At 40.9% G+C, this 144,179-nt stretch overlaps 1 protein-coding gene, 1 non-coding gene and 2 pseudogenes across 6 annotated transcripts; 1 reads left to right on the top strand and 3 right to left on the bottom strand.

The window, feature by feature from the left end:
- Positions 1 to 4,853: 4,853 nt before the first annotated feature.
- On the bottom strand, positions 4,854 to 5,067 carry LOC123455912. Its single transcript, XR_006634211.1, has one exon. It is a non-coding gene; the product is annotated as a small nucleolar RNA U3 (small nucleolar RNA).
- A 44,779-nt stretch (positions 5,068 to 49,846) lies between these two features.
- Rimklb (ribosomal modification protein rimK like family member B) lies at positions 49,847 to 138,648 on the top strand. 5 transcript variants are annotated; one of them, XM_045137543.1, is made up of 9 exons: positions 49,847 to 49,904; positions 68,074 to 68,305; positions 105,651 to 105,881; positions 113,432 to 113,518; positions 122,308 to 122,511; positions 130,427 to 130,572; positions 134,696 to 134,907; positions 137,564 to 137,730; positions 138,547 to 138,648. In XM_045137543.1, the coding sequence occupies exons 1-7, from the start codon at positions 49,893 to 49,895 to the stop codon at positions 134,795 to 134,797; spliced, it is 1,014 nt and encodes a 337-aa protein (XP_044993478.1). In that variant the 5' UTR covers positions 49,847 to 49,892; the 3' UTR covers positions 134,798 to 134,907; positions 137,564 to 137,730; positions 138,547 to 138,648. The 5 variants fall into 5 exon arrangements, with proteins under 5 accessions (XP_044993478.1, XP_044993479.1, XP_044993475.1 ...); XM_045137544.1 differs by lacking the exons at positions 134,696 to 134,907; positions 137,564 to 137,730; positions 138,547 to 138,648 and adding an exon at positions 133,748 to 133,792 and having other exon boundaries at positions 49,849 to 49,904; XM_045137540.1 differs by lacking the exons at positions 137,564 to 137,730; positions 138,547 to 138,648 and having other exon boundaries at positions 49,850 to 49,904; positions 130,427 to 131,156.
- LOC101603260 lies at positions 71,811 to 72,579 on the bottom strand (annotated as a pseudogene).
- LOC123455824 lies at positions 81,538 to 83,778 on the bottom strand (annotated as a pseudogene).
- Positions 138,649 to 144,179: the final 5,531 nt, after the last annotated feature.

Genomic DNA, 144,179 nt, shown 5'->3' with positions numbered 1-144,179 from the left:
ATGATCTTTTTGATGTATTCTTATATTCTGCTTTCTAGCATTCATTTGAGAAATTTTAGATCTATCTTCATGAGGGAGATTGGTCTGTAATTTTCCTTTTCTGTGTATGTCTTTGTTTAGTTTAGGTATCAAGGTAATGTGGGCTGGTAAAAGGAGTCTGTTCCCCTTCTAGTTTATAGAAAAGTTTTAAGCATTGGCATTAGTTCCTCTGTGAGGGTCTCGTAGAATCCACCAGTGAATCCATCTTGGCCTGCTTTGATCTCAGTGCTTGTTAAGATTTGTTTAAAAGATTTATCTTGGGCTGGAAAGATTGCTCAGTGGTTGAAGGCACTTGCTTGTAAAGTCTGGCAACCTGGCTTTAAGTTCCTATTACGTACATGAAGCCAGATGCACAAATAGCACATGCATCTGGAGTTCATTTACACTGGCAGGAGGCCCTGGCATGCCTGTACACACACATACTCTCTCTCTCTCTCTCTCTGTCTCCCTGTGTGTGTTTCTTTTGTAAGTAAATGAATAAGTAAATATTTAAAAATAAAAGATTCACCTCATCTTGCTTTAATTTTGGTAGGTTATATATATCTAGGAAGTCAACAATTTCACACTTTCAAACTTAGTGGAACGTGTGTTCTTAAGGTATGTCATTATGATGTTCTGGATTTCATTGGTATCTGTTATAATGTGCCTTTTTCATCACTAAGTTTATTAACAGGTCTCTTCTCTCTCTCTTTTTGATTATTTTTGATAAGGATTTATCAATATTGTTTATCATTTCAGAGAAGCAACTCAATTTTATTGGTTCTTTTTATTTTATTTTATTTTATTTTGGTTTGTGTTTCATTAATTTCTGCAATGATCTTTATTATTTCTATCTGTCTAGTGATTGTTGGTTTGCCAAGACATTAATGTGTAACGTTAAGTTGTTTACTCATGACCACCCTAATTTCTTGATATAAGGCAGTTAATACTATAATTTCCCCCACAGGACTGCCTTCATTGTATCCCATAGGTTTTGGTGTGTTTTATTATTATTTGATTCTATGAATTTTTTCAATTTGTGTCTTCATTTCTTCAATGACTCGTTCATCATTCAATAGTGTGCTGTTTAGTTTCAATCAGTGTGTATGTGTGTTCTACAGTCTTTCTTGCTGTTGATTTTTAGCATATTCCCATTGTGATCACATAGAGTACAAGGAATTATTTCAATTTTCCTATACTTGTTAAATTTTTCTTTGTGTCCAATATGTTATCTATTTTAAAGAATGTTCTAGCTGGGCGAGGTGACGCACGCCTTTAATCCCAGCACTCGGGAGGCAGAGGTAGGAGAATCGCCATGAGTTCGAGGCCACCCTGAGACTCCATAGTGAATTCCAGGTCAGCCTGGGCTAGAGTGAGACCATCCTTCGAAGAAAAAAAAAAAAAAGAATGTTCCATGCTGTTGCAGTCCGGTTTGCATTGCTGTTAGAAATCACCCAACCAAGAGCAGCTTCTGGGAAAAAGAGATTTATTTTGGCTTACAGGCTCAAGGGGAAGCTCCACGATGGCAGGGAAAGACGATGGCATGAGCAGAGGGTGGACATCACCCCCTGGCCAACATAAGATGGACCACAGCAACAGAACGGTGTGCCAAACACTGGCATGGGGAAACTAGCTATAAAGCCCATAAGCCCACCCCCAACAATACACTCCCTCCAGGAGGCATTAATTCCCAAATATCCATCAGCTGGGAACCTAGCATTCAGAACACCTAAGTTTATGGGGGACACCTGAATCAAACCACCACACATGCGCTGCTGAAAGTAATGTGCCTTCTGCAACATTTGGATGGAAGGTATTCTGGAGGTCTGTTTGGTCCATTTTGTCCTATGATATTGTTGGGCCTAAAGAAGCCCAGAGGCAGGCCCAGTGGAGCTTCCTGAGCCTGGCTAGAGTTCAGCGACCTCTCTTTGGCCTATGACTTCCCCATAGGAGTGACTCAGCAAGGCCTGACCTAAAACTGTCTCTGCCCTGCTACTACTGGCATGGTGAAATATTATTGGCCCTTAATCCTCACCCCTTCCTAAGACTGCCACCCCCTACCTTGATACTATATAAGTACCTGCTTGACACAATAAAAACGAGATCCTGCTTGACAAGTCTCCCAACTCAGTGGATTTCTCTCCAGTGACTAGGAGGGGGTCTGGGTGGTCAACACGCTCCATCTCGCTCAGCCCCAGGGAGAGACTGGTGGGACCGGTTCTCCCACAGCCCTACCTGCCCCCAAATGCTTGTCTGTTTATTTTTTAGCAGGATGACCTGTCAGTTGGTGATAGAGGGGTATTAAGGTCACCCACCACAATTGTAAATGGAGTTATCTGTGACCTTACATCCAGGAGTGTTTGTTTAGTGAAATTGGGTATACCCGTATTTGATGCATATCTGTTTAAAATTGCAATGACCTCTTGTTGGATTGTTCCTTAATCAATATTTAGTGACATTTTTGTAATTTTTTTATTTATTTGAGAGAGATAAAGAAAGAGGGAGAGAGAGAGACAGAAAGAGTAAGAATGGGTATGCCAGGGCCTCTAGCCACTGCAATGAACTCCAAATACATGCACTATCTTGTACATCTGACTTACACTGGTACTGGGGAAGAAAACCTGGATTCTTAGGCTTTGCAGGCAAGCACCTTAACAACTAAGCAATCTCTCCAGTCCTAAAGTGACCTTCTTTATATTTTCTAATGTTGGTTTGAATTCTGTTCATCAGATATTAAACTAATAACACCTGCTTGTTCCCTAGACCCATTTGTTTGAAATACCATTTTTCATCCTTTCACCCTAAGGCAGTGTCTGTTTTTTCTTCAGAGGCTGAGTTTCTTGGCGGCAACAAACATAAGGATCTTTCCTTTTTTTTTTTAAATATTTTATTTATTTGAGAGAGAGAGAATGGGTGCACCAGGGCCTCCAGCCACTGCAAACAACCTCCAGATGCATGTGCCCCCTTGTGCAGCTGGCTTATGTGGGCCCTGGGGAATTGAACCGGGGTCCTTAGGCTTCACAGGCCTTAACCGCTATGCCATTTCACCAGCCCAAGGATCTTTCCTTTTAATCTTGTCTACTAGTCTATGATTTTGATTGTGTCATTGAGGCCAAAAATGTTAAGAGCTATTATTAAAAGGTGTGTATTTATTCTTGACATTCTTCTTGATTTTGCAGTGTTTCCTGTTTTTCTGTTACTCTCCTGCATTAACTATTATTTTTTTCTTTTTCCTGTTTTTTCATATAGGTGCTTTGCTTTCTCTTTAGTCTCCAGGATCTGTTAAAGTATTTTCTGTAAATCTGGCTTAGTGGTCATATATTCCTTTTGCCCAATTTTATCATAAAACATTCTTGTTTCTTCTTCAATTATGATGGATAGCTTCGCTGGACTTGGTAGTCTCAGTTGTCTTTCAGAACTTGAAATACATTAGTCTAAGTTTTTCTGCTTTTAAAGTTAGTGTTGAGTAATCTGCTGTTATCCTACTGGGCTTGCCATTATGGGTGACTAGATGATTTTCTTTTACTTCTTTTAATATATTTTCTTTGGCCTATGTACTTAGTAATTTAATTATAATATGGCAAGGAGAGGTTCTTTTCTGGTCTTCTCTGTTTATTGACCTAAGTGCCTCCTGCATTTGTATAGGCATCTCTTCCTCTCTTTGGGGGAAATTTTCTTCTATAATTTTGTTGAAAATACTATGCCTTTAGAATGAAATTATTCTTCCTCTATACCCTGAATTCTTAAGTTTTATCTCTTCATAGTGTCCCAAGTATTTTGAAATTCCCACTCATCTCTTCCTATTAGTTTGCATTTCTCTTTGTTGGAATGTTCTAGATCTGCCACCTTGTCGTCTAGCTCAGATATTATGTCTTCTTCTTGATCTATTCTATTGATGAGACTTTCTACAGAGTTTTATATTTGAAGCACTATTGCATTTCTAGTATTTCTTTTAAAAAATATATTTATTTATTTATTTGAGAGAGAAAGAAAGAGGCAGAGGGAGGGAAAGGAAGAGAGAGAGAGGGAAAAAAATGACAGAATGGGCATGCCAGGACATCCAGACACTGCAGGCAAATTCCAGACACATGTGCCACTTTGTGCATCTGGCTTACATGGGTTCTGAGAAATTGAACATGGATCCTTTGGCTTCTCAGGCAAAAGCCTTAATCATTAAACCATCTCTCCAGCCCAATTTCTAATATATCTGATTGGTAATTTTTCAGTATTTCTACTTTTGTACTCATATATTTTTTTTAATTTTTATTAACATTTTCCATGATTATAAAATATATCCCATGGTAATTCCCTCCCTCCCCACCCCCACACTTTCCCATTTGAAATTCCATTCTCCATCATATTACCTCCCCATTACAATCATTGTAATTACATATATACAATATCAACCTATTAAGTATCCTCCTCCCTTCCTTTCTCTTCCCTTTATGTCTCCTTTTCAACTTACTGGCCTCTGCTACTAAGTATTTTCATTCTCATCTTGTATCAATCTCCTTTCATCAAGTTGGTTTCCTGTGTTCTCCTTCAGGAGTTTGTTTTCTTCTTTGACTCCTTTGATCTCTTGTTTGATTTCCTTGAACATACTTATAATCATTATTTTGAATTTTCTGTCTGGCATTTCTTCTAAATAAGTATCACTGGAGTAATTTTTCTTATATTCATAACTTCTGGAGAAATTATATTGTGTTGACTTTTGTGATTCTTGTTTATAATGTAGAGATTTTTTTACTTCAAAGTTATTTCAAAGCTTGTGTTTCTAGTTATCTGCTGTATTTTTATTTATTTTTTTTTTATTTTATTAGTATTATTTTTTTTAACCCACTCAGACTGCATTCTCTCCCTCTTACTCTCCCGGGGGAGAAAAGAACGATCATCAATGACAAAGGGCATTTGCACACAGCAGCACCCAGGGCCAGCTTCACGCTCAGGAGAGAACGCTGCACCTCCTCCTCGTGGTTTCCAGTGCTCTACACAGTCAGAGAAACTTCTCTAGTAAGGAACTATAGAAATGATCCCTGAAAGTATAGTCTTTCTGCTGTATTTTTAGATGTGTAAATTGGAAATCATACCTTCAGGGAAGGAACTCAAGTTGCCAGGTGTGGCTCCTATATTACTCCCAGAGTAACAGCAAGAGTGTCCCAAGCTGGTGTACATGGCTGCTGTGTAAATATTCTAGCATCAGATCAACAATGTTCCTTTTGATTTCAATAATTGCTAATATTGTGCTTGCTAGAAGCTCTGTGTCCCTCCTGCTTCTCTGCTATGGTCAATAATTCCTTACACACACACCTTCACTTTTTGGTGGAAAAGTATATAACATGTTATTCTGCCTCTTTTACCCCAGGTTGTTTTTGCATGGTTCCTATTCCACCATATTAACTGGAAGCCGCCAGCTTTTTATATCCGCAGTTTCACCCCCAAAACTTCAAAGTGACATGGAAATTTGGGAGCTCCTTGCCAATATACCAATACACTAACAAATTTAGGGTACGCTGTATTCTTGTCTTATGAATATAAAGAATTAAAATCCACATACCAGAAAGTAAGCTTTAGAGAGACTTTATTGGATTAAGAGAAAGAAAGAGAAAACAGTGCAGAGATCTCCCGTCATGTGGAAGGTAGGAGGGGTGGAGAGCCCATGTGGAAGTATGGGTCAGGGGTTTCTCCCTCATCTCAGCCAAGTCAGCAGAGGTGGCGGACACTCACCAGAATCTGGAGGCTCAGGAGTGGTGGTCAGGCAGTCAAGAGAGAGCTCATCCCTAGTATGGGTTTTTATATTTATAACCTTACTATAGTGGGCATCACCTTCCTGCTCAGGTGAGCCAGAGTGAAGGCTGATTGGTCTGGGTTAGGGGTTGTTTCAGGGAGAGGCCAGCCAGGACACCAAGTTGTGGGGGCTAAAGTTGACCAAGCACGATGTTAGGGTTAGATTTAAATTCTAAGTAAGGGGAAGGGTAGGACTACTTACAATGCAGACTTCAAGACACAAAATAGCCACGATATCCATGGCCTCACAATTCCTGATACTACCTACACAGGACCCTCATAATAGGATGAAAAGATGATGGCATCAAAATAAAACAGAGACTAATTGGGAGGAGGGCTATGATGAAGAGTGGATTTGTGAAGGGGAAGTGGGGGAGGGGGAAATTACCATGGTTTATTGTCTATAACTATGGAAGTTGTCAATAAACAAAGTTTAAAAAAAGAATTATGATAGAAACCCCCCAAAAGAAATTCTAGGAAAGGGGAACCTTTCTCCCAAGAGGGGCTCAGGTTGTTTATAGAAAAGCAGGTCTTGGGCTGGAGAGATGGCTTAGCGGTTAAGCGCTTGCCTGTGAAGCCTAAGGACCCCGGTTCGAGGCTCGGTTCCCCAGGTCCCACGTTAGCCAGATGCACAAGGGGGCGCACGCATCTGGAGTTCATTTGCAGTGGCTGGAAGCTCTGGCGCGCCCATTCTCTCTCTCTCCCTCTGTCTTTCTCCCTATCTCTGTCGCTCTCAAATAAATAAAAAATGAACAACAAAAAATTTTTTAAAAAATATTTTAAAAAGCAGGTCTAGGGAACTCCTTTACACAAGAGAAAAGAACTCAGATGAGTCTCTGATCTCTAGCAAAGTAGAGATTGTGAGGACATTCTTGCCTGTACTTTTGGGGTCCAGTCATCCTAAACTACCTAATAAAGCTACCTGACTCCCTCTCACATGGAGTATGGGCTCCATTTGGGGATTACTAGAAAATAGAGCATATTATTGATGGCGGGGCGTCTCTTCCCAGGTTGGAATACAAAAGACTCTGGTCTTGGCACTCTCTATTTCTTTTCTGGTCTCCCTGTGTAGCTCAGGCTGGCCACTAATTTTCAATCCTCTTGCCTACCACATTACCACACTCTGCTTGGTGGCCTCACTGCCTTGCTTGCTTATTTTCTCTGGCAAACCTGTCTAACATTCTATAAGCTATGCTGCACAGATGCCTGAGTTTCTCTAGACAGCAGCCAAGAACCATAAGCCTGAAATAAACCCTTGCCTCCTATAGGGTACTTTGGGTTGGGTGTTTGATCCCAGCAATGCAAAGGTAGCTATGGCACCATTGCTATTTTATTTTTTGCGTGAGTAGTGTGTGCATGCATGCATGTATGTAAGTGTTTGTATGCATGTGGAACATGTTTGTAGACAGGGGCACATGCATGTGTGTGTGCATGTGTGTAGAGATCAGAGGTCTGAATTAAGTGCTTTTCTCAATTGCTTTCCACCTGATTTTTTTTTTAATTTTTTATTTATTTATTTGAGAGTGACAGACACAGAGAGAAAGACAGATAAAGGGAGAGAGAGAGAATGGGCGCACCAGGGCTTCCAGCCTCTGCAAACGAACTCCAGACGCGTGCGCCCCCTTGTGCATCTGGCTAACGTGGGACCTGGGGAACCGAGCCTCGAACCGGGGTCCTTAGGCTTCACAGGCAAGCGCTTAACCGCTAAGCCATCTCTCCAGCCCTCCACCTGATTTTTTGACACAGGGTCTCTTGATGAACTTAGTGCTCACTGATTCAGCTAGACTACTGGCCAGTAAAGTCTAGGGATTCTTCTGCCTCGAACTGCCTCTCCCAGTGCTAGTATTACAGGAGCTTGCCACTATATGCAGATTTTATATGAGGCTCTGGGGATTCAAACTTAGGTCCTCATGCTTAAGAGGTAAGCACTTTACCCATTGAGCTATCTCCCTAGCCCAAAACACATTTTTTTAAAATTTTTATTTATTTATTTGAGAGCGGCAGACACAGAGAGAAAGACAGATAGAGGGAGAGAGAGAGAATGGGCGCGCCAGGGCTTCCAGCCTCTGCAAACGAACTCCAGACGCGTGCGCCCCCTTGTGCATCTGGCTAACGTGGGACCTGGGGAACCGAGCCTCGAACCGGGATCCTTAGGCTTCACAGGCAAGCGCTTAACCGCTAAGCCATCTCTCCAGCCCCCCAAAACACATTTTGCTTACATTGCTTGTATTTTTTTTTTTTTTTTTTTTTGAGACAGGGTCTCAGTGTAGTCCCTGCTTGATTGAACTCACTATGTAGCCAGGATGACTTTGAACTCTGGATCCTCCTGTGTCCTTTTCCCAAATGCTGGGATTACCAGTATGAGCAACCACCCCTGGCATTGCTTATACTTTGAAAGGAAAGCAATGGAAATTCTTTATTTGATACAGATGTCTACTCAAGTGACTAGGCATGGATATAGTTCTAGAGAAAGAATTAATAATTAATAGAGTAATTAATAAAGATTTGGAGCTGGGGGACTGGAGAGATGGCTTAGTGGTTAAGGCACTTGCCTGCAAAGCCTAAGAACCCAAGTTTGATTCCTCAGTGCCTACGTAAGCCAGATGCACAAGGTGGCAGATGCATTTGGAATTCATTTGCAGTGCCTGCAGGTCCTGGCATGCTCATTCATCCTTTCTGTCTCTCTGTCTCATAAATAAAAATAAATTAAAAAAAAAAGACTGGGAGCTAGGGATTCACCTCAGTTGTAGAATGCTTGACTGAAATATCAAGGCCTTGGATTTAATTTCCAACATTGTAAAAGCAAAACAAACCAAAGAAAATATTGTCACTAAACCACATCATAGGCAAATTGGAATTTGCTTGTTGTTATGGAGATCTCTTATATCTTTGCAGAATAGCAATGGGCAGGAGCGCAGTCTGCTTGTCCAAATTCTACTGATTGGTCATTGTGAATTTTGGCATAGTTCTATTTGAAAATCATTCTCTTTAATGTCCTTAGCAGTCTGCTTAATAAATTATGCCAAAATTTAATGTTTTGACACAACAGCAATTTATTATTTTTCACAATTTTAGATACATGAGGCAATAATTCTGTTTTACATGTGTTACTTGAGTTTCAGGAGTATCTGAAAGCAAGATGGCCTCGCTCAAATAGCTAGTAATGCTAGTGTCTGTGGGAGCCACTGTGAACATAACTGGCTGAAGCCTTGGTTTCTCTCTCGCTCGCTTGCTCTCATTTTTTTTTTCTTTAATGACTGTGTTTAACATTTTACAAATCTTCAGACTGCTACAGTTTTCATCAGTAAATAATGGCAATAAATATGCTGAAATATGAGATTTCTCTGACAGAAGAATAGGAAAGATATTTATATATCTCCAAATGCAATATGCTCTCCTCTGGCATGTTGGGTCTGGGCATGAAAATATATTTGTCTTGGGCAATATTTGTGTGACGTTCTCTCTGTTAACTGGTTCTAGCAATAGGCCACTGTGGTAGTTTGAATGTATGTCCTCCATTGACTTAGCTGCTAACATTAAACTTCTCACTGCATCTCTGGATGTCTAGCTGGAGGAGATGTAACTGGTGGTGGATCCTGGAGTCCAGCCCTAAGGTGTCAGTGAGGGTGGGTCTGAATTTCAGCCCAAAGATGTAGAGACTAGTATGATCTCTGGTGGGGTCTCTACCGCTTGCTGTGTTTTGATGTTTGCTGGCTGGCAGTGGCTTCTCTCTCACTGCTTAGATTTATGAATGGGAGCCAGCTTCTTCCATCATTGATCTTTAAGCTTGAAATAAATCCCTTCTGCCAATAAAACTGTGTTTTGTTGGGTGTTCCTAGTAGCATCATGGAACTGTCCACTACAGCCATAGACTAACTGTTCCTTTCTTGGCAAAGTAGCTGACTTAGCAGGATGTAAATATTCTGGTGTGGGTATGCTCATACACCTGCTCACTTCCTGTGAGATATCACTTGACTACCACCAAACAACGAAGATAGATTGTAGTTAATATGCTTAGGTTGTTTGGTCCCTACACTGGGCTCCAAAGAACAGGATGGATTTTTTTTAAAAATATTTTTGTAGGGCTGGAGGGATGACTTAGCAGTTAAGCGCTTGCCTGTGAAACCTAAGGACCCCAGTTTGAGGCTCGATTCTCCAGGACCCACGTTAGCCAGATGCACAAGGGGGTGCATGCATCTGGAGTTCGTTTGCAGTGGCTGGAAGCCCAGGCACACCCCATTCTCTCTCTCTCTCTCTCTCTCTCTCTCTCTCTCTCTCTGCCTCTTTCTCTCTCTGTCACTCTCAAATAAATAAATAAAAATGAACAACAACAAAAAAAAAGTTTTTTTATAGCACCAGTCTGGGTTCTCTGTACCAGATGGTGTGTAGGCAGGTGTGGCAGCAAGTAAGCCAGACCCATTTCCCTGCTCCTCCCAGATTCCTGGTCTAGGTTCCCTGTGCTGGACTGTGTGGAAACAGGCATGGCTGGGAGTGAGTAGGCCAGACTCCTGTTTCCCTGCTCCTCCCCACTCCGTGGTCCCGGTGCCTGTGCAGGAGAGTGCACAGGCCGGCAAGGACTGAATAGGCCAAGCCCCTGTTTCTCTGCTCCTCACAGCTCCCTGGTCCAGGTTGCCTGTGCAGGAGGGTGTGCTGGCAGGCACAGTGAGGAGTGAGTGGACCATATCCCTGTTCTCTGGTCCTCCTAGTACCCTAGTCCTGGCAGGTCCCATTGTACCTTGCTTGGGGAGGCCTGGTCCCCATGTGGGCTGTGGAATCAGGCTTTTTGGTCTGGTATCTTGACTGGCCACTGGTCACTGACATCCTTGTTCACCTGAGTCACAGGATGCATGAGCCAAGAGACAAAAACTTGCTTCCCCCTCAATAAAATAAAGAGTCTTCCTAAAATGGATAGACAGCAATGCAAAAAAGCCAGCCAGGCATGGTGGCACATGCCTTTAATCCAGTACTTGGGAGGCAGAGGTAGGAGGATTGCCATGAGTTCAAGGCCATCCTGAGACTACATAATGAATCCCAGGTCAGCCTGGGCTAGAGTGAGACCCTACCATGAAAAACAAACAAACAAAAAGCCAATGAAAGTGAGAAAACTGAGAAATCTCCACCAAGGATGCCTAGCCCTACAATGGAAGCCACCAATGAAATCATAGAGAAATCAACAGAAAATCATTCCCAAAGTGAAAACACAACCACCAATAAGGTACTGATCAAAAGAATTACTGAACTGGAAGCAAACCATCAAAGAACCAACAATCTTATCAATGAAATTGGACAGAATTGTCTTCTAGAGCATTTAGCTTTTCAGAGTAGGCTTAACTTGATTAAAGAAAATGTTAGAACCCTCCAAAGAAATATGAACAAATTGAAGGTGAGTCAAGAACTGGAAGCAACCAGTTGCTTAAGCTTAATGAAGAAATGATCAAATGCAAGAATGAATTCCAGGAAGCATCAAGAAAACCAGAACTCAGACTGAAATTGTACCTCAAAAAAGAGATAGACAAGATGCAGATGCAAAATAACATAACAGAAAACAAAAATCAAATAGAAATCATAAAAACTACTCTAGAACACCTCACCATCAGAGTTACTCATGTGGAAGACAGAACCTATAACCTGGAAGACAAGACAGAAGAAATTGATCAGGAGGCCCAAAAACTGTGCTAAGTTCAAAAAACCAAGTGAACAGAATATAAGGGAACTGTGGGATACCCTAAAATGACCAAACATCCAGATCATGGGTATACAAGGAGAGGAAATCCAGGCCAGAGGCATAGAGAACATATTCAACAAAATTATTGAAGGAAATTTTGTCAATCTCTCAAAATAGAGGCCCATCCAGATGCAAAAAGCTCACAGAATACCTAACAGACAGGAACAAAGAATAAACTCTCCAAGGCACATCATAGTTAAAACTCTTAACAATGAAAACAAAGAGAGTGTTAAAAGTAGCAAGAGAGAAACAACTCACAACATTCACAGTCAGTTTCATCAGAATTATGGAAAATTTCTCAATAGAAATCCTGGAAGCCAGAAGGGGCTGGAATGGAACACTTTAAAGTCTAAGAAACTATGGCTTCCAACCCAAGCTACTCTACCCAACAAAAGTATCCCTCACAATAGATGGTGAAAGGAAAACTTTCCATGAAAAAAAAAGTCAACTCTATGATCATATGAACACAAAGATAAACCTACAGAGAACACTTGAGGGAAAACTGCACTCAGAACAGTCAAACCAATGTCAAGAACCAACAACAAGAAGAAGATCACAATAACCAAAAATAGACCAGACTCAATATAGTACAAACCACAAGAGAACACTAAACCCAATAAAACAACACATGATGGCAGGAGTTAAGCCAAACTTCACAGTAATAACCTTAAATATTAATAGCCTTAACTCACCCATCAAAAGACACAGGGAAACTGCATAACCATATGCAGGAAAATGAAACTAGACCCATACATCTCACCATGCACAAAATTCAAGTCCAAATGGATCAAAGACCTCAATATAAGACTGGAAACTCTGCTGCTACTAGAGAAAAAAAAAAAAAAAGAGGAACTTTGATATAGGAGTTGGCAAAGACTTCCTTAACAAAGTCCCAGTAGCTCAGGAAATTAAATAATCACTCAACCATTGGAATCTCATGAAACTGAAAAGTTTTTTTCACAGACACCCATAAAATAAGCAGACCCAATAGACTACCCATAGAACGGGAGAAAAATTTTGCTGGCTATACAACTGAGAGAGGCCTAATATTTAGAATCTACAAAGAACACAAAAACCTAAACAGTAAAAAATTAAACAACCCATTCACAAAATGGAGCAGAGAACTGAACAGGGTTTTCTCAGAGGAAGAAATACAAATGGAAAACACACACTTTAAAAAATGCTCAAGAGCCGGGCATGGTGGCACACACCTTTAATCCCTGCACTTGGGAGGCAGAGGTTGGAGGATCACTGTGAGTTTGAGGCCACCCTGAGACTCTATAGTGAATTCCAGGTCAGCCTGGGCCAGAGTGAGACCCTACCTTGAAAAAAAAAAAACTCAACATCTCTAACCATTAGGGAAATATAAATTAAAACAACTATGAGACTTCACCTTAGTCCAGTAATTATAGTAAAAATAAACAAATCAAATGAAAACAAATTTTTGTGAGGATGTGGAGAAATAAGAACCCTCACTCACCGTTGGTAGGAATGTAAGATGGCACAACCACTATGGAAAGCAATATGGAAGCTCCTGATGGAAGCTCCTGAAAAGGTTGACTATAGAGTTACCAACAGACTCAATTATTCCTTTACTGGGCATTTACCCTAAAAGCTCCATGCCTCAGTTTAAAGATATTTGCTCAACCATGTTTATAAATGCTCAATTCATAATAACTAAGAACTAGAATAACCCAGGTACCCATCATTGGACGAGTGGATAACCAGGATGACAAAAAAGGCCACTTCATATTCATCAAGGGAATGATCCAACATGAGCACATCACAATCATAACTATATATGCACCAAACATAGGTGTGCCACTGTTTATAAAACAAAATCTACTGGACAACAAAATAGAAATAAACACCAACACCATCATAGTAGGAGATTTCACTACTCCACTATCATCAATAGACAGATCATCCAAGCAGAAAATCAACAGGGAAATAATGGAGCTTAATAGCATCATAGATCAACTAGACCTAACAGACATCTACAGAACTTTCCACCTCAACTCGATAGAATACACATTCTTCTGAGTAGCCCAGGGAATTTTCTCCAAAATTGACCATATATCAGGCCATAAAGCATTCCTCCAAATAGTCAGGAAAACTGAAGTAACTTTCTGCATCATGTCAGATCACAATGCTTGAAAGCTAGAAATTAACAAGAGACACATCAAGAACTCCACCAGCTAGTGGAGACTAAATAACATACTTTGAAACAATGAATGGGTTGTGGAAGAAATCAAAAAAGAAACTGTAAAATTCCTAGAATTGAATGATAATGAAAACACGACCTACCAAAACCTATGGGACATAATGAAGATAGTCATAAAGGGGAAATTCATACTGCTAAATGCCTTCATTACAAAGACAGAGGGATCCCAAATGAATAACCTAACTCTCCACCTAAAGGCACTGGGAAAACAGGAAGAATCTAACACTAAGAACTCCATATAAAAAGAAATAATCGAGATTAGAGCAGAAAATAATGATTGGAAACTAAGAAAACAGTTTTTTAAACTGCTGAAACAAAGAGCTGGTTCTTTGTAAAAATAAACAAGATTGACAAACCCCTGGCCAATTTGATTAAGGAAAAAAAAAGGGGAGAGAGAAGTCTCAAATTAACAAAATCAGAAATAAAAAAGGAGAGATCATAACAGACATCAATAAAATTGGAAGAATCATCAGGGCATACTTCCAAAACCTCTACTCCACAAAATTGAATAATCTGGAAGATACAGATGAATTCTTAGACACATACCACCTACTAAAACTAAACCTAGAGCAGATTAACCTCCTAAACAAACCTATCACATCCATGAAGATTGAAAAAGTAATAAAAAACCTCCCCCAGAAGAAAAGTCCAGGACTAAATAGCTTCCCAAATTTTATCATACCTTCATTTAAGAACTGAAATCAATTTTTCTCAAAATGTTTCACATAATTGGAGACCAGGGAATACTCTCAAACTCCTTTCTAGCATCACCCTGATATCAAAACCAGAAAGAGATGCAACAAGAAAACTATAGGCCTATGCTCTTGATGAACTTAGATGCAAAGATCCTGAACAAAATCCTTGCAAACAGAATTCAACAACACATCAAAAGTATTATCCACCTTGACCAAGCAGGCTTCATCCCAGGGATGCAGGGAAGGTTCAACATATGGAAGTCAGTCAACATAATACATGAATAAATAAATAATAATAAATATTTAAAATATATAAAAATTATATATATATATAAGTAAACTTAACCATAAGAACCACATGATCATCTCAATTGGTGCAGAATAGAGAAGGCCTTTGACAAAAATAAAACACCACTTAATGATTAAAATGCTGGAAAGAATAGGCATGAAGGGTTTATATCTCAATACAATAAAGGCTATATACAAAGCACCTAAAGCCCAAATAATACTTAATGGGGAAAGACTCAAGGAGTTCCCACTGAGATTGGGAATGATACAGGGGTGCCCAGTCTCACCACTGCTCTTCAACATAGTTCTAGAAGTGCTAGCCCAAGCAATAAGACAGAAGGAAGAAATAAAAGGGATTCAAATTGGTAAGGAAAAAGTCAAGTTAGCCCTAATTGCAGATGACATGATCCTGTACATAAGTGACCTGAAAGTCGCCATTTCAAAACTTCTAAAGGTAATTAATTTTTTGAGTAAAGTGGCAGGATACAAAAATCAATGCATGAAAATCAGTAGCTTTTCTACATGCAAAGGACAAATATACAGAGAAAGAAATCAGTGAGGCAGTCTCATTTTCAATAGAAACCATAAAATTAAATACCTTGGAATAACACTGAACAAGGATATGAAAGACATAAATAATGAAAACATTAAAAAAAAAATCAAGGAGGACTTCAGAAGATGGAAAGACCTCCCTTGCTCCTAGATAGAGAGAATTAATATTGTGAAAATGGCAATTCTACCAAAAGCAATAAACAGATTTAATGTAATGCCAATAAAAATACCAGCATCATTCTTCACAGAGATTGAAAAAATGAACTCAAAACTCATATGGAATGGCAGCAGGCCTCAGGTATCCAAACATATCCAGCTAAAAAAAGACATCAGGAGGTATCATAATACCTTATGTAAAGCTGTATTACAAAGCCATAATAACAAAAACAACATGGTACTGGAATAAAAACAAAAACATAGACCAATGGAACTTAGCATTAAGAGATACTACTGTGGGATAGGCAGTTATGTCCTGGGAATTTTCATCTACCCCTAACCCTATAGCTTCTGAAGCAGAGCTGACATACAATAGCCTAAATGTGGTACATTAAAAATCCAAATTAAATTATTACTATTCCCCAGTCATGATGTGCTTAAGCACCTGTGTTCGTATCAGACATCCCATTCGGAATACAAACTCCCATGTTTACATCATCTGTATGTAGAAGCCGGAGATAAACTTAAATGGAGCCATCCATCTTCAAGTCTTTTCCTCCAGAATATGCTTTCACACATATTACAGCAGGAGGAGGTTTTCCAAACCTGTTTTGTTGAAAGTAATTTCAGTCATATACATAAAAGTGCCAACTGTAAAACCTGTTGTAGAACTCACAGACAGCCAGTCACATTGCTAATGTGATGGTTGCCCACAAGCTGAGTGAAGGCAAAACTCAACACTAAATTAAGATTTTTGTATCAGCTTATTTTCCAGTAACTAAAATAGTGTCTTCAAGTAGCAATAGTTTTGCTTGGCTTTACAGGAACAACGAAAGTGTAAATTGATGAAAATACTGGTATTCTTCCAGTTTTCCAAGGCAGAGGTATCATTATATAGCTGTCTTTGTAAGCAGTAAGGGTTAATATGAGTCCCTTACCTTGTAGAGTACTTTTATCCATCCCACCCCATTGCTTCTGGTTACTGTGGAGTTTGTTTTACTTCTTTCCACAGCCGCTTGACTCAGGTACTGCCAACTAATGGTGTCATAAACTTGGACTTTTGGCATGAATACAGTCAATGCTTGCAATTACCTTAATGCTACATAAGGAAACTTTAATTAACACTGAAGAAGATTTTGAAAGAACCTTATCAGGGAAAAGATCCCCTACCAGCTGTGCATTTTTTAAGGATCACTTTGCTGTCAGTGTGGAAGATGGATTAGAAGGGATATATTGGAGAGAGAAGATGACTTGAGAGGCATTTATAAAAATCCCAAACTGGAGAGATGGTTTAGCATTTAAGGCCCTTGCCTGTGAAGCTTAAGTATCCAGGTTTGAATCCCCAGTACCCACATAAGCCAGATGCACAAAGTGGCACATGTGTCTGGAGTTCTTTTGCAGTGGCAAGTGGCCTTGGCATGCCCATTTTCTCTCTCTTGCTCTCTATCTGCCTCTTCCTCTCTCTCTCAAATAAATAAATAAATAAAACATTAAAACAAAAAAAACATGAGGAGCTGCCAGAAATCTCTGAGCCTGAACAGTTCTCATCAATGTACTGTCTCCATCTTACTCCCCTGGGCTTCTGATAACATAACTGGCTTAAGGGAACATTGCAAGGAGTAAATGGAGAAACCACAGAGCAAAGGCTCAGCTTCAGAAGTTCTACTGGCAGAACCAGTCACAGGATCAAGTCCAATTAAATGGGAAGAGAAGTATATTCTATCTTGTAAGGGCAGGAGGAACCAAAGCCACACAGTCATCTTCGATCCATCAGAGTGCCTCTCAAGTTATGGTTAGTACCAAACAAGGAATACGTGCATTCACCCTTTTCCTGAAACCTAATACAATGTTTACAATTCTATGAAAACTACTAAGAGGGTACCAGAATATCTCTTTGCTGCTCAATAAAAGTCATATTAGAATTATTTTCTTTAGCATTGTGCAGTGTTGACCAGAACCAACTTCTTGAAGTATTCCCTTTCCTTGGCATCTGTGGTGGTTTGATTCAGGAGTCCCCTATAAGCTTAGGTATGCTAGGTTCCCAGCTGATGGAGATTTGGGAATTAACACCTCTTGGGGACAGGATATTGTTTGGGGCGGGCTTATGGGTCTTACAGACATTTCCCCTTGCCAGTGTTTGGCACACTCTCCTGTTGCTATTGTCCACCTGATGTTGGACAGGGAGTGATGTCCACCCTCGGCTCATGCCATCACTTTCCCTGCCATCATAGAGCTTCCCCCTCGAGCCTATAAGCCAAAATAAGCCTCTTTTTTTTCCCCCAAAGCTGCTCTTGGTCCAGTGATTTTTTACTAGCAATGTGAACCTGACTGCAACAGTAATGTTGGTACCAGAAGTAGGGTCATTTGCTGCTAGACACCTGACTGTGTGGCTTTGGCCTTTTGGAGCTAATTTTCAAGAAGAATCTGGGAGGATTGAAACTTTGTCCTTAATAGACATTCTGCAGATCTGTAAATACAGCTTGATAGACTCTTCTGGTCTCTCATATAATTACAGCAGAATGGGCACAAGTTTTGGCCCAAAGATTTCTTTCTGTGCCATATCTCTTTACTCACACCAGTCCATTTCTACACAAAGCAACTCTGCACAAGTTCTCAGGACATGGGTATAACAACAGGAAGAACATAGACTATTTTGAAGGGGACTGAGTGCTCAAGGAGTATCCTGTTCTTCAAATTCTGCTTTATCCCCCCTGGATTAACACAGTGGCATCCTACCTGGTATTGTGGAGTATAAGAAATGTAGGAAAAAGAGGGTCATTGAATTTGCACCACAGACTTGTGTTTTGGAAATGGCCATGGGCCGTGTGAAGTAGGTTTGCTGGATGCCTGCGTGGAGACCCAATGGAGTTGTGAGGATGAACCATGGGTTGCAGTGGAGACCCAGTGGAGATGCCAAGACCACGAGATGGCTGCTACGGAGAGCTGCCGGTCCCGATGAAGTTTCCAGGACTGTGAATAGACTAGCTGGAGGGGTGGAATTAGAATTCCAGAGACTTGTTGCTGATTAGAATTATTGGACTTAGAGACTTGTCACTGGCTAGAGTTGTTGGACTTGGAGCTACAGAGTTTGTTGTTTGTCCTGGTTGTTTTAAATCTTGTATTGGTTAAATATTTCTTTGCAATGCCCAGTGCCATCTTTTGCAGTGTGAATGTTTTTTCTGTGCCATTATGGGCTTTGGGGAGATTTTTTTTTTTTTTTTTTTTTTTTTTTTGTATTGTGGCTCAGTTAAAAGACCTTGGATTATGGGGATGTTTGAACATCATTAGGATTACTAAAAACTATGGAGACTTAAAGTTGGATGAATGCATTGCATTTTATATCATTTTATCAGTTTATGGGGGCCAGGAGCAGAATATGGTGGTTTGATTCAGGTGTCTCCCATAAACTTAGGTGTTCTAAATGCTAGGTTCCCAGCAGATGGGGATTTGGGAATTAAAGCCTCCTGGAGGCAGTGTATTGTTGGGGGCAGGCTTATGGGTATTATAGCCAGTTTCCCCTTACCAGTGTTTGGCACATTCTCACATTGCTGTTGTCCACCTGATGTTGACCAGGGGATGATGTCCACCCTCTGCTTATGCCATCATTTTCCCTGCCATCATGGAGCTTCCCCCTCAAGCATGTAAGCCAAAACAAACCTTCCCCCCACACACACACACACAAGCTGTTTTGGTCAGGTGATTTCTACTAGGAATGTGACCCTGACTGCAACAGCATCTGTGGTAGTTCGAGTGTGAATGCGTGCCCCCCATAGCCTGAAGTATTTTTATTAAGCCTGCATCTTGAGTATCCAGCAGGCAGAACCATGTTGGAGGAGGTATTACTAGTAGCAGATCTTATATTCTAGCTCTAAGATGGGTTCAGAGCAGTTCTGAACACCAGCTGTTTGTTTTTGCTGGGTGTTGGTGGTGTTTCTCTGCTGTGGGTTGATAGAAAGCGATCCTGCTTCTTTTGCTGTTGATAGTTCCCCTGGATTCCATAAGCCTGAAATAAATCCGTTCCTCCCATAGGCTGTTCTGGCCAGCAACGAGAAAGTAACTACAACAGCATATGTGTTAGTTATATTTCTTGCTGCTATGACAAAAATAACTGACAGAGATATCAGTCTATCATGGCAAGCAAGGCATAGTTCATATCACAGTGCCCAAGATGTAGAGAAATGATCCAGGAAGAGTCCAGTACAAGGTATACTCCTCAAGGACAACCTCCTGGCCACCTACTTCCTACAAGTAAACTCTACCTACTCTTTAGCACCTTTCAGTTGGGAATCCTTCATTTAGGAATCCATCAAGGGTTAGCTCAACCTACTTGTTAGATCAGAACCCTCTTAATCCAATGTCTCTGGGAATGACCTCACAGATACACTCAGAGATGTGATTTTCAAATCCCCTGGGTGTTTCTCAGTCCAATAAAGTTGACAATTAAGAATAACAATCATGGGGGCTGGAGTGATGGCTTCACAGTTAAGGCATTTGCTTTTAAAGCCAAAGGACCCAGGTTCGGTTCCCCAGGACCTACATTAAGCCACATGCACAAGGGGCATATGCATCTGAAGTTTGTTTGCAGTGGCTACAGGCCCTGGAATGCCCATTCTCTCTCTGTCTGTCTCCTCCCTCCCTCCTTCCCTCCCTCTCTCTCTCTCTTTCTCTCTCTCTCTCTCCTTCTCCTTGCAAATAAATAAATAACTTTTTAAAAAAATGAATAACCATCATGAGCCAACAGGTGCAACAGCAGCATATCTGTTCTGGGGGAAATGAACCAATCTCTAATTGGACTGGAGACGTGCTCTACAGGAGGGAATACATGCCTGGTACTGAAAACCTAATCCAAAGCCTATGGTGGGGGAGGTCATGAGCCTTAGGAGTGTAACACCTGCTCTACTCTGGCTAAATACATACATTTTGCTCACCAAACTGCTCTGTAAGCACTGTACTTAACATTCATACCCATATATTAATGCTACTCTCACTTTTGGTTAGAGAAGCTTCTCTTTTCAGATGGTGGTGACCACTGGGATGACCCAAAAGGCAACCTAGTGTCGAGAAGATGTCATGGAGGAGTGTCCAGCACTGTAACATCTCTATCACACCTTCCAAGGCTCAGTGTTTATTGAGGAAGAGGTGGCAGAAAGAATGAAGAACTGAAGGAAAGGTGGGACCGCTTATACTGCAATGGACCAGACAGAAATTGGCCACAATATTCATGACCTCATAGTGCCTAGCATTACCTTCACAAGACCCTCATAATAGGAGGAAAAGATGATGACATCAAAATAGAAGAGAGACTAATGGAGAGAGGGAGGGGATATGATGGAGTGTGGATTTGTGAAGGTGAAAGTGGGGGAGGGGAGGGAATTATCATGGTGTATTGTCTATAATTATGGAAGCTGTCAATTAAAAAATTTTAAAAATAGAAAAAAAAAACATCACATTGGGCATGGTGGTACATGCCTATAATCCCAGCACTTGGTAGACGGAGACAGGAGAATTAGAAGTTCAAGATCATCCTTGGCCATACATATATATATATATATATATATATATATATATATATATATATATATACACACACACATATATATACACACACATACATACATACACACACACACACACACACATATATGTATGTATATATATATATATATATATATATATATGCCAGCTTAGGCAATACAAGACTCTGTCTTTACTGAGCAACATCCTCACTCCCAAACTTTTTATTCCATTTGAGTTTTGTTTTCCCATACCTAGGCTTCTTTGTTCTGTTCCTTCTAGAAACACTAATCTGCTCCATGGCTTCATTTACTATGCTGGTTTATGATCCCAGATATGCATTAGTCTAATAAGCCTCTTTCTCCTTAGCTTTAGATCTGAATATGCTACAATAGACTTTTTTTTTTTTTTTTTTGAGGCAAGCCCAACAGACTGGCCTTTTTTTTTTATGCAAGAGAAAGACAGATGGGGGAGAGAATTGGCATGTCATAGCCTCTAGCCACTGCAGTCGAACTCCAGACAGATGTGCCACCTTGTGCACATGTGTGACATTGCACACTTGTGTCACTTTGTGTGTCTGGCTTACATGAGAGCTGGAGAGTGGAAAATGGGTCCTTGGGCTTCACAGGCAAGCACCTTAACTGCTAAGCCATCTCTCCAGCCCTGCTATAATATATTTTTACATAGAGGAGAACCATTAAAGTGGAAAGGAGAGAAGCTAAAAAACACACTCTAAGTTAAACTTCCAGAGGTGTCTACCAACGACCTCTATTGCTCCCCTGTCCTCTGAAAGTTGCTTTCTAAACACAATGCTGCCACTTGGGCTCAAGAACCACAGTGGTCCTGCTATAAGAAGAACGTGGATTTGTACTCTCTGCCTGGCTCCTCATATTCACTTAGCTTCATTTGGTTGTTTGTTTGTTTTGAGGTAAGGTCTTGCTCTAGACTAGGCTTACCCAGAACTCACTACATAGTCTCAGGCTGGCCTGGAACTCAGAGATCCTCCTACCTCTGCCTTCCAAGTGCTGGGATTAAAGGCATGTACCACTATGCCCGGCCCTTAGCAGTTTTTAAAATATTTTATGTTATTTTATTGAGGTAGGGTCTCACTGTAGCTCAGGCTGACTTGGAATTCACTATGTAGTCTCAGGGTGGCCTTGAGCTCTCAGTGATCCTCCTACCTCTGCCTCCTAAATGCTGGGATTAAAGGCATGTGTCACCATGCATGGCTAAATATTTTATTTTTGTGTATTTATTTGAGAGAGAGAGAACAGGCATGCCAGGCCTCTAGCCACCACAAACAAACTCCAGATGCATGTGCCACCTTGTGCATCTGGCTTACATGGGTACTGGGGAATCAAACCTGTATCCTTAGGTTCCACAGGCAACAGGCTTAACTGCTAAGCCATTTCTCCAGCCCAGCTGTTTTTTGTGGGTTTTTTTTTTGTTTGTTTTTGTTTTTGTTTTTTTTGGTTTTTTGAGGTAGAGTCTCACTCTGGTCCAGGCTGACCTGGAATTAACTCTGTAGTCTCAGGGTGGCCTTGAACTCATGGCGATCCTCCTACCTCTGCCTCCCGAGTGCTGAGATTAAAGGTGTGCGCCACCACGCCTGGCTCCAGCTGTTTTTTTATTCAAGTCTCGTGCTCATGTGTGCATGCAGGATCTATGACATGGAAACAGAAGTAAGACCAAGACACTTTTACTAACAATGCAGGCGAGATTCCTTTATTGGAATATTGACTTGAAGGGAGCTAACACTTACCAGAAGTGACAAGACTATTTACTTGAACAAAGGAGGCAAGAGGTTTCAGCTGGGGTGGGAAGTGGGGAGCTGGAGTCATCATCTTGCATAAACACCTCAGTCTTATGATAAGGCTAAAAGACTGTTAGCATTTGAGTTATCAAGAAACCCAGGAACAACAATGATTGAGATGGGGAGGTAATATGATGGAGAATGGAATGTCAAAGGGGGAAGTGGGGGGGGGGAGGGTATTACCATGGGATTTTTTTTATAATCATGGAAAATGTTAATAAAAATTAAATTTAAAATTTTTTTTAAAAAAAGAAACCCAGGAACAGGTGGAAGAAGCTTCAGTGAGCAGTTTGCCACTTTACAAAGTTAAAATCTTGAACAAACCATTCTTTTAAAAAATATTTTTATTTATTTGCAAGCACAGAGAGACAGAGAGAGTCAGACAGACAGATACAAGAGAGAGAATGCGAACATCAGGGCCTCCAGATGCTGCAATCAAACTCCAGATGCATGTACCACGTTGTACATCTGGCTTTATGTGGGTACTGGGGAATCACACTTGGATCATTAGGCCTTGCAGGCAAGCACTTTAACTGCTGAGCCATCTCTCTAGCCCAACAAACCATTTCTTAAGTGATCAACATGTCTACATGAAGAATACTGTGGAGTCTGACTCAGAGGTTGAGGTAATAAAAAGGACAGACATAATACAAATACAGAGATGCCCAATTGTTTCATCCCATTCTAGCTTTCTATCAGATATGTAAAGAGGCAATTCTTTTTGTTTTGAAGACTAGGTCTTACTATATATAGTCCTGGGCTGACCTCAAACTCAAGATCCTACCACATCCCAAATGCTGGTATCACAAGAGTGTGCCACTACACCCTGATCAAGGGTCAATGTTTTTAGCTAAAGCAGATCTCGGTTTTTTGAGAAGTAGCCAGGGTAACTGTTTTCATAACTCACATATCAGAAGTGTTATTTCTAGCAAGCTAGAGGGAAGCTTTTAATACACTGCTGTAGAGTAGGATAACTGAAAGGCTGGGTGACTGTGTGATTTTTTTTTAAGGTAGTGTCTCACTCTAGCCCAGGCTGACCTGGAATTCATTTGGTAGTATCAGGGTAGCCTTGAACTCATAGCAATCCTCTTATCTCTGCCTCCCAAGTGCTGGGATTAAAGGCATGCTCTACCATGCCTGGCTCAAAATGAGTGTTTTTGTTAAAATTAAAAACAACTGAAGATTAAAGGTTTATTCAGTTAAGTAATCAATTTTATTTTGAGTCAGAGCCTCAGTATATAGTCTTTGATGGCCTGAAAGTCCTTATGTAGACAAGGCTGTCCTTAAACGTCACACAGTCCTCCTGGCTCTGCTGTTCTAGTGTATTATAGGTGAAACTTTTTTTTTTTTTTGAGACAGGGTCTCTTGTAACCCAAGCTGACCTTAAACTTGTTGTGTAGCTAGGCAATCCTTAAACTCCTAATCCTCCACCTTAGAAAATTTATTTAGATATATAAAATATTTATGTGTACATGTATGTGTATGTGTGTGTGTGTTGTGTATTCATGTACCATGATCTCTTGCTACTGCAAACAAAGACCAGATGCATGTACCACTTTTTGCATCTAGCTTTCCATGGGTGTTGGGGATTGATTCCAGGCCAATAGGTTTTCAAACAAGCAAAAATCTTCAACCACTGTGACATCTCCCTAACCCTTAGGTATTTTTTGTTTGGTTTTGTTTTGTTTCATTTTGTTTTGAGGCAGGGTCTCATTCTGGCCCAGACTGCCTTAGAATACACTCTGTAGTCTAAGCTGTCTTGAACTCTTGGTGGTCCTCCTATCTCAGCCCCCAAGTGCTGGGAACTGTTTTCCTGAGTTCTGTGAGCATGGTAGCAAGTTATTTAAAACAAGGAGGAGGACATGGGAGTCCCAATTACAAATGGTCAGTGAGAAGTACCTGGCCTTGCAGTTGGTATCTGAAGCAGGAGCAGTACTGTGGCCATAATTTGTGGGATCTGACATTAATTCCAGCTAGATACTGTCAGTGTTGAATTGAGTTGTAGAACACTAAGCTGATGAGAACTGGTCAACATGTGACAAAATAAACCTGCTCATGCTGTGCCAAGCGTGCCGCATAAGGCAAGCACAGTGGCCCACCGACAGGCCCTGCTCCTTAGGAGTCTGAAGCACGAAGACTGCTCGAGCCCATGAATTCAAAGCCATTCTTGGCAACATAGAGAGCGACTCCATCTCTTAAAAACACTATTTTGGGTGAAAGTATATAGAGACATTTTATCTTAGAATAAACATATAATCACAGTAAGAGTAAATTTGGAATTACTGAGTGTCGAGGGGAGAGGATTTATTCCCTAAAACTAGGTATGAGAGGGCCACAAGCCATTTCTCCAGGCCGGTCTTGCCAGCTGGTGACTGTTAATGAAGCTCAAGTAGCAGCAACGTGGAGTGGCGCTGGGCAGGGCAGAGGCTGCTGAGGACTGGGACACGCACATCTTTCATGGTCTCCTTTCCTCTCAGCGTCAGGCACTTCATGAAGAAGTGGCACTTTAATTTATTCATGTTTTGTTTACAAGAGAGAGACAGAGAATATGTGCGTGAGAGAAAGTATGGGCATGTCAGGGCTTTTTGCCAGTGCAAATGAACTCCAAACCAATGTGCCACTTTGTGCATCTGGCTTTATATGGGTACTGGGGAATCAAATCCAGATCAGCAGGCTTTGCAAGCAAGCACCTTATCCTCTGAACCACCTCCCCAGACCCAGTGCTGGCATTTTAAAAAGATGAAGTCACAATTCCTACATTCAAGGAGGCAGAAGCTTAGTGGGAACAAGAAACAAAAGATTCTCACTTTTTTTGATTAAAAAAAATTATATGTATATATAATTAAAGCATACCCAACAAGGCTCAGGGAAGTTTGAAGAAGAGGAGCCAGAAAGAATATAAGAGCCACAGGGTGGGAAGGAATGTCCAGAGACATAGCCCCACCCACAGTGACAGACTGCTGCGCTCACAGCTCATAACCCCCAACCCCATGGTGAGCACCAGCAATCCCATCGCCGACAGCCAGAGGAGCAGGGACAGGGAGAAGGGAAATCATGTTACCAACATACGATGTGTCCATACAAAGTTTCTTAATAAGAAAAAGAGAAGGAAAAAAATATTTATTTGACACAAGGGAGAACGGGGACACCAGAGCCTCTTTTAGCTTTTAACTCCGCTGTCCCCCACCTTTTCTGAGGCAGGGTCTCACTTTGGCCGAGGCTGACCTGGAACTATGTACCCTAGACTGCCTTCAGACTCATGGCAATCCTCTTACTTCAGCCTCCAGCGTGCTGCAATTATAGGCATGAGCCACTGAACCTGGCAAGATCCTCACTTATAGAAAGAGTCTTCTCCACATGAAGAAACAGGTGATCTAAGCCATTTCCAACAGTAATACTAGAGCATATTTTTTGATGCTTATTTTCCATCTGTGATTTATGTGATATCAAGTATTTTGCCCATTTAACACATTTTTATTTTTAATTTTGTTTTAAGGCAGGGTCTCACACTAGCCCAGGCTGACCTGGAACTCACTCTGTAGTGGAGGCTGGTGGGCCTCCGTCCTCGGCCTCCTGAGCGCGGGCTTAAAGGTCGGCGCCACCACACCTGTGGCGTTCTTAGTGTTGCTTTCGGAGTACTTTGTGCATTTGAGTATCAAGCCTTTGTTCAGACGTGTCTTCGTAAATATTTTCCTCCTGCTTCTGATTTGTCTTCTCGTTCTCTTGACATTATCATTTGCAAAGTAGATATCTGTAATTTTATCAATTATTTCTTTTTAAAAATTTTTTGCTGGGTGTGACGGTGCATGCTATTAATCCCAGCACTGGGGTGGGGTGGGGCAGAGTGAGGAGGGTCACTGTGAGCACAAGGCCAGCCTGAGACTATGTAGCACATTCCAGGTCATCCTGGGCTAGAACAAGACCCTACCTTGACAAGCAATAACAAAAAAAATTCTATGTATTTGACAGACGGACAGTCAGAGAGAGAGAGAGAGAGAGAGAGAGCGAGCGAGCATGAGCGCACCAGGACCTCCTGACATTGCAAACAAACTCCAGACACGTGGGTACTAGAGAACTGAACAAGTTTTGTGTGTTTTTTGTTTTGTTTTTTGTTTTGCAAACAAGTGCCTTTAACCCTGACCCATCTCCCCAGCCCCTCAATTATTTCTTTTTTTTTTTTTTTTTTTTTTTGGTTTCTTGAGGTAGGGTCTCACTCTAGCCCAGGCTGACCTGGAATTCACTATGGAGTTTCAGGGTGGCCTTGAACTCACAGTGATCCTCCTACCTCTGCCCCCCAAGTGCTGGGATTAAAGGCGTGCGCCACCACGCCCGGCTTCAATTATTTCTTAAATGAGTCATATCTTTGGTGTTATATCTAAAATGTCAACACCATGTGCAAAGTCACGGGTAGATTTCCTCTAGAGATACTATGCAGGCTGGCCCACAGCTCCTGGGTTCGTGAGAAACTCCCATCTCAGCCTCCTGGAATTATATATAGGCAGGCACCTCACCTGGCTTCCAGTAGCTTCATACTGTTCTGTTTTATATTTAAGCGTATAATGCAATTTTCTCTCTATTTCTCTCTCCCCCTCCCTTCTTCTCTATCTCTGTCTCTCTTCCTCCCCCTCTCCCTCCCCCTCCCCCTCTCTCTCTTCCTCTCCTTCTCTCCTGTGTCATATATGTGGGCACGGGGGATACTGGAGTTAGAAACCAGCTGGAGGGAAAGACTAGTCTAGAGAAGTTGTTTGTTGCCCTCTCGTGTGTACTTTTAGGTACTACAACCTCTTCCCTAGGTGCTCAGGAATTCAGTTTAAGAAACGTATGCCATTGAGTTGAGTTCCGAGCCCACTGATTCATTTGAAGAATTTTTGTGTGTGTGAAATGTTCAAGAGGTGTGCTTAGACTCTTTTGCAGGGTGAGGGGGAGTTCAGTCGCTCCAGCATCATTTGTTAAAAAGGCCATCTTCCCGTTCCCCCACCATTTTTTGCCTTTGCTCCATTATCAAAAATATGTTGACCAGAACTAGTCTTAAATATTCTCATCACAAAGTAACTAGGTAGGGTAATACATGTGCTAGTAACCTAAGTGTGACAATGTATCAGGCTAAATACCTCATATTTATACGATTTTGTTTTCAAATCATACCTTAGTGTTCTTGAAAAATTCCTGTTAGCCACGTTCTGTATTACTGTGCTACAGCCCCAGATCTTTCTTTATTTTTTATGTAAGCAGGGGTGCTGAGGAAAGGAAGGAGGGAGGGAGGAGGCGCACCAGGGCCTCCTGCCACTCCGAACCAACTGCAGGTGCATGGGCCAGCCTGTGTGTTTGACTTTACATGGGCACGGAGGAATTGAACCTGGTCTCTCAGGATCTGCAAGCAACTGTTTTAAAGTGCTGTGCTATCAACCCACCCCTCTTTTTTAATTTTGAGGAAAGGTCTCACTAAGTTACCCATCAGTCTGGACTTGATCTCAGGCAGCTCTTAAACTTTTGGGGAGTGGGTATGTTTATGTGCATAGGTGTTCCTGTGTGAATGCAGGCGTGTGTGAACACTAGGGAACAACTTTTGGGTGTCAGTCTTTGCCTTCCACTTTGTTTGTGTCAGGATTTCTAACTGTTCACTAATCTGTTCACCCGGTCAACTGACCCACAAGCTTCCAACAGATTCTCTCCTATCTTTGCCTCCATTCTCATCATAGGGATGCTGGGGTTACAGACACCTGCTATGGTGCCGGCATTCTATATGAGCTTTGGGGATGCAAAGTCAGCTATTCACTTATTCACTAAGCCATCTCCTCAGCCCAGGCCTTGAACTTACTTTTTGATCCTCCTGCCCCAGTCTCCTGAGTAGCTGGGATTATAGGCTTTTGACACCAGGCCTGACTTTCATCTTTCCTCTGTAGGAGTGGAGAGAGTTCAGAAAGGGGTAGGTTGTACTTGTGGTGATGTGATTAAAATAAATATGCACTAATTAGCAAAATCAATGCAGGGCCAGGCATCAGGTGTGGTGGTACATGGCTTCTGCATAATGCAGGCAGAAGCAGGAATGGATTGGGATCCAAGGCCAGCCTCAGCTACATAGTGAGTTCAAAGCCAGCCTGAGTATATTAGACTGTCTCAAAACAAAACACAATCCACTAAGTAAATATAAAAATTCCTTGAGAAATATTGCTAGGTTTGGTGGTGCACGCCTTTATCCCAGCACTCGGGAGGCAGAGATAAGAGGATCACTGTGAGTTCAAGACCAGACTGAGACTACATAGTGAATTTCAGGTCAGCCTGGGCCAGAGTGAGACCCTACCTCGAAAAACCAAAAAGTAATAAGTAAATAAATAAATGAATAAATAAATAAAATTTTTAAAACTTTTAAAAACTCTTGTCAAGCTTTATTTATATTGTAAATATTGCAGACAACATATCTGATTCTATCCCACTCCACCTTGTGCACTCCCCTGGCCAGTCTGAGCCACCTTTTTCTCCAGTCTCTCTTCTTAACTTCTCTCTTGCCTTTTCTGCCATCCTTTTTACCCTGGGGGGTAGGGGTTGGGAGGACACCGAGAGCCCACGGAACCTTGAGTGGTCTCACTGTTGGGATGCATAGCTGGAAGGTTCTCCAGAGCCACTCTGAAGGAACTTGGACTCTGGCATCACTTCCTCCTCCTCGGCTGGCTCAGATACACGTCCATACTGAGCTGGCATCAATGTCAGCTGGGTTTGCCTGGCCAAACTCCACTCCCTGCAAGGCTGTCTGCAAACCATACATATCACGGTCACTGGCCAGTGCAGGTGGCTCATGCTGTTTGTAGGGTTGACAGGCAGTTTGTAGTGACTGCATCTTGTTAAGCACATAGCTGAGTGAGGAGGAAGCCATCATTCCCAAAAATTTCGCTGCTGCCCACACAAACCAGAGTGCTTTCCAACACCATCTTGCCCCTTTCCTCCATCCTCACTGGCTATCCTCCAAAATAATTGTTTTTGTTGTTGTTGATGGTTTGTCCAGGCAGGGTCTCACTTCAGCCCAGGTTGACCTTGAACTCACTCTGAAGTCCTAGGCTGGCCTTGAATTCACAGCAATACTCCTATCTCTGCCTCCTCTGTGTGCTGGGATTGAAGGTGTGTGCCACCACAACCAGCCAAAATAAATTTTCAGAAGACATAAAATAAAAAGAGGGGGGGTTAGAGAGAGAAAAGCAACTGCAGTGGGAGTGGGGTGGGGGTGAGGGTGGACTAAGGTTTACATTTCTGTTTTACATTTAAAAGTATAATGTTTCAAAGGGGAAAGTGTCGGGGGGGAGGGAGGAAATTATCATGGTATATTTTTTTATAATCATGGAAAATGCTAATAAAAATTTAAAAAAATAAAAAAATAAATGTATAATGCAATTTCCTCTCTTTATTTCTCTCCCCCTTCTCCTCTCCCTCCTTTTCTCCCTCCCTCCGCTCACTGATATCTTGATATTATTGGGTCTCGTTATCTGTGAACATGGAATATATATTTGTGTCTTGTGAACTCTTTTCTGGAAGAAGCTGAAGAGCACTTGCTGCTCCAGCCATAGCACACCAACAAACTAAGGGCAGATTCCCTACAAGTTTACCTTGGTAAGCAGGTGAGGGGTTACTTACAGAGCATAGAGACCACAAAGCCTCTGCACTGAAATGTCATCTCAACATGGACAACAACCTCCCCAGGACTGGGTAGTGGAACTCCTTGTCCGTTTGCACAGTCTAGCTTCCCCTGAGGCCAGGAGTCTTCATGCATCATTGCATACAGCAGGCACAGTGCGTGGCTGAGCTCTCAGGTGAGGGTCTGATGACCCTCCCCCCCCCCCTTCTATGAAGGAGCTCATAGAAGACTCGATTTGGAGGGTTTATCAAAAATCACCAACCTTATGAAGAATCTTTATGCTGCTGTGTGTGTGTGTTGTTGTGTATACATGGTCTATATGAATGCTCATAGGCATGTGGCTGCACATGCAGAGACCAGAAGGTAACATCAGGTACCTTCCACTATCTCTGGTTACTGCAGCTAAGTCTCTCACTTGAATCAAAGCTCACCAATTCAGCTTGTCTTGCTAGCCAGTTTGCCCCAGAGACCCCCTTCTTTGCCTCTCCAGTGTTGGCATTACCAGTGGGCCACTGACCCTACCTGGTATTTGTGTGGGTGCTGGAGATCAAAACTCCACTCGTCATGCTAGTACTATAACGCCTTATTACAGATCCATTTCTCCAGCCTCTGTTGGATCGAGACAGGGTTTCATGTGGCTCAAGCTGGACTTGTGCTCATTATGTAGTCAAGAATGGCATTCCTGGTCCTTCTGCCTCCCAAGAGTTGGGATTACAGGAATGCACCACATACCCAGCCAAAATGAAGAATCTTCAACTTATTCCCCGAAGGTTGCAATCCAGCACATCTAGTGAGAAGAATTTGCCTTTGCAACCATCTTCTTTGCATCCAGTGATCCTGGGTCTCATTGTGATTATTACACATAGGGTTTGACTTTACAGAAGCATTTCTCAAACTTGAGCAGGTATCTGAATTCATGAAGGTATGAATAATCACCTGATAATTACAAAGTGAATTTCAGGTAAACATAACTTTCTTAGAATAAGTTTTAATAATGTTTTAAGTACTGCAATGTGTGGGACAAATTATGTTTAACTAAAACCCAGAAGGATCTGCCAAGCATCAGTCACACCTTCAGATAAGTAGTTTAAAGCCCCTATTGCCTGCTGGGCATGGTGGTGCACACCTTTAATCCTAGCACTCAGGAGGCAGAGGTAGGAGGATCACCGTGAGTTCGAGGCCAGCCCGAGACTACATACTGAATTCCAGGTCAACCTGGACCAGAGTGAGACCCTACCTCAAAAAACTGAAAAATAAAATAAAATAAAATAAAGTCCCTATGGCACTTATTTGTGATGATTATCAATTTTTTTAGGGAATTTTAAAACATATAGTCAAACTAGAAAAATTTTCTCCATTACTGATTCTCCTATTAACCTCAGAAACAAAAAACTCAAGAGAAATATTATTAATACTACATTAACTTAGATTTCTCTCTCTTTCTCCCTCTCCCTCTTGTGTGCTCGGGATGGAGCCCAGAGCCTTGTCCATGCTAGGCAAGTGCTTCATCACAAATGCGCATCCCCAGCCTTTGTTTCTCATTTTATTTTATTATCATATCTTTTGTTTTAGCTGTCCTCTTTCCTTTATTCTCTTCATTTTTGTAAGTCTGTTTCTCCCCCCCAGCACATAAGCGCTGCTATGTGGACAGCAGTGGTACTTTTTTTTTGGTCTCACTGTAGCTCAGCATGACCTGGAATTCACTATGTACTCTCAGAGTGACCTTGAACTCTTGATGATCCTCCTACCTCTGTCTCCCGAGGAGAAGTGGTACCTTACTTCTTGCGTACTCTTTTTGTTTTTCTAGCCCTTTCAGCTTTTTTGTTTTTTTTGAGACTGGGGCTTACTCAGTTGCCTTGACCTTGTGATCCTCCCACATTAGCCTCTTGTGTAACCCGGCCATTTATCAGACCCTGGTTTTGCCCAACACAATGAAATTTATACTTGAGCCATTTCTTCCCTTTCTCTCTGCTGTTTTGTCTGGTTCAGACTTTTTTTTCCTCTTCCATACCACTTCCTTTCCAAATCCTCCATCTTAAAATTAAAATCTGAGTAAGTTGGGCTGGAGAGGTGGCTTAGCGGTTAAACGCTTGCCTGTGAAGCCTAAGGACCCCGGTTCGAGGCTCAGTTCCCCAGGTCCCACGTTAGCCAGATGCACAAGGGGGCACACGCGTCTGGAGTTCATTTGCAGAGGCTGGAAGCCCTGGCGCGCCCATTCTCTCTCTCTCCCTCTACCTGTCCTTCTCTCTGTGTCTGTCACTCTCAAATAAATAAATAAAATTAAAAAAAAAAAATCTGAGTAAGCAAGCCAGGTTACAAGGAACCAGCCTACAGTATTGTGTTCTAGAAGGAGATTCAATTCTGTTGTGATTGTCTTTTGCTAGACCCAAGTTTCTGGTCATGGCAACAAGGAGTCTTCAGAAACAAATGCCTTGCTAGAAGATTCTTGGGGAGAGTGGTGGATGGCAGGGCAGCTAGTGTTTAAAGAACTGAAGGAAAAGGAGGGAGTCACTGCTAGGAAACTGAGGGGAGGAGGTGACAGAATAAAGAGCCAGTCAGAAACAGCTTGTAGGAAAGGTGGAGCTTATGAACTGCCTGTGGATGCTGTTGAAGATGTTTTTGCACACATTGTGTCTTTCTGAGCTGAATGCAGAGGCCATGTGCACACAGAGTGTATATGAAATGTACGTGTTACTTCTTTCAGATCATGAGTCTGTGTGAACTGCTGACTTCAAGAAACGGGAATGGATTGTTCAAAAGATTCTGTAGTCTGAGTGCTTGTTTCTAATTGTATGGTATGTGACATTGACTTTTTGCCAAAAGTACTGGTCTGTGTCCAGCTCTGAATGTTTTTGGAAGTCTAACAGACTAAGCCAAGACAGAACAAAGTCAGAATTTAGAAGGAAATACATGGACAACGTGGGGTCGACACAGAGAGGAGTTGTTGCAACAAGAAAAAGAAGAAAGGAGATTTAGAAAAGATGGGACAGAGAAAGCAGAAGATAAATGACAGAAATCCTTTCCTTGGGAAGGGAAGAAATTTCAAAGGAGAAAAAGAAAACCAGTACATATTTCAGATGTGGGGTTTGAACATTGTTAGTTTCTCTAGTCCCACTGTGGAGAGTTTTTCATTTCTCTCATTTCTTTCTGGACATACTTCACCTTAATATGGATCTTATTTATACATTTTGCTTACATCAGTGGATGTTTAAGACCTTAACAATTATTCAAAAAGGAGCATTACCAGTTCTTGAGTAAAAAGAATGTATTTTGTTGTTCTTATAGGAGGACTATTAGACATTGTTAGGTTCAAATACAGGACTGAGACCACAGCTATTCTTGGGACAGTGGCAGTCTTCAGGAGGGGAGGGAGCAGGTTTTGGAAGATGGACCTGATGGTGGCAATGGCCGCCTGGTGAACACAGAGATGAAGCTGGGAGAGGGCAGGGGAAGGGCGGGGAGGAGGGACGGACCTCTTAAACTGAGAGAATGAGAAAGAGAGCAAGAGAAGAAAGGAACAGGAGGGAAAGAGATAAAATAGAAGAGCGATAATGAAAAATGTGCATGGAGGGAGAAAGAGACAGAGACGGAATGACAGAGGGAGAAAGAGAAAACAGGGCACAGAAGTTAGTGGGGGGAAGGTAGAGGTAAAGCAGAAAGGGGGTGTTTGAGGGAGGCCGAATATATGTCCCCTTTGGAGGGGGAACCATCCTGTGAGGGATGGGCCTTAGGGCCTATGGGCTGGTGGTCCAGGAAGGATCCAGACTGGCTAGGTCTCCCCCCACCCACACATACAGACACAAACACAATGAGCCCTTGTAGAGAAGTGAGATCTTTGAAGGTTTAATTATGGTCAGTTAGAAGAAGAGGGGGAATGGGTGCATATAGGGGTCTGAGACCCTAACAGACATGCTAGAAGGATGTCAATTTTAATCTAGGATTCATTGAACAGGATTAGAGAATTACTTTGGCAATTAAAATAATACATGACTTCTTTCAAAAGCAAGGAGATTGAGATACACCCCACCTCCACATTCTAAACATTGTTATTGTTATCGCTTTGTTAAGATTTAACAGGGACCACCCACACCTGGAACGAGATAGTGAACTTAGTCATGCTTCTAACTCTGGGCAGGTAATCATAGACAGCATAACCTAGCTTGACGTGGGTTGAAGAGAGGTCTTAGTTGGCACTATCCCAACTTTGCTTTATTGTTAAGACATAAACTATATTCTTAACTTCAAATTGCAACCATTGTGATGTCTTCCTTTCCCAGCATTTTGTTCACTTCATTATTTTATTTTATTTTTAAGTTATTTTATTTATTTGAGAGAGATAGGGAAAGAGAGAGAAAGAGAATGGGAGCACCAGGGCCTCTAGTCATTGTAAATGACTCCAAACATATGTACAACTTTGTGCCTCTGGCTTTATGTGGGACTTGAACCCAGGCCGGAAGGCAGGCTTTGTAAGCAAGTGCCTTGAACCACTGAGCCATCTCCCCAGCCCCATTTCACCTTTTAAACCTACATAACTAGAGATTATTACAATTATATACCCAAGATGACTTTTGCTTGATTATATACCCAAGATTGTTTTCCTTGGTCTGCCCTTTGCTCATTCAGTCATCTTCTCCTGACCTTTGCTTATTGTCATCTGCCTCTTTTCTCACTTATTCCTCTCTTTCATGTTTTCCTGGCTAATCTGATTAGTAGTCAATTTCAGGCTGGAGAGATGGCTCAGTGGTGAAAGCATTTGCCTGAAAAAAAACTGAAGATAATTTTATGGTCTCTGGGTGGATTACATGAAGTGCTGCGGTCAAGCATAGTGGCTCATACCTCTAATCCTAGTACTAGGTAGGCTGAGGTAGGAGAATTGCTATGAGTTCAAGGCCAGTTTGGGCTACAAAGTGAATTACAGGTCAGCCTGGGCTACAGTGAAACACTGCCTCAAAAAATAAATAAATAAATAAGCAAGGCTGGGGAGATGGCTTAGCAGTTAAGGCGCTTACCTGCAAAGCCTAAGGACCCAGGTTCAATCCCCCAATACGTGGGTAAGCCAGATGCAAAAAGGTGGCACATGCATCTGGAGTTTGTTTGTAGTGGCTTGCAGAAGCCCTGGTGTGCCCATTCTCCCTCTCCCTCTCTCTCTCTCTCCCCCCTCTTTCTCTCAAAGAAATAAATTTTTAAAATACTACAACAACAACAACAACAACAAAAAAAACACTTTAAAAGCAGTGTTAGCCAGGCATGGTGATGCATGCCTTTAATCCCAGCACTCGGGAAGCAGAAGCAGGAAGATCATTGTGAGTCTGAGGCCAGCCTGAGACCACATAGTGAATTCCAAGGCAGTCTGGGGTAGAGGGAGACCCTACCTTGAAAAACAAAACAACAACAACAACAAGAACAAAAACAAAGTGTTGGAACAACGTGGGTAACAGCACTGTCTCTGCACTTTCTAATTATGTGACATTGGACAAACCACTTCCCTTTTGTATGCCTTAGTTTGTCTATTTGTAAAAAGATACTCAAACCTAGTAGGGTCTTTAGTAGAATTGGAAGGTTTCATGTATGTTAAAGTTCTTAGAAAATTCCACATCCTAAGATAGGTTTATTATGATATGGGGGACAAAGATATATGCATTCTAGATATTTCTATGACTTTTTCTTTTCTTTTTAGTTTTTTTTTTTTTTGTTTTGTTTTGTTTTGTTTTGTTTTGTTATTCAAGGTAGGGTCTCCCTCTACCCCAGACTGACCTGGAATTCACTCTGTATTCTCAGGGTGGCCTCAAACTCACGGTCATCCTCCTACCTCTGCCTCCCGAGTGCTGGGATTAAAGGCATGCACCACCATGCCCAGCTCTTTTATTAATATTTTTAGTTATTGATTTATTTGCAAGCAGAGAGAGAAAGAGATGAGAGGCAGAGAGACTAAGCACACCAGGGCCTCCAGCCATTACAAGCAGCCCTCAGAGACCTACATCATTTTGTGCATCTGGCTTTACATGGGTACTGGGGAATCAAACTTGGGTCACTAGGCTCTGCAGGCAAGCACTTATCCACTGAGCCATCTCTCCAGGCCATCTGTGGTACTTTTGTCATGTGTAAGTGTGCATTCACTATTCATTTAGGAAACTAACATGGAAGTTGTCTTTTCTACTTAGGCAGAGAAGTTACTGGAGGCTGGGAAAGTAGAACTCCATTGGTAAAGTACTTAATCTAGCAAGCATGAGGGCCTGAGTTTGATCTCTAAAACTTCCATTGAAACCCTGGCATTACCAGGTGTGATAGATCAACGTGTAGTCTCAGTTCTCAGGAGGCTAAGGTAGGATTTCTGTGAGTGGGAAGCCAGACAGCAAGCCTCCACAGACACATGTGCTCACACATAAATGAATACAAATGCACAGAAATAAAAATAGTAAAAAAATAAAAATAGTAGAGATGTGTATATTAGAGATCCTAGTAGCAATTCCACCCTTCACTGATTTTTTCCCCTCCCTTTCTCCCTTCTCTCATCCTTCCTTCCCTCTCTCCATTCCTTCCTTGTATTCCAAGCTGGCCTCCAACTTGCCATGCAGCCTAAGATGATCTTGATCTGCTGATCCTTCTATCTCCAGCTCCCAAGTGTTGGGATTACAGCATTTGCTAAAATGGTTTGTGTAGTGCTTGGGAGTCTCCTGCCTGCAGGTAGACATAATTTACACACAGTGAAGAAGCAGAGCAGCGGAATAAACTGCTGGCTGTTTCTTTGCATGGAGAATAACTACATGAACTTTAATGGTCAGTGCTCCTTCCTCTCATTCTTTCATTGTACAAAAGATGGCTAATTATGGCAGCGTACAATTATTGCAGTGGCAGCTCATTAAGATGCTTGAATGAATTAAATCTGTGAATGTTTATTTGCCATTCAGGATGCTGCTAGTGGCATAGATGGGTGACAGATCTGCATAGCCTCCATGCGGTTTGAATATTATCATTTCTGTGGCTGGAATCCATGGATGAATTGTTTACCAACTCAGTCCTGTTTCTTTGCATCAAGTAAGATGCCTCCTCTTTTCCTCCTGTCATCATTTTCCTTTTATAGCTGGTTCTGCCTTCATTGTTTTAGAAAACATTACACTACCTTTTCAAGTTGATTTACCCTATCTTTTTTCTTCAAATCTTCCAAAACCAATATATTTAAAAATAGCCCTATGAACAGGGAATTAGAAGAACAAGAAATTATCACCAGTGGTTTAATCTCATTGTCTAATTTTTTCCTGTTGAGGGGGAGTAACAATATTTGGTCATCTTTACAAGGTTGTTTGAAGCTACAATGAATTTATAAATGCTGAGTGCTTTAATTGAACAGCATTTTACTCATGGTTATGTCATTCTCATTAAAGCACCCTTCAAAGGTAAGTACACCTAAGAATAGCTGGTGTGCTTATTAGAAATGCAGACTTAGGAAGGATTTTCACTGCTTCGAGTGACTCAAGAAGGCAGGCAGCTCCACAAGCTGGTTCATAAAGTCAATGGGGGGTATTTATGAAGCTGCATCCACGGTGATTCCTGCATGGTGGTGGTGGGGAATCTCACAATTAAATGCAATTAAAGAGGGGGGAAATTATTCCTCTCCTTTCCATTCTTTATATCCAATCATTCTGCTATTCGGCCACTGTGTTCTTTCCTTTCTTTCCCCACTCCGTCACCCTTCGTGTCTGGCTAAGGGCATTATCTTGGTATAGTTGGAGAGGAACTTAGTTTAAGGTGCAGAAATGGAGAGGAGGAAGGGGGGAGGGATGAGGGAGGAGAGAAGCTCAGTGTTCAGCTGGAGAAGCTTGGGAGACTGGTTCTGGCTGCAGGCTGGCTCCTTCAGAGGAAGCTGCACAAGAGCTGGTTCTCCACAGTGGCTGCTACTGCTCCTTATTTGCCAGGGAAGGTTCTGACAGAGGGCTCCCACCCTTGCTTCATGACTTTTGTTGTGATCGTATTCGATACTCTACAAAGAACGCTGTTTAAGTCACTGGTGACCATCCTGAACTCAATGATCACATTCTCCTTTGCAATTCCCTCTTTACTACTTGGAGTGCTTGAGTTTTGATCAAATCCCAGCTTTGTTTCCCTGACCTGAAACTCAAAAGGAAAAGAATTGCAATAGATGGTGCCTATGGGACACTGAAAAGATTTTTCTTTGGGCTGAAGAAATGGCCTAGTGGCTAAGGCACTTGCCTGCAGAGCCTAAAGACCCAGATTTGATTCCCCAGTACCCACATAAAGCAAGATACACAAAGAGGAATGTGTGCCTGGAGTTTCTTGGCAGTGGCTAGAAGCCCTGACCCCGCCCATTCTCTATGTGTCTCCTTCTCTCATCAATAAATAAAATATTTTTTTAAAAAAAAGTTTATTTGGGGCTGGAGAGATGGCTTAGCGGTTAAGCGCTTGCCTGTGAAGCCTAAGGACCCCGGTTCGAGGCTCGGTTCCCCAGGTCCCACGTTAGCCAGATGCACAAGGGGGCACACGCGTCTGGAGTTCGTTTGCAGTGGCTGGAAGCCCTAGCGTGCCCATTCTCTCTCTCTCCCTCCATCTGTCTTTCTCTCTATGTCTGTCGCTCTCAAACAAATAAATAAATAAAATGAACAAACAAAAAAAAAAGATTTATAAAAAAAAAGTTTATTTGACCTGCAGTTTAGAAGGAAAAAGCCAATTGTTGCTCTGTGTGTAGGTTATGCTTTCTAGTTGATATAGATACACACCTATGCATACAAGTAGAATCAGGAGTAATGAGGAAACCAAACCTAATAATGCACGACAAAAACATTAGGAAAAAAATGTGACACACGGTAAGCTGACGTAAAAAAATGTAAGGGTCGTGGGGAGCCTGATGTGGTGGCACCGACATGTAATCCCAGCACCAGGGAGTGGAGGCAGGATGACCAGTTCAAGGTCATCCTCAGCATCATAGGGAGCTGGAGATTGGCCCAGCGCACTGAGACCAGGTCTCAAAAAACAAAAACAGCCGGGCCTGGTGGCGTACACCTTTAATCCCAGCACTTGGGAGGCAGAGGTAGAAGGATCGCTGAGAGTTCGAGGCCACCCTGAGACTACATAGTTAATTCCAGGTCAGCCTGGACCAGAGTGAGACCCTACCTCGAAAAACAAAAAACAAAACAAAACAAAAAAACAAAAACAAAAACACCAAAGAAAAAAACAACAAACCAAACCAAAAGCACATGGAATCCAGACGTGCTGGGGAAACCCCTGTAATTTCAGTACTTAGGAGGAGGCTGAGACAGGAGGATCTTGAGTTCTCAAACAGCCTGGGCCACAGAGGGAGATCCTGTCTTAAAACAACACAGGAGCAGGAACAACAGACAAGCAGTTATTCTAATGAAGATGGTTGACGCTGGGCAACTTCATTAGGGTAGAGTTTCTGTCTCTTATTTTTATTTATTTATTTGTTAGAGACAGAGAGAGGGAAAGAGAGATACAGCAAGAATCGGCACGCCAGGGTCTCTAGCCACCACAAATGAACCCCAGAGGCATGTGCCACCATGTGCATCTGGCTCATGTAGTATCTAGAAAAGCCAACCTGGGTCCTTAGGCTTGGCAGGCAAGTGTCTTAACCACTAAGCCATCTCTCCAGCTCCAAAGTTTCATTCTTTTAAAAAGCTATTTTTATTTATTTTGGTGCTTGCATAGGTGTGTGTGCTGCCCTTCCCCACCCTCACTGTGCCTAGGGCCTCTTGCCATCGCAAATAAACTGCAGCCGCATGTGGCACTTTGTGCATCTGCCTTTACAGGTATTGGGGAATTGTATCTGGGCCAACAGGCTTTGTAAACATGTGCATTTAATCACTGAGCCATCTCCCCAGACCTAATTATTTTATTTAATTTGAAAATCTTTTATTTGTATGTGTGTGTGCACACACATGCCAGAGTCTCTTGCCAATGCAAACAAATGCTACTTTCTGACTATATGTGAGTGACTAGGGAATTGAACCCAGGCCATCAGGCTTTGCAAGCAAGTGCTTTTAACCACTGAACCATCTCCCTAGTCCATTTATCCATTTTTAAAACTTTTTTTTTTCTGTTTTATTCAAGATTGGGTCTCACTCTAGCCTAGGCTGGGCTGGCAGTGACTCTATACTCCCAGGCTGGCCTGGAACTCATGATGGATCCTACCTCTGCTTCCCCAGTGTGGGGATTAAAGACACCAACCACTCCCAACTTCCTTTTTCTGTTTTGAAAGCTGTTCAATTGGTTCTAATGTATTCAGGAATAAGACCAAGAATGAAAGTGTTTAGTTTAGGCAAATGAACTCTGTGTGTATGTCAAAGATATTACTCACCCAGAGTTGGTTTCTTATCCAACATGCAGTAATTATGTATTTGTATTAGTACTGCATATCTAAATATTGTGTAAATTTGAAAACAGCTAATATTTATTGAACTCTTATGTTGTGCATTATGTTTAGGCTACCCCATTTATTAATCTTTACGCTTTATTTTTAGCTATTATATTTATTTACTTATGAGAGAGAAAAAGAGAATATATAGGCAAACCAGAGCCTTAGGCCACTGCAAACAAACTTCAGATACATGCCCCACTTTGTGTATCTGGCTTTACATGGGTACTGGGGCATTAAACCTGGGCCAGTAGGCTTTGTAAGTAAATTCCTTTAATCTCTGAGCCATCTCTCCCCAGCCCAACCCTTATACTTTAATGAAATAGTAACTAATGGAAAAAAAAAATGAGGTCTGTGAAGATAAGGCTCACTCCTATACAGCAAGTAAGTAAAGTTGGGTTATCAAATCAGGGACATGGAGTTACTTATTGTGTGTCTTCTCAGGAAATTTACTTGAATTTAAAACCTTTTGATGAACACTAATTCTCTGGTTAAAAATGAGTTGGTGAGCTGGGCATGGTGGTGCAAGTTGTTAATCCCAGCATTTGGGAGGCAGAGGTAGGAGGATCGCTGTGAGTTCAAGGTCACCCTGAGACTATATAGTGTTTTCCAGGTCAGCCTGGGCTAGTGTGATGCCCTACCTCAAAAAATCCAAAAAAAATAAAAATAAAAACGAGTTGGTGGGCTGGAAAGATTGCTTAGTAGTTAAGGTGCTTGCCTGCAAAGCCTAAGAACCCATGTTCCATTCCCCATGACCAATATAAACCAGATATACAAGGTGGCACATGCATTTTGGAGTTCATTTGCAGTAGCTAGAGGCCCTGGAACACCCATTATCTTTCCGCCTTTCTTTCTAATAAAGAAATTACTTTTAAAAATTAAAAAAAAAATGAGTTGGTGTGGGCTAGGGAGATGGCTCAGCAGTTAAAAAGCACTTGCTTGCAAAGCCTCATAGCCAGGGTTCCATTCCGCAGCATCCACTTTAAGTCTAACACATGAAGTATCATGTGTCTGGAGTTTGCAATGGCAGGAGGCCCTGACCATGCTTATGTTTCTTTCTCTCCTCTCTCTCTCTCTCTCCCTTTCTCTCTGAAATATATACATTTTTTAAAAAGCTTAAAAATGAATTGGTATACAATTTAGCCAAGACATGCAACTTTAAAATATATTTGCCTAATGTTGCAGTCAGGTTCACATTGCTGGTAGAAATCAATTGTGAAAAAAAAAAACAAAAAAACAACGAGGTTTATTTTGGCTTACAGGCTTGAGGGGGAAACACCATGATGGCAGGAAAAAATGATGGCATGAGCAGAGGGTGGACATCACTCCCTGGCCAACATAAGGTGGACAATAGCAACAGAGGAGTGTGCCAAACATTGGCACAAGGAAACTGTCTGTGACACCCATAAGCCCACCTTCAATAATATGCCTCCTCCAGGAGGCTTTAATTTCCAATTGCCATCAGCTGGGAAGACTAGCATTGAGAATACTTAAATTTATGGGGAATACCTGAATCAAACCACCACATTCTTCCCCTTGACCCCCATAAACTGATAACCATACATGATAGAAAATACAATGCATTCAGTTCAACTTTAAAATTTCAAGTAATTTTTAGCAATCCTAATGATGTTCAAACATCCCCATAACCAAAGATCTTTTATTTTAATTTTTTATTGTTCATTTTTTATTTATTTATTTGAGAGCAACAGACACAGAGAGAAAGACAGATAGAGGGAGAGAGAGAGAATGGGCGCACCAGGGCTTCCAGCCTCTGCAAACGAACTCCAGACGCGTGTGCCCCCTTGTGCATCTGGCTAACATGGGACCTGGGGAACCGAGCCTCGAACCAGGGTCCATAGGCTTCATAGGCGAGCACTTAACCACTAAGCCATCTCTCCAGCCCAATTTTTAGCAATCCTAATGATGTTCAAACATCCCCATAACCAAAGATCTTTTATTTTAAATATTTTTTGTTCATTTTTTATTTAGTTATTTGAGAGCGACAGACATAGAGAGAAAGACAGATGGAGAGAGAGAGAATGGGCGCTCCAGGGCTTCCAGCCTCTGCAAACAAACTCCAGACGTGTATGCCCCCTTGTGCATCTGGCTAACGTGGGACCTGGGGAACCGAGCCTCGAACCGGGGTCCTTAGGCTTCACAGGCAAGCGCTTAACCACTAAGACATCTCTCCAGCCCCCAAAGATCTTTTAACTGAGCCATAGTACCAAAAAATCTTCCCAAAACCCATAATGGCACAGAATAAACATTCACACTGCAAAAGATGGCATTGGGCATAGCAAAGAAATATTCAACTTGTTAATACAGGGGGGAATAAAGCTGACTTTGAAGAACAGGACACTCCTTCATGTCATCTTTTATTGTTTGTTATTTTTGCTTGTTTGTGTAAACCAAGGGTGCTCACAAGACAGGCTGGATGCTCATGTCTTTCTTGAATAAAACTTTTACTTTGCTTCCGAGTGGTCTTGCATGGTCTGGTCATTCATGAGCCTTACATCTGTTGTCATGACTCAGATAGGAGGATCCCAGTTGCCCTCTCAGGTGGCCTGACCTCATTTCCTGACCAGAACACCGAGTTTCCATTGACCCTCTAAAGGCGTCGGACCATCCTGCCTGGTGCTGGCTCTCCCAGCCACCATGATTCAGCCTCACTGTTCTTCCCCTCTTCATCTCCTCCCTCCTTACCAGTGGATGTCTCTCAAAGGTCAGGTTTATCCCCTTCATGTCTAAGCTCTGTGGACACCTCAGGCTACACCCCTTGCCTGTTTCTGGGCACCCCAAGTCTCAAGAAAGATGCACTCTTGACACCTCGGGTCTCTCCATATCCTGACCACTGAGCTCTAAGGGAGCCTTTGGCTCCATTTGCCGGCTTTGGAACACTTTCCTCCTTTCATCTCTGCTTCTGTCCTTCCATCTCTGCTCTCTGTGTCTGTACCCTCTCCTTCTCACCTGAGATGGAAAACAAGGCCTCCAAATCCATCCCTATCATCCCCCCGGCTTGTCTCATTAAGAACTTAAAACCACAGAGACTACAGGACAATACTAAAGTTTGCCACCTTATTTTTTACTGTAATATTGTAACGGGGTGTTAAGGGTCCAGGGAAGTCCATGCACCCCAAACTCTAGGTTCATTTCTAATTTTAGTCAAAGAATTGAATAAAAAAGAAAACTGAGAAGGATAGTAATTAAATTATTATATTGTATCCAAAGGAATCATCTCATTTCCTTAGAAGTACGTGCTCAACCATGTTTATTGCTGCTCAATTTATAATAGCTGGAAAATGGAACCAGCCTAGATGTCCCTCAACTGATGAGTGGATAATGAAGATGTGGCACATTTATACAATGGAGTTCTATTCAGCGGTAAAGAAAAAGTTATGAAATTTGCAGAAAAATGGATGGACCTGGAAAGGATTTATACTAAGTGAGGTGACACAGGCCCAGAAAGCCAAGCGCCACATGTTCTCTCTCATATGTGGATCCTAGCTACAGATGACTGGGCTTCTGTGTGAGAATGAAAATACTTAGTAGCAGAGGCCAGTAAGTTAAAAAGGAGACGTAAAAGTAAGAGAAAGGGCCGGGCGTGGTGGCGCACGCCTTTAATCCCAGCACTCGGGAGGCAGAGGTAGGAGGATCTCTGAGAGTTCGAGGCCACCCTGAGACTACATAGTGAATTCCAGGTCAGCCTGAGCCAGAGTGAAACCCTACCTCGAAAAACCAAAAAAAAAAAAAAAAAAGAAAAGTAAGAGAAAGGAAGGGAGGGAGGAGGGTATTTAATAGGTTGATATTGTATATATGTAAGTACAATGATTGTGATGGGGAGGTAATATGATGGAGAATGGAATTTCAAAGGGGAAAGTGTGGGGGGGGGGAGGGAATTACCAGGGGATATTTTTTTATAATCATGGAAAATGCTAATAAATATTAAAAATTAAAAAAAATTATTATATTGGTTGAGGGAAATGAAGCCAAGGAAAGGCACTCATGTGGCCAGGGGAAAAGAATGTGGAAACCCAGAAAGTTCAAGAAGCTCCTGCCATGTGGGGAGCTGGAAGGGATAAAGAACCCATGCGGACAGTAAGGGCTACGGGGCCCTCCAGGCTGGGCCTAGGCCAGCCAGCCTGGGCCCAGCCATGGAAAAACAGCTGGAAGCTCCCAAGTGATCAGAAAGAGAGAAACTGCCCTCCTCTTGCAAAGGTATTTATAACCTTTGAGTGGTGGGCTATCTTTTGTGAACCAGGGCCAGCTGGTTGGTTAGGGCTAGGGGCTGTCTCAGGAAGAGATTAGCTCTGGCACCAAGTTCTGGGGGCTGAATTTGACCAACCACAATGTTTAAATCCTATGAAAGACTACCTTCCCAGGAAGGATCCTGTTTGTGGAAAAATAGGTCTCTAGGGAACTAAGCAAGAGATTTAAAAAAAAAAAAATGATTGCCAGGCCTGGTGGCACACGCCTTTAATTACAGCACTTGGGAGGCATAAGCAGGAGGATTGCTGCAAGTTCGAGGCCACCCTGAGACTACATAGTGAATTCCAGGTGAGCCTGGGCTAGAGTGAGACCCTACCTCTAAAAAGCCAAAAAAAAAAAAAAAAAATCAGATCATCTTTAATTTTCTAGCATTTGCAAACTTTCCTGCCCTTTCTACCTTCAGGGGTCCAGTAACCCTACTTCTACCCCACTCAATGTGGCCTGGCCACAATATAAACTGGACAACAGGTCTATATGGCCTGAAAGCAGTACTTTTGATTCACAAATTCTTACTGATTTAGATAACTTCTGCCACTGCACAAGCAAGTAGTCCAAAATTTCCTATATTCAGATTTTTCTGGCTAAGGCCTCAGGAACAAAACCAATTTCAACACCCCCTTTTTATTCTCCCCCACCTTCAGCTCTTGATCCCAAAGTCACCTGCCCCCTACTGCTCCTCTAGTTTCTCAGTCCCCCAACCTCCCTCCATCTGATTCATCCCCTGCGCCTCTGCCCTCTCCTTCCCCTCCCCTCCCCCTCCTGCTCAACGCACCTGCTCACACACAGACGGGGTTTTTCCTCCTTTTTTTTTTTTTTTTTTGGCTTTTCGTGGTAGGGTGTCTCTCTTAACCCTGGCTGATCTGGAATTTACTATGGAGTGTCAGGGTGGCCTCGAACTCACGGTGATCCTCCTACTTCTGCCTCCCAAGTGCTGGGATTAAAGGCGTGTGCCACCACACCCGGCTATATCCACCTAATTTATCCAACCTATCCAGGGAAGACCCAAACTAGGACTACCAAATCCCCGCCCCTACTTCTCAAGACCCACACCCCCCTTTCACAGGGAGGGTGGCCCAGGACCAGATGGTGGTTTGCTTTTTCATGGGCTTCCAGAAGGCTTCCCACAAGGTTGTTGGCTTTAATAAACTCCTTTCAATAACTCAAAGGCCCAATAAATATCTGGTAGGGGACACCTAACAGAGGCACTTACTCAATATACCCGCCTCAATGATCCCACTTCCCAGGAAAGCGTTCTGAGTCTTTTTTTTTTTTTTTTTAGTTTTTCAAGGTAGGGTCTCACTCTAGCCCAGGCTGATCTGGAATTCACTCTGTATTCTCAGGGTGGCCTTGAACTCACAGGCAAGATGAGACTTGAAATGAAAAAAGAAAATTAAAAATCTGGCAGATCGACTTCAGGAATGACACCTACTGCAGGGTCATGAAATAGTTTCAGGAATGGTTGGCCCTGCTCTTGCCACTGCTGGGACCCCTTACTGGAATATGCCGACTGTTCTCCTGGCCCCCTGCCTCCTGAGGTGTATCCAAAATCAGATAGACCAACTTACCTATCAACAGTTTAAACAAACAAACAAAAAAAAGTTTAACCAACTATTACTGAACGCTCCCTCTCCTATTCCATATCAGCCTCTAAGCACCGTGGAGCCATCTTCCCACAGCCCACTCCAAGGAGACCCAATAACCACAGGATCTAGCATCCTAACGCTCATTGCCCCCACTCAACAGAAAGTAGTTACAGAATGTCACCCCATTATCATTAGTAACAGGCTGGAGTATTGGGTTGGACCAGGTCCCAAGATGAGAGTCGCTGTGGATGACACAAAATAATGATGAGAAGTGGCTTTAGGGGGAAGATTCAAGAACCAAGCTGACTACATTCCTCAGAAATCACCTGACCCATTGTTTCCCCTTGCCCTGGGCCACAGTTTCCTGTTTACCTTAAGAGCCACCTGACCCCTGTTTTGGTGGCACACCCTAAAAGCTTGACCATAATCTTGGGATTAACAGGAAAATTCCCTTGAAGAAATTCCCCTACCTAACTTCATAAATAAGCCCCCATTTCCCTATTCCCCACCCAGCAGAAAGGCCTTATAAAACCTTACCTTAGTCAGGTGTGGTGGTGCATGCCTTTAATCCCAGCACTGGGAGACAGAGGTAGGAGGATCTCCATGAGCTCAATGCCACCCTGAGACTACATAGTGAATTCCAGGTCACCCTGGGCTAGAGTGAGACCCTACCTCGAACCGACCCCCCCCCAAAATCTAACCTTTTCAAACCCAGGGGTGCTGTGCTCTTCTCTCACGAGATAGCCCAACAGCTCGTGTCTTTCCTAAACGAAACTTTTACTTTGCTTCAGCATGGTCTTGTGTGGGCTGGTCATTCTCGAACCTTACAGGGATCGCGATGTTTTCCCTGGACTGTAAGCCAAAATAAAAAGACATTCCTCCTGTCAGCTGCTTTGGGTTTGGGTGGTTTGTCTGAGCAATGAGAAGGTAACTCTAACATACTCATAGTCCCACCAATACAACTTACTTTTCCTAGAGGGTATATGGTTACCATAAATTGGATTTCATGACAGTAGGATAGAAGTGATAAGCTATTATTGGTCCTCTATACAGCTTTTTTCCTTTGTCTATCTTTTGCTAGATTTTCATGATAATGATATTTCTGTGATCAAGTTTCTCTTCATCCCAAAATGCTTATTATTGGTCTTTTGGATGAAAATACTTTATGTCATAGGAGACTGAATATCAGAGTAGAAGTCGGTATTTTAGTACTGCAGCTCTTTTTGTGTTTCTTCTGAAGGCAGTCTTCCTCTAAATGTGCCCTTTGTGAAGACAGTTGACTGTTTCAGGTTATTCTTAATGGTACGATACCGCGTGGCGACAGCCACCCACAACAGTATGTGCTTTGTGTCAGGCAGTATTATGTCCCATCAGACTTCTGTATCTTTGGATTCAATGAACCATGAACTGAAAGTAACTGGAAAGAAATGTGTCAGTGCTGAATTTGTACAGGTGTTTTCTTTTGTCATTATTCCTGTAACAGTGCAAGATAACAACTGTTTACATGCTATTTGTTGTATTAAATATTATATGCAATCTAAGGAGTTTTAAAGTATACTGGAGGATGTGCACACACTACACCATTTTATATATGGGTCTTGAACAACTTTAGATTTTGGTATCTGAGGGGAGTCTTGGAACCAGTTATCATGGATACCCATTTCCTCCTATGACAACACTAAATAAAATTAAATAATTATACTTTTAAAGTATATTTTATTTTTATTTATTTATTTCACAGAGAAAGAGGGAGGGAGAAAGAGAATGGGCGGGCTAGGGCCTCCAGCCACTGCAAATAAACTCGGGATGTATGCGCCCCCTTGTGCATCTGGCTAATGTGGGTCCTGGGGAATCGAACCTGGGTCCTTCAGCTTAGCAGGCAAACACCTTAACTGCTAAGCCATCCCTCCAGCCCTAAATAAATATTTTTTATCAGTTATTTACAGGCAAGCAGTTTAAGATAGAGGGAGGTGAAATTACTTCAGGAAGTCACAGATAGTAGAACCAGCAGTCCAGTCCAGGCAGTCTGGTTCCAGCGGTTCTCGTGCTAGGTTATGCCATAGCTGTTAAGGACTTTGTTGGAAAATGGAATGTAAAGGGACACAATAGACCTGGTCAAACATCCTCCTGCGGAGCCCTTGCCTCTAGGCACACATAAGGGGGCCACCACCTAAACCGATCTTCCTGACAAAGGAGAAGGTCCAGGCATCCTTACCACAGACCTTATTGCAAAATGCAAGTGTTTGCTGTTATCTAAGGAATGGGATCCTCACCCTCCCCCCCCCCCCCCCGCAATGTACCATGACTTTTCTGCATCTCCTTGCTTCTAAATATCTTTGTGATTGCATAGCATAGAATGTTTCTTGCCTTAGTTCCACTTATGTGGCCTATGTAATGACTACCTTGTGACTTCTTGCCATAGCCCCCTTATAGTAAGTTTATGTAACGTCGTGGTTTAACTCCCATCCTGTTTTTACTATAAACATCATGTTATTTCCAATAAAGGCTGACACTCAGAACAGTTCGGGGCTGCACTCAGAGATGCATAGGCTTTTACCCAGCACTCTAGTCAGTGGTCTTACTTGCGCAACACCATAGCCCACAAAATTAGTATCCTGAGAAATCATTATATAGCACAACAATAACAACAAACCCCACAGAATCACTCCCCTCAATCCAACAGATGATGAAATTAAAACCTGAAGTTATTGGCTGAAGTGATCTGAGAAAGGGATGTAAGCTGCAAGAACTGGAGCTCATATGCAGATCTCTGGTTATTCGGAAATGAATCTTCCATGTAAAAACGGGAAGTCATCCATCACCTTTGATTTTATTCTTGTTATACAAAAAGGGGTAATGTAGTGAACATATTCAAAATGTTAGCCTCCTTTTGGACTATTGCGTGTATTTCGTTTTCTAGGGCATTAGTATTTACAAAAAGATTCTGAAGTGTATCTAGTCTCAGTCTCACAGCAAACCTTGGATTATACTTTCAGGTTCACACTGGTTTCTAAGTGGCAGAGCTGGCTCTGTCTACCCTGTCTCTATCAATGAGCGCTGTCAAGCTGAGAATTCATGATGCAGATGGCCTGTGTGTGTCCGTCCGTCCGTCCTATCAGACAGGGGCTCCTGCAGCCCAGGCTGATTTCAAATTTGTGGTCCTCCTGCCTCAGCCTCTCGGTAGGCTGGGATTACAGGCAAGCGCCACCACGGCGAGTTTAAAATTTGCCTTTCCATGCACAAAGGCATTGTGTTCACTGCAGATGCGGATTAGGGTAAATCACAGTTACCCACGATCTTTGTCCCCACGCTTTCCCTCGCGGAGGGGGAGCCGGCGGGGGCGCGGGGCGCGGGCGGGGGGCGCGGACGACGGCAGGGCCTTCTCTCGCGGCGCCGCCCCGACCCCGGCCGCCAGGACCGTGCGGGGCCGGGCGCGTCTCCCCGCAGGTGGCGGCTCCGCTCCGCCCCGCGCCGCTCTCCGCCCGCCGCCCGCCGCCCGCCGCCCGCCGCCCGCCGCCCGCCGCTCTCGGCTCTCCGCGGCGCCGGGGGCGGGGTCGCCGCGCGCGGGTCCGAGGCTCCAGCGGGGGCGCGGGGCCTCCGCCGGCGCCGCGCGCTGTGTGTGAGCGGGGCGCGCGCGAGCGAGCGGCGGGCGGGAGCGTGGGGCGCGGGCGGCCGCGCACCGAACGACCGAGCGACCGGCCGGCCGAGCGCGAGCGTGGGCGGGGACGGCGGCCTGGCTGCGGGCTGCGGGCCGCGGGCGGCGGAGGAAGGCGGCGGCTCGGGCGTCGAGCCCCTCAGCCTCGTCCGGCGGCGGCGGAGGCCGCGGGCCCGGCGCGGAGGGCGAGCGGGAGGAGGCCGCGCAGGTGAGCGGCGGCGGCGGCCGGGGCCCGTCGGGAGGCCGCGGGCCGGGTTCCCGCGGCGAGGCCGGGCCGGGGCGGGGCGGGAGCCGGCGGCCGGGCCGGCGGCGGGGCGAGCGGTCTCCGGGCCGCGAGGGGGTGTGGCTGCCCCGGGAACGCGTGCCGGGCGCCCGGCGGGAGGCCGCGCCGCGCCGCGCCGGGGTGTGGTCCCGCCGCCGCCCGGGCCCCTTGCCGAGGGGTCGGCGGTGGCGCCCTGGCCCGAGGTGCCGGGTCAGCCTCGTGGGGCTGCGCGCCGACCTGTGCGCCGGAGCGGCGGCCCGTCGTTGCCCGTTGTCTTTGACAGCGTTCCGGAGGAGCGGGGCCGGAGCGAGTAGTGGAAAGCCCTGTTCGATTTCTAAAAGGCGTTTGGCCACGTTAAATACGCTCTCCCGGTCCCTGCTAGGGGTTACCTCGTTCATTTATATATTTCTTCCCAGATCTGTAATAAAATGGGGCATCAGTTCTCTTCACAGTGGAGTTTCTTACACTGTGCTGAGTACAACTTCAATGTAAATTCTTCCAGTGTAACCTTATTCACTCCTTAATGGTGTGCAATTTCTCCAGGACTTTGTGCAGATGAGTTAAATATTAAATTGCCACAATAATAAGTCCCCACTCTCTTACTGAGCCTTCTTTTTTATTTATTATTTTTGTTGTTACTGTCTTTTCCAGGCAGGGACTCTAGCCCAGGCTGACCTCGAACTACTACATCATTAGCCTCCTGAGTGCTGGCATTAAAGGTGCAGCCCGGCTTTTTAATTTTTTTTTTTTTTGTCTATTTATTTGAGAATGACAGACTGAGAGAGAAAGAGGCAGAGAGAGAGAGAGAGAGGGAGAGGGAGGGAGAGAGAGAGAGAGAGGGAGGGAGAGAATGGGCGCACCAGGGCCTCCAGCCACTGCAAAGGAACTCCAGACGCATGCGCCCCCTTGTGCATCTGGCTAACGTGGGTCCTGGGGAATCGAGCCTCGAACCGGGATCCTTAGGCTTCACAGGCAAGCGCTTAACCACTAAGCCATCTCTCCAGCCCTAATTTTTTTTTTTTTTTTTTTTTTTATTTGAGAGCGACAGACACAGAGAGAAAGACAGAGGGAGAGAGAGAGAATGGGCGCACCAGGGCCTCCAGCCTCTGCAAACGAACTCCAGACGCGTGCGCCCCCTTGTGCATCTGGCTAACATGGGACCTGGGGAACCGAGCCTCGAACGGGGGTCCTTAGGCTTCACAGGCAAGCGCTTAACCGCTAAGCCATCTCTCCAGCCCACCAGCCCTAATTTTTAAGTCTTAAAATATTTGGATATTTAAAATGTTCTTTTTTCCCTTTTTACAATGAGTAGCTTAAAAGGCATTTCTTCTTTTCTTTTTTTTTTTTTTTTTTCCAGGTCGGGTCTCACTCTAGCCCAGGCTGACCTGGAGCTCACTCTGTAGTCCCACACTGGCCTCAAATTCACTCCGATCCTCCTACCTCTGCCACCCCAGTGCTGGGATTAAAGGTGTGCACCACCATGCCAGGCTCTTTTTCTTTAAAAAAAAAAAAAAATCTCTTAAATTAATTGACAAAAATACTTTAAAAAATGTTTTACCTATTCGAGATACACACACAGAGGTGCGTAGAGGGATAATATGAATATAGGTACACCAGGGCCTCTAGCCCCTGCAAACAAACTCCAGACACATGCGCCACCTTGTACAGCTAGCATACTGGGTACTGGGAAATTTATTTGGGGGACTGGAGAGATGGCTCAGTGGTTAAGGAGTTTGCCTGCAGTGCCTAACAACCCTGGTTCTATTCCCCGGTACTCATGTAAAGCCAGATGCACCAAGTGCTGCATAGATAGGATTTCTTTAGCAGCCGTTAGAGGCCCTGGTGTGCTTATTCTGTACTAGTCTCTCTTCTCCCTGTATCTCTTTGCTTGCAAATAGAATATTTTAACAAGGTGTTTATTTGGAATAAAACTGAATTTCAGTAATAGAAATTTAACTGTTAAATTTTTTGTTTGTAATGTACCTTTAAATCATAGCCAAAATTATTTTCTAGCAGTTGTATTACATGGTTAGTATATGAAAGGGAAGGAGGACTTTTTTTGGAAGTAATTTTATGTTTGTTCTTTTTAGTGCTGTTTCATTTTTTCATGTTACTGTTTTAGCTGCCAGCTGGCAACATGGCTGAGAATGTTTTTAGTTTTTATTCTGGCTCCTTGTTCTGGTCTTCGGTAACCCTACCGGGTGCCGAATCCACTTGTTAGAGAGGGGGCAGTTTCATTTTAAGAAAACAGCCAAGAGAGGGGAAGGGCAAATTCAATCAAGGGCCTCTGTCTTCATCCATCCTTTCTCATCCAGAGAATGCGGAGGTGAGGAGCTTTTAGCCCATTGCCTACCTGCTACAATACGACTTACATTTTAGTTCATAATAGATATATTGTTAGTTTTTTAAAATAGGCAACATTTTTGTGTTCCTTCAGTATACTTCAGTAGTTGTATTGAAGAGAAGAGAGTGACAAAAGTGAATTAATTATCCCCCATCCCTTCTTATTTCAGCCTTTTTGTCTCCAGAGAGAGGTTACCAACAAAAATCTTAAAAATCTTGTACCCCTTCTCAGCTATATTTTGAAGAAATACCCTAAAGTGGACATAATTATTTTCTGTGACTAGTGACCATGAACCAAGCGTCAGACATTAGTTTGGGACACATGGAGAACTAGAAGTTTCAACATCTCTTCCAAACCTGGCATTGTGATGCTGGTCTGTTACTAAAATCTTGGTAATTCCCCCACCCTTATAATTTTAATTCTTAACAAACCTAATTTTTCAGGATCAGTTGTGTGATGTCAAGTGGCATAAAGCATTTAGAAAAATGTCCTCAAGTGCTGTGAATTGTGCCGAGAGCTTCATGCATGCTAGATATATACTACTACTGAACTAGACCCCTCCCTAACTTTGTAAAAAAGATTTATTTATAAGCAGAGAGAGGGGGAGAGAGAGATTGGGCACAAAATGGCCCCCAGCTGTTATAAATGAACACCAGATGTATGGGGGTACTGGGGGGTCCATCCCAGGTTGTTAGGATTTGCAGGCAAGTGCCTTAACTGATGAGCCAATTTCCGGCTCCCTCCCCCCCCCCCCCAGGTAGGGTCTCACTGTAGCTCAGGCTGACCTAAAATACATTATATACTCTCAGGGTGACCTTGGACTCAGGGCATTCCTCCTACCTCTGCCTTCTGAGTGCTGGGATTAAAGACGTGCGCCACCACACCCGGCTTTCCCACTTTTTGAGAGAGTAACAGGCCTTGCCTGCAAAGCCTATGGACCCAAGTTCAGTTCCGTAGTACCCACATAAAGCCAGATGCATAAGGTGGTGCATGCATCCAGAGTTTGTTTACAGTGGCTAGAGGCCCTGGCATGCCCATTCTTTCTCTCCCTTCCTTCCCCCTTTTCTCTTTGCCTCTTTCTCAAATAAAATATATTTTTAAATTAACATTTCATTAACATGACAGTATATTATCATAATAGTATATTAGTATATACTTTTCTTGTTGCTGTAATAAAATGCCTGAAGCAGCTTAAGTGAGGAAGGGCTTATTTTGGTTTACAGTTCAAGGAGTTAACCATCCATCATGGTGGTATAGTGGTTTAAATGTGTGGCACCGTACACTGAGGCTTGAATCTTGAGTCTTGTGGGTCTAGCTCTATTGGGAAAGAGGTATGTCATTGGGGGTGGAATTTGGAGTCCAGCCCTAAGGTATGTTCCGGGCTGAATCTCAAGTCTAACCCTAAGATGCATGGAGAACAGTTTGGAGCTCTGGAAGTTTGTTCTTGCTGGGGTTTGTGATGCTGACTGCTGGTGGTGTGTCTCTGCTTGGGTCTATGGAAGTGAGCCACCTTCTTCTGCCATTAATGGCATTCCACTGGAATTTGTAAGCCTGAGATCAATTCCTTTCTTCCTATAAGCTGCTTTTGGTCAGATGTTTGTTCCAGCAATATGGAGCTAACTGCAATAGGTGGTAATGTTGCATCCATGTCAGAAAGCAGTAGAGATGAATGCTGGTGCTCAGCTTGTTTTCCCCTTTAAAAAAGTTTTTATTTTGCAAGCAGAGAGAAAGGAAAAGGAAAGAAAATATGGCCTCTTGCCACTGCAGAGACTCAGACACATGCACCACTTTGTGCATCTGGCTTTATGTGGATACTGGGGAAATGAACCCAGGCCATCAAGCTTACCCAGCAAGCACCTTCAGTATCTGAGTCATCTCTCCAGCCCCTGCTTTCTCCTTTTTATGCAGTTTCATATCCCAGCCCTTGGGATAGTGTTGCTCACATTCATTCAAGTGTGTTTTCTCTCTTCATTTAAACCTTTCTGGAAACATTCTCATAGACATACCCAGAGATATATTTTCCTGGTAATTCTAAGTGCAATCAAGTTGACAGTGAAGATTGACCATCACAGACCCGTTACGTTTAGATCTTATAGGGAGGTACATGTGCCTGCTATTTAATGTGGATTTGATACAGTCAGGCCTTACAGCTTTATTCTTTAGCGTGGCAGTTGGTAAATATATTTCCTGTTGCACATTGGGGATAGCAGAGGAGAAAGTAGATGTGGGTTCCGTCTTCATGGGCTTTATAGTCTAGTTTCATTGATGACTGTACTTTTTAATCTGTTAGGTCTTCATGTCTGGAGAAATCTGCTAAATTTTCACAAGATGTATAATAACTTTTGAATTGAAAAACAGACTAATACAGATATCTTTGTGTTTAGATGTCTGATTAGTTTTACTACCTGTCCCCCCACACAAAGTAGTAGCTTTTTAAAAAAATATTTTTATTTTTATTTATTTATTTGAGAGAGAAAAAGAAGAAAGAGAGATGCTAGGGCTCCCAGCCACTGAAAACTAACTCCAGACACATGTGCTACCTTGTGCTTCTGGCTCACATGAGTCCTGGGGTATTGAACCTTGGTCCCTTGGCTTTGAAGGCAAGCGCCTTAACCACTAAGCCATCTTTTCCAGTTTGGTAGTATAAGGTTCAGGAGTGACCAAGACCACAGAGACCACTCTGAGGCAAAGATGGAAGCTTTTATGGGGGGAGGGGTCACGAGCTGGCAGGACTGACCAGAGCAGAACAGTCAACTTCGGGATCACAGATAGTGGGCTGTATAGAGCTCTTCAGTTGGGGGAAGGTGAGGAAGGGAAGGAACTCCTTTGTTCTTTATATTAGCCATAGGGTGAGACCAGAAGTGACCTGGTGGGAGATGAGGGACAGGGAACCTAGACCTTGTTAGGCAACAAGGGATAATGGCTGGGCAGTTTCTTGAGGAATGTGGATGACCCACTTCCTTGTGCCTGTAGCCATCCTGCTGTCTTTGGTGACTCCATTTTGTCCTGACCTAACAAGTAGTTTATTTTGAATCATGCCAAAAGTAAAGAATTGCTCATTCTTTAATTGCTTCCACTCTGTACTTGCTCCTTCTTTATCCTTTCTTCTTTTTTCTTTTTTCTTATACTGGCTTCATGTTTTTTTTTTAATGCTTAGACATAAGGTCTGAAATGCAGTATGGGATTGCTCTGTAAAAATCCAACTACTTCTCTTTACTATTCTGCTCTCCCATTTTGAGCAGTATTTCAGTGTTTGGTACTTGACTGCATCTTGAAAGCAACCTGGCACTCAGTTCTTTCCAGGATCTCGTGCCATTGCAAATAACTCATGCATTGCCTTCATGTGGGTACTGGGAAATCAAACCCAGGCTGTCAGGTTTCCAGGCAAGCACCGTAACCACTGAGTCATCTCTCCAGTGCCGTGCCGCCCCCTCCCCCCTTTTTGAGGTAGGGTCTCACACTGTAGTCCTAGCTTGGTCTTGAACTCATAGCAGTCCTCCTACCTTTGCCTCCCAAGTGCTGGGATGATTAAAGGCATGGACTACCATGCTGGGCTCCCTTTGTTTTTTGAGGCAGGTTTTCACTGTAGCCCAGGTTAACATAGAACTTGACCTGTGTTCCAGGCTGGCCTTGAACTCATGGCACTGTTCCTACTTTAACTGCCTGTTGTAGTCAGGTTTACATTGCTGGCAGAAATCACCCACCAAGAGCAGCTTTGGGTAAAAAGGGTTTGTTTTGGCTTATAGACTCGAGAGGAAGCTCCATGATGGCAGGGGAAAACGATGGCATAAGCAGAGGGTTGACATCACCCGCTGGCCAACATCGGGTAGACAATAGCAACAGGAGAGTGTGCCAAACACTGGCAAGGGGAAACTGGCTATAGTGCCCATAAGCCCACCCCCAACAATACAGTGCCTCTAGGAGGTGTTAATTCCCAACATGAGCGGGAATCTAGCATTCAGAACACCTAAGTTTATGGGGGACACCTGATTCAAACCACCATACTGCTCAAGTGCTGGGATTACAGTTATAACATACCCAGAAAATGAGTTGGTTTCTAATTCTTTTTTCAAAGTACAGTTATGTCTGGAGATATAACTTGGGGTGAAGGTACAGCATTCATGATAAATATGAAAAATAAATTTAATTTTAAGTTTTATTTATTTGAGAGAGAAAGAGAAAGAGGCAGATATAGAGAATGTGCTGCCAGGGTCTCTAGCCACTGCAAATGAACTCAGATACATGTACCACCTTGTGCATCTGGATTACATGGATCCTGGGGAATTGGACCTGGGTCCTTTGGCTTTGCAGGCAAGTGCCTTAACTGCTAAGCCATCTCTCCAGCCTAACATGAGAAATTTTGATCTAGAAGAGTACATTGTATCTCAGAAACTTTTTTGTTTTTCAAAATTTGTGCCATGTATTATCTATCCTCTATTAAATGAAAATATTGTAATTTTTATTTGAATTTTAGGAGTCATTCACTGTTAGTATACTATACCCTAAATTTACTTAGCTGGTTTGTATATTATAGACCGAGCATTGGGAATTTTAGAAGCTAAGTGACATGTAGTTTAGTAAAAGATGATTTTTTCTTTTTTCTTTCCTTTTTAAAATATTTTACGTATTTGAGAGAGAGGAGGAGGCAGATAGTGAAAATGAGAGAAACCATTGTAAATGAACTCCACACATCTTGTGTACCTGGCTTTATGTGAGTACTGGGGAATCAAATCTGGGTTCTTTGGCTTTGCCAGCATGTACCTTAACCACTAAGCCATCTCTCCATCCCTCTTTCTTTTTTTTAATTTTCAATTTTACTTTGCTCCATCAAGTATGACCTGGAATTCAGGGTGATCCTCTTACCTCAGCCTCTGGAGTAGTTGTGCTGGGATTATAGGTGTGAGCCACTATACCTGGCTCAAAGGTTATATTTTTCTCATTAAAGTTGGAAGAGGGTAAAAAATTGTGGTTTTTTTCTAGTTTTCTTCTTGTGACAGATTATACAAAATATCACTTGGAACAATCTTACATGCAAAATGTATTGGCACTAAGTACCCTTCATTGTTGGATAGACACAACCATCTATATCTAAGATATTTGTAGACTGCAAAACAACCTCTATATCCATCAAGCAGAAATCCCCCTAACCCAGCCCCTTGACAATATCTATTCTACCTCCTATTTCTTTGAATTTGACTACTCTTGAGTACCTCATAGAAGTGGAATCACTTAGTATTTGCCATTCTATTATTGTCATATTTTATTTAATATAATCTCCCCAAGATTCATCCAAATTATACCAGTTATATATACACCCCAACTTCCTTATTCATGTGTCTGGACTTTTGGGTTACTTCTGTTATGTAAGCTATTATGAATACCATGAATATGGATGTACAACTATTTGAGACACTGCTTAATGTGTTTTTTGAGATGGATAGGATCTCACCGTGTAGCCAAGGCTAGCCTCAAACTCATAATCTTCCTGCTTCCCTTGTTCTGATAATACAGGTGTCACAACACCTGGTTCTATTCTTGTTTTGATTTTAAGTCTCTACGTGCTAACATCACGTATAGCTTTCTATCTTTAAGTAAAATATTTAATGAGTATTTAGTGAGATATTGAGTAGACTCATAATGTCTGCTTAGTATTTTTTGTATTTTTAGCTATTTGGGATTGTTGATTTGCATAGTATTTTTACGAATAGAGGAACATCTGCAAGCATGGCATAACAAAACTAAACATAAACCTAATGACCTTTTTAGTGTGAAGATTAAGTTGTACCTAGAAACACTTGATACCCTTCTTGCTGACATGTGGCACTTAATGATATCAAGGGAACAACTCCTCCCCCTGTAGCAAACAAGCACCTTTAGCTGCTGAGCCATTTCCCTAGCCCTCAAACTTTTGAACCAGATACACTAAGGTGTAATGGGGTAAGGTTCAGTGGCCTATAACAAAGACTCTCCAATTATCATTGTTGGCAAAATAGAAGTATATCTCTTTCTTATTCAGAAGTGGTAGAAGGGAATCCAAGGTCCTGGCTCATAGTCATTAGTGTTTAAGTTTTTTTTTTTGGTTTTTCGAGGTAGGGTCTCATTCTAGCTGACATGGCTGACCTGGAATTCACTATGGAGTCTCAGGGTGGCCTCGAACTCACGGCGATCCTCCTACCTCTGCCTCCCAAGTGCTGGGATTAAAGGCGTGCGCCACCACACCCAGCTTGTTTAAGTTTTTTTTAATGCATAGCTTTAAATAACCTTTGTCCTCAATGTTCAGATGAGTAGCTAGAAATATAGTCATAACACCCATATTCCAGGTGTAGCATGAGTCTAGGATGGAAGAAGGTCTGAAGAGGAGTAACCACTTAAGGAAGTTCAATGCAGTACTTTCCGTCATTCAGATCTTTGGCCTGTAAGAAAGTGAAGATTAAAAACAAAACAAAACAACTTTTCACCTATATCCATTGTTTGGCATTTGTCTTGCTCTTTGAACTAAAAAAGTACACAGTAGGTATTTGCTTATATGTTTGTTAAATGTTGCCTTTCTTTACCTCAATTGCCTTTTATGTTTTTGTATAAAAAACATTGATGATATTGAAGACTTGAATAGGTAAGAAGGACCGGATTTGGATAGGAAAATGAATTTTTTTTTCAGGTTTAAAAATATAAGTGGCCTGACACTACCTGCACAAGACTATGATAAGAGGAGGAAAAGATCATGACATCAAAATTAAAAGAGAGACTGATTGAGATGGGGAGGGGATATGATGGAGAATGGAGTTTCAAAGGTGAAAGTGGGGGAAAAGGAGGGTATTAATCATGGGGGATTTTTTTTTAAAATTTTTTATTTATTTATTTGAGAGCGACAGACACAGAGAGAAAGACAGATAGAGGGAGAGAGAGAGAATGGGCACGCCAGGGCTTCCAGCCTCTGCAAACGAACTCCAGACGCGTGCGCCCCCTTGTGCATCTGGCTAACGTGGGACCTGGGGAACCGAGCCTCGAACCGGGGTCCTTAGGCTTCACAGGCAAGCGCTTAACCGCTAAGCCATCTCTCCAGCCCCCCCTTTTTTTTTTAAATTTTTTATTTATGGGGGATTTTTTATAATCATGGAAGTGGTTAATAAAAATTTGAAAGAAAAAAAATATGTATATATAAGTGTCAAAAATGAAAACAGCTGCCAGTAAGATGAGAGTGTGAATGAATGTGACATGAAAACTTTTGGAAATTAAATATTTATCTTTTTTGTGGTGGTAGATTTAAGAAGGGGGAGACTATGATGGTGATCATACATTGCTGTCACTGTTATCTCTAGCTCCTACTTTCACAGCATTTCATCTGCCTTGAAGTTTCTAAAACTCAGATGTTTAAAAAGTGATATTATTTTAAGTGACTCAATGAGATATGAGAATTTCCTGCATTACATTTTATTTATTTATTTTTAATTTTAGACACACAGAAAGAGAGAATTTTTGCTCCAGGACCTCATCAAACTCCAGACACTTGTGTCACCTAGTGAGCATGTGTGACCTTGTGCTTGCCTCACCTTTGTGTGTTATTTATTTATTTGCAAGCAGAGAGAGAGAGGGAATGAGAATGAGCATGCTAGGGCCTCTAGCCACTGCAAATGAGCTCCAGATGCATGAGCCACTTGGTGCATCTAACTTTATGTGGGTGCTGGGCCACTGAACCATCTCTATGACCCATGTTAGCCATTCTGACTGGGGTGAGATGGAATCTCAGGGCAGTTTTATTTTGTGTTTCCTTGATGACTAAGGATGTTGAACATTAAAGAAAATTGTCATTTGTGTTTCTTCTTTTGAGAACTGTCCCATTCATTAACCCATTTATTGGTTAGATTTGCTTTTCTTATGTTTAACTTTTATAGTTCTTTCTCATGTTTTCTGATTTCCTTTAATATTTTTTTAAATTTAGATTTGTAAGCAGAGAGAGAGAGAATGAGAATGAATATGAATGGGTACAGCAGGGCTTCTTGATGTTGCAAATGAACTAACTCCAGGTGCATGTGCCACTTTGTGCATGGTATTGGAGAATTGAACCTGGGTTAGCAGCTTTGCAAGTGAGGGCCTTTAACCACTGAGCCATCTCTGCAGACTTTTCCCTTTTTTATTGAAACAGGGTCTCATTCTAACCTAGGCTGTCCTGAAATTCACTCTGTAGCCCAGGCTAGTCTTCAGCTCATTGTAATCATCCTACCTCTGCCTTCTAAATGCTATAATTAAAGGCATGTGACTACAATACCACACCCAGGATGCAGTTCTTTATGTATTCTAGATCTTTCTCTGTCTGAAGTATAACTAGCAAAACTTCCATTCTATAGGCTCTGTCTTTACTTTGGTGATTGTTTCCTTTGCTTCATGGCTTTTTAATTGCATGCATATGGTAGTTTGAATGTGTGGCCTTATACACTCAGCTGTTTTATTAAAATTGTGCTTGCAATTTGAGCCCCTAGTGGGCAGAACTCTGCTACAGGGCTGTGTCCCTCAGGGTGGATCTTAAGTCCAGCCCTAAGGTGTAGGGAGAGCAGTTGGAGCTTTGGGGGCTGTGGCGCTGGCTGTTGGTAGTGTGTCTTTGTTTGTATCTGTGGAAGGGACCCAGCTTCTTCTGCCATTCATGGTGTTCCTCTGGATTTAAGCCTAAAACAAACCCTTTCCTCCCATAAACTGCTTCTGGTTTGTTTGTCTCTACAAGGAGGAGCTGATAGCAACAGTGTAACTCCATTTGAGGTTTTCTCTGCTGTTGCAGTCTTTGTTGGGAAGTTCTGGCCAGTGCTTATCTCTTGTAGTGTTTTTTCTATGAAATGAAAACAAGCTCTAAGAATTCATCTTAACACACAGGCAGAGCCTAATTTAAAAATACACTGCTGAATTTTAGTGTTATAAATGTTAGAGCACATGTTTAATGTAAAGATGACTTTAGGAGTCAGGGGAAACTTAATAGATGTGTTAAACATTTTAGCTTAGAGTATACCAAGTAGGTAGATCTAGACTCTAAATTTTTCAAGCAACAGAAATGAGGGAATATAGTGTTCAGAAAATTGGAAATGAAAGAATGTAGCAGATTAGTTTGGAGGCTTTTGTAATACTCCAGGTGTAGGTGAGTGACCTACAGGTAAAGAGATTAGTAATGTGGAAAGTGGAATTAACATTGTGCCCATTTGTGCATTTGTATTGAAGGAAAGATAGATGCAAAAAGTGATGAAGTTTTTGAATTGAACACCTTAATTCGGATAATCAGCCCGTCCTCTCCAGAGAAATAGAAGTAGCAGCTTATACTGTACATTTATAAATGTATGTTAACATATTTATTTTAAGAAATGGCATGTATAATTTGAGGCTGATAAATCCAAAATCTGTAGGGAAGACTAACAGTCCATAATCTTAGAAAGAGTGGATATTGTAGTCTTGAGTCCACAGTTGTTCAGGCCACCCAATAGACTAGAAGTCAGGTAGAATTTCTGTGACTATGAATACTTGAGATAGTTTCTTTTCAGTTTTTGCCTTTAACAAGGCCTTCACCTGATTGGGTGAGTGCCTTCCATGTTTTTGAAGGTAATCTTGAGAAAGTGTCACAAGACAAAAAAAACTTATCAAAATTTGCTTTGGCTTGGCCTAGTAGTGAGTGCCCAATACTTGGGAGGTCAAGGCAGGAGGATTTTGAGTTTGAGGCCTGCCTGGGCTATGTAGTTGAGACTTTGTCTCAGATCAAAAGCAAGAACATCACATACATACAAAAACCATTTCAGAGGCTGGGACGTTGTCTCAGTGGATTAAAAGTGCTTGCTTGCCAAGCTTGCAGGCCCAGCTTTGATTCCCTAGCACCCGTATAAAACTATGTAGAACATGCATCTGGTGTTTGTTTTCAGCAGCAAAAGCCCCTGGCTCTCTTTCTCTCTCATACAGACAAATAATTTTTTGTTTGTTTGTTTTGGTTTTTTGAGGTAGGGTTTCACTCTAGCCCAGGCTGACCTGGAACTATGTAGTCTCAGGGTGGCCTTGAACTCATGGTGCTCCTCCTACTTCTGCCTCCCACATGCTGGGATTAAAGGCATGCACCACCACGCCCAGCACAATTTTTTTTTTTAAACAACATTCTGCTTAAGATAAGGGGAATGTAGGTTACAACTTGTAACATGTACAGACTATTCTATTGTAGGGAAAGCATTTTGTACGTATCCTACTATAACAGATAAACATCTTCCAGTGAGATTAAGAATTTTTAGCTATAGACAGATCAGTGTAATTTATTTATAATTTGTCAAAATTGGGGATAGTATGATATTGTTAGCTGGTGTTCTCAGCATGTATGTAAATTGAGCTTATCACTATATCAGGCACAAATAACTTGCTTATTTAATATTAGTGACTTATACCTATGGGGAAGTAAGTTGTGGATTAAGTGAATTAAGTGTAGAGAAGATAGGTCTGAGTGGACATGGCAGACTGGAGTTCCTGTGGTCTCCCCATATGTATCTGTGAAACAGATGCATTCAGCTAATATCTGTGAGAATGATGAAAAGTACGTGAAGGATGCTCAGGAAGCTGTGTGCTCCATATGGCCTCCAACCTTAGCCTTTGCTTATTGTTCTTCATCAGGTTTGCATCCTGTCTGGAGTGATTCTAGAATACCCAGTCCCTTGTGTTCACACACTGCATCTGTACATTTAACGAGCCTTGAATTGAAAATATTTTGGAGAAAAATAGTGTCTATACCAAGCACATATACACAATACAGTATATGCATGGTATTTGCATTGTATTCAGTATTATAAGTAATTTAGAGGTGATTTAAACTGTAATAGAATGTGATGCGGGTTATGTGGAAATACACTATTTCATATGTAGTCCTTGAGTATCTTGTGGATTTTGATGTGCTCGGGGTAGGAGTGAGGAATGAAGGCAAGAGATCAGGTTTTGGATCTAATTTCTCCCCTCGCCCTCATCAAGATACTAAGGTTGAGGAACAATTGTACTTGAAGTTTTGTGGGGTTTCATTGTTTTAAAAGAAGTATTTTTAACCTTCCTTTTTCATTCTTAAATTTATGAAGAATAACTAAGTGTTGTCTGACTCATGTTTCAGACTCAAAGGGAGGTGGCGCTCTATTGGAAAAAGATACTTTGTTTTGGCATTCTAGTAGACTATGAATGGTAGTTTGAATGTAATGGTCTGTATAGCCCCATAGATTCAGGCACTTTTGATTAAACTTCCTACCTTAGACCCTATCAGGCAGATCCTTGCTACAGGGGCTGTGTCAGTGGGGTGGATCTTAATTCCAGCCCAAAGGTGTGTGGAGAGCAGTTTAAGCTCTGGCTGTTTGTGTTTGCAGTGCTAGTTGGTGGTGGTGTGTCTCTGCTTGGATCTATGAAAGGCAGTCAGCTTCTTCCAACATTGATGTTGTTCCTCTGTACTCTGTAAGCCTAAAATAATTCCCTTCCTCCCATAAACTGTCTTGGTTGGATGTTTGTCCTAACAAGTTGGAGATGACTGCAACACTATGCTTGTGTCATTTTTTTGTTGTTGTTGTTTTTTTGAGGTAGGGCTTCATTGTGGCCCAGCTGACCTGGAATTCACTATGGAGTCTCAGGATGGCCTCGAACTCATGGCAATCCACCTACCTCTGCCTCCCAAGTGCTGGAATTAAAGGCATGCAATACCACACCCAGTGCTTGTGTCAAATTTTCCATAAAGAGCTGGGTGTGGTGGTGCACACCTTTAGTCCCAGCACTCTGGAGGCTAAGATAGCAGACTCATCCTAAGTTTGAGGCCAATCCAAGATACAAACTAATTTCCAGGTCACGTTGGACTAGTGATACCCTGTCTCAAGTAAAAAAAAAAAAAAAAAGAAACAAATTTTCCATAAAGAAAATACAAACTCTGAATACGAACATGCTACTTTCTGAAATAGCCATACACACAGTTAAGTGAATAGACTTAGACATTTATGTTGGTTGCTTGAAATCCTTTTAATCATCCTCCAATTATTTGTTTTGATTAACATTTCTCTGTAAATGGTGTCAGTTTTGGCTTATCTAGTAAAAAAGGTGTTATTTAATTTTTTTTTTAAAGAAAGTATTTGAGAGAGAGAAACCGATTGACGCTATGGACAGGTCCTCTTGCTGTTGTAAATGAATTCCAGACACATGCACCATTTTGTGCATCTAGCTTTACATGGATACTGGGAAAGTGAGTGTGAACCAATAGGCTTTTCTATCAAGCACTTTAACCACTGAACCTTCATTTTGTACATGGCTAAGACAGCAAAGGAAGAAAATTGAATATAAAACTAATAACATTTGGGTATGGTGGCATACACCTTTAATTCCAGCATTCAGGAGGCAAAGGCAGGAGGATTGCTGTGAGTTTGAGGCCAGCCTAAGACTACAGAAAGAGATCCAGGTCACCCATGGCTAGAATGAGACCTTATGAAAAACCAAAAAACAAATAAAAATAAAATTAATTACAGCTATAAAAATAAATCTAAAAGCTATCTAGTAATGGGAAAACAGGATATTGTGTTAATGATTGAATGCCATTTATTTCCTGTCAAGAACAGAATTGAAAATCAGTAAATGGGAAGAAATAATAAAGATTAGGGCAGAAATTCATGAAATAGAAACCCAAAACAAAACAAAACAAAAACAACCACCAAACAATCCAAAGAATCAGTGAAACAAAGGGTTGATTCTTTGAAAGGATAAACAAGATTGATAAACCTTTATCAAGTCTGACCAAAAGAGAGAAGAGACACAAATTAATAAAATTAGAGATGAAAAAAGCACCATCACAACTGATACCACAGAAATTCAAAAAATCATAGGGACATAGTATTAAGAGCATATACTCCACTAAGCTTAAAAATCTGAAAGAAACAGATGATTTTCTTGATTTTTACATGACCTACCAAAACTAAATCAATATGAGATTAACCACTTAAATAGACATAAAACAAGTATGGAGAGCCAAGCAGTTATAAAAAATCTCCCAACTAAAAAATTTCTGGGCAGGGCATGGTGGCGCATGCCTTTAATCCCAGCACTTGGGAGGCAGAGGTAGGAGGATCGCTGTGAGTTCAAGGCCACCCTGAGACACCATAGTGAATTCCAGGTCAGCCTGGGCTAGAGTGAGACCCTACCTTGAAACACCAAAAAAAAAAAAAAAAAAAAAAAAAAAAAAAAATTCTGGGCCTAGATGGATTCACTGGTGCATTTTATCTGACTTTCATGGAAGAATTAACACCAATGGTTCTCAATCTTTTCCATAAAATTGATAAGGAAGGAATCTTATCAAACTCCTATGAAACCAGCATCACCCTGATGCCAAAACCAGACAAAGATAGAACACAAAAAAAGCAAAAGAAAATTACAGACCAATCTCCCTCATGAACATAGATACAAAAATTCTCAAAAAAAAAGTATTGGCAAACAGTACAAGAATAATCAGAAACATCATTTGCCTTGACCAAGTAAACTTTATCCCAGAGTTGCAGGGATGGTTCAACATACGCAAATTGATAAATGTAATACATTATATAAATGGACTGAAGGACCAAAAAAAAAAATCATGGGATAATCTCATTAAATGCAGAAAAAGCATTTGGCAAAATCCAGTATCCCTTCATGATAAAAACCCTACAGATACTGGGACTAGAAGGAACATATCTCAACATAATAAAGGCTAATTATGACAAACCTAAAGCCAACATATTGCTAAATGGAGAAAAACCATGAAGCTTTTCCAATGCATTCAGGAACAAGACAAGCGTGTCCACTGTCCCCTCTTTTATTTAGTATAGTACTGGAAATCTTAGCCATAGCAATAAGGCAAGAGGCATACATAAAAGGGATACAAATTAGAAAGGAAGAGATCAAGTTGTCATTATTTGGGTATGATATAATTTTGTACATAAAGGAACCCAAAGACTCTACCAGCAAACTGTTAGAGCTGATAAACACTTAGTAACTATGTAGCAGGATACAAAATAAACACACAGAAATCAGTGGCCTTTCTATATGCTAACAACAAACACACAGAGGATGAAATCAGAATCACTCCTATTCACAATTGCATCAAAAAAACAAAAAAACCCAAAAACCTTGGCATAAACCTAACCAAGGAACTGAATGATTTCTACAATGAAACCTTTAAAACACTCAAATGAGAAACTGCAGAAGACACTGAGAAATAGACATCCCTTGTTCTTTGATTGAAAGAATCAAAATTGTGAACCTGGCAATTTTATCAAAAGCAATCTATACATTAATGCAATCCCCATCAAAATTCCAGTGACAGAGGAGTGCTCAGCACTGAGATATCTCTATCACGCCTTCCAAGATTCAGGGTCCATTGCAGAAGAGGTGGTAGGAAGATTGTAAGAGCCAAAGGAAGGGTAGGACTCCTTAACAATGTGCTCCTCCAGACACAAAATGGCCTGGATATCCTTGACCTCACAGTGCCTGACACTACCTACACAAGACCATCATAAATGGAAGAAAAGATGCTGACACCAAAATAAAAGAGACTGATTGAGAAGGGGCAGTGGTATGATGGAGAGTGGAGTTTCAAAGGGGAAAGTGGAGGGAGGGAGGGAATTAGCATGGGTTATTGTCTATAAATATGGAAGTTGTCAGTAAAATAAATTGATTTAAAAAGAAGAAAAAGAAAAGAGAATTGTAGGGTAAGGGAAGGGTTAAAACAGTGAAAACGAGGTGATCAGGCTAAAATAAAATTTTAGATAGTATTTATATAGGGAAATTATATTAAATGTTTTTAGTATAATTATTAAAATTATTAATCTGTACTGTCAGCCTCCTCAGAGAAACAGACATTTTATTTCTGTAGAGTGCCAATGTCTATAATTTTAGTGGTATACAGTTTTTCAATTTTGAATGAAAAGGAAAAAGTCATAGTATTTTTCCACTTTTTTTGAGACATGGTCTCATGTGCCTAAGGCAGGCCTCAAACTCACTGTGTAGCTGAACCTGATCTTCCTGCCCCCTCCTCCCAGTTACTGAGATGATAGGCCTGCACCTCCATGGTTGGCGGTTTTTCTCCATTTTTGTCCTGTTTGTATAATTAGTATGTAACCACATTTATTATATAAACTTGGAAATCTAGACGAGATCATGAACAGTATATGTGCATTTTTCTCTCCCATCTAGACAAAAGTTTACCTTGAAGAGAAAATAACCCAGAAAAGGAAAAACAAGCAGATCAAGATGTGTAGCTCTGTGGCTGCCAAACTGTGGTTTTTGACAGATCGTCGCATCAGGGAAGATTATCCCCAAAAAGAGATTTTACGAGCTTTGAAGGCCAAGTGTTGTGAGGAGGAACTGGACTTCAGGGCTGTGGTGATGGATGAAGTGGTACTGACAATCGAGCAAGGAAATCTGGGTAAGCATACGCAGAGTGGTCGGTTGGATTTCTGCTTAGTGTTTGGTGAGTCTGCATGTTTTCTATCCAGTACAGGACCTCAGCCTATGAACAGTGTTGCCCACAGTGAAGATGGGCTCCCCAGTTTAGTGGATCCATCAACATAACCCTTTACAGGCATGGTCAGAGCTTCGTTTCCTGGGTGATTCTTGACAGTGTTGACCATCCTAAGAGTCCTGCTTTGTTCCCCAGGCTGGCCTTTGATTTGTGATTCTTCTGCCTCTACCTTCTGAGGGCTGGGATTACAAATGTACCCTGTCATACCGGGCATGATTTGTTTTCAGTAATTTTAAGAAATCTTGGATCAAAATTTCATTGATCAGCTATTAAATAGATACATCTTCCCTGTTTATCAAATATTGCTATAGATTTAACAAGGAGTATCTTAGCAAATAATTTTTATTTTTAGCCATCTTTTGGTATTTATTTGTTTGGTCTGTAGTACCTTTGAGCAATTATTTTTATAAATGTTCTATTTTGTTTCACTTATGATTAATACTTTTTTCCTCTTAGGAGAAGTTACTGCTGTAACCAGCTGGCTGTCTAGGGTTATTTTACTTTTCATGGATAGAGATCCTGGGTAGGGGCTGGAGAGATGGTTCAGTATGGTTAAAGGAGCTTGCTTGTATAAAGTGACACATCCTTCTATAGTTTGTTTTCAATGGGAAGAGGTCATGGTGTGGCCATTCTCCCTCCCTCCCTCCCTCCCTCCCTCTTTCCCTCCCTCCCTCCCTCCCTCCCTCCCTCCCTCCCTCCCTCCCTCTCTCTCTCCCTCCCTCCCTCTTTCCCTCCCTCTCTCTCTCTCCTGTTTCTGAAATAAGTAAATAAATGTTAAGGAAAAAAGCCCTGAAATCCTTAGTAAGCAGAGAACAGTTCAAGTGCTATTGATCTGTGGCAGCTTTTATATTCCTTCATGTGACAGCAATATGATGGTTTTGTTCAGGTGCCCCCCATAAACTTCTGTGTTTTAATCAGTTTGATCCCCAGCTGATGGCAGTTTGGAAGTTAGATTCTTACTGGAGGAGGTGAGTTGTTGGGGGCATGCTTATGGGTGTTATGGCCAGTTCTCCCTTGCCAGTGTTTGGCCACATGCTGTTAGCCAGGAGATGATGTTTAGCTTCCATTCATGTCACATTTCCCCCCTGCTATCATTAAGCCTCCCCTCAACTCTGTAAGCCAAACCTTTCCTTCTATTAGTTGCTTTGGTTGGGTACTTTGGGTCAGCAACATGAGACTGACTGTGTTTAACAGTAAAATTGCTCCTGAGAAGTGGAGCTGTTGATGCTAGAAAACTGACTTGATTATAGTGAGAACTGTGGGCTGTGAGGTTTTGGCTTATGAAGGGAAATATGAGTTTTGTCTGGACTGGGCTAAAGGCAGTTTGTGGGCAAGGCCAGCTGTGCTCTGCCTGTGTCTTGTGAACTTGTACAGGATTGTACTATGTGGAAGTGGACTGGTATGAGTAGACCTGTATGGCACAGGAAGAAGTGAAAGCTTCAGGCTAAATATTTGATAGATTACAATGATTGAGATTGGTCCAGCTGTTCTGCATTGGGACAGCAAGGAGAATGTAGACTATTTTTGAATGTAAGGGACCTGAATGCTGAAGGAGTATCCTACTTTTTTTTTTTTTTAAATTTTTTATTTATTTGAGAGCAACAGACACAGAGAGAAAGACAGATAGAGGGAGAAAGAGAGAATGGGCGCGCCAGGGCTTCCAGCCTCTGCAAACGAACTCCAGATGTGTGCGCCCCCTTGTGCATCTGGCTAACGTGGGACCTGGGGAACCGAGCCTTGAACCGGGGTCCTTAGGCTTCACAGGCAAGCGCTTAACCGCTAAGCCATCTCTCCAGCCCAGTATCCTACTTTTTAAAGATGCTCTTGGTAGCCCACCTGGTTCTATGGAAAGAAAGGGTCATTGTAAATACAGTGGGATTTTGGTTTTTGGAAATGGCCATGGGCAGTATGAAACAGTGGTTGGAAGTCGTTGCATTGAGTCCTGGTGGAGCCATGAGGATGAACTGTGGGTCACAGTGGAGATGCCAGAACTATGGGATAGCTGCCAAGGAGAGCTCCCAGCTTCGATGGAGTTGTTGTTGTTGTGTGTGTGTTGGGGGCGTGGGGGGGGCGGGTTGAGCAGCCCAGCTGGAGGGTCAGAATTGGAACTTCAGAGACTCATCACTGATTAGAGTTGTCAGACTTGGAGTTCAAAGAATTTGCTATTTGCTTTGTTTCTTCTAAAACTTGTATTGGTTCAATATGTCTTTACTATGCCTAATGCTATATTTTGCAGTGTTAATGTTTATTCTGTGTCATTGTGGTTTTTGGGGGGGGCAAGGGAGAGGGGTATTATGAGTCAGTTAACAGACCTTGGACTATGTGGATCTTTTTTTTTTTTTTGAGGTAGGGTCTCACTTTAGCCCAAGCTGACCTGGAATTCACTACAGAGTCTCAGGGTGGCCTCGAACTCACAGAGATCCTCCTACCTCTACCTCCCGAGTGCTGGGATTAAAGGTGGTGCTCAGATGGATTTGTTTTAAATCTGGAAATTTTTAATAAGCATCAAATGCACTATACATTAATAACTGCAATACTGAAATTGCAAAATTTTAAATATTTTTCTCAATAAAAAAAGTTTTTCTAGGCCAGGCGTGGTGGTGCACGCCTTTAGTCCCAGCACTCGGGAGGCAGAGGTAGGAGGATTGCGGTGAGTTTGAGGCCACCCTGAGACTACAGAGTGAATTCCAGGTCAGCCTGGGCCAAATGAGACCCTACCTTGAAAAACCAAAAAAAAAAAAAAAAAAAAAGTTTCTCTTTCTCCTGGGAAATGTGAAGACCCAACTCACATTACTGTGGCTAGTCAAGGTTTAATGCTAACATCTAAATAACTGTTTGCATTTCACATTAAGCTAGATCATGGACTGTGCCTATCTCTGAATTTAACAATAATTTCTTAAAACAATTACCAGAGGAATGTCAAATTTTTGAAGTGCAAACTCAAAAAGCTCTGTATTAGCATTTTTTAAAATTTGCTTTGGTGTACCTATCTTAAGATTATAGATGACTTTTCTTTGGAAAATCTTTGGAAAAATATTCCTGCACTAACTCTTGTTTCTTCTTTACTATAACTGAGTTGTTTGTAAGAAAGATCATCATCTTTGTGGTGGGTTTCCCAGTTGATAAAAATCTATCAAAACATAGTAATATAATTTATAAGGAAAAGAAGTCATTTTTCAAAGGTTGTATGATCAGGAAAGAATTAGCACTTCTTATTTGTACAAGCACAAACACTTAAAGGTAGTCACACTGTAGGTAAATCCATGTAAAATTCAACTGTTTTCTCTTCATTGAGCCAAGTACACTGGAGACCTGTGAGCTGTGTCGCAGCAGTTTGCCGGTCCAGTTTAAGAGTTCAAGGTCCTCTTGAATTTGGCCTGATGATGTCTATATCCCATATAAATGCAGTTCAAAAGACGGAGATGAGGGCAAACACCCCATACAGCAGAGCACATGGCTTTGCTACTAAAAGTTGCTGTCCTTCCATGGCTGGAGCAAACGTGAGAAGCTTGGAGGCTGAAAACTGTATTGTCCAGTTATCCCAGCAGTGAGAAGAACTCCTACCATTCCTTGCAAGAAATATTACTGCAAAGGTGGAAAGTAGGAACATCAGGAGAAGACAGTATCCCAGGACACTTGCCACATAGCCAAATGAAGCACTTGTCATACACATTAAATTTAATAAGCAAAACATTCCTGGACATACAATTGCACTGGTTCCATATACATAACCCAACTGGATTTTGCCAGCCAATAACAATGTGGCTCCTAAGGCCAGGCAAAACAGGTCGTGCCAAATCAGTCTTCATTCCTGAAGCTGCAATCTGCTACTTTTACTGGGTATAGCCCTGTTAGAGTTTGTGCCAGATGTGCTCAAAATTGATACCTGATGCTTCTTTCTAATAAAGGTGACTTATACTCAAAGTTGTTTCTGTAGAAGGCTGTGGTCTAGTTGGAGTGTAGGCCTGAGTTGGCTGGTAAATCTGCCCAGTGTATGGCTACAATGGCTACATCATATCTGGAGAGACAAATTGAACTTGCTGCGAGTAGTCATAGTCAGCATCCTGTTCGCTGTAGAGTTCCCCACTTCCTCCATAATCACAGGGCTGTTAAGATTAGTCATCAGTACTGTAGCTTGTTTGGTAGAAATCTGTGTTGAAGTTACCAAAGTCTGACATTGCACATGATCAGAGGCAGAGGTGGCTGATGTGACAGTGATTGTAGCACCAGCAGCCCCAAGCCTATGTGGATTTTTGAATAGTATTGATAAAAGTTTGAATTGAATTGAATTTGAATAGGATTGATAAAAGTTATGGGGACTTTTAAAGTTGGACTGAATGCATCACTTTTTTTTTTTTTTGCTTTTTCGAGGTAGGGTTTCACTGTAGCTCAGGCTGACCTGAAATTTACTATGTCTTTGATTGAGTTGCTTTTGTTTATTATCTCTCATTTCCTTCATCCATCCTTGAAGGGTTTTTTTTTTTTCATTTCTTCCAATTCATTGAGCCAACCTTTGATTTGCAATTTGAATTCTTTTTCCTTCAGCCACTCTTGAAGTTTCTGTTTGATTACTCTCCATCCATTTTCTTCCCATTCAACCAGCCTATTTTTTTTTTTTAATTTTTATTTATTTATTTGAGAGCGACAGACACAGAGAGAAAGACAGATAGAGGGAGAGAGAGAGAATGGGCGCGCCAGGGCTTCCAGCCTCTGCAAACGAACTCCAGACGCATGCGCCAGGGCTTCAAGCCTCTGTAAACGAACTCCAGACGCATGCGCGCCCTTGTGCATCTGGCTAACGTGGGACCTGGGGAACCGAGCCTCGAACCGGGGTCCTTAGGCTTCACAGGCAAGCGCTTAACCGCTAAGCCATCGCTCCAGCCCAGCCTATTTTTTTTAATGGTCTCATTATGTTTGTTTAAAATGCTTATTGAGGTTTCATTTTAATTGTTGGCTTCCATTGTGAGTCTAGTAATCTTGGTGGGGATCCCTTTGCTTAATGTCGCGTGTTATTTGCTTTGCATTGGGGTCTGCCCATCCTGTAGTCTGTGTGCGCGCCACCTCCCTGCACATCTGGCTGAGATCTTGGGACACCTAGTTTGCCTGTCTGGCTTTTTGGAATAAGATCCACTCCAAGCTTCTCCTGGGAGCCAAAACCAGCACTTAGTTGTCCCCTGCTTTAGCCCTTCTTCAGATCACTTTTTTGGGGGAGGGGAGGGGGAGGACCTTGCAAGGTGGAAGTGAGAAGTAAAATCGAAGTTGGTGGCTCCTTGCTGCTGCTCTTCCCCTGGCTTGTTCCCTCCCCTATAGCTGCAGTAGAATGGTGTCAAACCCAGTGCTCAGCCCTGCCTCACAGTGGCACCCAGCCCTGGTCACTGCTGACCTGCGGCTGCTTTATTTCTTCTGGGGAGCTACCCTAGAGTGGAGTCAAGCCCTGCTTGCAGCTGACTCAGCTCTGGTGTGCTGTCTCCCACTCATCTGCTCTAGAATGGGATCTAGCCCGTGTGCTCAACCCCGGCACTCCACCCCATCTCACAATGACCATTTTGGTTGTTGTTGTTGTTGTTTTTAAATCTTTTATTTATTTGAGAGAGAGAGAGACTGAGGAAGAGGCAGAGAGAAAGGGAGAATGGGCGTGCAAGGGTCTCCAGCCACTGCAAATGAACGCCAAATGCATGCACCCCCTTGTGCATCTGGTTTACATGGGTCCTGGGGAATTGAACTAGGGTCCTTAGTCTTCGCAGGCAAACACCTTAAGCACTAAGCCCTCGTTGTTGTTTTTGAGTCAGGGTTTCCATGTAGCTTGCATTGTCCTGGAACTTAACTCTGTAGTCCCAGACTAGCCTCAGATTTATGGAAATCCTTCTATTTCTGCCTCCTGAGTGCTGGGATTAAAGGTGTGCACCACCATGCCTGGATTCCCTGCTATTTTTTATTAAATATTTTAAAAATATTTATTTATTTGAGAGAGAAAGAGAATAGGCACACCAGGGCTAATTTTTTGAATCAGTAAGTTTATTGAAGTTACTTAGAGAGCACAGGAGAAGGGTTGTTACCTACAGGATGACCCAGTCTGCTGCGTCATGGAGAAGCCCACCCCAGCATCTTTTAGCCAGCTTGGCAAGAACTATGAAGCCTAGACTGGCCCTGAACTCACAGAGATCCTTCTACCTTAGCTGGAGTTAAAGGAGTGAGCCATTATACCAGCTAGAACTTCTTAGATCATTTTCTAGGCATGTTTATTTGCTTGGGTTTATGTGTGAATTTTTTCTTTTTCTCTCTGGCTGCTTTTGGATGCCTTAATATCCCAGATAGTCATTCCAGCTTGGCCACAAGGCATTAGGTGGTCCACTCTGGGGTCTCCCTTTAGCCCCAGGCAACTACTAGTTTGTAATTTCCTTGCAGTTTTCAGAAGCAGTGCTTTTTTTCTCTACTTGTAGAGCCTACTCGGATAAAACAGAAAACAGTGCTCCTGTAGTACCCAGACAGATTGGAGCATTGCAGATAAGATCTGTTAGTCTTCTAGTTCCAGGGATAACAATGGCCTGCCAAATTCTTCAGACCAAGACAGTGTCTCACTCAGAAATGGGGGGTGGGGGGTGGGGTTGTGTGTGTCTTATGTAGCTGAGGCTGTCCTTGAACTCCAGTCTTTCTGCCTTTACTTGTACAGAGATGAGGTGCTGAGGCTTCAATGAGGAAGTAGGGATTCACATCCAAAGGCTGAGCTCTGAGCACAGAAGGGCACTGCCTTGTATACCCTTAATTAGCTCTATACCTTTTAGTCCCTTTTGTTTCCCTTTTTAAAAAAATTATCTTTATTTATTTTTTTTAATTTTTATTAGCATTTTCCATGATTATAAAATATATCCCATGGTAATTCCCTCCCTCCCCCCCACACTTTCCCCTTTGAAATTCCATTCTCCATCATATTACCTCCCCATTACAATCATTGTAATTACATATATACAATATCAACCTATTAAGTACCCTCCTCCCTTCCTTTCTCTTCCATTTATGTCTCCTTTTTAACTTACTGGCCTCTGCTACTAAGTATTTTCATTCTCACACAGAAGCCCAGTCATCTGTAGCTAGGATCCACATATGAGAGAGAACATGTGGCACTTGGCTTTCTGGGCCTGGGTTACTTCACTTAGTATAATCCTTTCCAGGTCCATCCATTTTTCTGCAAATTTCATAACTTCATTTTTCTTTACCACTGAGTAGAACTCCATTGTATACATGTGCCACATCTTCATTATCCACTCATCAGTTGAGGGATATCTAGGCTGGTTCCATTTCCCAGCTATTATAAATTGAGCAGCAATAAACATGGTTGAGTACGTACTTCTAAGGAAATGAGATGATTCCTTCAGATATATGCCTAGGAGTGCTATAACTGGGTCATATGGTAGATCAATCTTTAGCTGTTTTAGGAACCTCCACACTGATTTCCACAATGGTTGGACCAGATTGCATTTGTTTCCCTTTGATAGTAACATATATTCTGACTGGATGTTTTATGTTACAGGGTTGCAACAGAGTTGCACATAGATACTGATTTTGTCACAATGTCTTCCACTTGATCTAGGAGAAAGAGAAAGAGAATTGGCACACCAGGCCTCTTGCCACTGCAAATGAATGCCAGTCAAATGCACTGCTTTGCACATCTGGCCTTAGGTGGTGCTGCAGTCAGGTGTATGTTGCTGGGATGAACTTCCAAACTAGATGCAGTTTATGGGACAAAGGGATTTATTTGAAGCTTGCAGATCCAGCAGATGTTTCACTGATGGCGGAAGAAGCTGGCTCCTTTCACAGGTCCAAGCTATATGCCAGCACCACAAGCAAACAAACACAAAAACAGGTAGCAAACAGCAGGAGCCCAGGCAGAGCTGGGCTTGTCTGAATACCTTTATTGAAGTCTGATCTACCCCACAGTGACCTTTCTCCAGACAGGGTGCTGGAAATCCAAGTTTTAATAAAACACCTTCATCTATTGAGGGACATATATTCAAACTACCACATGTAAGTACTATGAAGTCAAACCCAGGCAAGCAGGCTGTACAAGCCTTTAACCACCTATATATACATACACACACACACACACGCACACATATTATACATATATTACAATCACTAATAATATTTTATTGCCCTGTAATAGGCCTAAACACAATTTGGTCAGGATAATATCCATTCAAACACTGTACTTTCTAAGGTCCATGCACAGTAGACCTGTAGGAAATTGTCACTAAATCAAAACTCTCCTTTGTACAAGTTTAAATTTTTTAACTATCCTGGTTTAACCACTGAGATATCTCCCTACTGCAATTTATTTTTTTTAAAAAAAGACTTTCTTACTGTTTCCTTGCCTCTGGGACCTGTTGTAGTATAAAGACTAGTATGCTCACTTGCTAATTAAACCAGCATTTGTGCTTTATGTTCATCTTCCATTTCTGTTATTGCAGATGTTACTTTTGCTTTTTTTTTAAATTAGCGTTCTTATTTGTGTGTGTGTCTGTTTGGATGTATGCATGCTACATCACACATGTAGAAGTCAGAAGACCACATTGGGGTGTTGGTCCTTGCTCTCCTCCTTATTTAAGACCGGATTCCCTTGTAGCTTGCTGCTCTGAGTGCCAGAATTATCTGGCTCGCTAGCTGGGATCTTCCTGTCGGCGCACTGAGATTAGACACCTACACTGCTTGCGTCCAGCTTTACATGAGTGTGGGGGATCCAAACTCCACTTGGTAGCCTGAGGAGCAAGTACTTTGAACCACTAAGCCATCATCTCCCAGCCCTTTTTGTTTTCTTTTCCTTTCTTCTCTTTCTTTCAGTTTTTGTTTGCTTCTTTTTTTTTCCTTTTTAAAATAAGGACAGATTAAGTTTTATTAATTAATATCAATACAAGACAAAACACAAAATTGTATTAAATCTGGACTAAATGAGAAATTAGGATAGTTGAAAATTTTTAAATTTATGCAAAGGAGAGTTTTGATTTAGTGACTCTTTCCTACAGGTCTACTATGCATTGACCTTCTGAAAGCTAGACAGTATTCGAATTGGATGTTATCCTTACCAAATTGTGAGTGTTTAGACCTGACCTGACCATTACCAAAACCAGAAATTTAGAGATTTGAATAGGGCAGATGCAATAGGAACTTTCAAAGGTGTTTTGAAAATGAATATATTCATCTTGGGGATTCTTTTGACTAAGGAGTGAATTGAAGAATAACTAAGATTTTAGTTGGTGCATGTTGTGGTTTGAAGTGAAACGACCTCATAGTCTCATGTGTTTAAACACTTGGGCCTTCAGATGGTGGTGCTGTTTGGGAAGATTGTGGTACTTTAGAAGGTGGAGCCTTGCCTATTAAAGTCCTTCCACCAGAGCCTGTGCTGTCTTCAGCAATAGGGTGTTGCCGTTTAGTGCTAGTGGGTAACCAAGCACTTGCCAATGGCCTGCCTTGCTTAGGCCTCCTGGCCTTCCTTGACCATCAGATCACTGAGGTGGAGGCCAACCCAATCCTGGCCCTGGGATATGCTGGCAGCAGCCTATGGCTAATAGGTAAAGCTTTCTTTCTCCAGTCCTGCAGGGTGCTTCTACTTAGCCTTTCTCCCTGCCTGTCTTTCCCTCTGTTTGTCTCCATTTCTGTCTCCCTTTTTAAATGAATGTAGGTGTCATGTGCCACCCTGTGCATCTGGCTTTACATGGGTACTGGGAAATTGAACCTGGGTCCTTTGGTTTTAGAGGCAAGTGTCTTAACTCTAGCCTTACCTTCCCCCAACTTTTTTTTTTCTTTTTTTTTTTTTTTGTGTGTGTGTGGTAGGGTTTCACTGTAGCTCAGGCTGACCTGGAATTCACTATGTAGTCTCAGGGTGGCCTCAAACTCATGGCGATCCTCCTACCTCTGCCTCCCAAGTGCTAGGATTAAAGGTGTGTGCCACCATGCCCGGCTATCACTCCTTTTTTAAGAGAGTTGTATATTCTGGGCTAGAGAGATGGTTCAGTGGTTAAAGGCGATTGCTTGCAAAGCCTGAAGGCTTGAGTTCACTTCCCCAGTACCTACATAAAGCCAGCTGCTTGGAGTGGTGCATCGTTCTGGAGTTTGTGGCAGTAAGAGGTACTGGCATGCCCTTACTCAGTGTCTGTCTCTTTCTAAAATAAATAAATAATTTAAAAAGAGAGAGTTATGCCTTTTAATTAGCCAACCAAGAGGAAGGTTTCTTTGGTCCTGATTCATGTTTCATTAGTTTTGTGTGTCTTCCCCTCCCCTTTCTCCCTTATCCCAGCACCCCAGCCTCCTATTCTTTGTAGTTTGTCCCTCCACTAGCTTATCTGCTGTCCTCTCTTCTGACTTCCTTCTGCTTGTTCTCTCCACATGCTTCATTCTGGCTTCCTTCCCACTACTAGTGATGTGTGTTATAACTTGTAAACCTTGTAAATCTAACTATTCCATGTTAGGGTCTGCATATGAGAGAGAACATGCAGTGTTTGTCTTTCTGAGCCTAGGTACTCTCACTCAGTGTGATATTTTTTTCCAGTCCCAGCCATTTTCCTGAAGCTTTGTAATTTCACTTTATAGCTGAGTAAAACTCCATTGTGTATATGTACTAGATCTTTATCCATTCATAGTTGATGGGCCTCAGAATTGATTCTGTTTCTTAGCTACTGTGAATCAAGCAGCAACAAACATGGCTGAGCAAGTAAATATCTCTCTGCTAAAGAGTAGAATCCTTAGGGATACCCAGGAGTGATATAGCTGAGTCAAATGGTAGATGTAATTTTAGAATTTGAGGAATGTCCATACTGGTTTCCATAGTAGCTGGACAAGTTTGCACTCTCACCAGCAGTGGATGAGGGTTCCTCTTTCCCCACATTCTTGCCAGTATTTGTTTTCATTTGATTTTTAAAAAATATTTATTTTTTTATTTATTAGAGAGAGAGAGGGAAGGAGAGTGGGGAGCGCCAGGGCCTTTAGCCACTGCAAACGAACTATAGACACGTGCGTCTGGCTTATGTGGGTCCTGGAGAATCAAGTTGAAGTTCTTTGGCTTTGCAGGCAAGCACCTTAACCGCTAAGCCATCTCTCCAGGCCTCATTTGATTTTCTGATGATAACCATTCTGACCAGAGTGAGATGGAATCTCAAAGTAGTTTTAATTTCCATTTCCCTGATAGCTAAAGATGTTAAACATTTTTTTAGATGTTTATTGATCGTCTTATTATTTTTCTTTGAGAACTCCATGTTCAATTCCCTGCCCCATTTTTCAGTGGGTTGATATTTTTATTGCTGATTTTTATTTTTTTTGTATATTCTAGATACTAAACTCCTGTCCATTGTATAGCCGGTGAAGATTTTCTCTCATTCTGTAGGTAGTCTATTGACTTTGTTGATGGTTTGCTTAGCTGTACAATGGCATTTTTTAGTTTTATGACATCCCAGTGGTTGTATGTACTGGGAAATTTAATCAGTGCTGGCCGACTTTGCAAGCATGTTCCTTTAACTTGAACTGTTAAATTTGCTACTCCTAATAGAATTTCTTGTTTTAAACTAAAATTTTCTATTACTCTAATAAGTTGAAAATCAAATTTTTTTGTCATGTTAAAGGCAAACATTACTTATAACCTATAGTAGTTTTGCTTGATTATTTAGGGGCTTTATACATATGTGATACATAATTTATCTTACACAAAACAGTAACTCTATCATTGTATTTGTTAAACCTTTTAAAGTGACCCCATGGTTTTATATTTTAACCATGAAACTTTGTTTGAAGAGAAATGATAACTCAGATATTTAATTTCCACACATGATTTTTATAGATGTAATGTTATTGAATCTGAAAATTAGAGCCAGTTTTATTTTAAAAAAGGATTTTCGGCCAGGCGTGGTGGCACATGCCTTTAATCCTAGCACTTGGGTGGCAGAGGTAGGATCCTCCTGAGTTCAAGGCCAGCCTGAGACTACACAGTGAATTCCAGGTCACCCTGGACTAGAGTGAGACCCTACCTCAAAAAAACAAACAAACAAACAAAAAAAACCCACGATTTTCTAAGAAGAATCAATTTGTAATTTGTTTTTATATATTATAATGTTTTGTTTCTTTTATGTTTTCAGATTATGCATGTACTTTAAACACAGACATATCTTTACTTTCCTCCCAAATCACCCTACCCAGCTGGAACTCTAGTTTAAAATTTATATTTTTTAAAACTTATAGTACAATTCAAAACATGTTACAAGTAATAACTTATATTTATCCTGACTTCTAAAAATTTTTATTTAAGAATGCTGAATTTTACACAGATTCTCATGCACATTAACACACAAATTACTTGTAAGTACACTGCTACTTTGCCATCATGGCTAAGCATGCAAATTTTAACTCTATTGTGTATGAAGTACAAAATACCCTTTTATCTGTATTAACACACAATTAAAAATACTTGTAAGTATATTTGAGGTCCAGAGATTATATAGGTGGCAAAGGTTCTCAAGTAGAAGCTTCTGTAGTCAGCTCTGTAGACATCTTCAGCTTTAACTTTCATGAAAACAGGAGTCTACTGTCTCATAAATTCTGGAATAGCATTACTGTCTCACTGCCGTGGCATAACAGCTACAGGTAATCTCAGCTTCTCATTTTTAACAAACACTGACTAATTCTGTTTTCTACTCGTGACAATTAAGTTGTAGGGATATAAGTTCTCTTTCACTTTATTAGAGGTTTAATGAAAATGTAGAATGAAAATAGTAAAAGCAAAGTGGTCATTTAAACGATTAATGCTACTGCTCAGTGAACATCATATAAGTTAATGTAAAAGGTTATCAACATTCCAGTAAATAAAGTATATTCCTTTCTTCCAAAATGAACTTTAAAAAGTTTTTTATTTAGTTGGAGAGAGAATGGGCATGCCAGGGCTTTCACCCACTGCAAACAAACTTCAGACACGTGTGCTACTTGGTGCATCTGGCCTACATGGGTTCTGGGAAATCGAACCTGGTCCTCTGGCTTTGCAGGCAAGTGCCTTAACTACTAAGTCATCTCTCCAGCCCTTCCAAAATGAACTTTAAAGTAAAGGCCTATGAATCTTGAATTTCTTTGCTAGGGAGTTCTCTCCCCTCCCCAAAGATTTCCTTTCAGGATTGCTTTGGTGTTAAAGATCTCCAATTACAGATATAGTCATTTATATCTACACTCTGTAAAGATGATTTCCCCAGTGGTGGTGTTTGCCTAAGCCGTTTGAGTCTAGGGTGCAGCCCACAATTAGTAAGGTTCTCATAAACATTTGTTTATCCATTTTTTTTTATGGAATGTCGGGCAGATAGTGAATACAGCAGTTGGTTCGTGTGCATACAGTCCTGCAGAGAATGACCCTCTCTGTGAAGAGGTGAATAATGTGGTGACATAATATAAAGCACAGGACATGATTGGTCCAGTGATCTCCAAACTAAACTGATGTGTATCCAGAAAAAGTTTGTGTCTCTACATAAATGCTTCATGCCTTAAGCATTTGCGCTGTGGCATCTGGGAAAGCTACAGGAGATAAAAGGCTTGGTGGTAGTCATACCTGTGCACCCGAGGCTGCAACTAAACTTTTGCAATTGATCAAAAAGTTAAGTCTGTGTACTTTCATCAGCACAACAGACTTGGGCCTGTGATCCATCTGTATTTCATGTTTCTCTTTGTGTAGTTTGATAGAGATTATATCTGGCTTTATTTAATTTTTTTAAGAGAGACAGAGAGAATTGGCGCTCTAGGGCCTTAGCCACTGTAATCAAACTCCAGACACTTGTACCATGTGCAAACTTGTGTTGCCTCACCTTAGTGTGTCTGGCTTACGTGGGATCTGGAGAGTCGAACATGGGTCCTTAGACTGCAGGAAAGCGCCTTAACTGCTAAGCCATCTCTCCAGCACTATATCTGGCTTTTTAATTTTATCTTGCACAACATCCCTTCTAGCTAAAGCAAACTCTCATCCTCACCATTGACTGCTTGTTCTTCCTCATAGCCCAAGCTTGTTTCGTGTACTTTTTTTTTTTTTTCCTGGAAGCTTTCTTCTATTAAAGGCAGAGAAAATTTATTGCCTTCATTTTTCATAGCTTCCTTTAAACCTTAAGTTGTAGGTGGCAAGATTGCTGTGACTATATCACTTCCTGCTAATTCTGCTGCTCAGGACAGGACAGTAAACTGATATGTACAAACATAGAAATAGGGGCAGAGTTTTGTCTTATTACACAGAGATGTAAAGCTCAGAGGCCAGTCACTCATTAAAACTTATTGCAGGGTTTCATTATTTGACCAAGAGCTTGTCTTTCTAGTTGTGATCCTATCAGCTCCAAGGCAAGGAAACAGGGTGAAGCCAGTAAACAAGGCTCTGTTGGAAGGCACAACATAGTTCAGTGGAGTTGCGGGGTAACTTGGATTGCCCTGCAATGCTGAACAAGACCCTGAGCCTCTTCCCATGCTTTCAAATGATCTGCCCAGGCAAAGGGGTGAGAAGAGGTAAAAAGGAGTCGAGTTTTAATACTCCAGTCCACAGGTATTTCAGGACTTTCTAAAGACAGAACATCTGACTCAGTCAGTGGTTTGTGGCCATTACTTACTCATTTTTCCTACCACCACTGTCTTTTCATTTCTTTTTCCATGAAGTAAGGGCAATAGTCTGTGTTGTTGTTCTTAAGTAAAACTTGTATGGACACATCATGTGTTGGTAAAATCATTTTCCTTCTCCCTGCCGCCCCTTCAGTGGGATTGCTGGTATTCTTCCTTTGGTTGTGGCTTATGAGATATGAGAGCATCAGTCAGTCATTGTAAGTGGGGTTGGCCAGTTCCTCTGGACATTCCCTGCCACTCTGCAGCTCTTCTGCAAAATTCCCTGAGCCATGGTGGAGGTATTTTAAGCCTACTTTAGTGTTGTGCTCTCAGCAGGTTCTGGACTGCTGCTTTGGTGAGTTTTGAGTATCTTCAGTGTCTGTCTGTCTGTGACCCTGGTGCTCACTATTGAAGCAGCACTCTTTCTCATCTTGCCAGATCCTCTATGGTGTCACCTGGGCCTTAGCTAATGTTTGAGGTGTGGTTTATCTCTTAGGTTCTTGCTGCCTTCTGAGAAAGAAAGATGCTCCAAAGGAGACTGAGGTCAGCATAGGTTCAATGGGATAAGCATTATTTAGAGAGATTTTGATGGGTGTAGTCTTTCTTTTGTTTAAAGACTAATTGCAGCTTTTTGTTGGACTCCATGATCTTGGTCTCTGAAGGATTTTTACTTGGTTGCCAGTTCCACCTAAGGATTCTTTTCCACTGAGCGGATCTCTTAGCCAATCAGAGAGCCATTTTTTATCCACCGAGGCTGGGTGCCACTGTTGCACAGGTGTGTCCATCCTATACTGGGAGCTATAAACCAGAGCCAAATGTTTCAGGGGTAGGCTTCATTCCACCCTGTTCAGGGCCCTTCTAATCAGACAATCCCTGCATATACCTGTAGAGTGTTGTATCATGTAATCTGCTGTCCATGAAAAAATTTTCTGTGGAAAAAAATCCATTTTGAACATAGTAATGTATATATCTCCCCCACCCTTCCATTCCCCTTCCCTGAAAAACTTCCACTCCTATTATCTGACTTTTGAGGTGCCTGTCAGGTGCAACTCAAGGTGTTCCAGGTTAGGAACCACAGATGAGGGAGAACATGGGGTGTTGGTCTTTCTGTGCTTCTGTGGGATTGCTTAGTATTATCTGTTCCACCTCCATCCATTTTCCTACAGATTGCACTGCATCATGTTTCCTTACTGCTGAGTAGAATTCCATTGTGTATATGGACACATCTTCATTATCCAATCATCAGATGATGGGTGTCTGGGTACATTCCAGTTTTTAGCTGTTGTGAATTGAGCAGCTATAAACATGGGTGAGCAAGTAGCTATTCAGTGAAGAGTGGAGCCTTTAGGGTAGATGCCCAATAGAGGAATAGCCAGGTCAGTTGTCAGTCTATTTTTGTCTCTTTCAGGAGTTTCCATATTGATATTGATTTTCCATAGTGGTTGTACCACAACCTCACCAATGTTTATTGTCAGTTGAATTCTTTATTTCTTTTTGTTTGTTTGTTTTGTTTTTTTTGATTTTTGTTTTTCGAGGTAGGGTTTCACTCTGGCTCAGGCTGACCTAGAATTCACTATATAATCTCAGGGTGGCCTCAAACTCACAATGATCCTCTTACCTCTGTCTCCCCAGTGCTGGGCTTAAAGGTGTGCACCACCATGCCTGGCTGTCAGTTCATTTTTTAGTGATTGTCATTTTGACTGGGATAAGGTAGAATCTTATAGTTTTAATTTGCATTTTCCTGATGGTTAAAAATGTTGAACATTTTCTTAGGTGAGTATTAGCCATTTCTATTTCTTCCACTGAAAATTCCCTATTCAGTTCTCTACCCACTTTTTAAATGAATTTTTTGATTTTTTAAAATTGTTTAGTGTTTTTAGTTCTTTATGGATTTTAGATATTAAGCCTGTGTCAGTGGTATAGCTGGTGAAGATTTTCCCATTCTTTGGTAATCTTTTGACTCTGTTTATGATATGTTTGTCTGTAGAAAAGCTTTTAAACTTCATGAGATTTTACTGGTTGAGTGATTGTTTAATTGTCTGGGCTACTAGGGTGTTATTCAGGAAGTCTTTCCCACTCCTATATAGTGGAGAGTTCCCCTATTTTTTCTTCCAGGCAATTAAGAGTTTCAGGTCTTTAATCCACTTGGAGTTTATTTTTGTGCATTGTGAGAGGAGTGGCTGTAGTTTCATTTTTCTACATGTGCTTATCCAATTTGACCAACACCATTTGTTGAAGATGCTGTCCTTTCTCCAGTGAACACTGTTAGCTCCTTTTTCAAAGATCAAGTAGCTATGGTAGCTTAAATTAAGTCCTGGGTCTTCAGTTCTGCTCCATTGGCCCATATGGCTGGTTTTATGCCAATACTATGCTGTTTTGCTACTATGACTTTGTAGTATAGCTTTAGTTCAGGTATGGTGATAACCTCCAGAGATGTTTGTTTTATTGAGGATATTTTTTTCAATATCCAAGACCGTCGGCCATTCCCTATAAATTTTGAGGTAATTTTTTCTATATCTGTGAAGAATGATAGCATCCCCCTAATACCAAAACCAGACAGGTGCATCAGGAAAAGAAACCTGTAGACCTCTATCCCTGATGAACTTGGATGCAAAGATCCTGAACAAAATCCCCGCAAACAGAATTTAACAACACAGCAAAAGCATTATCCACCTTGATCAACCCGGCTTCATCCCAGGGAGGCGGGGATGATTCAACACATGGAAATCGATTAACATAATATACCACATAAATAAGCTTAAACATAAAAACCACATGATCATTTCAATAGATGCAGAGAATGCCTTTGACAAAATACAACACCACTTCATGATCAAAACACTGGAGAGACTAGTCATAGAAGGTTTATATCTCAACATAATAGAGGCTATATACAAAGCACCTAAAGCCCAAATCCTTCTTGAGGAAAGGAGTTCCCACTACAGTAGGGGAACAAGGCAGGCGTGCCCACTTTCACCACTGCTCTTCAACATAGTACTGGAAATCCTAGCCCAAGTAGTAAGGAAGGAGAAAGATAGAAACGGCATACAAACTAGTCCTCTTTGCAGATGATATGTTCCTATACATAAGTGACCCAAAAGACTCCACCATAAACCTTGTAAAGGTGATAAATTCCTTCAGCAAAGTGGCAGGATGCAAAATCAACACACATCAGTCGCCTTTCTACATACAAAAGAAAATATACGGAGACAGAAATCAACAAGGCTGTCCTGTCTTTAATAGCCACACACAAAAAAATTAAATACCTTGGAATAACACTAACCAAGGATGTGAAAGACCTATATACTGAAACATAAAAGCATTCAAGAAACAAATTGAGGAGGACCTGATAAGATGGAAAGACCTTCCATGTTGCTCAATAGGTAGAATTAATATTGTGAAAATGGCAATTCTACCAAAAGCAATATACAGATTCAATGCAGTACCAATAAAAAAAATTTTTATTACCAGTGACCTAAACATTTCTCCACTCATCGTCTATGTAGCTCTTTTTCATCATTATCTTAGAGATTACTATTTTATGGGGGAAGAAAATGAAAGGTGCATATGTTATTTAATTTCCAGATCACATTAAGATCTAGTACTATATGACAAAGAAGTATACTCTCTTATTTCTAGTATTAAGTCTTTTATGCATCACAAATTAAACAAGCCAGCTAAGTTTAGGTCTGGAGAGGAAAATGGATGAAGAAACAATTTTTATACTAATAACAGCACATTCCTAGGCAATTAACTTGTCTCACAAGAGTAATTGATAACTACTAATAATTATTTATTACTTACTTTGTGCTAATTATTTAGTAAGTCTTCTTTGTGCATCTCTGTCATCTTCCTCAAAGCTCAGGGACAGGACTTTATCCTAATGCTCAGCTACTTTAAAGTAGATGCTCAGCAGGGCTTTTTTTTTTTTTTTAAGGCAGGGTCTTACTTGTCCAGGATGACCTGGACCTCATTCTGTATTCAAGGCTGGCCTTGCACTCTTCTCTTCTCACAGCTCCCCAGTGCTGGGATAAAGTGTCATACACATCAGGCACAGCAAATGTTTTTGAATGAAAAAAAAAAAATCCTGAAAATGGAATAACAATATTATGAACATCTTATCTTTTTGTTTATAAATTTTATTATTTTTTCTGTTAGTGTTTATTTTGCTAAGTATAGAAAAACCTAAAGAATATAATCAAAATTGCAGAGCTTGAAAGTGAACATTTGCAAAATTTAATGAGACAGATTGAATTCTTTATTTTATTTTAATTTTTTTTTTTCTACTAGGGTTGGGTCTCATTCCAGCCCAGGCAGACTTGGAACTAACTCTGTAGTCCCAGACTGGCCTCAAACTCACAGTGATCTTCCTACCCTTGCAGGCTTCCCAATTTCTGGGATTAAAGATATACACCACCACACCCTACTTTAATTGCCTTTTTAAGTGGTTATAATTATCTTCTAGTACCTTCCTTCTCCCCTTCCCTCCCCCCACCCAAGTGGGGTCTTACTCTAGCTCAGGCTGACCTGGAATTCACTATGTAATCTCAGGCTGGCCTCAAACTCTTGGTAATCCTCCTACCTATGCCTCCCAAGTGCTGGGATTAAAGGCGTGTACCACCACGCCCGGCCTCTTTTTCCCCTTCCAAATCTACCCTCAAATGAATCCCTTCTTCTTTCCAAATAATCTCTCTTCTATATTGATGCCACCATTTTTTTCCCTTCTATTATGCAGGTCTTTTGGTTCTTGCAAGTCTGTGGGCTCTTCTCTGAGATGGTCTCAGACCCAATAAGCAGCATAGCTCTTTCTAGCATCATGACAGCTATTCAACCGGAACGAGGCTTCCAGCTAAGCTCCTGCCTGATTTCTCAGTATCTTGTAGCCCAACCTCTTTCTGTTTGTTTTTATTTTCTTATTTGTTTATTTTTTCATCCCCCTCCTTTCCCCTCAAGGGCCAGGGCCAATTTCCATACTCCTTGGTGGAAGTGCCCAGTGGCTCTGGGCAGCTGTGTGGGGCCAGAAAGTGGGGCATATGTCACATAGCCCAGGGGAGAAGGCTGTGGTGTCTCCCCAAGAAGGCCTGTGGGCAGGGTCTTAGGCCAGGCAAGACTGCCTCCTCCCTCTCAGACCTGGCTCTCTTGGTCTGTCGCTGGGGCACAGCCAGTGGGGCCAGGTTGCTTGCCAGTGCCTTGGAGACCAGTTCCAGCTCCTCTCTGTTACTCTGTTTTTATTTTTTAAGATAGGGTGTCTAGTCTATGCTGGCCCTGAAGTCACTATGTATCTGTGGATGACTTTGAACCTCTAATCCTCTACTTAAACCTCTTTAATGCTGGAATTATTGGCATGTGCTACCACATCTGATTTTATATGATTCTGGTGATCAAACTCAGGATTTTCATGCTAGGCAAGCAATTTACTAACTGAGCTATATCCCTAGTCCCTGAATTGCCTTATTTTATTATCATCAAGTTTCTCTGCATTTGATGCATCTTATTTATTATGTCAAATTTGGGATGCAATTGTAACCTTGACCTCAGATTTTCATTATTTTAAAGTATTTTAAAAAAGAATCTGGTCAGGATGCACCAAGTGGCACATGAGTTTGGAGTTAATTTGCAATGGCAGGAGGCACCGGCTTGCCTATACTCTTCCCTCTTTCTCTCTCTCTGCCTTTCTCTCTGTATCTCAAAAAAAAATTATTTTTAAAGAATCTGATCAGGTAGGTTTATAACAGAGCAACCACATTGTGATTGCCTGTCTGCTTCCTGTTTATTTTCTTCCTTGGCTCCTTTCTCTTTAATCTCTCTACTTATTTAATTTGGTTTTCTCTATTTATTTGTAAGGATAGAGAAAAGAGAGAATTGGGCATACTGGTACCTCCTGCTGCTGCAAACAAACTCCAGATGCATGTGCCACTCTGTGCATCTGGCTTTATGTGGGTACTGGGAACTAAACCTGGCTCCTTAGACTTTGCAAGCAAGTACCTCAACTGCTGAGCCATCTCTCCAGCCCGATTTTTGTTTTTTTGCACTCTAGCCCAGGATGACATGGAATTCACTATGTAGTCTCCAGCTGGCCTCAAACTCACAATGATCCTCCTACCTCTGCCTCTCAAGTGCTGGAATTAAAGGTGTGTGCCACCACACTAGGCCAATCTCTGTCTTTTTTAAAAAAATTTGTTAACAACTTCCATGATTATAAAAAATACCCCATGGTGATACCCTCCCTCCCCCCACTTACCCCTTTGAAACTCCATTCTCCACCATACCCCCTCCCCATCTCAATCAGTCTCTCTTTTACTTTTGCTGTCATGATCTTTTCCTCCTATTATGATGGTCTTATGCAGGTAGTGTCAGGCACTGTGAGGTCATGGTTATCCAGGCCATTTTGTGTCTGGAGGGAGCACGTTGTGTGGAGTCCTCCTGTTCCTTTGGCTCTTACATTCTTTCCGATCTGTCTTTAGACACAAGACTGTCACTTCAGTGTGGCATTGTTCATTCAGTGATTATGACTGATGGAGTATAAGTGCCCTTTCATTTGTTTCTTTCTTTGTCACTGATAAAAGGATATGGGAAAGGAATTCTGTTGGTTTCCTGTCATACCCAAGAAAGCATACCTTTTTACGAGCCAGCAGTTAAATGCAGTAAAAGACTTGGAAACATTAAGAAATTGAAGGGAAAAGGATTGCTGAGGAAATGAAAGAAGAGTAAGTAAGCAAGGAAACAAAATATATGTTGTTAGGTAGTAGCTATTTTCTGACATTATAAGCATGTTTCATCTTTTCTCTCTCTCTCTCTCTCTCTCTCTCTCTCTCTCTCTCTCTCTCTCTCTCTTTTATTTATTTATTTAATTTTGAGGAACTGTCTCGCTCTAACCAAATTCACTATGTAGTCCCAGGCTTCCTTGAACTCACAGTGATTCCTACCCCTGCCTCTTGAGTGCTGGATTAAAGTTATGTGTCATGACCCTGGCATTTTTCAACTTTTTTATAGATACTGTCCATGAATATATACAATATAACATGATCACACTCCGCTTCAACTACATTCTCTTTACCTCTTTCAAATCATCCCTCCACTGAATCCCTTCTTTCCAGCTAGTCTCTCTTCTATTTTGATGTTCTCAATTTCCCCTTTTATGCTGGTCTTGTGTAGATAGCATCAGCTACTGTGAGGTCTTGAATATCAAGGCCACTGTGTGTCTAGAAGACTGTATTGTAAGCACTCCTCCCCCTCCTTTGGTTCTTGAATTCTTTTCACTGCCTTTTCTGCCAGGGTTCCTAATCCTTGGCAGGTGTGGTAGAGTTGTCTCATTTAGTGATGTCACTGCTCACCACTGTGGTGACTTTTCAGTCACCTCAGTAATCGTTGTTATCTTAAAAGAGAAGCTTCTCTAACTGAAAATGAGCGTCTCATTAATACATGGGCACAATAATGGGCATATTTAGAGGAGAGTTTGATGGGATAATAGATTCCTTTTTCCAGACAGACAACAGTAGTAGTTTCTCCTCTAGGGCTTATGACCCCTAGGCTTTGCATTAGGTTTTCAGTATCAAGATTTTTTTTTTTCCTATTTCAGTGAACTATAAAGGGGTTACATTAAATCTATAGATTGCTTTTGGTAAGGTAAACATTTTCCCAATGTTGATTCTTCCAATCTATGAATATGAGATATCTTTCTATTTCCTGCTATCTTCTGCAGTTTCTCTCTTGAGTGTTTTAAAGTTTTATGTAGAGAGAGTTTTGTGTAGTGAAGACTTCCATTGTTAGATTTATTCCAAGGTACATTATTTTATATTGTGAAGGCAATTGTAAATAGGTATGTTTCTCTGATTTTATCCTTAGCAAGTTTGTTTGTGGTACTTAGGAAGGTTACTGATTTCTGTGTGTTGATTTTGAATGCTGCTACTTTGCTGAAAGAATTTATCAGCTCTACCATTTTCCTGGTCAAATCTTTAGGGTCCCTTATACACAGAATTATATCATCTGCAAATAATGATAATTTTGCCTTTCTTTTCAGTTTCTATCCCTCGTATTTGTGCCTCTTTTTTTTTTTACTGCATTAGCTAAGACTTCTAATACTATGTTACATAAAAGTGTGGCAAGTGGACACCCCATCTTATTACTGATTTTAATGGAAATGCTTTGAGTTTTTCCTTGTTTAGTATTATGTTGGCTGTAGGTTTATCATAAATAGTCTTTATTATGTTGGGATATGTTCCTTCTATTCCAAGTTTCTTTAGGACTTTAATCATGAAGGAAGGTTGGATTTTGTCAAGTGCTTTTTCAAAACCTGTTGAGATAATCATGTAATTTGTATCCTTCAGTTCATTTATATTGTGTATTATATTTATTGATTTGTGTATCTTGAAATATACCTGCATCTCTAGAATAAATCCCACTTGATCAGGGTAAATGATCTTTTTGATGTGTTCCGTAAACTGTTTGCTGGCATTTTGTTAACAGTTTCTTCATCTATGTTCAGGTGAGAGATTGGTCTGTAATTTTCTTTTTTTTATTCTTTCTTTTTTTTCTTTTTTTTTTTTTTGGTTTTTCGAGGTAGGGTCTCATTCTAGCCCAGGCTGACCTGGAATTCATTATGGAGTCTCAGGGTGGCCTTGAACTCACAGTGTTCCTCCTACCTCTGCCTCCCAAGTGCTGGGATTAAATGCGTGCGCCACCACGCCCGGCTCTTTTTTTAATTCTTTTTCTGGTTTTGGTATTATGGTAATGCTGGCTTTGTAAAAGGAGTGTGGTAGTATTCCATTTTTTTTTTATGGAAAAGTTTTAGAAGCATTGGTGTTTTTTTGATGGTCTGAATTCATCAGTGAATCCAACTAAGCCTGGACTTGCCTTAGTTGGGAGAATTTTTTATAACTACTTTGATATTGTTACTTGTTATAGGTCTATCTAAATGGTTTATCTCATCATGTTTTAATTTAGGTAGGTCATATGTTTCAGTTACCTTCACATGACTGAAAAGTGTTTATTTCGGGCTTATAGAATCCAAGGGAAGCTCCATCAGGGACAGAAGAACCTGATCACTCCATTATGCATCAACATAGCAGAGAGAGAGAAAAAAACAAACAGCAGCAAGCACCAACCGCCACAGCTAGAGGTCAGACAGTCTCTTAACATACCTTAGGACTAGACTCAAAGATCTGCTTCCAGACAGCTGGAGACTCAGGATGCAAGCTCAGTGTTCACCAAAAATGCCTGAGTCTATCAGGCCATACATTCAAATCACCACATTCCTCCCCTGGTCACCACAGAATCATGACCATTTCACAATACAAATTGTATTCACACCAACTGCAACACTGTTCAAAAGTCCCAAGTTTCGTCTGAGATTTAAGACCATCTCTTAACTGTGAGTCTTGTAAAATCCAAACATTAGTTCTATATTTCTAACACATAATGGCACAGAGTAAATATTTCCATTTCAAAAAGGCATAACAAGGAGAGACTAGACCGATGCCAAATCAGTAACCAGTAGGCAAACATCCAGCATCTCCAGTTCAAGTCTGACAGCCACAACCAGTGACAAGTCTCGGGATTCCTACTCCACCTCTTCTGCTGGGAGCCACTCCACAATCCTGCTATATCCTAAACATCTTCAGGTCCACTCTGCAAACCACGGGCTATTTTCACAACATCATACAATGGCCTATTTGGCCTCCAGTACAAGGATTTATCTCTGATTCCCATGGTCTCATTAGTGACTGGGACAAATTCATCATATAGTGACCTTACGTGGCCTCTATACAAGGACTTATCCCTGCTCAAATTGTGTGCAGTTCATGTCCCATACCTCCTTGCATTTTTCATGCTTTCAGAAACTGCACCAAGTGTGCAGCATAGCCAGATTTGTAAATCCAAGGGGGCTAAACATTGAACTTCAAACACAGGTTACTCTACCTATTTGGGGTAGTATCACACTCTAGCCTAGGCTGACTTAGCAATCACTTGAGGCTGGCCTCAAGCAGCAATCCTTTTACCTCTGCCTCCCAAGTTCTGGGACTGAAGGTATGTACACCATGCCCATCCGCTGTATTTTTTTTTTTTCTGTGATGAGCCAAGTATCCATACATTTCTTATATCTCTCTGTTCAAGTTGCAAATTCAACCGTCATTAAAAAAAAAAAAAGCTTGAGTCTATGGTGCCATACATTCAAACCATCAGAATCATATATATCTAGAAATTCATCCATTTTCTATTTCCAAATTTAGTGGAGTAAATGTTTCTAAAGTATGTCCTTATGATTTTCTGAATTTCATTGGTATTGGTTGTAATGGTGACCTTTTTCTTTCTTTCTTTTCTTTTTTATTAAGGATATTCTTTGTATGGACACATCATGTGTTGGTGCCATCATTTCCCTCCTCCCTGCTCCTTAATCCACTGAGGGCATACTTGAGTGGGGTTGCTATTATTCCCCATGAGGTTGTGGTTTATGCATTGTGAGAACTGAAGTCACTCATTGGTGGGGAAGATGGGGAAATGCTTCTGGGTATGCCCTTCCAATGATGTGTGACTCTTACAATCTTCCCATCCCCTCTTCCACAAAATTTCCTGAGCCGTGGTGGATATGTTTTAAGACTGCTTCAGTGTTGAGCTCTCAGGAGTTGTTTTTTGTTTTAAGGTTTTATTTTTATTTATTAGAGAGAGAGAGAGAGGGAATAAATGGGGTCACCAGGGCCTCTAGCCACTGCAAATGAACTCCAGATGCATGTGCTACCATGTGCATCTGGCTTACATGGGACCTGGAGAATTGAACACAAATCCATTGGCTTTGCAGGCAAATGCCTTAACTGCTAAACCATCTCCCCAGCCCTCAGGAGTTTCTTGACTTCTGCTTTGGTTTGTGTTGAGTGTCCTCAGTATCTGTCTCCATCACCCTGGGGCAGGTTGTCAGGTTCCCATGGAGGCAACATTCTTGTTCATCTCACCAAGTTCTCTGTGATTTCACCTAGGCCTTGGCTGAAGTGCAAAGTGTTGTTTATCTCATCAGGTCTCTCTGCCTTCTGAAAAGGAAAAACAGATTCTCCCAACGGAGAATGAAGTCAGCATAGTTAATGGGATAAGCATTGTTAATTTAGAGAGGTTTTGATGAATTTAGCCCCTCTTTTGGCCAAAGAGTAGTGGAAGCTTGCCATTGGAGACCATAATCTTGGTTCCATGGGATTCTGACCTAGTTCCCACTTCAGCCGTGGGTTTCTTCCCACTGAGCAGATCTTAGCCAGTCAGAAAGCTATTGGTTACCCATCAAAGATGTGTGCTGCCATTGCACAGGTATATAAATCTGTCATGCTGTTTGCTTTTGAGTAGTTGTGACCCCTACTTGCTCACACGGTTGTTGGCCACTTTCCTCCAGTAGCTCTTATAGCACTTTCCAGCACTAAATGGGATAACCATCAGGGGATTGGCTGCCTTCCAGATGCAGGGTCACTTGGTGTTCTGTGTTGGCAACATGTGGTTTCTTCAACAATAGGGTCTTACCTTTTGCTTCGGGTGGGTAATCAAGTGTCTTGACAGAAGCCTGTCTTGTTTTGGAGACCTTGTAGCTCTCTGATATCAATATGGGTAGCAGCCGATTTCTGGTATTGGGGGTTACAGGCCAGAGCCAAATATTTTAAGGTTAGGTTTCATCCCATCCTCTCCAGGGCCCTTATCAGATGCTTTCCCCCCATACTCCTATTGCAGTGATTTTGGTATAGAGGTAATGTGGGTTTTATTTGTATACAAACAGTACCTTCACTTGCCATTTACAAGTTTAGTTCTTAAAATTTTTTACGCTAAAAATAAAAAGGAACAAAGATTTCTCTGCTACCTTATTGCTAGTCTAAGAATAGCTTATCATTGGATGGAGCCATTCATTTTATTTCAGTTTTGGAAGCTATGTCAAAGATAAGAGCAACATTTATTAAGAGTCCTCAAGTGATTAGTAGCACATAAAGCACTCTTTTTTTTAAGCTTTCTTTTTTTAATTTTTATTTATTTATTTATTTATTTGAGAGCGACAGACACAGAGAGAAAGACAGATAGAGGGAGAGAGAGAATGGGCACGCCAGGGCTTCCAGCCTCTGCAAACGAAATCCAGATGCGTGCGCCCCCTTGTGCATCTGGCTAACGTGGGACCTGGGGAACCGAGCCTCGAACCGGGGTCCTTAGGCTTCACAGGCAAGCGCTTAACCGCTAAGCCATCTCTCCAGCCCACATAAAGCACTCTTTAGAGATGTGACTTTGTCTCTTTTTTTGTTGTTGTTTATTTTTTATTTATTTGAGAGCACAAGACAGACAGAAAGAAGGAGAGAGAGAGAATGAGAACGGGCACGTCAGAGCCTCCAGCCACTGCAAACGAACTCCAGACACATGTGCCACCTTGTACCTATGGCTAACGTGGCTCCTGGGGAGTTGAACCTCGAACCGGGATCCTTACGCTTCATAGGCAAGCGCTTAACTGCTAAGCCATCTCTCCAGCTCGTGACTTTGTCTCTTTAGCTCACATTCATTTCTCCAGTCTTTGGATTTTACCTTCTGTTTTCCTAAAATAAAAGAAAATGTATTTGTTTCTGTTACAGGAGGCAATGAGCTTTCTACCATCCAAACTGGCATCCATATTTAGAGTATTTTGCAGATCAGAGTTCTTTTATGGTGGGTGATAGCAGATAGACACTTTGTACTGGTAGTCTTGATGGAATGGAACAGTCCCTTTGCTCTCTTTATCTTCTTTGTTGTTGTTGGGCGTGGTGGCTCACGCCTTTAATCCCAGCTCTTGGGAGGTAGAGGTAGGAGGATCACCTTGAATTCAAGGCTACCCTGAAACTATATAGTGAATTCCAGCTCAGCCTGGACTAGAGTGACCCTACCTTAAAAGAGAGAGAGAGAGAGAGAGAAGAGAGAGAGAGAAGAGAGAGAGAGAGAGATTAAAGATTAACACAGAGCAGTAACTACAAGCCTGAGGGGATGGTTACAGTAGAGACATCTGATGTTAGTCTTGCCCAGAGGTCAAGGTGGCCTGGCACTCCACAGGAGCTTCCTCTGGTGTTTGGTGTAGTCTTGCCCTTATCTGGAGCTCACTCTGCCCATTCTGCTTTTGTAAATTGTGTTTGCTTGCTCTTGCAAAAGATAATTGGGAGGGGGATGACTGAAGTGTGAAGGGTAGATCATTGTAAAGGAATGTGGATTTTGCCTTTACTCACTGTGAAAGTAGGATGTGGCTGCTCTCATCCTTGCTGCGAGGGGCAGTTGCCCGCTGGTTTTTAAAAAAACTAACCTTTTTAATTTTTATTCAGGTGGTCTTCTGTTCATTTCTGGTCTAGGGCTTGCTACAATTGAGCAAGGTTGAATTTAAAAGTAATGAAGTAATGTGTTTGGCAGAGGAAATCTCAAGACATAAAAACATTGAGACTGTGGCTTTTTTTTCTGCTCTGATTCATATCTACAATGAATGTAAGAGAAAAACACAGCAAACATATGAGAACTATGAAGTTTGACACACAAGTAAGTGTAAGCAAATTTCATGTCCCATGGCCAGGGATAGCAGCTTTGGCTGTAATTGTTAAAGAGGTTATCACCATTAAAGATAAGCCAAATGCTTTTCACTAGGACAATAGGCAATATGTCCAGAGGGCAAGATCTAACTAGTAAGATTGTGAATTAATTTGAAAGAAAAGGCCTAGAGGAAGAATACTAAAGGAGGTCTGTGCTTCTAAGGCCAGCAGACAGAGAAGGCTGTTACAACTGTAGTCGAAGGCCAGAGCTAATCCTGGTCTGGCAGCAGAACTTGGCAGCATCATCCACATGGTACTGATTTTGGCAGAATGAAAAATGCAAGATGTTGGAGCATTGCACCACAGTTCCAAAGAGCCACTGCAATGTGAGGCAGTGTTGGAATCCTTGTAAGTAGGCCCTATGAGTCCACTGTGTAAAGTTGTAAAGATGAACCGTAGTTGCAATGGAGAACCCAGGATTTTAGAGTTTCCAGAACTATGGGATGGTTGCTAAGAAAAGCTGTGAGTTGGGGCAGATCAAACTCAAGAGAGGGTACAGGCAGCCCAGATGGGGGTTGAAGGACTCAGGAACCAGTTGGACGCCATGACAGGCTTCAGAGTCCTCAGTAGGCCCAAGTTTCTCAGATGGACGCCATGACAGGCTTCACAGTCCTCAGTAGGCCCAAGTTTCTGTTTTGCGGCAAGATCTAAAGGTAGGCTTAACAGTTAAACTGATTATCCCATACATTCCTGAAGTCATGAGACATTCCCTGGTCATTAGATAAGCTCAAATCCCCTAGCTCCAGCCTGCCAACTTTGCCCGCCAAAATCCTAAGCCAACCAGAAGAGTACACTGTTTAAATCAACTAATCATGTACCCATTCCCTTCTTCTATGTTCAAATCCATGTACCTATCCCCTTTTTCTATGTTCAAATCCCTATAAAAACCCTACCCTCCCACTACTTGGGGCTCTTGTATGGATCCACTGCGTGGGTGAAGTCAAGAGACCAAGCTTAAGCCGAATTAAAGCTCCTTGCCCTTGCATACATGTTTGGTTCTCCTTGGTGGTCACTTGGGGTTCCGAGAACTGGGCATAATGGAGGTGTGGAACTACCCAAGCCTTTTGAAGCCCAGAGGATTTCATAAGGGCTCACAGGTGCTAGACATGGAGCTGTAGAATTTGATATCTATTCAGCTGGGTTCCAGTCTTGTTTTGGTTTAGTCTTTCCTTGCTATACCTCCATTTCTCTCTTTTGGAGTAGGAATGCTCATTCTATACCATTTATATTAGAAGTATGTAACTTGGGTTTTGATTTAAGAGGGCTCACAGCATTGAGTCTCAGATGAGACTTTAGACTCTTTTTTTTTAATTTTTATTAACATTTTCCATGATTATAAAATATATCCCATGGTAATTCCCTCCCTCCCCACCCCCACACTTTCCCATTTGAAATTCCATTCTCCATAATATTACCTCCCCATTACAATCATTGTAATTACATATATACAATATCAACCTATTAAGTATCCTCCTCCCTTCCTTTCTCCACCCTTTATGTCTCCTTTTCAACTTACTGGCCTCTGCTACTAAGTATTTTCATTCTCACACAGAAGCCCAGTCATCTGTAGCTAGGATCCACATATGAGAGAGAACATGTGGCGCTTGGCTTTCTGGGCCTGGGTTGCCTGACTTAGTATAATACTTTCCAAGTCCATCCATTTTTCTGCAAATTTCATAACTTCATTTTTCTTTACCACTGAGTAGAACTCCATTGTATAAATGTACCACATCTTCATTATCCACTCATCTGTTGAGGGACATCTAGGCTGGTTCCATTTCCCAGCTATTATAAATTGAGCAGCAATAAACATGGTTGAGCACGTACTTCTAAGGAAATGAGATGAGTCCTTTGGATATATGCCTAGGAGTGCTATAGCTGGGTCATATGGTAGATCAATCTTTAGCTGTTTTAGGAACCTCCACACTGTTTTCCACAATGGCTGGACCAGATTGCATTCTCACCAGCAGTGTAGAAGGGTTCCTTTTTTTCCACATCCCCGCCAACATGATCATTTGTTTTCATGATGGTGGCCAATCTGACAGGAGTGAGATGGAATCTCAATGTAGTTTTAATCTGCATTTCCCTGATGACTAGTGACGTAGAACATTTTTTTAGATGCTTATATGCCATTCGTATTTCTTCCTTTGAGAACTCTCTATTTAGCTCCATAGCCCATTTTTTGATTGGCTTGTTTGATTCCTTATTATTTAACTTTTTGAGTTCTTTGTATACCCTAGCTGTTAATCCTTTATCTATATAGCTGGCGAAGATTTTTTCCCACTTGCCTCTTTGCTTTTTTCACTGTGTCCTTTGCAGTGCAAAATCTTTGTAATTTCATGAGGTCCCAGTGATTAATCTGTGGTTTTATTGCCTGAGCAATTGGGGTTGTATTCAGAAAGTCTTTGCCAAGACCAATATGTTGAATGGTTTCCCCTACTTTTTCCTCTAGCAGTTTCAGAGTTTCCGGTCTGATGTTAAGGTCTTTAATCCATTTGGACTTAATTCTTAGACTCTTTTTTAAAATATTCCTTTTAAGCCAGGTGTCGTGGTGCACATCTTTAATCCCAGCACTCGGGAGGCAGACATAGGAGGATCTGGGTGAGTTCAAGGCCACCCTGAGACTACATAGTGAATTCCAGGTCAGCCTGGGCCAGAAAGAAACCCTACCCATAAAAACAAAAACAATAACAAAAGAAAACTTTTTATTTATTTGAGAGGGGTGTGTGTGTGTGTGTGTGTGTACATAGGTACACGTGCCCACACTTGCTGGGGCCTCCTACCACAGCAAACAAACTTTAGATGCATGTGCCACTTTGTGCATCTGGCTTTACATAGATACTGGGAAATAGAATGCAGGCTATCACACTTTGCAAGCAAGTGACTCAAACTTCTGAATCATCTCTCTATTAAGACACTTTAGACTTTAGAACAGTGTTGGAACTGTTTAAGACTGTGGGATAAGAGGTAGAAGATTATGGGTTAAAAATATTATATTTGAGAATCCAATTGACATGGAATAGATAGACTTGTGATGGTTAATCTCTGGTTGTCAACTTAACTGGATTTAGAATCATGATGGAAACAAATTTCTGGTCATGTCTGTAAAGAATCTTCTATATTAGACTAGTTGAGATGGAAAGAGCCACTCGACTTGCAGGTCACACCATACCATGTGCTGGACCCCTGCCATGCTGGATTTCCTTTTAAAAGTGTAAGCCAAAAATAAACCCCTTCCTTCCACGAGCTGTTTCTTTTGGGATATTTTGTCCCAACAATGAGGAAACAACTGATAAAGTGTATGTATTGTGTGTATGTGTGCATGTAGACATCAGGTTGTAATGGGGTACATATGTAATAGGGTACTCAGGGTCCAGAAAAATCCTTGAAGCCCAAGCCCTAGGTTTGTTTCTAATTTTAATCAAAGAACTAAATAAAAAGACTGAGAAGGATAATTATTAAATTATTATATTTATTTAGGGAAGTACAGAGCCAAGGAAAGACACCCACATGGCTAGAGAGCCCATGTGGGGGGTCTGGGAAAACCATGGGCAAAAGAGAGAGCAAAGAAAGTTCAAAGAGCTCCTGCTATGTGGGGAGCTGGAGCCCATGTGGAGAGTAAGGGCTAGGACTAGGGGTCCCTCCTTTCCCCTCAGCCTGGCTGGGCCTGGAGGGAAAACTTGCCCACAGCTGAAAGTTCCCAAGAGGTCCGAGAGCCTGCCCTCCCCTTGCAAAGGTATTTATAACAGAGGTGGGCTGTCTTCCGGCTCAGATGAACCAGAGGGACAGGTGATAGGTTAGGGCTAAGGGATGTCAGGAAGAAGCCAGCCTTGATACCAAGTTCTGGGGTCTGAACTTGACCAACCATAATGTTTAAATCTTATGAAAGACCTTCCTCCCAAGAAGGGTCCTGGTTGTTTTTGGAAAAACAGGTCTAGGAAACTAGGCAAGAGATAAGAAATCAGATCATCTTTGATTTCTAGCAAGTGCCCACTTTCCTGTTTTTTTACTTTCAGGGGTCCAGTCACCCTAACAGTACTCCCTCTCAGTGTGCCATGGTCTAGAGATCTGCTCCATTATTTCCTTGGTCCAAAGCTTCTCACTGGAACTGGAGCTGTTTGACCAATAAGTCCTAGTGATTCTCCTCTTTCCTCCCTCAGTACTGCATGGCAGATGTGCCTGCCCATCTTGGCTTTTAGTGGGTGCTAGGGTTGAATTTAGGTCCTCATATTTACACAGCAAGCATTCTATCCTGCTGAGACGTCTCTCTGTCAACCCCTGTCATCTTGTGAGAGCTAATAATCCAATAGAACTTGCTTCTTCCATGTTCCTGTCACTTTTTCAACCCACTTTCTTTTTCTTCAGTCTTTGGGCTGAATCTCATCAGTAAATGTATAAACATAAATTCATTTACAGCATCAAACTATTTGTACATCATCTATACTTCCAGTACATACTTTGAATAGAGTGGTAATAATATAATATTCTTTGTCATCATAAAAAATCTTTCATGAGCCAGACATGGTGGCACATGGCTGGTCCTTGAGAGGCTTATTAGGTATGTCCGCATCTCAGGTAGATTCAAGTTAGGAGCCACAGATGTGTGAGACCATGTGACGATTGTCTTTCTGTGATTGATGCATTCGCTGAGAATGATCTGTTCCAAGTTCGACCATTTTTCTTCAAATTTCATTGTGTGACTTTTCCTTACTGCTGTGTAGAATTCCATTGTGTAGATATACTGCATCTTGGCTATCCATTCGTCTAATGACGAACATTTGGGTTGATGTCAGCTCTTAGCTATTATGAATTGAGCAGGTAAACAGGGTTGAGCAAATGTCTCTGAACTGGCGTTTGGAGCTTTGGGGGTAAATGCCCAGTAAGGGAATAACTGGGTCTGTTGGTAACTCTACAGTCAACCTTTTTAGGAGTCTCCATGTTGCTTTCCATAGTGGTTGTACCATTTTACATTCCCACCAACAGTGAATGAGGGTTCCTATTTCTCCACATCCTCACCAACATTTGTTTTCATGTGATTTTTTTAATGTTTGCTATCCTTACTGGGGTAAGGTGGAATCTCATAGTTGTTTTAATTTGCATTTCCCTGATGATTACGGATGATGAACATTTTCTTTTTTTTTTTTGTTCATTTTTATTTATTTATTTGAGAGTGACAGACAGAGAGAGAAAGAGGGAGAGAGAGAGAGAGAATGGGCACACTAGGGCCTCCAGCCACTGCAACCAAACTCCAGATGTGTTCGCCCCCTTGTGCATCTGGCTAACGTGGGTCCTGGGGAGTCGAGCCTCGAACGAGGGTCCTTAGGCTTCACAGGCAAGCGCTTAACCACTAAGCCGTCTCTCCAGCCTAATGATGAACATTTTCTTAAGTGTGTGTTTGCCATTTGTATTTCTTCCTCTTAGAACTCCCTGTACAGTTTTCTGACCCATTTTGTGAGTGGGTTGTTTGACTTTTTATTGTTTAAGTTTTTGATTTCTTTGTAGATTCTAGAAATTAGGCCTCTGTCAACTGTATAGCTGGAAAAAATTTTCTCTCATTCTGTGGGTAATCTCTTGGCTTTGCTTATTTTATGTTGGTCTGAGAAGAAACTTTTCAGCTTCATGAAATCCTGATGGTTGAGTGTTTAAGTTCCTGAGCTACTGAGGTTTTGTTCAGGAAGTCTTTTTCCACTCCTGTATCATGAAAATTTCCTTCTATTTCTTCTTCCAGTAGTAATAGAGTTTCCAGTCTTATATTGAGGTATTTTATCCATTTGGACTTGAGTTTTGTGCATGGTGAGATATGTGGATCGAGTTTCATTGTCCTGCGTATGGTTACCCAGTTTGTTCAGCACCATTTGTTGAAGATGCTGTTTTTTGTTTGTTTTTTTTTCCCAGCCCACATTGGTAGAGACTTTGTCAAATATCAAGTAGCTGTAGTTACTTGACCCAAAGTCCAGGTCATTGATTCTGTTTCATTGGTCTATAATCCTGTACCATGCTATACTATGTTGTTTTTATTACTATGGCTTTGTAATACAGCTTTAGATCAGGTATGGTGATGCCTCTAGAGGTATTTCTTTTGCTAAAGATATGTTTGGATATCTGAGGCCTTCTACCATTCCATATGAATTTGTAGATCATTTTTCTTATATTTGGAAGAAAAATGTTGGGATTTTTATTGTTATTGCATGAAATCTATACATTGCCTTTGGTAAGATTGCCATTTTCACAATGTAAATTCTGCCTATCCAAGAGCATGGGAGTTCTTTCTGTTTTCTCAAGTCCTTCTCAATTTATTTCTCGAGTGTTCGAATGTTTTCATTGTATAGGTCATTCACATCCTTGGTCTATGTTATTCCAAGGTATTTTATGTTTTTATTTTGTTGCAATTGAAAATGGGACAATATTGCTTATTTCTTTCTCTGTATCTTTTTTTTGCATATAGAAAGGCTACTGACTTTTGTGCATTGATTTTGTATCCTGCTACTTTGCTGAAGGAGCTAATCACCTTTAAGAGTTTTGAGATGGATATTCTCAGGTATCTTATATACAGAATCATGTCATCTGCAAATAGGGCTTCTATTTCCAATTCTTCCTTTCCAATTTGTATCCCTTTTATGTCTTTCTTCTGTCTTACTGCTTGAGCTGGGACTTCCAGTACTATGTCGAAGAGCAGTGGTGAGAGTGGGCACCCTGTCCTCTTCCTGATCTCTATGGGAACTCCTCCAGTCTCTCCCCATCAAGTACTTTTTGGGCTTTAGGTGCTTTACACATAGCCTTTATTATTTTGAGACATAAACCATCCATGCCTATTATCTCCAACGTTTTAATCATGAAGTGATGTTATGTTTTGTCAAAGGCCTTTCCTGCATCTATTGAAGTGATCATGTGGTTTTTGTGTCTAAGCTTATTTATGTAGTGTATTACATTGACAGGTTTCCGTATGTTGCACCCACCCTGTATTCCTGGAGTAAAGCCTGTCTGCTCAAGGTGGATAATGCTTTTGATGTGTCGAGTTCAGTTTGCAAGGATTTTGTTCAGGATCTTTGCGTCTAAGTTCATCAGGGAAATAGTCCTTTTCTTGTGGCATCTCTGCCTGGATTTAGTATTAGGGTGAACTTCATAGAAGGAATTGGGGAGCTTTCCCTGTTCTCTGGTCATGTGGCACAGTTTGAGAAAAATTGGTTTCACCTCTTCCATGAAGGTTTGATAGAATTAAGCTGAGAAGCCATCTGGTCCTGGACTCTTCTTTTGGGGGAGGCTTTTTTTTTTTTTCTTTCATTTTTTATTTATTTATTTGAGAGCGACAGACATAGAGAGAAAGACACATAGAGGGAAAGAGAGAGAATGGGCGCGCCAGGGCTTCCAGTCACTGCAAACGAACTCCAGACGCGTGCGCCCCCTTGTGCATCTGGCTAACGTGGGACCTGGGGAACTGAGCCTCGAACCGGGGTCCTTAGGCTTCACAGGCAAGCGCTTAACCGCTAAGCCATCTCTCCAGCCCTGGGGGAGGCTTTTTATTACCTTTTCAATCTCGATAGCTATGATAGGTTTATTTAGGAGATTAATCTGCTCTGAGTTTAGCTTTGGTAGGTGGTATGTGTCCAGGAATTCATCCATTTCTTCCAGATTAGCTAGTTTTGTGGAGTATAGGTTTTTGAAATAAGTCCTGATGATTCTCTCAATTTTACTTATGTCTATTTTGGTCACTCTTTGTCCATTTCTAACTTTGTTAAATTTTTTTTTTCCTATTTATTTTTCGAGACTGGGCCTCACTCTAGCCCGGGTTACCTGGAATTCACTCTGTATTCTCAGGGTGGCTTTGAACTCACGGTGATCCTCCTACCTCTGCCTTTTGAGTGCTGGGATTAAAGGCGTGTGCCACCATGCCAGGCTTCTAATTTTGTTAATTTGAAGCATCTCTTTTTTTCACTTGATCAAATTGGCCTGGGATTTATCAATCTTGTTTACTTTTTCAATTAACCACCTTTTTTGTTTCATCAATTTTCTTAATTGTTTTCTTAGTTTCCAGTTCATTAATTTCTTCTCCAATCTTAATTATTTCTTAAAAAATCTTTTAAATTCATTATAGAAGCAAATTAATTCACTTTAAAAATAAAAACTGCAAAAAAAACATAGTAAAAAGCTGGGTGGGGTGGCGCACACCTTTAATCCCCGTACTCTGGAGGCAAAGGTAGGAGGATCGCCATGAGTTGGAGGCCACCCTGAGACTACACAGTGAACTCCAGGTCAGCATGGGCTAAAGTGAGACTCTACCTCGAAACAAAACAAAACATGGTAAGAAAGAAAATTGCATGGAGCACAATGTTGAACCTCTTTATTTGACTTTATTATTGCCTTGCCACCCAGTTACTGTCAGAGGAAGCCAGTTTATATTTATTCTTTCAGAAACTTGATATGTATCTATACATATAAGTAAAAGAGTCTCAAAATTTTTCATTAAATTGTCACCTAGAATTATTAAATTTCTGAATATAAATATTTTGTGTCTTCCCTTTTAATGACTAATAGAAATATATAATAATGGCATATAATTATACTAACTTAGTTAATAAACCAAGGTAACAATTTTGTTTTCTTAGAGAATGTTTCTCTATCCCAATCCAATCAAAACAGCACATTTGATTTTGTGATCTAAGCTTTGGAATATTATTGTTCCACTATTTTACTTTCATTTATCAACATCTTGATTTTTAAAAAATATTTATTTACGTGTGTGTGGGGGGGGGGGGTTGGTATGCACCAGGCTTTCTTTTGTCAATGGAAAATAAATCTCAAACCCTTGAGCCACTTTTTATGTCTGGCGTATATGGATGGCTTAAGAATTGAACCTGTCGTGGCAGGCTTTGCAAGCAAGCACCTTTAACTGCTGAACCTGTTTCCCAGCCCCCTATTTCAGGTTTTTAAGACACAGTCTGTTTCTGTAGTCCAAGCTGTCCTGTGAGTCAGTATGCAGCCCTTCAGCTCATGATGGTGTGCCTCCCTCAGCCTTTCAAGTATTAGAAGAGCCACTATTCCTAATTCAATTTTCTATCATATTGCCTGTTCCCTTCTAATGATTTTGGTTTTATTCTTATATATTTCAGGTCTACGGATCAATGGAGAGCTAATCTCTGCCTACCCACAGGTAGTGGTAGTGAGAGTTCCAACCCCTTGGGTGCAAAGTGACAGTGATATTACTGTTTTACGCCACCTAGAGAAGATGGGATGCCGACTGATGAACCGACCTCAAGCCATCCTGAACTGTGTTAATAAATTCTGGACATTTCAAGAGTTAGCTGGCCATGGTGTTCCTCTGCCAGATACCTTTTCTTATGGTGAGATCATAAATAAAAATGTATAATAGTCAAAGCACTGGAAGGTTTGAGATCTGTATTAAAATAAGGCAGATTTTATTTATTTATTTATTTACTTATTTTTGTTTTACGTTGAAAATTCTTCTTATGGAAATGGCTTTTAAGCCAGGAGTGGTGGTGCATATCTGTAATTCTAGTACTTGGGACGTAGAGGCAGGAAGATCCAAGTTTCAGGCCAGTCTTAGCTACATAGCAAGATCTTGCTTTGTAGAAGCCAAAAGTAAATAAATAAATAAAAGTAAATAAAATGTTACCAGTTTTAACAAGCTGAGAAGATTTATGAGTCAGGTCTTGAGATTATGTCCATGATACAGGGTAAAATAAGGTTAGCAAACTTTTTCTATAAAGTCCATATTGAAAATGTTTAAGATTTTCACAGACCATTAAGTTCTTGTGGTAATCTTCAGAAGCACGGTTGTAGTTTGAAAGCTGTTAAATGCAGTGCTTAACCAAACGTGTGCATCTCTGTTCTGGAAAAACTATTGTAAACGTAGACAACAGGCCACATCTAGCCCATAGGCCTTACATCTGAGGTAAAATGCAACAGAATTTGGTAATTCTGTTTAATTTCCTACTGGCTTTATTACTATTTTCATAACTATACACAGTTTTTACTTTTTTAAGGGAATTGATAGAAGGTATGATTTAAAGTAGTGCTCCTTAGCCAGGCGTGGTGGTGCACGCCTTTAATCCCAGCACTTGGGAGGCGGAGGTAGTAGGATCTCTGTGAGTTTGGGGCCACCTTGAGAATACATAGTTAATTCCAGGTCAGCCTGGACCAGAGTGAGACCCTACTTCAAAATACAAAAACAAAGCCAGGCGTGGTGGCACACGCCTTTAATCCCAGCATTTGGGAGGCAGAGGTAGGAGGATTGCTGTGAGTTCGAGGCCACCCTGGGACTCCATAGTGAATTCCAAGTCCGCCTGGGCTAGAGTGAGACCCTACCTCGAAAAACCAAAAAAAAAAAAAAAAAAAAAAAACCACAACAACAACAAACAAAATTAAGTCATGAATGCTGAGACTACATTGTAGAAAAGAATCTCACCCGCCTTCAATCCCCGCCTTCAGGAGGCAGAGGTAGAAGGATCACTGTGAGTTCAAGGCCAATATGGGAGTACAACAAAGTGAGTTCCAGGTCAGCTGGGCTACAGTGATACCCTGTCTTGGGAGCTTGGGGGTGAATCTAACTTATAATGGAGGTGAGAAAAAAAATGACACATGTGCTTGGCAGTACAGAGAGAGGTATCACCAAAAAGTAGGTGGGGCGGGGGAATAACGTCAATCCTGGCCTAGTAGCATAGGCCATAATCTCAGTTACTAAGGAGGCTGAGGTAGAAGAACAAGTTCACAAGATTCGTAGTAAGTTCAGAACCACCCTGCGAAATGTAGTTGCAAAATAAAAAGTAAAATAGTCTCTCTGCTAATTACTACTCACTTTTAAAAAAATTTATTCTTATTAATTTATTTATTAGAGAGAAAGAGAGACAGTGAGGGCTCCTAGCCACTGCAAATGAACTCCAGCGCATGCACCACCATGTGCATCTGGCTTACATGGGACCTTGAGAATCAAACCTGGGTCGTTAGCTTCACAGGCTTGTGTCTTAATCGCTAAGCCATCCCTGCAGTCCACTATTCACTCTTTAAAACAGCTTATAATGCAAGAAAAACCTGTTTCATTCAGTTATGTTTTTGCTTTTGTTTGGGATCCAACATGAATAACATAGTGCCTAACATGAACAGGTCATTCACTAGATGGACAGGTGGATGAATGGATAATCTGTAAATCTAATGAGAACAAGAGGAAAAAAAATATTAGAGTAAACACATATTTGAGGGAGAACAGGGGCATATGAAAATACAATAATAATAATAATGCAGTAGAAGTAGTGTGGAGAGTGAGTCTGTTGACTTCCCAGTCAGCACAAAACATTGTGGGTTGAAGTCTGATTGTTAAATTTATGTTACCCCAGTTCTGGGAATGAGTATGTGAATGATTTTATTTAGAAACAAGGTCTATACAGATGTAGTTAACATGAGGTCATTGCTTGGTGTTTGTAAAAACAAGGAGACGGAAACATAAAACTCAGAGGGAGGATGGCCACATTATGGAGTAACTAGAATGTTTGGAGGGATGTGTCCACAAATGAGGCAGTATCAGAGTCTTCAATTGGAAGGATGCTCCCTGGAGTCCAGGGAGCTTGGCCATGCTGGCACCTTTCTTTCAGACTCGGGCCTCCAGACATATGAAAAAATGAATGTCATACTGTTTGAGTCATTTAGTTTATAGTAATTTGTTAAGGCAACCCTAGGAAATGAATATAAAAGATGGGATAGTTTCATCCTGACTCCTTACATTGTCTTTCTCTCTCAGGATGCTAGCTTTTGGCACCTGGGTTCTGTAAGGGCATCAAGCAGGTATGTGGAAAAGCCACACCCAGAGCCTGGATCCCTAGTCCCAGTGAGGTCTCGGGTACCCGATGAAATGACTGCTAGACACATGAATGAGGAAATCCTCAAATGACTTAACCACAACCACCAACATACCCCAGACAATGGAATGTAGAAAAGACTCATACTGCTCCCGTCGAGCAGTGAGTGAATAGATAAAATACTGTCAACGTGAATTTAACCACTGCTTCAGAGTAATCTGAAATACAGGAACATATAACCAGAATAATAAATATATGCCTTTGTCCACTCAGCTGGACTAAATATAGGATTTTGTATGCAAAACACTCACCTATGCCAACAAAGTATCAAGGCTGTATATAAAAACTCCACTGTGAGCCAGGCATGGTGGCACACACCTTTAATCCCAGCACTTGAGAAGCAGAGGAAGGAGGATCACAGTGAGTTCAAGGCCACCCCGAGACTACATAGTGAATTCCAGGTCAGCCTGAGCTAGAACAAGACCCTACCTCAAGCCCTCCCCCCCCACCGCAAAAAAAGAAAAAACCACCAACCAACATAAACAAACAAACAAAAAACCTCCACTCTGTAAGCATTTATGAAGAATCACCTTGGCTGGAATTATACTCCTGATTATCTGTTAATGAAAGACCAAAACTACACATTGAAGAAGATAGCCTCTTCAACCAAAAGTAGATGTTCACATGTAGAAGAGTGAAACTAGATCTCTATCTCTTAACCCTCACAAAAATCAACTCAAAAATGGGTCATTATCTTAATGTAAGACCTGAAACTCTGAAATGCGTAGTGAAAAAGGTAGGGAAAACACTTCAAGGTACAGATATAGGCAAGGACTCTAGTAGGAAATAACAGCAAGTGACAAATGCGGGCTGAAGAGATGGCTTAGCGGTTAAGGTATTTGCCTTTGAAGCCAAAGGACCTAGGTTCGATTCCTCAGGACCCACTTAAGACAGATGCACAAGGGGTACTTGCATCTGGAGTTCGTTTGCAATGGCCATAGGCCCTGGCGTGCCCATTCTCTCTGTGTCTGTCTCCTTTCTCTCTCTCTTCCTGTCTCTCTCCTTACAAATAAATAAATAAAAAAATTTTTTAAATTTTTAAAAAGAAGTGACAAATGGGATTGTATGGAACTAAAAAGTTGTCTAACAGAGGAAACAGTAAGCAGAGTGAAGAGAATATACAGAATAGGACTTTGCCAGGTAATCAACATCATGAATATATAAAGGACTCAAAAACTTTATAAATGCATAAATGAATTGCACAAGAAATTATTAAATGAACAGATACAAATGGCCAATATGGCATCCCTTAGCCATCAAGGAAATGCAAAGCAAAACTACATTGAGATTGCACTTCACCCCAGTCACAATGACTATCATTTGAAAGCATCAACAAATACTGGTGGAGATATGGAGGAAAAACTCTTATATACTATTGATGGAAGTATCAGTTAGCTTTTCTGTTATAGAAACTAGAATGGCATTTCCTCAGAAAGTTAGAAACAGAACTATATCATCTAGTATATCCTGAAGCCAGCTTAGAATAGAGATATATGTACATTTATATGGCACTGTTCACAATACCTATTAATGAAACTAGGCTGGGTGCCTACAAGAAGATGAGTGGATAAAGAAAATGTAAGTTTTATTCAATAAGAACAAAATTATGTCAGTTTTAAGGAAGTAGATGGAACTGCATCATGTGAAATATAACAACCCAGAGTCAGACAAATATCTTACATTTGCTCTAGTGTAAAAGCTATATTTTTGTAAGAAGAAAGCATAAGGGGGACTATTTGAGAAGAATGAGTAAGTCAGCAAAGGGTGCGGGGAGAAGAGCATAAGACAGGGCCCATGAAGATTAAAATACATTATATATGGTCAGACGAGCTGGGGCATGTGCACCTTTAATCTTAGCACTCGGGAGGCCGAGGTAGGAGGATGCTACCAGTTTCAGGCCGTCTGGGTCTTCTGAGTGTCAGGTCAGCGTGGACTAGAATGAGATCCTACCTCAAAAAAAACTTCAAAGAAAAAAAAAATACGTTATATGCACATACGAAAATGCTATAATGAAACCTACTGAAATATTTTTCTTTATTTCCAAGCAGTCAGAGAATAGGAACATGGACCTCTTACCCCAATGCAAATGAACTCCCAATGTATGCACATTTTTGTGATCTGGTTCCATGTCTGTACTGGGGAATTGAACCTCAGACTGTCAGATTTGGCAGGCAAGCATCTTTAACTGCTGAGCCATCTCTCCAGCTCATTATTTTGTACAATTCATATACACTAATAAAAAATGGCACATAACAAAGAACTCCTAGTGTTCCTAAGGTAAGATTGATCTCAGAATGAAATTCTCAAATGGATTAAATACAAATTTCTTATAAAGTAGAAGAGTCAATCTTGGGCCAGTAATATTAATGCCTGTCATAGAATTCAAGGGATTTGTTTGGAAAACAAACATGAGACAATCAAATCACAAGTGTCCCTAGATAAAATTGTCAAATTGCCCATCCCAGAGAACAAAAGGGCTGGCCTAGTGAGTTCACCCTTAAAGTCTGTGGTAGCTGAGGTAGATGTCTAACCATTAAAAATGTCATTCTTGGAGGTGGTGAGACTGCTCATTGATTAAAGGCACTTGCTTACAAAGCAGGCTGGCACAGGTTCAATTCTCTAGCATCCACATAAAGCCAAATGCAGAGTGGCCCATCTTGGTACACACCTATAATCCCAGTACACGGGAGGCAGAGTTAGGAGGATTGCCATGAGTTTAAGACAACCCTGAAACTACATAGTGTGACTGCATAGGTCAGCCTGGGCCAGAGCAAGACCCTACCTCGAAAAAAAAAAGAGTAGCCCATTGCTCATGTGTCAAGTGTTCTTTCACTGTAGCAAGAAAATATGGCACACAAGTGTGCGAGCACACAAATGTTTATAGATAAACAAATAATTTTTTAAAGTGTTATTTGTGGGCTGGAGAGATGGCTGAGTGGTTAAGTGCTTGCCTGTGAAGCCTAAGGACCCTGGTTCGAGGCTCGATTCTCCTGGACCCACGTTAGCCAGATGCACAAGGGGGCCTAGGTGTCTGGAGTTCGTTTGCAGTGGCTGGAGGCCCTGACACGCCCATTCTCTCTCTCTCTGCCTTTCTCTCTGTATCTGTCACTCTCAAATAAATAAAAAATGAACAAAAAAATTAATTAGAAATGTTATTCATTAAACAGTACTTTTAAAATTATAGGCAGAGTTAATTCTGAGAAACCTGTTCAAAAAACTTAATTATAACTGAAATAGAATATTATATAATCAGAATGTAATCTGTTTTATAAAAACAAGTTTCAGTTTTTCAAGTGTTTATAGCTGTGTGCTGAGATGTAATATATAATTTATTTCTTACCATGGGATGAATTCCAAAGATACTTCAAAAACTTCAAAAAGCAAACAAAAGGGGTGTATATGTGCACATGCATGTAGCATCCCTTCAAATCAGAGTAAGTGTTCTTACTCACTGCTCTTTTCGTTCACTTTCCTTTTTCCCTCCCTTCCCTGTCCTCTTTCCTTCCCTTTTTCTTTCCCTCTTTCATTCATTCCTTTTTCCTTTTTTTCTTTCTATTCTTTCACCTTTTCTTTGTCTTTCCTTTCCCCTTTCCTACTTTTTTCCCCTTTCATGAGATTGTGTGTTGTCACGCAAGCCTGCCTACCCTTGAATTCATGATCCTTTCTGTCTCAGCCTCCCAAGCTGGGTTACAAGCATATGTCACCGCATTCAGCTTTCATTGTTCAATTTCTTAATGTCAAAAGAAGTTTTGGGACTTCAATCTTGTATGATTAAAGAAGGTATAACAATATGAAAATCTGGGCTGGAATGAATGCTCAGAGGTTTAAAGGCTTTTGCTAGCAAAGCCTGATGGTCCAGGTTCAATTCTCCAGTACACACATAAAGTCAAATACACAATGTGGCATATGTATCTGGAGTTTGTTTGCATGGACAAGAGGCCCTGGCATGCCTGTTCCTACCCTCCCTCCCTTTCTCTCTCTCGCTCTCACTCTCTCTCTTGTGAATATAAAAAAAAAATAGTTTTTTTTTTAAATATGAAAATTTCAGTCTAGGGAGATGGCTCAGCAGTTAAGGTACTTGCTTGCAAAAGCTTAATGTCTCAGGTTTGATTTCCTCCCCACTCCTCTCACTTTGTCTATCTCTCTCTCAAGTATAAAAATATAAAACAAAGTATGGTGGCTCATACTTGTAATCTCAGCACTTAGGAGTATATTCTGAGGATTGCTGAAGTTAGAGGTTAGCCTGGTCTACATTGGGAGACCCTGTCTCAAAAAATTTAAAACAGGGCTGGAGAGATGGTTTAGCAGTTAAGCTCTTGCCTGTGAAGCCTAAGGACCCCGGTTCGAGGCTTGATGCCCCAGGACCCACGTTAGCCAGATGCACAAGGGGGCGCATGCATCTGGAATTCATCTGCAGTGGCTGGAGGCCCTGGCGCGCCCATTCTCTCTCTCTCTCTCTGCCTCTTTCTCTGTCTGTCGCTCTCAAATAAATAAATAAAAATGAACCCCCAAAAAAATTTAAAACAAAAAGAAGCTGTTAGCTGAAAGTTATTTAAATTGGATATAGAACATTTATAGTGAAGGTAGCTATCACCTTCTTAAAAGGTGTAATTGTTTTAAACTGATACTCAGGTATACACACACACTCATGGCACTATATATTTTATATGCATTTGCAAGCGAAAAGAGAGAGAGACAGTGGGAGAATGAACAGATAGACCATAGCCTCTTCCCACTGCAAACAAACTCCAGAAGCATGTGCCACTCCATGCATCTGGCTTATATATATGGGTAGTGGGGAAGCAAACCAGTCGATCAGGCTTTGCACGCCAGCACCTTATCTGCTGAGCCGCCTCTCCTGCTCTCACATGTCATTTCAATTTATGATTTCTTACACCAAGAAAAAACTTAGTCATCAGGCTCTTGCTGTCTACCTTCCTTAGGCCACTATTGTTGATGCAGATAAAATTTGATCATAGCATGCTTTTGATATTCTTAAATTTATTTTTTGCTTAAACCAGGTGGCCATGAAAATTTTGCCAAAATGATCGATGAAGCAGAAGTTCTTGAGTTCCCGATGGTAGTGAAGAACACACGAGGGCATAGAGGTTTGTGTGAGTTTTGGTATGATACTGGAAATTTATGATAGGGTGATTTTGAAACCAGGGTTCTGAAAAATAATTGAAGAGTAAACATGATTATGATACCTCAAACCTACAGAAACTTCAGTTGATGAGGTGTTATTTCTATTATTATAGTAGTGATTTTAACATGTATATTTTAATGAAGTCTCAAGTTAATAGCTCTCTACAAAGACCTTAAGTCCAGCCAACTCCCCCTCAATTCATTTATTTTGAAGACTCCAATGTTTAGGGTAAGCAATAATGAAAATGTCTTAATAACTTTAGATAATAAAGAATTTGTTATATAAAATAAACATTATGCCGGGTGTGGTGGCGCACGCCTTTAATCCCAGCACTCGGGAGGCAGAGGTAGGAGGATCACCAAGAGTTCGAGGCCACCCTGAGACTACAGAGTGAGTTCCATGTCAGCCGGGGCTAGAGTGAGACTCTACCTCAAAATAAAATAAAATAAAATAAAATAAACATTATTTGGGCTCATGATTTCAGAGGTTTCAGTTAATTTTGGCAGGAATGATGTGATGGGACAGATAATCTCATATCACAGCAGCTAGTGTGGAGAGAAAATTGTTATCACTTGCTTTCTCCTTTTCTCCCTTTTATTTTATCTGGGCCCCAATCTACAGGATGGTGCCACTGATACCAGAATACCAGAGTGGGTCTTTCCTCTTAGCTAATACTCTCTAGATATGCCATTACTGACATATCCCAAAAAATGTGCTTTCCACTTCCCATTCCTTTCAACCTGATAATCAAGAGTAGCCATTACACATATATTGTATGTCAGCTTTAGCTCCATCCATACCAGTCCACCCCTGGATAACAAAATGTTCATGTCCATCTCATAATGCAAAATTCATTCTGTTCATTAGTCCCCAGTGCATTAACAGCTTTATTATTGTTCAAAGTCCAAGTGTAAAATATCTTCTAAGGCTCAACATAAGCTTTTTTCCCCTTTCTGAACCCTGTAGAGTTGAAAGGCAAGTTAAACTACTTTCACTATGTAGTGGCAGAGAGTAGGCATTATTGTTCCATAGGAAGAAGTGGGAGTATAGGAAGGAGAATGGGACCCAAAGCAAGGCTTAATCCTAGCAGGTCAGACATTAAATCCTGTAGGTCCATGCCTGCCATTCACGGCATAAGATACGTGATGAAAGTTTCAAAAAACTTGGAAAGTGCTCCCTTGGTGGGATTGCCAGGGTACAGCTTCATGATTTCTCTCTTAGATTGGCTTCACTCAGCTTCTGTGGCTTTTCTTGGCAGACATTCCACTTTTTAAGCATCTTGAGCTAGGATCCCATTCCATCTTTGAGTTCACAACCACAAAACCCATGCCTGCAGGAATTCTTACCCTGTCACATCTGGTTCACCTCCCAGACTGTCTATAGGCAGCTTTTTTGTAACTGGGGTGCATCAGTTATCTTTTCAATGCACAGTGTTTAAAATAAGCTAAAATTTAAGCCTTGAAGGCTGGAGAAATGGCTCAGTAGTTAAAGGTACTTGTTTACAAAGCTTTCTGGCCCAAGTCAATGAGCCAGTACCCCATGTAAAGCCAGATGCACAAAGTGTCTGTAGTTAGTTTGCAGCTCCCTTTTCTCCTCCTAATAAATAAATATATAATTTTTAAAATTTGCAGCTTTGAATCTGATAATAATGGATGAGTGGTATACTAGGAAGTCTTGCAAAAACTTTGAAACATCTTTCCTGTGGTCTTGATGTAAGTTAGTTGGTTTCTTTCTAATGGCTTCAGGACCTGTATTTTACTTGGTCTCAATTTACATGAAATTCTTTGGTGGGAAAACTTAGATGTGTTTGTTGTTGTTTTAAAAAAAAAAAAAAAAAACCTTTCTATTCATTCACAATTTTCAGTGTAAATGCACCTAGCAATAACCATAGTGCAGACTAAAGGCTGACTGCCTTGAAATTTTCTTCACCATTTTAACTGGTCTGTGACCTTTAATGCAGCTTCGCCTAAAGTCTCAGGAAATGGGCAGAATTCACCAGAATATAACCTGCATGGCCTTTAGTTTAGTTTCCAATAGAGTCTTCATTACCATCTAAAACTTCATGAGCATATCTTTACTCTTGCGTTTCTGTTAGCCTCTGTTTTCTAAGCAGTAACCAAAACATGTAACTATTGAACTCTGCTCCTGACATTGCAAGGTATCTGTAATCCACATCATCACTAATGGTCACAGCAACAAATACCATCTAACTAACAGTTTTCCATGTCACATTTTCTATTGCTTTGGCAAATACCTGGTCCTAGCCTACAAGCTTGGGGTAACAGTCTCCTAGCACACTTCCCTGATCAGTGTAGTATATACCTTTGCCAACAATACCTATCTTTTTTATTTTTTAACCTACGTTTTCAGGAGGTTATTTGGTTGAGTCATTTTCCAGGTGTCCCTCTGTTTGTCATATGCTCCTGATACTTACCAATCTATGATAGAATATCCTTCTCTTTAGCAAACATGGTCTAAAGTATTCATAGTGTGATTGAGACTGCCTTGGTATGTTGTTCAAAGTGCCAAAGCTCATTATTTTTAAGTAAAATGTGTATGTCAGAGGGATCAGCTATGGACCATTTCTTTCTTTCTTTCTTTTTTTTTTTTTAATAATCATGGACCATTTCTTAACATACCCCACACTGCAATTCTATTGCTTCCAGCTGTTGACTATTCTATCCATCTGTGGAGCCCGTTCAAGGCTTTATCACCTCTGTGGTATGTAATACCTTCTCACGTTCAGTCTCTGTAGAGCTGGGCTCCACTTCTCTCCTGCTATTGTGGCATAAGCAGACACTACTGAACCTATTTGATTCCCACATCTGAGATGGCCACTTCTAAAGGAAAACTTTTTAAGAATATTATTTATTTATTTGTTGACCAGCAAAGAGAGAGGGAAAAGAAGAAAAAGAGAGTATGGGCACAGTCAGTCCTCTTGCCACTGCACATGAGCTCCAGATGCATGCTCCACTTTCTGTATCTGGTTTATGTGGTGTGGTGATTTGATACCCCATAAACTTATGTGTTCTAAATCCTAGGTCCCCAACTGGTGGCAATTTGGGAATTAAAGCCTCCTGGAGGCAATGTGTTGTTGGGGGCAGGCTTATGGGTATTGTGGAAGTTTGAATGGATGTTCCCCAATAGATTCAGTAGTTTTATTTAAGCTTATAACTTGGTATCACTGTGGGTGGATCCTAGGATCCAGCCCTAAGGTGTGTTTGGGAGAGGAACTCTAGTCAAAGGCATGGAGAGTGCTTAAGCTCTGCCTGGGGTTTCTGGAGTATGCTTGCTTACAGTGCTGGTGGTGGTATTTCTTTCTACACAGATCTGTGAAACAGGACCATCATCTTTCACCAATAAGAAACTTCCCCTGGGTTTATAAGCCTGTAGTAAATTCTGTTTTTCCTATAAACTGTCTTGTATGAAGGTTCACCCAAGCAACCTGAATCTGTCTATGACAGAATTGATACCACAGAGTGGGTTGTTGCTGCATAGTAAATCTGACCATGTGGATTCTGGTCTTTTGGAAAATTTGTTTTGGAGGAATGTGCATGGACTTGGTACTTGTTATTGAAGATGACTTTCAGAGTGGTAAGCCAAGTTTTGTGGACTATTCTGGTGAGAGTTTAAAAATGCTAAGGGCAGAGAGAATTGTTTTTGAGAGGCTTTGCTTATGAACTTTCAAAGGGGTAGAAAAGACTGCAGAGAACTTTGTTGGAAGTGGGTTACTGGTATAAGGGCTGGCTGTGTTCTGCTGCCCATGCCCAGAGAGCTTGATCATGGTTAAATGTGTAATGGACTGGTATGCTTGGTTAAAGATATGGAACTGAGAAATTTAAGATTTAAACATGGAAAAACCAAGCAAGTTTAAAATTACTAGCACTGAGACTGGATGCCGAAGCTGCTGTTGTTAAGGAGATACTAACATAACCATAATTAATACTGCTTTACACTGAAACAATGGAAAAGATGCCTGAGGAAAGATGATAGTAGAGATGTAAACTTTTTTAATAGGAGTTGATTGAAAGGAAGGAACCTGCTCTTCAAAGTCAGATTTATTTCACCCATGACTTAAGAATATGGCTGTGCCCTACACACCTGGTATTGATTGTGGAAGCATGAAAAAGGTGTGGAGTGGGTCGTAAAATGCACATGGTTACAGGAACTGCTGCTGAGACACAGCATATAGGCAGGGCATTATGACACTGATGAAGAGGCTGGTGAAGCCATTGGAAGATCGACTGTGATTTTCATGGGGACCTGAAGATTTTTTTGAATATGCCAGGACTGTGCAAGGGTTACCATGGACCACTGTTGGCTCGGGATAGAAGTTTTCCCTGGCTACTCAGCAAAGCTGGAATGGCAGAATTGGAAAATCTAGGCACTGTCAGTCACTGGTTATGATGTCAGACAGAACTGCAGATATTTGATGTTTGCTTGATGGTTATTGAGTTTACATTGGTCTAGTTTCTCCTTGTTATGCCTTATAACAATTGGGAATGTTTACTCTGTGCCATTATATGCTAGAAGTATATAACTTGTTTGATTTTACAGTACCACAGTTAAGAGACAGTGTTGAATCTCAGATGAGACATGGGAACTATCTTAAGTTGGTAAATAAAAGACTTTGGGGACCTTTGAAGTTGCACTGAAAACAACATGTAGTATACAAGGTTAGATGGTTATGAATCTATTGGGGGCCAGTAGTGGAATGTGGTAGTTTTAATGGATGTCCCACAATAGATTCAGGAATTTTATTCAAGCTTGTAACTTGGTGTCATAGACCCTATGGTCCAGCTCAAAGGTGTGTTTTGGGGCAGATCTGAATTACAGACAGAGGTGTGCAGAGTGCTTGAGCTGTGCATGGGGTTCTTGGACTGTGCTTGCTTATGGTGTTGCTGGCAGTGTGGGGCCAGCATCTTTTGCCATTATGGAATTTTCCCTGGATTTGTAAGCCTGAAATAAATTCCAATCCTCCTACAAACTGTGTCTAGTCTAGAGGTTCATCCCAGCAACGTAAAGCTGACTGTGACTGGTGTTGGCCACTTGTTGGCCAGTAGATGATGTCCACCCTCTGTGCTCATGCCATCATTTTCCTCTGCTATAATGGAGCTTCCCCTCAAGTTTAAGCCAAAATAAACCCTCCTCCTACAAGCTGGTCTTGGTCAGTTGGTTTCTGCAAGCAGTGTGAGGCTAAGTGCAGCACATGAGTACTGTGGCTTTGCAAGTAAGCACCTTTAACACTTGATCCATCCCTCCAGTCCTAAAAGAAAAAAATTTAAAACAAAATATAAATAAGATTCTTAGAACCTGGCCTGGTGGCACATGCCTTTAAATCCCAATACTTAGGAGGTAGAGGTAGAGGGATGGCTATGAACTTGTGGCCAGTCTGGGACTACAAAGTGAGTTCTAGGTTAGCCTGAGCTAGACTGAGACCCTACCTCAAAATAATAATAATGATTAATAATGATAATAATAATAGTAAACTCAGGCTACCACATCCTGAGTGCCTTATCAGAGACACCTGGATCACAGTTCAGCTGGGACCATTGACTGTATTCTATATGGTTTCTCTATTATTGCAGTTAAGAGTCTCAGGCCACCTATAGTGAATGCTTAGTGAGCCAAAAAAAAAAAAAGTTTGTCTTAGCTTTAGATGTCAAAAAGAAGGAATCCTGACACAAAATGGCCTTGTTATTCATGATCTCACAGTGGCTGATACTACCTACCCAATACCTGCATAGTAGCAGGGGGAAAAAAAAAGATGACATCAAAACAGAAGAGAGACTAGTTGGAAGGAAGGGATTCAATAAAGGGGAAACTAAGGATGGGTGAAAAGGGAGGATGGTTGGGAGAGTGTTATGATCATAGTATATTATCTATATTTATGGAAGTTATCAGTGAAAAGTTAAATATATAACAAGAAATTTATCCTACAAGAATCTATAGCCATAAATATTTATTAACCGTTTTATTTATTTGAGAGAGAAAGGCATAAACAGAGTGGATATGGGCATGCCAGGGCCGCTGACACTGCACATGAATGCCAGCTTTATGTGGGTACTGGGAATTGTACCTGTTGTAGCTAGGTTTGTATTGCTGGTAGAAATCGCCTGACTAAGAGAAGCTTGTGGGGAACAAAAAGGGTTTATTTTGGCTTACAGACTTGAGGGGAAGCTCCACGATGGCAGGGGAAAATGATGGCATGAGCAGCGGGTGAACATCACCTCCTGGCCAACAGGAACTGGAGAGTCTGCTAGAAACTGGCAAGAGGAAACTGGCTATAATACCCATAAGCCTGCCCCCATCAATACACTGACTCCAGGAGGTGTTAATTCCCAAATCTCTATCAGCTGGTAACCTAGCATTAAGAACACCTAAGTTTATGGGGACACATGAATCAAACCACCACATTCCGCCCCTGGCCCCCACAAACTGATAACCAGCCATGATGTAAAATGCAATGCATTCATCCAACTTTAAAAGTCCCCGTAGTTTTTATTAATCCTACTGATGTTCATACATCCTCATAATCCAAGGTCTTTTAACTGAGCCATAATCCAAAAAAAAAAAAAAAAAAAAATTCCCCCCAAAACATAATGACACAGAATAAACATTCACATTGCAAAAGATGGTATTGGGTATAGCAAAGAAATACTTAACCAGTACAAGATTTAAAATAACTAGGGCAAATAGCAAACTCTGTAGCTCCAAGTCCAACAACTCTAGTCAGTGACACATCTCCAAGTCTGGTAATTCTAACCAGCAACAAGTCTCTGGAGTTCCAATTTTGCCCCTCCAGCTAGGCTACTCCCAGTCCTAGAAAACTTTACCCAGGACCAACAGCTCTCCTTAGCAGCCATCTCGTGGTCCTGGCATCTCCTCTGGGTCTCCACTTCAACCCACAGTTCATTCTTATGACTCTATTGGGTCTTCATGCAGGCATCCAGCCAACCTGCTTCACACTGCCCATGGCCATTACCAAAACACAAGACTGTTACAAAGTCAATGACCTCTTTCCTGTATTTCTTAGACTCCATAATACCAGATGGGGTGCAAATTTGTTAATCTTGGGGTGTGGGGGGAATAAAGCAGACTTTGAAGAACAGGAAACTCCTTTAGCATTCAGGCCCCTTCAAAAGACTGAATTCTGCCGGGCGTGGTGGCGCATGCCTTTAATCCCAGCACTTGGGAGGCAGAGGTGGGAGGATCATCGAGAGTTCGAGGCCACCCTGAGACTACATAGTTAATTCCAGGTCAGCCTGGACCAAAGTGAGACCCTACCTCGAAAAAACAAAAAAACAAACAAACAAAAGACTGAATTCTTTCTGTGGTCCCAATGCAGGTCAGTTGGCCCAGTCTCAATGGTTGTAATCTCTCATTCAAATGCAGCTTCATGGGCAGCAGTTTTAGCCCCCCCATTTTTTTCTGTGTCATATCCCTCTGCGCATTCCAGTCCATTTCTATGCACTGCAACTCTGCAGACGTTCTCAGGACATGGCCATAACTGCAAGCCTCTCACATAAACTTCTAGCTCAGTGCAGGCAAAGTTCTTTCTTACCCTCATAAGCCAAACCTCATAGTCCATAGTTCTTACTACATTCAGGTCTTTCAACGGTGACCAGAATGGTCCCTCCAGCTGTACTTACAGCACCACAAAGTGTCTCTTAGGCCAGAGTGTCAAATCCTCCTGCATTCCTCTTGAAAATCAGCTCCAAAAGGCCATAGCCACACAGTCAGGTGTCTAGCAGCAATCCCACTCCTCTGCTACCAATGTTACTGTTGTAGTCAGGTTCACATTGCTGGTAGAAAGCACCCAATCAAGAGCAGCTTGTGGGGGATAAAAGGGTTTTTTGGTTTATAGGCTTGAGGGGAAGCTCCATGATGGCAGGGGGAAATTATGGCATGTTCAGAGGGTGAACATCACCTCCTGGCCTACATCACATGAACAACAGCACCAGAGGAGTGTGCCAAACACTGGGACACTGGCTATAACACGTATAAGCCCACCCCCAACAATACATTGCCTCTTGGAGGTGTTAATTCCCAAATCTCCATCAGCCAGGAACCTAGCATTCAGAACACTTAAGTTTATGTTAGACACCTGAAGCTAACCAACACTGTACCCAAGCCATCAGTACTTACAGGCAAGCACCTTTAAACACCGAGTCATCTCTCTAGCCCTATAAACATATTTTTATTATTAAAAAAAACTTACCTCCTTGGCACAGAAATGAACAAATGGAGCAGAATTTAGAGGTTCACAATTCAGAAATAAATTGAAGTATGTAATGTATTACTGTGTATTAATATAGTATTAATATAATACCATATAACACATATACTGTAACCCAAAGAAAAAGAGTTTTGCTAATGAATGAGGCTAGCACTATTCACTGACCTGGACAAATAACAAATGTAGACCCTGCCTTACAACATGAACTGAAATAAATAGTTTACCATAAATTTTATGGAGATTGAGAGTACAATAAGAGATTATTAACTTTGCCCTCATGATTTTTTTTTTTTTTTTGCATCATCTCCCTAATGGTTCTGAATGTTTTGGTCAAAATAGTTATGGCAAGGAAAATTTGAAAAACATAAATGTGAAATTAGTTCATATAAGAGTATATTGGTACACAACAATGAGTAGGTAATACATATTAAACTGCTCACAGTTTGATGACTTAATATGTATTGTTTTTTTTACTGTTTTTTTTTTTTTTTTTTACTGTTTTTTAATCATAGGCAAAGCTGTTTTCTTGGCACGAGATAAGCACCACTTGGCTGATCTAAGTCATCTTATTCGCCATGAAGCTCCATACCTGTTTCAGAAGTATGTAAAAGAGTCTCATGGAAGGGATGTACGTGTCATTGTTGTGGGAGGCCGTGTAGTTGGCACCATGTTACGTTGTTCTACAGATGGAAGGATGCAAAGCAACTGCTCACTAGGTAAAAAAACAATGCAGGTGTCTTTTCTGGTATGTAAAAAAGTACTATAGGTTTTCCAGGAGTGTTTGAATATAACCATAGATTTTTTTTACTTAATAAGGAGAAAAACATTTTTATACATAAATATGATTTGTACTTTCAATATTGTTTTTCTTTTTTATTGTTTTTAATTTAGAAAGCATTTATTTAAGACAGAGAGAGAGAAAAAGAGAGAGAGAGACAGAGAGAAAGTTAGTATAAGTACACTAAAGCCTCCTGCCTGTGCAAAAAAAAACAACACCTTAGCCTGCACCACTTTGGGCATCTGGCTTTATGTGGGTACTGGGGAATCCAAGTGGTACCATCAGGCATTGCCTTGCAATGCCTTTAACTAACGAGCAGTCATCTCTTCAGCCCTATGTTATTGTTTTTCTACTTACGGAATTAGATCTTATTATGCATTTATTTCCTTTTTGTGTTTGATAACTTAAAAATTATAGCAAGCATACAAAATAATAGGTTTTTATGATATTTTCATGTATGTGTATTACGTACTCATCACCTGCCCTTATACCCTTGACCTTCCTCCTTCCATGCTAATCCCCTTCGTGTGTGTGTGTGTGTGTGTGTATGTATGTTTTCTGTAAATGCTGGATAGGAGGTAAAATAGCCTACATTTGTCTTTTTTCTCTTATTATCCTTTCTTGTTCCTCCCTTTAGACCTTTTCTACCCACTTCCCTAGTCTTTTTACTTTTTTTTTTTAAGTTTCAAGTTTTTATTTTATTAACATATTTATGAGAGAGAGAGAATGGGCACACCAGGGACTCTAGCCACTACAAACAAACTCCACATGTTCCACCTTATGCATCTGGCTTATATAGGTACTGGGGAATCGAACCTGGGTCCTTAGGCTCTATAGGTAAGTGCCTAACCGCTAAGCCATCTCTCCAGCCCCACTTTCTACTTTCATATCATGTGCATATGTATATATTTAATCTTGGTTCTCCAAGTAAGATACAGTTTGATATTTGTCTTTCTGAGTCTGGCTTATTTCATTAACATGGTGATCTGTATTTCCTTCTTTTTATTTATTTATTTATTTATTTATTTATTTGAGAGCGACAGACAGAGAGAGAAAGACAGGTAGAGGGAGAGAGAGAGAATGGGCGCGCCAGGGCTTCCAGCCACTGCAACCAAACTCCAGACGCGTGCGCCCCCTTGTGCATCTGGCTAACGTGGGACCTGGGGAACCGAGCCTCGAACCGGGGTCCTTAGGCTTCACAGGCAAGCGCTTAACCGCTAAGCCATCTCTCCAGCCCTTCTTTTTTTTTTTTTTTGTCTTGTTTTACAAAATCATAATTTCATTCTTCAAGCTGAATAAAACTCCTTTATGTGTATACATCGTTTTCCTTATTTAATGAATTTGCTTTCATCCAGACTGAATTATTCTTTTTTTTCCACAACAATTTTTTATTTAGTCTTCATGGTGGTTATCACAATGAATTATTCTTTTTAATATTTTATTTGATAACTTGAGAGAAAGAAAGACAAAGTGAGTATGTGTGTGCCAGGACCTTCTGTCACTGCAAACAAACCCCAATCTCATGTGCTCCTCTGTGAACCTGGCTTTATATGTGCACTGGGGAATCCCAGGCCATCAAGCTTTGCAAACAAGCACCTTTTTAACTGCTGAGCCATCTCTCAAGCCCCAACGGTCAAGTAACCTAGGCACTTAATAATGTCTCCAAAGCACCTTAGTAGTGGTGTTGACAATCTTAATAATTAATAATTAATATTAATAATTAATAATTAATTAATAATAATTAATATTAATAATTAATAATTGTTCTATTTTGTTAGTATTTGTAATACCTTACTACATCTATTAATTTTACAAAGCTACTTTTAATACTTTGTGTACCCCACAGGAATAAAAAAAAGCAATAGGAAAGGGTAACTCCAACAGCTTCAAAAATACCCTAGGGGGGCTGGAGAGATGGCTTAGCGGTTAAGTGCTTGCCGGTAAAGCCTAAGGACCCTGGTTCGAGGCTTGATTCCCCAGGACCCACGTTAGCCAGATGCACAAGGGGGCACACGCGTCTGGAGTTTGTTGGCAGTGGCTGGAGGCCCTGGCGCGCCCATTCTCTCCTCTCTCTGTCTCTTTCTGTCTCTGTCACTCTCAAATAAATAAATAAGCAAAAAAATTAAAAAAAAATACCCTAGGGGAGATTAAGCTAAGGGTAAGGTAGCATAAAAGTGACCTATTACAGATCGAGGGCAGGACCTGTGAGTATTACAGGGCAATCAGAGCACGGGTAGTATGCAAAGGGTTGGGCACAGGCCGAAGAGCTTATGGGTGTTCCACTTGTTTGTATCATCGGAAAGCTCACCTTGTACCTTTTCCTGACTTAGTTTCTGCTTGCTTGCTTGTCTATTGATTTATTGTGTGTGCTTGGCCAGGACAAACGTGGAGATCAGGGACAGTTTAATTTTCAAGTCAGTCTTTTTTGTCTTCCTGCCTCATGTTTTTGAGGCCCAGGGTCTCCAGTTTTCCATTCAAGAGTTTCAAGGAAATTGTCCTGTAACTACCTTCCTTCTTGCTATAAGCACACCAGGATTACAGAAGCCCATAGGTTTGTTTTGAGATTATTGAGGCTTTCGAAAAGGTATAAAAATAACATAAAGGGATATCTGTGCCCTCACTAGCTAACTTATGAACTAAGTTACTGAGAGCCATCTGCTTACCTCATATGATCATTTTCTTTTCCATTCTAAGTTTATAACTTAGTATTTAACTTCCCAAATTTTTTCCAAAAATTATTTAATTTTTAGTTCTGTTGGATACACACACACACACACACACGTGTGTGTGTGTGTGTGTGTGTGTGTATTTGAAGTAGAGTCTCACTGTAGCCCAGGCTGACCTGGAATTTACTATGGTAGTCTCAGGGTGGCCTCAGACTCATGGAATTAAAGGCATGAACCACCTTGCCTGGCTCTCCAAAAATGATTTTGTGTTATAAAAAGTTATATAAATTATTTATCACTTTGCTTACTGCCTCTCCCCACTTAGCTGTCATTGGTCAGATTTATTCATATAAATGTGTAGCAGTAAGTAGTGGTTTCATTTTCACTATTGTTATATGTAATATATCACAAGCTAATTGTTTCCACTGGTTTTCCCTCCTATGGTACAAACTATGAAAGTAATGAAATAAAATAATTATACTGTAAGGAGATTGTCATCATCACATCTAATGTAGAGTGTTTTTATACTAGGAGTGTTTCTTTGTTATCATGTATTACAGTTTTGACTTGGACAGAGTGCATTTTCAGTATGTGTGAGGCCCTAGGTTAAATCTCCAGCACCAAAACCAAAAGCACAAACAAAAGCTCTTCAGATTCTTGAATTTTATGACCTCTCTGGAAGCAAGGCTGCATAGCTGGCCACCCCAGCTTTTTGAACCATGAATCTTACTCTTCTTGGCTGCTCTTTGCTTGGCAAAAGCCTTACCTACTCCAACACTTAACTAAAAATTTGATACACAGTGGCTAGTATGAGTTAGAATCCACAAATCCACATGTAGGAGACTATATGGTACAAACAAGGAAAGATGGAAGGGAGCAGTATGGGGGAAACATGAAAATGAAATGTAGCAAGGGGAATCACAACTTCACCACAGCAGGAAATGCTTTTGGTAATGTGACCAGTGAAGAGTTCAGGCAGTTGAATGACTTTTAAAACCAGAAGTACAAGAAGGGAAAAGTGTTTCAGTAGCCTCTGCTTCTGTGGGTCCCCAAATCTGTGGGATAAGAAAAGAAAAGGATTTATGGCTCCTGTGAAGAGCTAGGGCCAGTATGGTTCTTGTTGGGCTTTTAGTGTGATAGTGTTTCATAAGACTGCCATACTGGTCTCAGAACTAGCAGGACCTTGTGAACTGTTTTTTTGCTTTAAGGCCACCAGGGTTTTAATTATACTGTAATTTTTTTTTTTTAGTTTTTTTTTGTTGTTTATTTTTATTTATTTGAGAGAGAGAGAGAGAGAATGGGTGCATCAGGGCTTCCAGCCACTGCAAACGAACTCCAGCTGCGTGCGCCCCCTTGTGCATATGGCTAACGTGGGTCCTGGGGAATCAAGCCTCGAACCAGGGTCCTTAGGCTTCACAGGTGAGCGCTTAACTGCTAAGTCATCTCTCCAGCCCAATACTGTAATTTATTAAGGACAATGGAGGCCTGGAATGAAAGGACTCCTATCCATATGAAGCAAAGGATGCAACCTATAAATACAGACCCAAATTTTCTGTGGCCAGTGACATGAGATTTATGGACAACCCTTAGGGAAAAGGCTACGGTTATCATGGAGCCCATAATTACTGTTACTGATGCAAGCTATGCATTCTTCTGTTCTAGAAGTCAAGCAATTATGATATGGCAGTAAGGACCAAGACCATAGTATTCTGCTAGTTGGCTGTGGTTTTGAAGGAACAAAATCAAACAATAAACATTGGTTTGTCAAGAACAGCTAGGGTCCTGAATGGGGTTCAGATGGCCACATCATAATGGCCAAGAACAAGAGCAGTGGTCACTATGGAATTGCCTCTGCAGCCAGCTGCTATCCCACTATCAGCTGACAGACAGTGTAATAAAGGGCTTGAAAACAACATGTACAGAGGAATTTTATGTTAAAACTGACCAGCCTCTTATTGAATAAGAAAAATCCCTTGAGTCATTGAAGATCCAAGGTGTGATTTGAATTCTATTTTTTTTTTTTTTTTTTTGGTTTTCGAGGTAGAGTCTCACTCTAGCCCAGGCTGACCTGGAATTCACTATGGAGTCTCAGGGTGGCCTTGAACTCATGGCGATCCTCCTACCTCTGCCTCCCGAGGGCTGGGATTAAAGACGTGCGCCACCACGCCCGGCCGAATTCTATATTTTTATAAGGGTAAAATATTGCCAGTATTTTAACTTCTGTTGTAAACAGCTTTATAATATTGAAAATTCATTGTTCAATTCTAAGATTTGAATTTCCATTATATAAAAGGATGTACAAAGCTTTCTTTACCTTTTAAAAATGAATTTTAGTGAAGTATATTTTTAAAAATTTAACATTCTAAGCTGGGCATGTTGGTGCACACCTTTGATCCCAGCACTTGGAAGGCAGAGGAAGGAGGATTGCCATGAATTCCCGGCCACTCTGAGACTACAGAGTGAGTTCCAGGACAGCTTCGGCTAGATAGAGCAAGACCCTACCTTGAAAAATAAATAAAATAACATTCAAGCATTGTCTAATAATTTTCAAAGCAACTTTACTACCTCAGAATTCTTCTTGGAATATTTCATGTACTACAACAGGTCAGCACAGATAGCACAAGATTTCATCACAGAGTTCAGAATGATGCTCAAGTTAAGGATTATTTATTTTGTGTTCTTCCTCCTTGACATTTGTAAGATTGATGAACTTAAAATATTTTGTCCAGCTAGTGTGAAATTTTATTAATTTATATTCTGTTGAAGTTATATATCTTAATTTTTTTCCCTGTAGTACACTCGCATGCATGTGTGTGTGCATGCGCGCGCGCACACACACACACACACACACACACACACACACATGTACATCACCACACCTGGCTAAAGTATTATATTTAAGATTTATTCTACTAGAAGCCATTAGAATTTTAACTCAAGTGCCCTTTTTCCCTGTTTATTCAATCCCCAGTATAGGGGAACCAGAGATTAAGCCTAGGACCTGTATAGACTAGGGAATTTACCATCTGCTATAACCCAGCCCTTTCAAGTGCCACTTTGGCATCAATCTATCAAAGATCATTGGTGTTTTTCACTTTTAATTCCTTGATTCCATGGATTGTGTTGATATGCCTTATAATTTTTTATTTATTTGTGTTTGAGTGTGCAAACACATGAACATGTATACATGTGCACCAGAGTCCCTTACATATGAACATACCAAACACATGTACCACTTTGTGTCGGGCTTGTGCTGGAGAACCTAGGGCTGGCAGGCTTTGGAAACAATTGCCTATAACTGTTGAGCCACCTCCCCAGCCCCTTGATATGCTTTATATTTAAGAAAATTTATAATAATGCTGGACGAACAGAAAATTTATTTGACCTACCTAGCCTTGCATTTCTAGAAACAATTTTTTGGGTTGAAAATAACTTATTTTTTAACTTATTGAATTCAGTTCTGACATATTTTATTAAAAATACTTATATCTGGGCTGAAGAGATGACTTAGCAGTTAAGGTGCTTGCCTGTGAAGCCCAAGAACTCAAGTTCAAGTCTCCAGGTCACACATACACACAAGGGGCGCATGCATCTGGAGTTCATTCACGGCATCTGAAGGCCCTGGCACACCCATTCTCTCTCCCTCTTCTTCTCTTTTAAAATAATAATAATTTTCAAAAATTTAAAAATATTTATATCTGTTTTCACAAGAAAGATTGCATCATTATTATAGTTAACTTCTTGTTGCTGGGACAAAACACCTGACCAAAAGCATCTGATGGGAAGAAAGTTGTTTATTTTGGCTTAGAGTCATGAGGGGACATTCCATGATGGCAGGGGACAATGCGACATGACAGAGGCCACAGCAGATAGAACCAGCAGCAAGAAGAATGAGCCAACTCCAGTAGGGGGAGCTGGCTATAACACCCCTAAGCTCACCCCAACAGCACACTTAGTCCAGTAAGGCTCCACCTCCTAAACGCCATCAGCTGGGAACCAGCATCTATAACCCCAGCCCACCTACAACAATGGAATGTGGAGACAGGAAAATTCCCAGAACTCATGATTCAGCTAGTCTGGCCTTCCCAGCAGCAAGCGAGCAAGCGAGGAAGGGGAAGAAAAAGAAAAGAAGAGGAAGAGGAGGGAAGGGAGAAGCAGGAGGGAGAGGAGGGAAGAAGGGGAGAGGAGAGGAAGGAAGGGGGAGGGGAAGGGAGAGGAGACCCTATCTCTCAGAAGATGTGGTGAAAGGAGAGGCTCAGTCCCCTGAGTCTGTCTTCTGACCTCCACACATGTACCATGGCAGCCATGTACCAACACAGATACACAACATACATATAAATAGATATATTTAAAACATCAAAAGTTGATAGCACTTTTGTCTCATATAAAACCAGTTGCTCTAATAGTATTGATGCAAAAATTCTCTCTATGTTCAGGTTTCAGAGATTCAACTGAGGATTGAAAACATTAAACAAACTTTTGGAGTTGGAGATACAGCTCAGTGATAGAGTATTTACCTAACATGACTATAGCAGTAGGTCCAATCCCCAGTCCTTTGTGACTGTGTAGTTAGAACCAATTGCATCTGTACTGAACATGGACAGACTTTTATCATTGTTCCTAAGCAATACAGTGTAACTGACTGTTCATATTGTGTCAGGAATTATAAATATTCTAGAGAAGATTTGAAGTAGGTAAATACCATGTTTTTAATGTCTGTGGCAGGGAAGGGAGGTTCTAGAAACCCTTCCTGGTGTATACTAAGGGGCAAGTGCATATGTTCTATAGTATCATAGGAAGGATAGGCTTTGGGGAAAGTTTAATGTTTCTCTAAGACAAGTAATACTGAAAAGATACTAAATCATCAATACTTGGAGAGACTGGGTAGGGGCAGGGGTCCCTAATGAAGAAAATACAGACTTTAAAATCCCAATTTTAAGCTGTTCATGGTGGCCCACACCTGCAGTACCAGTACTCAGGAGGGTGAGGCAAAAGGTTCTATGCTTAAGGCCAGCCTGGGTTACATAGTGAGACCTGTTCTCAAAAACCAAACAGACAGAAAACTATAAACCAGTTTTATGGCAGAATCATTTCTTTGCTTTCATTACTTATTTAATATAAGCCAATATTGATTATATTCCAAAGTTTTATAATTTTGGTAACTCCCTGCTTCTTTCTGTTCTCCAGGTGGTGTAGGGATGATGTGCTCGCTGAGTGAACAAGGGAAGCAGCTAGCTATCCAGGTGTCTAATATCCTGGGGATGGATGTGTGTGGCATTGACCTGCTGATGAAAGATGACGGCTCCTTCTGTGTCTGCGAGGCCAATGCAAATGTAGGTTTCATTGCCTTTGATAAGGCTTGTAATCTAGATGTAGCTGGTGTCATAGCTGACTATGCCGCCTCCCTCCTGCCCTCTGGCCGGCTCACCCGGCGTATGTCCCTGCTGTCTGTGGTGTCCACGGCCAGTGAGACTAGTGAGCCGGAGCTGGGTCCCCCTGCCAGCACTGCTGTCGACAACATGAGCGCAAGTTCCAGCTCTGTTGACAGCGACCCTGAAAGCACCGAGCGAGAGCTGCTCGCCAAGCTCCCAGGGGGCCTGTTCAACATGAACCAGCTACTAGCCAATGAAATCAAACTCCTGGTGGAGTGACTCCACTGGTGAATAGCTAACCAAGAAACAACAAACCTTGTAAAATTTGCTCCCCCCCTTCTTCTTCTCCTTCTACTTCTTCGTCTTTCTTTTTAACCAACTTGCAATGCTGTTCAGAGTCCACTCAGGAGGCTGGAAGAAAGTTGGTAAGGCAGGTTAGAAGGGGAACAGATAGGACCTCTGCTAGTGACATGGTGCTGACTTTCATTTACAGATTCATGGAGAGGCAGAAAAGGTTAAAAATAGAAAAGTGACAGGCACTCATGGTTAGTATTTTAAGTTAATAAAAAGCTATATGGTCTTGGGCTATGAGAAACATGAAAATTTTGTTCATGGTCCTTTGCTTTTGTTATTATTCAAAATTGTTTTGGTTCAAATTTCTGGTAGTATGACTTCACAAAATATTGCAAGATTTATAAAAAGAAAAACATCTGTCTAAATTACAAAGCAATTTAATATATAAAATCTGAAAATTCTGCCAATTCTGTTATCTAGTAGCTTTAGCTCATAGATGTTTATGAAATCTTAAGGGGCTCTTATTGGGATTTCTCATTTTAATGTTTGTCTTTCTTTTTTCCCCGCAATTTGGGTGGGAGGGTAAAGTGACTATTACCCAATAAAGATTTTTTTAATAACAAAATTGGCATGTTTGCATGATGAAAGGAAAATGAACAGTATTGCAATGTCTGGTATATAAAGTAACATTTACTCAATGTAGATAAAGTTACACTAGTTTAGAATTTGTGCATTGACTTGTATTTGTTAGTGTTTTAGTCTTTTTTGAAAGCTATATAATCTGTTAATGTTGCATTTTTTACTTCATGCTAGTCTAACATTCCCTGCTCTATGACTGCATCGTTAACAATGGCCAAAGTTCAGAAAATGCTACTTGTTTTTTGTTAACAAGATGCTGACTTGAAACACTTTTAAAGATCTTTTAGTTTTCCTTTTTTCTTTTAATGAGTTGTATTTTTAACAAATAAGGACAGGGAACTTTTTTGGGAGGCAAATCAAGGTCCTGATTTAAACGCAGCATTACGTATTTAAATTTTTCACATTTTACAAGGTAGTATATGTGTATGTGCGTGCACGCATGCATGTGTATGTGTTTTACTCTTTGTTTACACAAACCAAACAAAAAAGATAGATTCTAGAGAATGGAGCATGATGGAAACTCAGTTTTTACTTTATAAAGGAGTTGTTTAATGACATGGACTCCATTAATGTAGAGATACTCATCTAAAGACATTAGGTAGGAAAATAGATGTCTCTTAGGTCTTATATGTATGTATGTTGTTTGTTTTTCTCTGTTTTTAGACTTGTTCAGTGTATGATTTGTTCAAGGGTACATGCTTGTCTTCATTGCTATGGCTATGCATTTTCTCATTTACATGTAGGCTTTGATGGGGTGGTCTGGATGTTTTTGTTTGGGGATTTATTTAACCTTATTGATTTTCATATAGCCCTCTTAAGCCTTCAGTACTGACCACTCTATATTCCTTTACCTTTTGAGCTTATAAAAGCCCCCAAACTGCATATAATATGATCCTTTAAAACATGGATAAGACTATCCCAATGATGGGTTTGGAAGGTATGTTAAGAAATGAAGTTGCTACAGAGCTCAACATAATTTTTTAAACAGCAAATTCCATCTCCTTACAAATTCTCTGAAGCGTTTACCCAAGTACTTTCTTGCCTCTCCAGTGCTATTTCCTTTCATATGGACCTAACATAATTTCTTGGACACTACTTAGAGACTTTGAGGCAATAATAAAAGATCAGTATTAACCAATTCTAACAAAAGTTTGATCATGCTTAATTGTACAGTTTTTCCCCCATTTTAAAAAGGAATGTAATAAAACTTGTTTTTTTTTTTTTTTCCTATAGAATTAAATAATATTGAAATTGAGTGGAAGGTTGATTGTGGACAAATAGAATAGTACCTCTAATGTGTGAACTGTCTCATTTCTCCTCGGAAAAAAGCACATAAGAGGAGGTTTTAATTTATCTTTAGATATTCTAATCACATCTAAAAGAAGTTAATTTGCACAGTGTTATTGGGGACTCACATAAGTACCTCTGACTCATTAGCACAAAATAATATTTGGTACTTTTATTAAATGATATTTTGGAGGGTGAATTCTATTTGGTATAGCAAAATAAATGAACTGCATAATGAAATTATAAGTTTGTGTGGAGACCATCTAGTTGCCACATGCATTATGATACATTTTCTTTTAATAGTTACATATCACATGTATATAGGCTCATGCATTTAAAGACAAATAGGGTAACATCTTTATTTGATGAAAACCTTTTTGTGTTGGTGGGATATGTGAGCAGAAAAATATAATTAGGCAGATTTTTAGCTTTTACAAGCCTAAGCAACTATATTATAAGAAGAATCTGAAATTATTTCATCTCTTTTCACTCACTGTTTACACATCTGTACATTCACACATTATTAAAATACAGGTCTTTACCAACAAACTTCTGGACTTTACACTCACATGTTGCAATGAAAAGGACAGGAATGGTCATCATACAATTTAAAAACATGGTTATCTTCTTGAATTTCATCAAAAATTAAGGTTAAAAAAATAAGAACTGATCATTCTGAAAGAACTCAAAGCAAACAGCATTAGTATTGAAGTGATAGTTGAATTTTTATCATTGTTTTAATAACTTTTGTGTAATCTGCATCACTATAACAAGCCACAAAATGTGTTTAGAAATATGTATATTTTGCATAAATCTGAATATTGTACACATTTTGTATATTGTTAAAATTGTATTTATAAACTGTGCTTTTAAAGTAATTGTTTCTGATATTGTTTTTATGTCACCTATGATGAAGACTGGACTTTTAATCTGCATATGCATATGAACTATGCCACTTAGACTTTTTAATAAGTCCTTTTCCCTTTTTTATGCCTTATAATTAGTCATTGCTACTGGCTTTTATCCAATGAACTTTGAAATCTTTCTCTGTATGCTGTCAATAAGAAGCTACTTACTCTGGAACATTAGAAAAGTCCAACAAGAGACTTGCTTTCATCGAGCACTTTATCAGACTTTGAGAAAAGGTACTGGAGATCATTGACTATCAAAATCATCCCTTCTTTTTCTCAAGAATGAAAACAGTGGAAAAACAAATTCTCTTCATTCAGTGAACCCCTAATTGGGGCTTGGGGGGACTTAGAGACATTGTAAAATCAAATCTTGTGTTATATTTTTCTCCTGGCTCGCTTTTTTTGAGAAGGTTTATGGGCTATTTGGCTGGTGAGACACGATCCCTTCCTAAGAAAATGTAGGTGCTCAGACAGGTAACCTCTGCTGCTAATGTTTTTGTTTGTTTGTTTGTTTAATTTTATTTAAAATTTATTTTTGTTGTACTAGAATTTTTAAAAATGTAATAAGATTTAAAATGTAGTACTTATAACAAGGTTCACTGCTTTCTTTTTTTTCTTAAAAAAACAGTTTCACTTAAAATACAACTTAGGCATCTTTGAAGCTTGGATTTTAGAGTGCTTTAGTAGTGGATGGAAATACGCTGTTGGAATCTCCTAGTCTTCTAGATTTAATTTGCAATGTTTTAGTTTTGTTTTTGACTTTTGTGTGGTATTTTATTTCCTTTATGCCAGTGCCCTTCTGCCATGCCATTTGGGGTAACTGCCTAACTCTAGTGAAATTGTTTTTCTGTTAACAAAAGTTTGGCTTTTAGAAGTCCTTAATGTTTTGCATTTTAAAAATTGCTTTTTAAAGAAATATTCTAATTGCTTGCACTGTTACTGTTCTTTGCCAGCCTTTTCAGGAGCCAAAATATACAAATACAAACAAACAAAAAAATACCCAGAGAAAAAACTTTCCTTCTTCCCCCTTCCTGATGATGAGTGCGAAGTTTTGAGAACTTTCGGGGTCAGTGCCCTTCTAAACTCCCCTCCCCCCAATAACGCAGCTGTATAATGAATGCTAAGTGCAGCGGCTTGGACCCGGCGCTGCCCAGCCTGCTTGCAGGTAATTTGACTCTTCTTTCTTTCCACCACAAGGCTAACCTTTTACCTTCTTGTTTTTAAAGCCTCCTTTCTTTAAGCACTTTAAAGGCAACCATGGGTGTATCATAACTCTCATTTAAAAAATATAATGTATTAAATGTAGCTAGCAAATAACTTAATTAAAAGAGCTTTGGGGGATAAAATTTGAATTGACTGGGGTGAACTCAGGACTTTGGTAATTTTGTCTAGTCATTGAGATAATTCCATTCCTTGAATATATGTCATTTCAGAGGATGTGACTTTCTTGGGGGGGGCTTTGTTTTGTTTTGTTTTGTTTTGGGTTTGCTTGTTTCTTCCATTGTGCTACTCTGGCTTAAGCTTTTTCAGGGGTTGGTGTTCCGAATACACAGTGAGCTCACAGTATAAAGACATCAATTAGGAGTTGACAGGTATGGAAAAAACTAGCATTGTGTAAAGGTAAAATTAGGTCCTAGGGTATATATGGTAAAAACCCACCATAGCATTCAGTTGACCTTAGTGCTTCTCTCTTGGGAACATCATTGTGGAAGTGAAAGGGAATGGTGCAACATGATCATAGGAAGTGTTATTACAGAAACAACCTGATACCAGACAGATCTGATCATTTGAGCTTTCTGACACACTAGTTATAACAAAGAAGTAAATGCAAACAATTTGAGGAGATTCTAAAATTATGTTTTTTAAACATACAAAAATTATAGGATAGGGGAATATTTAAGATTAGCCAGAGTCATGCAACAACACTTAGTGATAGAACTGTTTGACCATTTTAATAGCTTTCTGTTAGTGAACATCTCTTTGTGTATCACAGTCCAGCTACCTTTCCTCCTTTCTCTTGTCCTTTCCAAAGTTTTTAACTGTGAGAGATAAACTTCTGTGTTTTACACTTTGGGCAGTAGTCTCTTTCCAATAAGTAGATTTTCAATGACAGTATCCCAGATATTTTCTGTATATGCCTTTGCATAATTTTCTCCCATGGCTTATAATATCCTACTGAAAGAGGTTGTACATCCAATCGCTAGTTAATGAATAGGAAATTCTGGCCCTACATGCTCTAGATCATGTAATAAGTCAGTATTAGTCAATTCTTTGCTTCAGTTGACTCATGAGATAGGGACAGTCATTCCTCTAAACATCTGAAGATAATTGTCTTTTGAAGGCAAAACTGAAATTTGCTCACATAGTAATCGCAACTGCAGGCCTGCCGGAATTAATGAAGAGACCCTTGCTCTCTTGCTCATGACAATGGCTACAATTAGGATGTTTGGAGTGTATGATTACATAAGCTGTGGAAAATTTAACAACTTCCTTTCTGCGGCACCCATTAAACACTGCTAACTTGTAAGGAATCTTGCTTTTAGATCTTATCATACTCAAACATATTAGGTTGACCTTATATAGCATATATACCTGGCTGCTATTGTGGGTTTAGGGAAACATGAGGGGTGGGGTGAATTGTTGTTGTTTTAGGTAGACATCCCTGTGCTCAGTTCCCAGAAGCACAGCAGGCCTGTAGGAGCAACCGTGGGAATGGCGCAGTCCTGACATCACCAACTTCTCCTGCTCAGGCTCATCCCATATTCAGAGGTCAAAAGGGTAGGGTTTGAGATGGGGGAAGCAATGAGAAAGTAGAAGCAATGTCATAGCCATGCTGCTGTTAACTGGCTTTTGGTGCTCATGTCAGTGTTTTATTTTTTTCAAGTTGGCAAAGCTGTACATACATTAATTTGGGGGTGATGGTAGTGGGAGGGTGGAAAGAAAACAAGCTACTGTTATTACTAGTTCATTACTGGGTATACTTCCTTAGTATCTTGTATTGAATAAATATGAAGTATAGACAGACTCCAGTGGCAAAGAATGGGAATAGAACTGAATCTTAGATTTTTAAAAGGCAGAAAATAATTATGTTGTGAATTTCTAGTTCTCTTAGAAATGCTATTACATTTGTCATTCTCTTTCCCCCTTCTCCCCCTAGTTTTTCTGTATATGTATATAGTTTAAGGAAATGTACATTCATGTTCAGACCATTTTTTTAGGGACTTAATGAATGACTGTTGCAAAAAGAAATAAACAGTTCTCATATGGGCATACAAGTGCTACCCTATTTTAAATGTAGGTGGCGTATGTGTTCGTGTTTTAATTATTCAGAGCCATTGGCAATAAGCAGTCCAGAACATTGAAAATCCAAGCAGGTAAAGCACCTAATACCCCTAGTTTCTAGAATTACTTCAAGAAAATCACTTATATTGATGCATCTTCCACCATTCTTTGAATAGTCTCTGAATTTGAAATTTGCAAAAGTTGTAGGCTACCTAGTTAAAATTGTAAATTACATATTTATAAAAGGAGAAAACAGTAACAACAGAAAGTGGTTCCTTGAGATAGCAGCTGCTGAGTGTCTAAATCCACTTGCTTTCTTTCTATTTTAAATTTTCTAGTTTAGTGTAAACACTGATCATACATGATTTGACTTTTTATGATTAGTTATTATTTTAGTTTTCATCTGATTATTGAGATGGGAAGGTTTGGGGGAGACATGAAATGTTGGTGCACATGTAAAACAACAAATGTTAAAGAAGTTTCTTCTGTTTAATCTGAGTAATAAGCAGGTACTTTTTCTATATACCCTTCTGCTGCAGCAGAGAAATAAATTTGTAGGTGGCAGCACAGAAAGAAATTCTTCAGGTTGATGACCAACTGGCATAAAATCTGAATAGAAGAAGTGCATGGATACAACATGCCAAGTGAAACAAGGAAGCGGACATGAAGACAAGACTTGAAGATAATGGAGTTTTTATTCTAAATGGTAAGTTATTTCCAACCAAGAATATGTGTTCAATCTGGTAGCAGTTGTATAAGATCACACTGTTATATACTGTAGTATGTAATCATAAATGTCTATAGTTCTTTGCTTTGAAAAATAACAAGCAGTATGTAAAATTAAGAGTTTATTTTCACCCGGTTGTGACCTTTAATTATGACAAAAATTATGCTCTGAGTTATGAAGCATAGGCAGAAGTGCTGAAAAGGTAACTAAAAAATGTAATTTATATAAAAAAAAAAGTGGGACTAATAAAATCTGTTCTCTCACTGGCTTGCTCTTTCTCCCCACCTCATCCCATTTCCTTGATACTATGTCTGCCAGTTCTACTCTGCCTTTCCCATTTATCTCGTGTTTTTCTTAGGCTACATTTCCCTTCCTTTTTTTGCAGGGGGGAAGGAGGTTCAAGGTGAGATCTTGCTCTGGCCTTGAACTCACAGTGATCCTCCTATCTTGAACAGGATTAAAGGCTTGAGCCAACATGCCCAGATCCCTCCTTTGTAACCTATACTACTACTACTAAAGTCTATCTTGATTTACTTTCTTGCTTTCCCTTCGCCCTTCTGTTGTTTCCTCTTCCCCTCCTCCCTTCCCCATCCCTAAAATTGTACTTATTCAATGTGGATGTTCTTCATCTCTGCCTGCCCCGCTTTATTAAAGTTGAAAACAGTGTATGCTCTCTGTCTTTCTCTGCTCCTCCCTGCTTTTATTTGTATTTTGTAGGTCTGTAAACTGTCTAGACAACTGTACTACTTTTAGATATCTGACCCAGAGTACCAATTGTGATTCCTTTCATTTTAGAATGTGGAGCCAGATGTGATATTGCACATCTGTAATCCCAGCCCTTAAAGGTGGAAACAGAAGGATGAGGAAGGAGTTCAAGGACATCCTCATATACAAAGTGAGTTAAGACTAGCCTGGGATACATGAGATCTGCCTTGAAGAAAGGGAGGGAGGGAAAAAGGAAGAAAGAAAAGAACTTGGCTAGGGTGAGCAGAAGAAATTAAATGATATTTTGAGGTCCCCTAGATTTAAAGAGTATAAGTATAAATTATTAAATTTATAATAAGAGTAGACGTTGGGGCTGGAGAGATGGCTTAGTGGTTAAGGCATTTGCCTGCAAAGCCAAAAAAATCCTAGCTGATTCTCCAGGACCGACATAAGCCAGATGCACAAGGGGGTGCATGCATCGGGAGTTTGTTTGCAGTGGCTAGAGGTCCTAATGTGTCCATTCTCCTCTCTCAAACAAATAATAATAAAAATCTTTAAAACATAGGCTAGAGAGATGGCTTAGCAGTTAAGGTGCTTGCCTGCAAAGCTAAAGGACCTTGATTTGATTCCCCAGGACCCACATAAGCCAGATGCAGAAGGTGGCGCATGTGTCTGGAGTTTCCAGTGGCTGGAAGCCCTGGCATGCCCATTCTCTCTGCTTTTTTCCCCTCTCTCAAATAAATAAAATAAAATATTTTTAAAAATATCTTTAAAACAGAAGAATAGACCTATCTATACAAGTAGTTGTTTGGGAGCGTGTTTTTGTTTGTTGTTTTGAGTTAGGATCTCATTCTAAACCTCAGGCTGGCCTTGAAGTCTGAGCAGTCCTCCTACCTCAGCTTCCAGAGTGCTGGGATTAAAGGCATATGTCACCACGCCTAGCTTCTAAGTACTTGTTTATCCAGAGTCCTTCTCCATCACTCTTCTGCCTCATTTCGAGCTGGAGTCTGTGTTTACTCATTCTGAAGCCTGTGGGGTTCTGTTGACTCTTGTGTCTCTGTCCCCTGTACAACTGGGGCTGCAGGAGCACACGCTGTGCCTGACTGTTTTCTCACATGGGATCGGAAACTCAAACTCTGGCAGTCTGAGGCCTTAGCTCCTTAGCTTGCTCAGAAAGTGCACTTAACCACTGAACAGTCTCTCCAGCCCTGCGCAGAGGTTTTCTGGAATTTTTTTTTGTTTTTGTTTTTTTTGTTGTGTGTGTGTGTGTGTGTGTGTGTGTGTGTTTTGTTTCTTTTCGGGGTAGGCTCTCACTGTAGCCCAGGCTGACTTGGATCATACTTTGTCTCAGGCTGGCTTCGAATTCACAGCAATCCTCCTACCTTTGCCTCCCAAATTCTGGGATTAAAGGCATGCGCCTGGCCCAACTCTGAGTTTTGTGTATGATGAAATCAGAAAATGAGCAAAGCAGTCAGATTTTTATTTTTTATTTTGAGGTAGGGTCTCACTGTAGCACAGGCTGACCTCAAACTCACTAAATAGTTTCAGGGTGGCCTCAAAAGTAGTCAGATTTTTAGAGACAAATGTTGGAGATGAAGTTTTAGTCTTTCAAATAAAAGAAAACTATAGTTTATAGGGGTTTTTTTGTTTTTTGTTTTTTTTTTTTCCATTTACAGGTTTGGTTTTGTTTGAGATAGGCTGTCCTGTAGCCCAGGCTGGCCTTGAACTTGCTATATAGCTCAGAGTGGCCTTGAATTCCTGGTCCTCTCACTTCTACTTTACAAGTGCTGGAACTATATAGGTGGTGCACTTCCCTGGCTGACAGAGATAAATATTAAAACTAACTGACTTAAATCCTTTTCCTAGAATATGCACTTCAGAAACATTTCTTAGTTGTCCTACAGTGACACAAATAATTACTTTAGGATGATAAAAATAGGATATCAGAAAATAAGTGAATATTAAAGAAAATGAGTCCTAGCCAGGAGTGGTGGCTCACGCTTTTAATCCCAGCACTCGGGAGGCAGAGGTAGGAGGATTGCCATGAGTTCAAGGTCACCCTGAGATGACAGAGTTAATTCCAGTTCAGCCTGGACCAGAGTGAGACCCTACCTCGAAAAACCAAAAAAAAAAAAAAAGAAAATGAGTCTTGGCTCCTATTACTATCTGTAATAGAATGAGATGCTAGTACACAAAGGCCTAGAAAGAAATTTGGAAAGAGTAGATATTTGATATAGCCTTGGATTTGTAGATAAAGAAACTCAAGTTTAGAGGAGTTAAGTGACTTGCCCAAGATTACAGATCCAGGACAAAAATCCAACTCTCAAAGTTTTCAGTGTAATACTGTTTGCATTTAGAATCTGTGATTACTAAGCACATGCTCTTCAGTGGGAGCTGTTCTGTCACAAAGAAAGCTGTCACTGTATATGTAGTCATCAGTATAAGTGTGGACAGTCTTCTTTTTTTTTTTTTTTTTCAAGGTAGGGTCTCACTCTAGTCCAGGCTGACCTGGAATTTGCTACATAGTCTCAGGGTGGCCTTGAACTCATGGTGAGTCTCCTACCTCTGCCTCCCAAGTGCTGGGATTAAAGGTGGGCACCACCACGCCCAGCTGTGGACAGTCTTTTTAAGAACCTTTTTAAGGTGAACTATAGGTGATGACTTTAGGTGGTCTGCATGCTTAGTTGCTTTCATGTTTTGCCTGTACTTTTACATGTTATTTAAACAGTATTATTTTGAATAAATCATTTACCAGGTTTGATATTAAAAACATAGCAGCTGTTGAAGGGATGCAAAATGCCTGTATGCTTTCTGAAATTTCTATTCAAGGGAGAACAGATTCATTATCTCTAATATATCCTTAATGTCATTCCTATTCTGAAGTTCCTTTATTTTCCCATGCAGAGTTTTAGGGTAGCAGAAGGACAAGTGAACATTTAAGCAATTGTCATATTTACTTGGTATTATAAGATGTTAACTGACACATTGTCTAAATATGGACTGATTTTTGCTTTCTAAAACAAAAAAATAGGCTCTCATAATGATCTTGTATTTAGAAATTGTCCTGATTTTGAAAAATGTCCACTGCTTTAAGCAGTTTTGTTTCAATTAGGAATTTTGATTGGTATGTAAAAATGTTAAATTTTTTCAAACTGCAAAAAAAATTGACCAACTTGAATTGAATCTTAATCTGTAATTTGTTCAAAATTTAGCCTAGAATACTACAGTGAAAGAATCAAAGTTGAATTTTGTTTGTTGAGCCTTGCTATAAATAACTTGGCTTAATATGTAAGAAATACCATTCCTGTCTTGGATTTTTTTTTTCTTCTGTTAGTTTTTCTGACTAAAGGGAAGCATAGTTATCTGTAATGACATTGCTAAGGATTAATACTACTGAAAGAAAATCTCTGATCTTATTTTTCAGATTATGAATATTTAATGCTTCAAATTAGACCGAGTTTTGTGAAACATGTTATTTCCATTCTGTAGTGTATGATTGCTCCCCTATCCCAGTGCTGAAGCCCCAAACCCAGGGACTTGTGCTTTCTTAACCCTTTCCCTTGCTAAATCCCCAAGTCCTACTGTACAGTTCAAATTAATCTCTGGGAAAGTATACTTACCTAGATATATGTCTTTTTAAAATAAATTATAAAACTCTGGAAAATAAACTTCTGTAATTTATGGTGCTGTGTGTTGGCAGCATCTTAATGAAGGTTTTTTTTTGGGGGGGGATCAGGGCTTTGAGGTGGATCTCATTGAAGCCCTTGTTGGCCTGATATTCACTGTGTAGCTGCATAGGGTGGCCTGGAACTGAAGGTAAACTTTCCTGCCTTGCTCTCCTGGTTGCTGAGATCATAGGTGTGTGCCACCTCACTCACCAGAAAGAACAAATTTTAGGGACTTAGAATGATTTCTCCTGGGGAAAATCAAGTAAACTTGGAAAGGAAGCTTGCTCTTAGAGTAATAGGTGTAGTCATTAAGTTTTTATGATATTATTAAATATTTTTCAAGTTAGAATCAGAGTATACCTTTGTCAATTAATATCAGCTAAACCAAACAGTAAAAACAAAAGAAAACAGATGTAGTTTTTGATATTGTAGCTAATTTGTAATGTTTTGTCATGTTAGTGAATTTTGTCCTTAATTTTCTTTCTCATTTTTTCTCATCCTGAACTATTTAAATGTGATTTAAGTAAGTTTTTTTTTTTTTCCTCTCCCAGGTTTTTTTTTTTTTTTCCTTTTTTTTCTTTTTAAGTAACAAGTGCTTCTCATTAGCAAGATGGATGAAGATAGAATTAAGTGCACATGCTGGCTCCGTGGTGTAATGGTTAGCACTCTGGACTCTGACTTTAGTCTGCTTTTTAAAAATGGAAACAACACAGACTATGAAAGCAGTAGATTTAACCTCTTTGATTCAATGTGTTTCTAAAAATGAAACCATGAATGGAAATGACATAGCATGGAATGTGACTTGTTCTTTTGGCAGTTGTTTCTACCACACCATCCTATGTGAATTCATTTTAATCTGGATATCTAGACTTCACATCTAGTTTCATGTGTGATGTTCTTTTTATTCTCTCCTATTCTTTTGCAGAATAAAACTGTTAAGTACTTTGGATCTTATCTCTCTGTAATATCTTCTAAAGGGAGTCCTCCTGCACATAAGCAGGCACGTCAGTGGTCATTGGATGGGTTTCTCCTTGTCCCTTTCATCAAACTATATCTGTCCTGTTTGATTAATTCTTGCTATATTTTGATAATCTCTGAGGAATATTTTTGACAAATAATGGGCTTTGTAATCAGATTTTGATTCAGATTCCAATTCTAGCATTTAATGGTTACATGGCCTTACACAAATCCTCTTCAAGATGTAGAAGAGTATTTATTAAAAAGTGAAATACATGCCGGGTATGGTGGCTCACGCCTTTAATCCCAGCACTTGGGAGGCAGAGGTAGGAGGGTCGCCATGAGTTCAAAACCACCCATAGAGACTCCATAGTAAATTCCAAGTCAGCCTGGGCTAGAGTGAGACCCTACCTCAAAAAACCAAAAAAAAAAAAAAAAAAAAAAGTGAAATACTTGGAGGTGAAGAGATAGCTTAGCAGGTAAAGATACTTGCTTGCAAAGCATGTCGGGCTGAGTTCAGTTCTTCAGGACCCATGTAAGATATATGCACAAGGTGGCACATGCATCTGTAGTTCATTTGCCATAGCAAGAGGCCCTGGTTTACCAGTTCGTTCATCCTCTCTCTCCCTCCCTCCCTCCTCTCTCTCACTTGGGATCTGACAAGATGGATGGGTTGCCCTTTAGGATCATCAAGGAAACTCATTGTTTGCTGGCAGAACCCGTTCCCGGCATTAAAGCTGAACCAGATGACAGCAACACCCATTATTTTCAGTGGTCATTGCTGGCCTCTGGTGTTCCTCCTTTGAGGGAGGGACTTTTTAAACTTGAACTATTCCTTCCAGAAGAATACCCAATGGCAGCACCTAAAGTACATTTCATGACCAAAATTTATCATCTTAATGTAAACAGCTTGGGAAGAATATGTTTATATATTTTGAAAGACAAGTGGTCCCTAACACTACAGATTCTCAGTTCTGCTGTCAATCCAGGCTTTATTAAGTGCTCCTAATCCAGATGATCCGTTAGCAAATGATGTAGCGGAGCAGTGGAAGACCAGCGAAGCTCAAGCCATAGGAACAGGTAGAGAGAGAGAGAGAA

The sequence above is a fragment of the Jaculus jaculus genome, chromosome 18 (assembly GCF_020740685.1).
Source record: "Jaculus jaculus isolate mJacJac1 chromosome 18, mJacJac1.mat.Y.cur, whole genome shotgun sequence".
Taxonomy (NCBI): Eukaryota; Metazoa; Chordata; class Mammalia; order Rodentia; family Dipodidae; genus Jaculus; species Jaculus jaculus.
Note: the sequence above shows the minus strand (reverse complement) of the source record. Positions and strands in the feature narration are given on the sequence as shown.

Excerpts from the sequence above, each read along its gene's own strand:
- Rimklb (XM_045137540.1), top strand. Across the intron at positions 105,882-113,431 it reads GCCAGATACCTTTTCTTATG|GTGGCCATGAAAATTTTGCC; the intron begins GTGAGATCATAA and ends TGCTTAAACCAG. Across the intron at positions 122,512-130,426 it reads GCAAAGCAACTGCTCACTAG|GTGGTGTAGGGATGATGTGC; the intron begins GTAAAAAAACAA and ends TCTGTTCTCCAG.